Source organism: Falco rusticolus, chromosome Z (genome assembly GCF_015220075.1).
Source record: "Falco rusticolus isolate bFalRus1 chromosome Z, bFalRus1.pri, whole genome shotgun sequence".
Lineage (NCBI taxonomy): Eukaryota > Metazoa > Chordata > Aves > Falconiformes > Falconidae > Falco > Falco rusticolus.
This window is the reverse complement of record NC_051210.1, coordinates 31,201,455-31,313,445: the sequence shown is the minus strand read 5'-3', so window position 1 is coordinate 31,313,445 and position 111,991 is coordinate 31,201,455. Positions and strand designations below refer to the sequence as shown.

The following is a 111,991-nucleotide window of genomic DNA, read 5'->3' as shown; positions in this document are numbered from 1 at the left end:
CTTTACTGCTAGCTGTTCCTCTCTTACATTGTCGAAGTCGGTTTGTTTCTCTGGCCAGTACTGTGAAATATCCATAGGAAAACAGCCAGGAAGCTCTTCTTTCCAGCATTTACAGACTCTTGAAATGAATAAGAGAGAGGTTTTCCCTCGGAGCACCACTGCCAGAGGGCTGCCTGTTAGCCATGACAGATGATGGATGACAAAATCCTCTCCTGGGCAAGTGCTTCAGCTGTTCAGCTGGCAGATGGTTCTGTCCTCACCTTGTGACATTTTTGGTTGCCCACAGCAGTCAATGCATGGCTGTGTCTCATGTGGCTGTGTCTGGTATCAAGCTGCTTTTTCTGGCTTGTTCTGGTTCCTGGCTTATCCTTTGGAGTGGGAGATGTATGACCACTGCACAGGTATGGCTTTTGGCCTCTGCTTTTCTGAGCATTTCATCTGGGACTGCTACATCTGTAGTCTCACTATTCATCCTTTCCTTGTATAACTGTTTTTTGAGCTTCCCTGAATCTTTTTCCCACTGGCCCACAAATGCATTCAGCATGTCCCATGGCCTGGCCTGTCACTATAAAACACAACTAGGGAGGACATTTGGGCAGACAGTCCTCTGATGGGCTCCTTCCCTCTGCTCCACGTGCTCTGCCCATGGATGAGATCACTGCAAACTGCAAATCTCAAAAAAATCCCAGCAACCCTCTGCCTTAGTACTGCTGCAACATGTGCTACCTTGATTTCTGGGCACGGGTTTGCAAGGGCCTTGGCACTGCTTGGCAGGACCATATGCATCATCCATTCACCAAAAGACAAATATGACATAATGCTCTGGATCTTTTAGGGGGGGTAAAGTGGAAAGATGGTCTCCCTTGGGAATAGAATGTAATGAGCTGGTTGAGCTTTCAAATTGCTTCTGTGCTTTTAAAAGTAATTCATAGATGCCATCACTCTCAAGGAAAAGAGTTTTCTTGCTGCCAGTGCTCCACTTACCACCGGGACATATAATAAGGGGTATTGCTGATGTAGCTTTGGAGCTGATGGGGCAAATATAGACAGACCACTCCATGTGCCCTGCAATGAACATGGGTACTTTTCCTGTGGCTGTTGTGTGGTGTGCCACCCAACTCAGCCAACCCAGTGCCTTGAAATGCCAGATTTTCTTGCTATTTCAGTTAGAACATTTGCCAACAAGAGCTGGGGCAAGAGAAAATGTCACCGTGGTTTAAATTCTTTCTGCAGCTTTCTCTAAGGTGAGATGCTTATCGTGTCCTGTCCCCCTACACCCTATCTAATCAGCCGACTACTTTCATAATGCTGACAGGAGTATGCCAGGATCCCAGTCTTGAATGTGCTAAACACAGCTGAAAATGGCAAAACAAGGATCCAGAAGTTATTGGGTGGGAGAAAGGAAGGGGAAATACTACACTTGGAAAGAGACAGAACATGACTTTGTAAATCTTACTTTCTTAGGATACCAGGCTGATGAGCTAAACTGTCCAGACCCTATTTTTGAGGTCCAGAGGCAAGACAGAGAGATGTGTGTTACTGTAAATGACAGCTGTACAATTGTGAATGTTTTGACAAAAAGTCAGGGATTTTGCCAAAGTCAGCTTACTGGCTGTGGGGTAGTAGCTGTCATGCCTAAACCACCAATGCAGTACATCTTCAGCTGCACTATTTTCATTGTGTGGTCACGAACTGAAAACAGCAAATGCTGGCAATCAGATGTCTTTCCTGTAGAAATGAAACTTTTGAGTTCAGAATGCAGCTCTCCTCTTCAAATTCCCCTTCTTTCCCTGCCCCTCCTTCCTGATTAAAGAGCCAGCATAGCAAATGTCATTCCGTAGCACCTCTGAACACATTTGTACAGCAGGGAGTTTTTAACAAAATACAAATCCTTTGAGGAGGTATATCCCAGAAGTGATATTTAATTGACAGGCTGACAAAACAAACCATGCTTGTTCATACATCTGTCTGTCAGTTGCTGCATAATTATGCAACATTCATGCGGACTACAGAAAATACAGTTTTTTTCTAGAAAATCATGACTTTACATATTTCAGCTACTGGATTAAGACAGTTATATTCTTGTCATTCCATCTTTATCTCTGACATACACATTTATTCAGTTCTATTTTCTTTATTATGGAGCATCAAAAAAGAGCAAAAGGCCAGTCAGGGACTTCAGAAACAGGGACTCATATTTTCCAGGGATTGGTGATGTTCAAAGCAGACACTGAAAACACTGCACTGACACTGTACAGTTAAATTTAGAGCCTCCGGTGAGAGAAAAGAAGTTTTTACTCTTGAAACCATTGGCTTTAATTGAAATGGTGCCTTTTAGGGAAGAATCCTTCACCACAAAACCAGCAGGAATCTAAACAGACAAGGGACCATAGGGTAAACTGTCCACGTCGTATAGAAACCACATCAGGTACACATCTACAGAGTGTTTCAGGACTAAGTGCACTAGGACTGGGCACTGATTATATAGCAGCAGCCTCAGCCCTGAAGGAAGTGTCCCTACAGGTACAGGTCTGCACACACAGCCCTGATCTATGAGGAGCCAGCAAACAGAAACCACTGCAGAGCTGTTCAGACCAAGGTGCCCAGCTTTGCATGGGATTCATGATAGCCAGCCTTCTTCTGCTGCTCTTGGGTTTTAAAAACATGGGAAAACTCAGATCAATCAAATGTTGTCAAGCCAATTCTGTCTGTGATGAGTACCTACTCAGGGACAAAACCTTCCCCGCTGGGCTTATGTCTCAGCCCGAGAAAGCAAGAGTTTTAACAGGGACCGCTGTTAACCTGACAAAAGACACGCAACTTGGAAATTCTACTGGAGCTCACCAAACTCTTCATACTCAGTATCAGGAAGTAAAGAGGACTTTAGTCACATGCAAAGTTAAATGGCAGATGAACTAGTTTTTAAAGGTCTTAGAAGCATGGTAGGTTTCAAATGTGGATGCCTTGCATGGTAACCAAAAATACTTCAGGTCTTTTTCATAGTGCATCCAGGTTATTCCTCTCTGGTGACTCTAGGATGCTTCAAATACTGTCAGCAAGGCTACATGCAGTGCAAAATATTGCCAGTTTGTCTTCAGCTATGATTAAGTGCTTAAGACCTGTCTGACTTCAAACATAAATGTAAATGCTTTGTTGATCTGGGACCCTCATTTGTGTACATATATTGCAGAAGATGGGGACCCCTTATTTTAGATTGTATTGAAAATGTCACAGGTCAAGGGATTGGTTTAATTGTACTTTTATTTTGATTATTGGCTGTCCTGATACAAAAACACAATGAAGAGCGTTGATTCAGTCAGTAGGACTGTGGTATCTCATCTAAGCACCATACCAAACGCTAACTGTTGTACAAGGAGAGAAATAGAGGAAATGTAAATTAATTCAAAGCTGAGGAAAAGTTATGATCAGGAAAGAAAGATGAAGCCAGGTAGAGTCCTCTTTGGGCAATGCACTCAAAAGTGCCTGAACTGTCCTAGTATCTCCCTGTACTGAAACCAAGGGAAAAGCTCAATAACTTCAATCTGCTCCTATGATCCTCAGTGTGATTGTTATTGCAGATCTCACTGAGTAAAGACAGACAGGCACTCTAAAAATCCCAGGCATTCTGCTGTAGAAAGACCACACACTCATTTCCCATTTTCAGTCCTCTTCTCATTCTGTTTTGGGTCGTTTGCTTTCCCAGAGGACCTTTCCCTCTCTTTTCCCTTTCCTCTGTGGTTGGGTGCTGAGGAGGTGATGAGCAGAGAGGTTATGCAAGCAGAGGGAAACATAGGGGACAGCTCCGAACCAAAACCGAAACAACAGAAGTGGATAAAAAGCCGTGGATCAAGTTATGTATCTGCTATTAGCGGCTGGATAAAGAGCCCTGCAGTCCCAAATGCACAAAGAATTATAAATACCCATAGAAATACTCTGTCTATTACCATAGCTACGTATTTCCAATCATCTTCCACCTGCAAGAGAAAAAAAAAAGGAAAAGGATAAACTATATGTGATGTAACATGAAATTGCAAGTTGACATTATGCAGCAGAAATGTCCCTTATGCTTTTGAGTGTGAGGAGAAACATACAGTCAGGAATGCTGCTTGTCATGCTTATACCGGTTGCAGTTTTCAAGCGTTTTTAAAGGGGCCTGATTTTCTACCACTTTTGGCTGAGAACATTTAACACTGTCTTAGTCTGCTGAATTTTTCTAAATATTCAAGTCTGTTGGCAAGCTATGGCTGTGATGCTGACATTAACAAATAGGACCTGATTACGACGTGGGTGCAGAGTGGGGTGGTTTAACAGGAGGTAGAATTGCCATAGCTGCACATCCCTAGACGTTGTCTAAGGATTTGGCCTGACAGCCCACACAAGAGGCAGTTTTCTGTTCTGGCCTGGCTTGTCACACTGTCACTCCAGTCAAGCCCCACTTATTCAGCAAACTGGAGAGCTGGACACATGGACTATAGCAAAGCGAGGGTCCTGACTGAGCAAACCACAGCGCTATGTGCTAAGCAGGCCAGAACGGATTTTGTACGTCTGAGAGATATACCTTAGAATCACATGCAGTGAAGTTGCTGTCCTTTAAACTGTACCTACATACAGGGACCACCGCATCAGAAGAACATTCACTCATATAAAACTAGTGACTGGTTAAGAGCTCTCTATTGTGGGATCTTCTACTTGTTTTCACAGTTTATTGATGTTTCCCTGCAAGAGGCTGCTGTTGCGCTTCTTGTGGAACAAAACACAGCAAGAACTCCAGCTGTTGTAAATGTAGCCACAGTTTTTAAGGGACTTTTATTTATACAGAACTAGTACATGATATCACCCATATAGTTTTTCAAGTCTGGCTGAAGCAGAAGCAGCCTGCAGAATCAGTTTCTCAGTGCTTGCCTGAGAACAACTCCCTTTTTTTCCCCAAAGAGAGGGTTTTTCTCAAATGAAAAATCCTGCTTCCTAGTATGTTTTGAAAGGTAAGGTACAGAGCTGCTGATGCACTCACCAGACTAAGAATACAATTTCATGCGGCAGGAGAGATTTGAAAAATGCAAATCAGCAAAACTGGCAATGGAAGACTTATCATGAGCTGTATAATCAAAGTGGCATGTTATTCAGATTGCTTCACACAAAGCCTCTTCCTTTTTGGAGTACATCAGAGAAATCAGCTAATACAGTACATGGATATGTTTTATGCACCTGGTGTGGCACTAAGAGCAGGGCTAAGATGTTGGGGTCAACCAAAACATTAAAGCTATAGGTACTAAGCAAGGCTTAACTCAATTGCCATCCTACTCTCTGCTGATAGACTTCTGTCCTTTGCTTTGGGCTGGCATGTATTACCCACACAGCCTATAAATTCAATCACCAGGCCTTAACTGTAGCCTTTTATTCAGAACATTATGGACTTTGTTTTCAGACGAAATTTCTTCTGCGGGACATAAAAAAGGGGCAAAAAAGTAATTTTGGGGTTGCACAGAAGATGCATGAATTTGTGCTGATTTCAACAAAATATTCTGATATAAAGAATACCTCTCAACATTTCCCTCACAAGATACTGTGTTTTTCAATATAAACACAGCAGCAGTATTTAATTTTGAAATGGATTTTGCCATCATAAAGCATCTAAAAAACTTCAAAACCAAAAGCCAACATTTCAAAACAGATCAAAAATAAATGTTTCATTAGGTTCTAAACACTTTTTAAAAACATCTCGAGATGTCAGAGAATTCCTATTCCTTGTGAGTCCTGGGTGTGTGGGATGTCAGATAATCTTTCTTGGAGCTGCTTTTAGTTGCTTGTGTTTACATCTGAGAAAGTGGTCCCAGAACTCTCTAAATTCCAACATGCATTATTTTCTATGACAGTAATCCCAGCTAGGATGAAAGATTCATAACCTCACACAAGAAAATCCATTAATTCAAATGCCAAGTCTCATTTTTAAACCTCTCTCTTGCCTTTTTTAAAAGTCTTTATTAATATCTGTTGTCTATTTTTATTCAGCTGTCTTCCCCAAAACAACTTTTATTTCCACTTATGTTTTTTTTTATGGCTGAAAATACTGTATTGCTAAAGTCACAGTTAGTCAAATCACTGTAAAAATATCAAAAAGCCAGACTGAAACTAAGTACAGACAACAGCATTCTGAAAGGAGTATCTTTACCAGATTTATCACTGGCTGAGAATAGCTCTTTTCCAGATCAAGTAGTGTGCTGCTAGACAAGCCCTGCTCTTTAAAAAGCAGTTCCCAGATTGGCTTGTTCCATTACTAACCCAGAAAAGCACCCTGCCTGGCAAACAGCATGCTCAGTATTGAGATGTCACGGCTTACCAGGGCGGAGAATTTGGTGAGCAGTGGAAGAGGGTTCCTTCTGAGGATCTACAGAATTTGGGTTGGAAGAGACCTTGAAAGGTCCCATCTACTCTATTCCCTGCCCTATGGCAGGATCAGCTCTGCCTGATCAAAGTTCACTCCTCATGGCTGCAACAGGCTGATACTTTTCCTTTGAAGGGTGAGCCTCATGTCTAATCCAGAACTCTCTTGCTGCTTAAATCATCCAGTGGGGATAGAGGAAGAACAGGTGAGATCACTTTTCCTGTTCCATCCCCAATGGATGATTTACCTCCTCCCTTTCTGTAGGAAACCTGGATGTATTCATAGGTCTCAAAATTCTCTTCTCTAGACCCAACAACTCGGCTTCCTCTGGGCTGCCCTCCCAGATCATGTTTTCTCTTGCTGGAAGTGTGACCCCATGCCCAGCTGGGTAGTTACCTCTCTTACCTCTTTGGTTTCGTTTTGAGACCTCATGTTTTCTGCGATGAACTGAACGCTGCTAATCACGTCCTTCACTTCTGGGGAGTACTCCATGTGCTCTGCCACCCATTTCAGTGACTGATGGCTCAGTCGTTTTCTTTTGGCAGTAGTGAGTTCAGTTGCCTTGTCACAGTGACTGCATTGCTGCTCCTTGTGTATTTTGGCATCTTTGTGTTTGCTCTGCTTTGACTTGCCTGATGTATTAGCTGATCCTTTCTTGTTTTTCCTGGAGATGTTTTTTTTCTGCTGTTCTAGTGGTCTCTGCATCAACAGGACTTTAGGAAGTAGGCTAAGAAAGATGGTTTTAACCCATTTGGGCATTGTGTGTGTGGTTGGAGTCCTGTAATGTATATTCAGGACAAACACCGTGATGACAATTGACAGAGTCACGAATATCATAGTGAAAAGTAAATATTCACCTACAAGAGGAATTACTAAGGAGGTGGATGGGATTGTTTCTGTGATCACCAGTAAAAATACAGTCAAAGAAAGGAGCACAGAGATGCAAAGGGTCACTTTCTCACCACAGTCAGATGGCAGGTAAAAAACTAACACGGTCAGGAATGAGATGAAGAGACAAGGAATGATCAGGTTTATGGTGTAAAACATGGGCAGCCTTCGAATATAAAAGGAATATGTTATGTCAGTGTAAATCTCTTCACAGCAGTTATATTTGATGTCATGTTTGTAGCCAGAAGCATCAACTATTTCCCATTCACTGTTTTCCCAAAAGTCATTCATATCTACTTTGGATCCAATGATCAGAAGGTCAATTTTGGCTTTGTCATAGGTCCATGAGCCAAATTTCAGTGAACAGTTCTGATGATCAAATGGAAAAAAGGTAATATCCATAGGACAGGAGCTTTTAAAAATAGCTGGTGGTGTCCAGGTAATCATTCCATCATAGCGAAGGTGGGCTTTGGTCTTGCCTTCAACTTGAAAATCTCCCACAGCACTAGAAAGACAAATGAGGCAAAGAAAAGAAAATTACCATGAAAGTAAAATGTCTTTCATGGACACTGCAAGAGGATGCTTTTGAGAGAAGGGGTAAAATGGAAAAGTGTTCATCATACTTATTATACAAGACAATATCTGGTTTCCAAATTTTGTCTGCTGGTACCCGAACAAATTCAATGCCATCGTATTCTCTGGGATCCCATTGCAATTTGTAGTCATTCCAGATCTGAAAGAAGAATGGACAAGGATTTTAAAACCTTGTATTATCAGCAAATACCTGCTTTTCTGATCTTCCTAGGAGTAAAATGACAGGCTATGATAAAGGCTGAAAGTTTAGCACATGCAGAAGGGTACAACGGTGCAAAAGACAACAAGGCCATGTCCTGGAGAAACACTGGACTATATGAATGTTGCTCACGTTGATTTGCTACTCCCTCCTCTGTGAGAGGATTGGATGCCAATTGTTATCCACTGCTGACATGCTGAGATGTCTCCTCTGTCTTGCTACATCAGTATAGAGCCTTACTTGTGCCAGCTTACCTCCCCACTGCAGAGAGGACATACAGGCCTTGCTGCTGCTGTCATGTGCATCCTGCAGGTTAAAGAAGGCCAGCACCACAGCAGACCAGCACCGTAATGAGAGAGCACACTAACAAGCAGTTGCTGCCAGGGGACATTATTGGTTCCACAGGGACAGCAAATTTCCAAGTCAGGGGCAGTGAGGGATGCCGAGCAGCTCTCTTGTGTTGCTGTCCAGTGTCCTATCGTGGGACCATGCTCCATGCCCTCACAGCCTACCCCAAAGCTCCTGGTCATACGTACAGTGTCTTTTACAGAAAACTTTGTGGGATGGCAATCAATGCCTGAACAAAACTGGTTTTGGTGGAAACTGGCGTGTTTTCTCATCAGCTTAGGTTCTCTAAGGATCTTTGCCTATGTATAAATGCTAAAACCTTAAGGAAAAATGGAAGCATGTTCCTTTTGCTAATAAATGTTGGCATCTTCAATATGGAGATGACCTAGGACTGCATATTTTGTCACACTTAATGGGTACATCCAGCTAGGTTTACCAGATAAACAAATGATCATGAAATTGAGGGAGAATATACCAAACAGGAAAGATGGGAGATGTAACCTCATGGAGATCAGAATAAAGAAATTACTTTTTCAAATGGGGCTTTGGTTAATGGAGCTTCTCCTTTTTCACACCTTTAAAATCCTTGTTACAAAACAAGCCTTATTATATAGATGTAGTTTACAAGGTAAGACACATTTCATCTTATCAACGAGAAATGCATGGGAAATGCACTGCAGTCACTTACGTGTCTTAGCCACAAATTTGTTTCCATAATCTGATTGACTTCATCCTAGAAAGAAACACAGGCATGCACATCTTCACTCCATACATCAGTTACAGCATCCTAAGATGGCCACAAGCTTACTTGATAAAACTGGAAACTAGAATTCCACATTAACTGATACCAGATTTTTCCTGGCTATTTTCAGAGGGCTTACGTATTGTGCAGTGTCACATGCAGCTCGACTGAAACATTTTTAAAGCTCTACTGAAAAATTATGCCCCACAAATACCAGACATACAAAGAGCTGCACTGTTTTGCTGGGGGCCTGCCTGCGGACCTGGAGAGCACAAAACTTATAATTGCTCTGACAAGTACCAGAGGGATAAGGTTCTGCTGGTTGTTCTGTGTTTTGTTGGGTTCAGTGTTTAAAAAACTCTGTTTACACAGTACTGCAGTGGTTAAGATTCAAGGAAAAAGGCATCTGTACCACAGTGCTCCTGCATCTCTATGCAAACCTTTAGAGCAGATGCACTCAACCAGCACCAGATTAGCTCAGTGTTGTCCTTCTTTCTAGAGTCAAATTATTGCTATTGCAACTCAGCGATGAATCAGGAAGGTGCTGCAAGAGACACAAAAATAAAATATTGAATCTTGTTCTAATGAGCCTTCAGCCTAAAAGTATTCAGAATGACTCATATTACATGTATTTATGAATGCAGGCTGGCATTCACAATGAAAACATCTGCAAGATTATTGCTTTGGGTAGTTCTTAGTTTTTAAGCATGTGGACTCAAAAAATCTAAGATATTTACAAGCCAAAGGTAGAAAATGCTGATGGATCTTCAACATTGCATACTGAAGATTAAGCACAAAGATAATTTTAAAAGCCTGCAGGGTTCCTGTCTCTGGGGTAAACTAAGTTCTTGTAAAAATCATGACTATTTTATAAGAAAATCCAACTGATTTACTTACAACGTTCCCTTTTTCCTCCAGAGACAGCACTAGGAGCCAGGGGCTACAATGTGAGACAGAACTGCTGAAACCTGCCAAGCTATGTGCAACATGGAAAGAAAATATTTTGACAAAGGAACTCTTCTAACGGGTGACATCTACCTTCACCAGGAGGAAAGAAAACACTTTGTCAAAGGAAACTCAGCAGGTGACACCTGCCTTCACCTTGAGGACTTCCAATGCCTTCACTTATACTCTCAGGTAACTCAGTTCCCTGGTTGCTGTTGAATGTCGCTCTTCACTGTCTGCCGTATCTCAGAATCAAAACTCTGTCTCTGGTCTGTGGATGATTTGCTTCACAGAGCAGACTTCAGCAAGGATTAAGGTCAGGTTTTACTTCTTCCACAGTCCCTCTCCCCTGCCCTGCCTGTCTACCAGTTCAGACACGCTCACCCTTGTATACAGCGCATCCCAGAACACACAACATCCATCCCCAGCTCCATGCTTTAAAACATCACATTTTATTTTGAAACAGACTGAAAAACCATGCATCTCTCAGGACCACTGGGAAATGACACTGGCCCCACAAAAGAACTAGGCCATGTGCCACACGATGTGGGCACAGCCAGGTGTCTCTGGAATGGGCTAGCCCTATGGAGAGTGGACATTTGGTACTGCTGCTCTGGGTGCCAGAGGCTGCTGCCTGGAGCAAAGGTGTTTGGCACTGCAGAGTAAGCAAATGAATCTGTGTAGCTCGAACCACTCATTTGAGTACTTGGAGCAACTCGGCTGACAGAATGAACAGCAAAGGTATCGGCACGTACACGTATGCACACATGACAATGTCAGCGATGAGGTTTGCAGGTGCAACCATCACAATTACATCTGCTGCATTAGCAATTTGCATGTGTTTGTAGCCATCCCCAAATCTCAGCAGTATTCTGTAACGAGTCTTACCACATTTGTAAGCTGAGTAATGGCCACTTCAAAATACACTGTGACAGGATCAGACACATTTTCCACTGGCCTGATGAACTGGTTGTACTGGGAGAAGAGTTTGTGAAATAACCGTTCCTCTGATTCGCAAGCTGTGGTACCTGTGTTGGTAAAGACAAAGAACTGCTATGTCAGAGGTAAGGAAAAGGGAAAAAGGGTGCTGGATAACATACTAGTCCATGCTGTATTTCTGGATCCTGTTCTTGTGACCATGTATCAAGACACAGGAGCACAGGGAGAAGAGGGCTACCAGTAGGCTGTCTGTTGAAGGCATTTTCCTTCAACATGAACAATTCCTTCAAATGAAGGACATTGCCCACTGCTCCCTGTATCCTCAAAGTGTAAGGTGAATGGCCTGAATGGAAACGTGTCCTAGGCTGGATCCAGCCTATGGGCCTCCATTTGGCCCACCCTGATATCAGACCCAGGCAGAGTAGGTGGTGTGAAGCAGAAACCAAAGAAATGTGGTGGATTTAATCTTTGGGAGTTTTTATAGTAAAACTGAGAGCTCATGAAAAGCATAGCTACTTAGAAATTAAGAGCTTGAGGCTGCAACTACTGGATCAAAATCTGTCAGGGACTCTGATTAGGTGATTATAATGACTCCTCCTAGCCTTAAAAACTATGACTACATTTTATCCTCATGCTTTCTATTTCAGCTCTTTAGATGGCACAATTTTTGTTCTAAAGGAAGTTCATTTATTAAGTTCTATGAGAAAAAAAATGTGAAAATACTAAAATAGCTTATAAAATAGCATGCATCTTCGTAATACAGAGCCGCTCTTTGGGAAAAAGGAGATCATAGCTGTAATCCCCAGTCAGTGCAGGACAGAGTGTATGGCTTAGTGAGAATAAGGTATACAACAGGCACTGAGCTGCCTCACTGCAAAGTCAAGAAGAATGCTTTTAATCTTTTACATACAGACAAAATTTGAAATAGTTATTTTCACTGTGCTAAGGGCTACAGCCTTAGATTTCAAAACAAAAGATTAAATTGTGTAGACTGACAACATCAGCTCAGAAAAACAATTTTCTTTAATAACTTTGCTATTTCAATGCACTACTATAATTCAGCACTTAAATTTAAAATACTTCATATAGCAGAGATTTAGAATATGCTCCTTGTATTGAGCACAGCTGCATTATCAAAGCTACATGATGACACCAAAGATATTACTGATACAAATGAGGAAAAATAGTTTTTCAGATACATGATCAGAAGTCCCAGACTGTGCTAGAACACGTCAGGAAAGCAATCATAGGAAGCATTTATGACTGCAAATGTTAAACGTAGAAGGGGTTTGTGTCAGGCAGGGTGGTCTATGGCACAGCACAGGATATAAATTTGCAATTTACAATTCCTTCAGTGAAAACAAGGGTCTGTGGTTGCACAGATGTCCTACAGGGAGATGCTTAGTCTCAGCATACTGCACTGTTTTCATGCTTACGTTTTCGTTCCCCTGCATTTGAAAAAAAATGACACCTCTGTCTCTAAGATGATACAAAGCATGCTCATATTCAGAGGATTATCACAATTAAAAACTGAAATGGTTGCTGGTGACTTACATGTATGGAAAGAAAATTCCAGTAAAACTTCCATGACCTGGTGTTTTGTTTCATCCTTTTAGCACCATCCAGAGAAGACACATGAATGTCTGTAAAGTTTGGATGTTTCCATATCATGTATTTTGCCATTAAAAAAGGAAATTGTAATTTCATTTTTGGATTTTCCTCATCATTATCCATCACACTGTGACTAGAAGTACCCTACTATGGGAACATGAGTTTCTTACCAAAGTCTCATGACTGAAGCTGGTGAGTCTAAAATCATGTTTAATTTGAAAATTTCCTACTGGCTTCTTAAGAGATATATGCTTTAAAATAAAGTAACAGAAACAGACAAGTATTTAGGCCTTTCATTTTTATATCTCGGTTACAGATACTCAGCCCATTGGTGCTGATTTCAGACAATGCCTTATGCCTTACTAACACAAGCAGTATGTGTCATAAATGTCTTGGTCCTCAGCAGAAGTGAGACTAAAAAAAGATGTAGTGTCTTAAAAGCAAAAATTCTGCTGAACCTCAGTGAGACTTGTGGATGGAAATCACTTCAGCATATTTAACCATAGATCACAAACAACAGTGAACAAATATCAAGTTCTCACTTTTGAAGGTGTGAGTACGGAACATGCATATCTTCAGCCTGCATTATTTAAGCTATTGCAAAATTCAAGCACAAATGAAATTACTAGAACTCCTATGTAATTTTCATTCTTTGCTAGAAACAGTTTCTGTTATCAAACAAAAATGAAGAGTTTTATGTGTGCAAACTAGTATTGCTTTAGCTCTCTTAAAATACTGTTCAAATGTTACAGATTTCAGGTTAGAAATAGCTGGTAGAAGCTTTACATTGAATTCACTCCAGGAAAACAGAAGCAGAAACAATGACTAGAGAATATTTTAGAGACTAGTATCAAAGAAAGCCTACCTTTAATCAAGGATGTGAACACGAATACCCATACACAGAAAGCAGGGTAACACCAACATTGCCACCCCTCAGGATGCATTGCTAGCAGCAGAATAGAGCTTCCTTTTGACAAGAGAGGTTTGGGGAAAGAAACAGAAGGCAAGAAGACATACAAGCCTCCTGGATGGTAAGTAGGCGGTACAAAGGTGGATTTCAGTTTTGCATTTGCAGCAAACTCTGGAGTCTGCTGAGCAGAGCACAGCCTTGCAGATTTGATTCCACTATCACCAGGCGAGGATTGCTCATGCTGTGCGGAGAGAAGGGAGTTGGGCAGCATCCTAGTTGGGCAGCATCTTGCCTCTGGGGGAATGTATGAGTGCAGGAGAGAGAAGGGAGGCAAGACACACAGGGTGGCCAGCATGGCGTAGAGCTGGGGGAGGAATTCCCTCCGCCCTCCACCCACTGATTAAATAACACACATACAAAAGCAGCTGCATTAGCTATTGCCTGATGCTCACCTGAGTGAGTCTGTCAGAATGTGCAGAGATGAAACAACTTCAGTTTCTAGGCTAAAGACTAATTCTGCAGCAGGAGAAATGGATGCTGTATAGTTTTAACACTTCTACCAGAAACCATCCAGACCCTGAAATAAGCGCAGCATCATGTGATAGACATGCTTGACAGTATTCTGAGTGAATAAAACTAAGGCAAGTATATTTATTATTGCCATCTGACAGGAACAGCTAAGCATGCTAAGTTCTTCCCTGACAGGCAAGTCAGCCCACAACATCAATTTTTCTATCTTTTTTTTTTTTTTTTTTTTTTTTGGGGTGTGTGTGTGCAGTGATTCCTGTGTCAGTATCCTGCTAGGGTGGAAATGGAGCAGTTGAATAAGGGAAAAACATCAGGTGCTGTTACAGAAGTACCTAATAGGCTGAGTTCACTGGGACAGAATGTTACTCTTAATCACAGAAGTTAAAAAAACAGAGATCATGATCCTGTAGAGACTAATATGTGTTCACTACTCAAGCATTCAGTAAGCATGTCCTTGCAATAGGAATGCCTGAAAAGAATCTGTAGGCAAAGGGTCTGAAAAACTCAGGACTTTGTTTAACTGCAGAAGGGAGGAAGGCACCACAGGTTACGTGGTGCAGTCCAGTCTCATGGAAAGCAGCTTGGACAGGGCATCTCCTTTATGTGTGCTTAATCCAGCATGAACCAGTCTGAGTGACTGGATGAATGACTTGACCAAAACGGAAATGCTGCTGATTTCCAGGCAGTTTCATTGTTGTGTGAGTGTGGAGAAAAAAGAAAAGCCATAAACAGGAAAAGGATGCCCTTAATACTGCAGAGCACAGAGGCAATGCTGCAGCTCAGCATAAGAAAATGATTTTTTTTCTACAGAAGTTGTTAAAATACGGATAGAAGGAAAGAGGTCTGCCTGGAAGAAAGAGACTTAGGAATGGTTTGCCTGCATAGAGAAGATACCCGAAGTGGACAAAGTTGCCCATAGCAAATTTTGGTGGGTGAAAAGGCAGTCTTGGAGGATTACTAACAGCAACCCTACTCCAGAGCTCCCTGGTTTCAGGGAGCCTTGAGCAAAGAGATGAGAAACAAAAAAAATCAAACCACAAGGGTGTCTGGGGGGCTGGGAGTAATCTTGTACTTTCGAAAGCAACAGCAAACTAAACATGGTTGTAAGTAGAGACCACAAGGCATGGCTATGAGACTATGAGGCATAACTATGAGCTGAAGTTATAAATTCTCCTTTCAAATTATTTGAAGATGAAAATGTGGGTTTCAGCATAATGATTTTTCTTGTAAATTTCCATTTTCCCAACATTTTTCAAGGAAAAAAAGTAAAAACCAAAAAACATTTTGCCTTGTGTCTGGTTTTCGCAAGTCGCAATGTTTATTAGAATGATGTTAACAGTTCAGGTCCATAACCTTCCAGTTCCCTCACTTTATCCAATGAAGCTCATACTTCCTTCTTGGATTTATGCTGCTCATGGTGCACTGTGGCTAATAGAATTATGCAGCTGTGCAGTATCACAGGATGCCTGTGGCTGGCTGTAGTCATGGCATATGCACTCTTGTTAAAGTCCAGTGCTTGTAGAAAGATGACATATGGTAACATAGTCAGATGCAATTTGAAAACAAACTGACCCTAAATTAAAATGTTTTGACATTTCCAAACTCTTTGTCCTTCCAAAAGACTGACAGGCCAGGGAACTGGGTGTGAGAAGTTAACATACCTGCGAATGCATACCTGGGTTAAACTGAAGGGTCTTCAGAGGTGAGGGTAATGAGTGTATTTTCCCTCTGGAGAGAAAGATCAATGGCAGGCCAGCTGGCAAGGTGATCCCTACTGCTACACGAGGTAAAGAGCTGCTCTTTTATGGGGAGGAAGAGACTGGGGAAGCAGGCCGAGTTAGGAGGCAATACCAATCACTCAGTGAGCAGATGGCAGGAGGGATTGTGCCACACTTGCCCTGCTGTTAGGACCCTGCTGGAGTGGGTGCTGCCTTTGGGAAAGGTTGAAGAAGAAGGCAGAGTTCAAACTGGGCTATGACAAGCAGCTACTGAGGCATCCAGATGGAGAGTCCAGAGAGAAAAGCTGAGGTACTGCCTCAGCGACAAGGAAGCCAGCTGGAAGTGGAGCAAAAAGTTTGTGCATCATTGCCTAATTGAATCTAACATGAACTGGCCAAGGGAGGTGTCAACATGCCAGGCTCAAACAGCAAGCACATACTGACAGGCTTTCACTCTTACTTTGCCCTCCATGTGTAAAAGAGGCTGATTTAGTCTCTTCACATGTGCTTTTACTCTCTAAGAACATACTGACTCAGAGAAAAATCTCTGGCCTCCTTTCTTCAGGTGGGGTGCCTCAGGCACAAGAGGGAAAGCAGCTTGCAGGGATGCACAAAATCTGCCCAGTATAAAGGTTTCCAGCACATGGATGCACTTCACCACTGGAGCTTGACTTTGTAAAAGTTGCATGTTGCTAACTGTGAAAAAACATCAGGCCCTATTTGGAAGGTTGTCTGTGTGCCCTGCAGCTCTGGCTGAAGGCACACACCTCAGTGCTATTGGCAAGCCTAATAACAGATTCTGATTTTTGGAGTTAGGTCCAGGTTTGAATGGCTGATTTTTCCCTCTAGACCAAGTAGTTCACTGCTGGACAGCAATATCTGAATTGTTTGTAGGCTTTGACAATGCAATGGATTCATCTGCAGTGGGGCTGTGACACCTTTTCCATGGTGACTCACTCATGCCCTGCCCACCCGCTGACAAGTCACCGAACCCAGTGTAGAAGTTCACTTCCCAGCTCTTCCAGCTGCTAACTACCACTAGGCAAGTGAGTTTGCACCTAGGGCCACCTGTTCCCCTTTCCATTGCTGGTCTAAAAGCACTGTGGGGGGATGAGCTGCTTCTCATTGTTTTCTTGCTTAGGGCTACCTGTACATTTGCTTGTTGTGGCTGTGCTGAAATAGCTGTGAAGATGCCTGGGATCTCAGCAGCACTGCATTGTTATGTCTACTTTCCCACTTACTGCTTTTGCAAACAGACAGCTGTTCAGGAAGCAACCAACTCGGCCACAGCTCACTCCTACCTGAGTATTCACACACATCAATTCTCTGTGCACGGGACACCTGCTGCTAATAAAAATGATGCTAAAGGAAGGAAACTGTAATGGGATAGTGAAAGTATCAGACAAATCCAATCATCTTACTGGCAATTCTTTAGTCAGCCTTGGATAGCTTGTGCATTAGCTAAGTTAAGGTAAAGAGGGGACCTTGGTAAAGCTCACAGACAGAGGGGAAATTTCTGAGAGTGAGAGACACTTCAATCAAGCAGGCAAATGGAGGACAAGCTCGCAGGCTGGGATCTGAAGCTGCAGCGCAGGCTATGAGTGATAAAAGAATAGTTTAGCTTGCAGAGGTTGTTGGCACCAGAGCTTTTTCTGTGCCTATGGACATGGAAAATATCCTGCATGGACAGCTCAGCTGCTTGTGAACAGTAATATTTCACCTTAAAATGCTCTGCTCTGATCCATGGCAGTTGGAGACCAACACCTTCCAGGTCTTTCAAGCTAAGCTGCCATCCCTTGTCAGTCATAACTCCAGTTCACAGCAGAAATAAAGCAGGCTTTTTGACCATTGTTGTGGCTTAACCCTAGCTGGCAATCAAGCCCCACACAGCCGCTTGCTCACTCCCCCTCACCGAGAGGGGTGGGGAGGAGAATTGGAAAGAAATGTAAAACTCGAGGTCTGAGATAACAACAATTTAATAGGTAAAACAAAAGCTGCACATGCAAGCAAAGCGAAATAGGGCATTCATTCACTACTTCCCATGGGCAGGCAGGTCCTCAGCCATCCCCAGGAAAGCAGGGCTCCAGCACACGTAACTGTTACTCGGGAAGACAAATGCCATAATGCCAGATGTCTCCCCCTTCCTTCCTCTTCCCCCAGTTTATATACTCAGCATGACATTCTATGGTATGGAATATCCCTTTGGCTAGTTCAGGTCACCTGTCCTGGCTGTGTCCCCTCCCAGTCTCTTGTGCCCTCCAGCCCTCTCGCTGGCATGGCCCAAGAACCCGAGAAGTCCTTGTCTTAGTATAAACATCACCTAGCAACAACTAAAAATGTCAGTGTGCTGCCAGTGTTGTTCTCACAGCAAATCCAAAACCCAACACTGCACCAGCTACTAGAAGAAAAAACCAACTGTATCCCAGCTGAAACCAGGGCAATCAATTGAGACACGGCAGATGTTAGGCAGGGAGACAGAGGCCAGCTCTGGGACAGCCCTCTGAGAGAAGTGATCTGATCCAGTGAGCACTGGGCTGAAAGTGGAAATCACCAAGAGGCATTTTTTGCCCAAGTAGTTGGGCGAAATGGTCACAAAGATTTACACTTTCTGGAAGCAAAACTTCAGAATCTACTAATTGTGTTGTCAGAGTTACCCTTTGCTGACAGGTGATCATCTGTTACTATGGCAGAGCAAATCATTGCTCCCTACATTCTCCTTTCCGACATTATCCAGGAGGTGTTTTGTCTCAGCTGTTTTTCTTGGTTACTCCTGCTCTTTGTTTCTGACCTGCGTTCCTCCATCTGCCCATGTTGAAAACACTCCAATTACCACAAATCCTTCCACTCCCAACCTACTACTCTCCTCCAGACATGTTTCCTTACATCTTTTTTCTCTGCGCTCTACCCTCCCTGCTGCACCCCACCCCCCACCCCCCACCCCCCCTATTCTTCTCTATCTGCCCATCTTCCTGCCTTTTTTCCTCTTGTGGACAAAGCACCAGAGGATCAAGAGGGGATGAGAAAGACAGGGGACAGAGAGAAAAGTGGTAAATTTTCTCTTGCTTCTTCTACTCCTTTTTGTTTCTGTTACTTATTCTTTTTCCTCTCTTTATGCCTGCTACAACCTCCATCTTTCTAGTCCTTTTTTCTTTTCCTCTTTACCCCAGTATCTGAGATCACTTTGTCTCTTCTTCTCTCTGTGCTCCTATAGTGGGTTTGCATGGCAAGGTTTTGGTATCGGGGTGCTACAGGAACGGCTTCTGTGAGAAGATGCCAGAAGCTTCCCTCATGTCCAGTGGAGCCAATGCCAGCTGGCCCCAAGATGAACCCACCGCTGGCCAAGGCTGAGCCCATCAGCGGTGGAAGTAGCACCTCTGTGATAGTAATATTAAGAAGGAAAAAAGAAAAAAAACCCACGGAGCCAGCAAGAGAAAGGAGTGAGACAATGTGAGACTCTGCAGACACCCAGGTCAGTGCAGAAGGAGAGGCAGGAGGTGCTCCAGGCATCAGGGCAGAGATTCCCCTGCAGCCTGTGGTGAAGCCCACGGTGAGGCAGGCTGTGCCCCTGCAGCCCATGGAGGTCCACAGTGGAGCAGATATCAATATGCAGCCCATGGAGGAACCCACACTGTACCAGGTGGGTGCCTGAAGGAGGCTGTGACCCATGGGAAGCCTCTGCTGAAGCAGGTTTGCTGGCAGGACCTGTGGACCCATGGAGAGAGAAGCCCACGCTGACACAGGTTTGCTGGCAGGACTTGTGACCCTGTGGGAGACCCACACTGGAGCAGTCTGCTCGTGAAGGGCTGCACCCCGTGGGAGGGACCCACAATGGAGCAGTATGTGAAGAACTGGAGCCCCGGGGAAGGACTCATGTTGGAGAAGTTCATGGAGAACTGTCTTCTGTGGGAGGGACCCCGTGCTGCAGCAGGGGAAGAGTGTGAGGAGAAAGAAGTGTTAGAAACAACCTGTGATGAACTGACTGTAACCGCCACTCCCTGTTCCCCTGTGCTGCTCATGGGGAGGAAGTGGAGAAATCAGAATTATATTAAGCCCAGGAAGAAGGAGGCGGGGGGGGGGGGGGGGGGGGGAAGGTGTTTTTCTGATTTGAATGGTAATAAACTAATTTTCCACAAGTAGAATCTGTTTTGCCTGGACAGTAATTTCTGAGTGATCTCCCTGCCCTTATCTCAACCCATGAGCCTTTTGTTACATTTTGTCTCCTGTGTCCAGTTGGGTGGGGGAGTGATAGAGCACTTTTAGTGGGCACCTGGCATCCAGCACAACAGCACAACTCCCCTTTCTCTTCCTTCTCTGCCTGCCACAGCTTAGTGTTCCGACAACAAAATGCACAGCACAAAGCACAAACGTGTATCCGCCTCCACAGGTGCTGAAGCAGCACCTCTCACACTGAATCTTGTGCACAAACACCCTCACTCTCAGACAGCTCTGAAGATATTATGTTGTCCTCTCTCCTGTATGAACATACACCTGCAGAACCTGTGTGAAATGTGGCATATCTTCTCCAGAGACACTCAACATGGAAATCCATCTGGTCGACACCAGCCTGCCAAACCCTAAATTCTTTAGAGCCCCAGTATCATTTCCTACAGCTCCACAGAAGCAATATCAACAGTGGCATGTCTGCATTTCTTTTTTTATTCTTCTTCTGTGGAGTGAGGGCCATAGGGAAGCAGAGGAACACAGTTCTTCCAAGGGCACTGAAGAACAGAGGATTGCGTTGCTGTTTGCTCTGACTTTTCACACACTGTACCTGCCTTGTCTGTGCTGATTACAGTCTCACCAGGGCAGAAGGTTTCTATTCACTTGTGTTTGTGCTGATTGCGTTGGGATCCCTTGTTTTGTTTGACTCCTGGATATCACTACAACAAACCATGCTAATAAAGCATTTACCAGACGAATACTAGGAATCTGGTTTTCACTGCCTCATTGGCAGACATTCAACTATCACAGAAGCACTTCTAGGTCATTACCCTTTGCTTAAGTGTTAGTACAGTCCAGCTTCTCAAGTCTCACACCCTGAGCAGTGCACTTACACAGCTGGTTCAAGTCCTGCACCCCCTGCAGCAAGGCCTGGATCTCACCCACGGTAAGCCCTGGGCTTTGGACTCTCTCCTGCTCTGGGAACCTTATGTGCCAACAGCATTTGCTCTTTGATCAGTGCACTGATCAGTGGCTGCTGGTGTGCAGGAGGTAAAAACGTATGAGTGAGCATGGAACTTCAACAGCTACTGCGTGCAAATGTGCATAGTAATGTGCTCATGCTTCAGGATTATTTATATTAAAGCATTTTTTTGTTAGTCAGATTTTAAATGATGAGTGGGAAGAGGCCTTGTACCTTGCATTGATTAGGGCATTTCCATATATTGAGGACAGAATTTCTTCAGCTCAGTAGCTTCCTCTGTGATACAGTCCTTTCTTCCTTTTTCTTTTGTTTTAAAGAGATTGAACCATAATACCTCTGTCAGACTCCCCTGCTGCCCCACCTATAAAGTCTGGTAAGTCAGGCAATCATTACCCATTGAGTAGCCAAGTAAATTAATGGGGATGCCTATTTCTGTGATGCTGTGTGCTAAGCAGCTGGAGTACCCGGAGTACAATACAAAGATCCATCTTTTATAAGCTAAAGCATTACCGATGGCAACACCCTCAAAGCACCTTCCATTGTACATATACGGTCAAATAGCATTGCTTTTGTTAGTTACAATGACCTCCAGCTTGCACCAACATGATGGAGACTTGTATAGGTTGATAAAACCTGGTTTGTTTCAAGGAACTAAACCCCAACTCAGTCATCTGTTTGGCTTTCTAACTAAAGGAAGAAGTCTTGGGAGTATGTTTTCAACACTACTTACATGTTTACACACTTCACTAATGTGAAGTGCACTTTCCTTTGGTGCATGCATATTTTTACACTGTAAGGAGGGGTCGATTGGATATTTCTGTAACTTTTTTTGACCTCTTTGCCATAGATATTGTTTGTCCTTGATCCTAAAATGAAAATCAAGACATATTTTGAAGCAACTATAAAGGGATATGACGGAGACAGACCAGCAGACAACATCTTAGTCTATGCACATAGTTGTGATAACATAAATAATTAAAGACCACGCAAGCTTGAGCAGGATCTCTTGGAAGCCACCTAATTCTACACTGACATCTGCAGTGCCTCAAGGGATACTAGTACAGCCAACATTTTACTTCTAAGAAATTTAGAACCTCGTAAGTATGGAAAAAAACAAATCAAGCAGAAGTGTAAATGGAAATGTTAAAAGGGATGCTATAACATAATATCCTGAAATGGTAGATTGTTGGATTAAGTGAGTGCAGGGGACTCTCCTAATGTCCTCTTCCTGTATTGAGGATAATGGGTGTAGTAGCAATATAGTTAAGGAAAATAAGACAGCAATGACTATGATGACTGGAAAGGGTGGCCGTCTGGGAATGAAGGGTACAGGGTCAGATTGAGCAAGAGGGTGATAGGAATGTGACTGCAGTAAGGAGTCCCAGGCTGAAGGTCTGAAATTTCCTAGCCTAAAAGGGATGTAGGAAAAAAAGAATATTAGAGGGTTTAGCACAACAGGGAATGTTGCTTGGAAATGAGGAGGAGTATGATGGCCTTTGAAAAGAATTATTAAGGGATAATTTGGCTTTATCATGTGCATAGGCATCAAGCCAGATTTCCTCTTCATCCACATTTCTTTCTTGGAAGAATGAACTGAAGTTTAGTCTGCTCAAAATGACAATGCAAATGCCCAGTTTTAGCCCTTAGGAGTCCATTAAATACTAGATCATTGCAAAGAGCAATGGTAACTCAAGCATGATGTGAACACAGCCATGCAGGTGAAGCACACCAAGCAGTGCTCTTGCTGATCTGACAATCCATGAATACACTCATATGCTGGCTGAATAACTTCTCTGAGGACATAGTCTAGTGGACTGAGATTTCAAACTTAAGTTTTTTGGCAAATTCATGGGTGTGTTCCAAAGAAACAATAAAATCCATGGGAAGCTTTGTGGCTGGGAACTGAAAAATAAATTAAAAATAAAAAAAAAGTCTAAACCATTCAGTGTGGAAAAAATACTAAAAATTGAAACCAGTAATCATAGTTATTATAAGGGAAATGGGCTCGTCAGTGAGCTGGAAGACTAATGAAACCTTTTCTTGTGCATGCATCTTTTGTCTCTAAATTTCCCCATACCTCAACAGCTTTAACCATTCCTCCTGCTCTGTTTTAGATCCCTAATGGGTACAAAGCAGCAGTGTAGAAGCTAGGCAGGAGCTATGTGTACGTTGATTAGCAGATTAATGTATATGTGCTGACTATCCATGTGTCTGCTTCCGTATGGGATATATAATCTGTCTGTTCCTCCTTCAGATAGGACAAGGTGGAAATCTCATTTGGATTCTTCCCTTTGTGCAGTTTTTGATTCACATGAAATTTACAGAAATTTAATTATCTTTAAAATTCATTATAAATTGGCCTTTGGAGGGATCAGTGAGTAGACAGAGAGAAATATGTGGCGATATAAATATTGTTCCAACAGGATGCTGGGCTGACAGTTTTTCTATTCTTGCTTTAACCATTAGCAACATACATAGGAAATAAACCCCTCAGACAGGAAATAAGTAAAATACAGTAGCTCTCACAGTTTTTATCCCAAAATTTGGAGCAGGAAGAACACTTGGACAAGCAGAAGAGAGAGATGTAGGATAAATCTTCTCAGAACAGGTGTACCTCCTGGAAGCTTCCTGCACAAGTGCAGCAGAGGTAACAAATGCTTGACTATATGGCAATAAACACTGTACCCATTCATGCCTTATCAAATGTCACATGATTCCACCTGGGATAGAAACCTCAGAAATGCATCATATCTAGACCAGGCTGCTTGACATTCCTCTGTCACTAATTTTCTGTCAGAGGACAGAAAGTGAGGATAAGCTAAGTGAGGAAAAAGTTTTCATCAGGTTAGACACCTGAGTAAACCCTTGTACCTAGCTGATGTTGGAGGAAAGCCTTAACAATGTACTGGGTACTCTGAAAGTCTAGCTGCTAGCTGGCACCCCAGCTGGTATCAAAAATAGTGCTACTTGAGAGAACATGTAAACACGTGCGGTAAAAAATCTGTGTCAGCAGGAATTCTGACATTCAGCTCTCAGATTTTTTGTGTAATAAACCTAAACTAATGCTCTTTAAAAATACCTATGGTACCTGTGCCTGAAATTTGAAACACTTTCCCAGGTGATGAAAATGTTGAAGGACACAGCTTCTCCAGGGATCATAAAGAGGACATAAACTCTATTTGAAAGTTGTTTAGACTTCAGTTGTTATTCCTTATTCTGGAATGCTGGAATGATTTACAAGTATTTATCTTAAAAAAATCTTCATTTCTAGCCCCCCAACATCTCTGAGGGCATTACAACATTTTTATGGACACTGCAAGGGTGTTTGCACCTGGCAAAGGGGAGTCTTGAAGACAGAGAGGGATAGCATTCTGGAAGCACGGTAGGTGCTGCACTGTTTTCTAAGGGCTCATTTAAGACATACCTCTAAAACTTTGTGTGGGAATTTGCCATACTCAGTGTAAATGAATGGAAAACAGCTGAGCAAAAATACAAAAAAATTATGAACTCCACTCTCCCATCTTTGTTAAAACAAGCCAGGGAACTGTGAAGGTTAAGTAATCCTGTTAATTTCAGAGTCTGTGAGATGCTCTCACCCTCAGTGTCCTGTGGCTTTTGAAGAAACTATCTTGCTTGGCATTATCTGTGCTCAGTTTTGTAAGTAGTTTTGATCCCTTCTGATTAGTGAGAATTAATGTTATTTTTTTAACCTGGCTTATTCCCTTTCTGCTCCTAAAGACCATATCCTCACTCTGGAATAACAAAACAAACAATAGAAACGTTTCGATCTGAAAGAACCCAATATTTCTCTCTCCAGCTATTTTCCCAACCCACCACTAAAGATTTCTGGAGTTTCTCAAAGCCAGTGGGCAGTGAAAGTGTGGTTCTGTAATGTGGGGGCAGCCAAATATTCCAGTGTCAAAAAGATCAACTTTGCGTGAGCTCTGCACTAACACAGAGAGACACTCATCTTCAAAGGAGTCAATATCTAAACTGGGATAGGGAACAAGTCATGGAGGAAAAAAACCTCAGTGGTCACATGAACACTGGAACAGCCAAAGCACTGAGCAATCATGGGAGTCAACAAAAATTGGCCAGGAAAATGTGGGCTTCAGGGCACTAGCCACAAGGGGACACTTCCTGGACAATCAGGCATACTCACAATCATAATTTCACCTGAACCTAAGCCCCTATTTTGGTTTTTCATCAGATTTCACTGGAAATTGGTCAGCAGGAGCCCTTCTGGCAAAAAACGACACAAAATCTTGAGACATTTTGGAGCAAAATGAATAATGGAAACAGGCAAGAATTTAGTCAGTCGGACCTCAGGAGTCCTGTTAAAATTCTACGTGGAACTAAGAAATTGTGTACATGTTTTTCTTTTGACTCCATGAAAACCTATCAAACTATACAGGTTTAGAGCAGCACTGATGTCATACGCTGCTCTGTAGAGTATGTTTTATATATATATATATATATATATATATATGCATATATATGCTCTGTAGAGTATGTAGTTAGACATACACTAAAGCACAATAAGTGTGCTTGGATTTCCCATCACCCAAGAACTTTTGTCAGAATTCTTCTCAGGGCACCGGTTTCTTCTCCAGAAGGAACCGGTGCAAGTCTCTGTTTTGTCCTCTTTGAAAGACAAAATTGTTATCTCAGTGCTAAAACTGAGTCTGCACTGTGCCACAGAACATGTATTCACATCATGCCAACATGTCTTAGCATTGCTGTTTTAAATAGCCTGGAGCGATTTTTTTGAGCCATTTCTACAATTGGTCAGAAAATCATACACATTTTCACAGGACATTTTAATTTCCTTTTAGGTAAAAAATGAAAAATGAGGAAAAGAAGTACTTGACCAAACCTCAACTCCCTGACAGAGCTCCTGGCAAGAAGAGGCACATGCTCTGACTGTAGTGACATGAGCGGCCTCAGAAGAGCAAGCAGCCAAGTGACATCTCCCATGAAATCTCTCCATGACACACCTCCTATGTGAAATATTTCAATTTTCAGTTGATTTATATGAAGGACAGGGAAAGGACTGTTTTACCCTTAAAAAATGGTGCTATCCTCCTGCAAAAAATTAGCCAAAAATTGATGTTTCAGCTGAAAATATTTTTAATCCACTTTATTTATTACTTAATTGCTGGCCCTCAAACAAAGTGTACTGAGAATGACAGCTGTGGGACTGACAGAATTTTAATCAATCACCATCTGCAAAGGCACAAAGGACAAAGACTACTGTATAAGTGACCAAAGCTCCAGTGGTCCTGAAACATGCTACTTTGGGATCTCTGAGTTTTGATTTTTTAACATTTTGGGGCTGACCTAAGTTTGCATCTGGAAGAGGAGCACTTCAAGGCTGCCAAAGGAGACTAGCTGCCCATTCCCATTTAAATGGATGGCAAATTAAGACTCAAATCTTCTGGTAATTCAGAAAGAAAGAAAGAAAGAAAGAAAAAATCTATCCTTTGCTATGTGAGGAGCAATCCTCCTAAGAAAACAGTAACTCTGTAACTGAAAGCACAAATGGGTGCATTCAGGTTAACAAGAGCCAAGTGGCAGGATCTTGCTTTTGGTAGGTTGGTGGACTTGTCCATCTCTCCTATGGACATCTTCATATTGGTGAGGGAGGCATGGAGGCCATCAGCAAAGTTGAATGACTTTCTTCTTTATGTAGCAATGCTTTATTTTTGTTAAATGACTGACAGTTACAGAGATCTGTACACTTCATTTAATGCATGGTTTTGTGAACCTTATGAGTTCAGACATTTCTAGGACAGGCTGAGCCATCAATACCTCTTGTGCCTCTGGCCAAAAAGTGTAAGGAGAAAGCCTGATGTCATTATGGTCAGAAACCATCTTTTTGCATTTGGAAGGAAGAAAGGAGAATAACAGCAACCTCACAATGAGCATTGTGACTGAGAGAGGGAGGAAGTGGAAAAGTTAAAAACATCATTTGCTTTACCTACATAAGTGTTGCCACTGACTTAACTATGGGCAAGGCAATGTCTGAAGGGGACTGGCTCCAGGTTTTGTGCATAGGCTTGGGGTTAGGCAGAAGTGTTTGGTGATCAGTTGACATGCCACAGTCTTTGTGATGAGGTTTTAGGTTTAGGAAGAGCTGAGATATTCCTACCTTTGCTTAAGGCAAGAATAGATAATCTGCTTAATGAGGAATTAATTCCATCAAAGTCTAGCTGTCCAGAAATGAGGTGTCCATTTCAACACTTCTTCTGCTATCAGTGGAAGATTTGCTGCTGCAGAGCTTGACTTAAAACAGGGACATCTCTGAGCCTGTTCTGCAGTGATTAGCTAATCCTGCTTCCTGGGTAGCTTAGGTTAGGTCAGACAGATCCCATCCTTTTTCCTCCTCTTGTTCCATCTGGCTGTTGTGGTTTAACACCAACTGCCAACTAAGTACCACAGAGCCGTTCACTCATCCCCTGCCTCTGCTCCCAGCAGAATGGGGAGGAGAATCAGGAAAAAGGTAAAACTCATGGGCTGAGATAAGAACAGTTTAATAATTGAAATTAATAATAACAACAGTTGTAACGAAGAGGTGAGACAAGGAGAGAGGAATAATAACCAAAAGGAAAAAAACAAGTGACCACAACACATCTGCTCACCCACCACCTGCTGACTGATGCCCAGCCAGTCCCTGAGCAGTGACTGGCAGGCCCCAGCCCGCTCCTCCCAGACTATATACTCAGCATGACATTCTGTGGTATGGAATATCCCTTTGCCTAGTTTGGGTCAGCTGTCCTGGCTGTGCTCCCTCCTGTCTTCTTGTGTCTGGCTTCTTGTGCACCTCCTCATTGGCAGAACATGGGAAACTTGAAAAGTCCTCAATTTACAGTAAGCACTACTGAGCAACAATTAAACATCAGTGTATTAACAACATTATTCTCATGCTAACTCCAAATCGCAGCACTGTACCAGCTACTAAGAGTCACAGAATCATACAATCATACAATGGTTTGGGTTGGAAGGGACCTTAAAGATCATCTAGTTCCACCCCCTTGTAATGGGCAGGGACACCTTCCACTGGACCAGGTTGCTCAAAGCTCCATCCAGCCTGGCCTCAAACACTTCCAGGGATGGGGCATCCGTAACTTCTTTGGGCAACTTTGCCCAGTGTCTCACCACCCTCACAGTAAAGAATTTATTCCTAATATCTAATCTAAATTTACCTCTTTTAGTTTAAAACCATTACCCCTTGTCCTATTGCTACAGGCCCTACTAAAAAGTCTGTCCCCATCTTTCTTATAAGCCCCCTTTAAGTATTGAAAGGCCACGCTAAGGTCTCCCCAGAGCCTTTCCTTCTTCAGGTTGACCAACCCCAACTTTCTCAGGGTGTCTTAATATAAGAGGTGTTCCAGCCCTCTGATCATCTTTGTGGTCCTTCTCTGGACTCATTCCAACATTTCCAGGTCCTTGTTAAGTTGGGGGCTTCAGAGCTGAATGCAGTGCTCCAGGTGGGGTCTATGCATGCATACTTTTCAGAACTTGTTTCTCTCATTCTGTATCAGGCTAAACATGAACAAAAGTCTGAGGTGCAAATCCCAAGCTTTTCACATGAGCGTACTCTGTGTTTTAGCAGGCTCCTCCTGCCATTACTAAAAGCCTCTACAGACCACTGCATAAAATGTTGGAACAGCTAGCAAGAGGCTGTTGCCCTGGGACTGGTCATTGCTCTTTCAGAAGAAGGATGGGCTTCAGGATGGGCTTCCCAGGGAAGCTGTATGAAATGCTGGCATGTATAACCCACACTATCATTTGGAATGGCAATGAAATGGGAATTTTACCACAAACTGTTACCATTTATTTATGGCTTGTGTACAAACCACTGTGACCACAGGTAAATCTGTCAAGAAGCAAGTTCTGTTATGAGTCTAAGCCAGATAGTGCAGGGGAGGGGATATGCCTAAGAATTGTATGTAAGTACCTGAAGAGACCTTTGGGCAGCATAGAGGAGAGGCACAGCCATTTCACAGACAACTAGAGACTGTCCAGCCCTGGAGGGGTAAGGGCACAGACCTGCCCTTCTTTAGCAAGGCAATGTACCTGCAGAGCTGCCCAACAGCTGAAGCTGTTGACACATCTTCCCTTCTCACCTGCTGTTGCCCTACCAGATGATGCCCTAACACCTGAAGAATGCAAAAAGGCTTTTACCAGCCTTCCACAGTTCACTGTCAAGTCAACACTAAGACAGCACAGGTGTGTGTCATCCCCTACCTAGTTTCAGAGAAGTGGCAGTTAGTGCTGCTACTTGATGGAAAGAACTGTGTAAACCCATAACGCAAAAATATTGCCAACCCTGCACTGCTGAGGAGGTATCTCCAAAGCACAGTTCCTCTTCTAATGCACTAGCATTAGCCTTTGCAAAACAAAGTAAAACAAATTAATAAATCATTAGGCAAAGTATTTCCAGTGGCTTTTCTGAACTTTATTCCTTCAGTTTCTAAGCATTACTCAGTGGGCTGTTCCTCTGCTCTGTTCTGCAGTTCATAACTAAAATAGAAAGGCTGTAAAGCTACGGGGAAGATACTGATGGACAGCTCTGCAGATTGTTCCAACTGAACCATAAAACTGTCAAACAAATGATACATGTTAGTTGTGATGGCCCTATGCCTCCCAGAAATAAAGTGAATCCCTAATGGAAGACTTTGGTAAGGAATTAAACATTAATAAGGGCTTATACAAGATAGATATAAAAGGGGTTAGAGACAAACCATATGTTTGCTGTAGCAATGGTGGAATGAAAGCCAGAGTATTTATTTCTGAACTTCAGTTTCTTGACTGATTATGAGAAACACAGACCTACAGCTGAGAAGATCATGTTACAGAGGAAAACATCTTTCTTCCTTGTTTTGAATGGGGTAGTGGCCCAATGCTTCATGAGCACAGTGCTGGGAGAGTACTTATGTTCTCAATTATTGTCATAGTTCCTAACTGGAAGAGTTTCTATGTATTGCCTCGTGAGCTCATGTGATGGCCACAGGTCTAATATGGAAATTAAGGCTATACTCAGTGCCAAAATGGCAACTAGATTTATCATGGAGATACATTTTTAATCCAGTGCAGTTGGGTTGGCTTGTTTAGACAAAATGAGCCACCAAAAGTTTTTGAAAGATTCAGAGCAGCCATTCTGATTTTTCTACAGGACTTTGTGATTTGTTATTATTTTTGCCTCCACCTTTCCACAGCCCACACAAAATGTCAGCTACAATCCATGTCCTGTGGAACAAATTAGTGGCAATGTGTAAACCCTGTGCCTTTCCATTTTTGGGGCAGGCTTCCAAAGCCTTATCAATTAACATGTTGACTGGCATCTAACCTGAACTTAGAGTTCAAACCACGAACCATCACTGATAATAACGCAACCGGCATCACAGATTTCCAAAACTTGCTGTCAGACTGAATACAGGCAATTTTAATTCTAATTCACAAAAAGAATGTGTCTGTTGGATTCTGGTTACCAAGTATTATTACAAATTACAAGTTAAATGATCCATTAAGAACAGATACATAAATAATAAATATTCCTTCCTGGATTATCAGCAAAACAGAAGCTGACACAAATCCTGTAGGAACCAGGAGCATCTGGAAACTAACCATAGCTGAAGAATTTGCTCTTGCCCAGCAAGAAGTGATTGGACTCAACCTCCACTTGTTTAGTACCATGAAGTGCAGTTCAGTGCTCTGAAAGGTCCACTGGTTAATGTTCTTTGAATGGTAGCACACAGTACTCCCACTGTTGAACTGTAGAATTTGAAAGTTTCCCTCCTGGTCTTTAGTTATTCCCACTCATGCAGAAGAAAGGTGCTGACAGAGGATAAAACAGATTCACTACCCTTTCCTGTTCAGATCCAATGCACATAAGGAATCAGAGAGTTGCAGACAGTGTAGTTTCCTCCTACAACTAGACTTAAAACTTCTGATGGGCACTTCTGCACGGCACATCTGAGGGCATGCAGCTTCTGCTGCACTGCTACCAAAATTATCCTGTTCCCTAGCATGAGGTTTCCAGTGAAAGCTAAATCAACAGGGTTCTGCCTGCTCGTTACACAGGTATGAATCCTTTCTCTTTCATCCTGGTAGGCACATTTTCCTCCCCATATTCAGAACCAAGCTCCTGACAGTTGTGGTTTTCTGAAGCCACATGGTCCTCTATCTGCCTTTGGACATTGACACTTTTGCCTATCCAAAAGTATAGGTGATGGTTAGAGAGAGTAGTGTTTTTCCCCTGCTAACTTCAAGGTTACTCTGCATGAACATTTGTGCAAAAGTACAGAGCAAGCTTTGTTGAGCAGAGCAGAAAAGTGAAGTAAAAAGAATAAGTCAGAGCCCTGCTTTCAGCTGCATCCTTGTGGCACCCAGAAGAGACAGTTTCAAAAAAGACCACGTTGCCCAGAAAGCCTCCCAGGAAATTGTCATGTCTGACACAGGAGGAAACCATCTATACATGTTCACAAGCTGCCTGAGATGTACTAGACCATCACAAATTCCAGCATAAGCCTTATAGCTGTTCCCAGTCAAGGAGAACATGAGTAAGGAACAGGAGCTGACATTGAATGCGCTCTTCTAAGGAAGCCCTGTAAATAGTTTGCAACAAAAGATAAATCTTCTACCTCTGCTTGAGGCTTGGCGAAGTTCACTGAACACTTCACCAATGTTTCAGCTCTTTTTGTACTCTCCTGGCAGAGCAAGCTGTGGAAATCAGCTCCCCACCCCCTGTCCACTCTGTGTGCTGATGCCAGTTCTAGGAGCAATGATAATACCAAAACCTGTCAGAGGTTTGAGGGATAACTGTTCTTTCCTCCACACTCAGCCTTCCTCCTTCAAATCAAGAGGTGGAACATACTCTGACTGTAGGTAAGTACACACAAACCCTCATTCCCCCAGAGGACCTAAAGGAGTTGAAAGATAACTATGTGGGGTGCCACACAAATAAATGGTAATTTTTGCCCTGAGGAGCTGATGAAGCCAAAGAGGAAACTGAGGAGATAAGGTGGCTTTCGAGGAGGATGCAGGGCCCAGTATCACCCTCAGATAGCCAACAGAGTGCTATCTCTCCTACACATGACCACAGTCGTAATGTATGTATACAAGGTGACTGCTATGTAACATCAAAGCCATTCTTTCTGGTACTTGTGCAACATTCTCCCTACATTATAAACCAAATTTTGCTACGGGCAAAAGGGAACACAGGTTATATGCAGAACTCAGAATTTATTAATCTAGTTAAGGTCTTCACAATCTAACTAAAATACAGGATATCACTATCGTTAGTTCAGTTTCAGTAATATAAATACACTGAAAATAAGATTAAGACTGATATATATGAAATTCCTACTATCTATACTTTTCTCTGCCCTTATGTTTAGCCCATCATTGTCCTTCTCAGTCCTAAGACTCAGGGATGGCATAAGCACTCCCTAAGCAGAAAGTGGATATCACACTGAGTCCTTGGCATGCCAATTTCTTCCCCAAGTGTAGGCTAGTGGTGGTTGTAGGGTGATTGCCTGAGCCCTGCTTGGGGCTATTTTTGTATATTTTCTTAATGAAGTCTGCTTTGATTTTATTAGTTCCCAGCTAAACTTCGACACCTGGACACAGGATAGCTCTTTGCTCAGGGACAGTGGAGTAAACCCAGAACTTTACCACCAGCAGCAGAAAAATGTTGTAAAAAACCCCTTGCTAATCCCAATGTGGTGACCATGCAACTCCAGGATGATATGCCCCAGGTACCTTCAAGCTTTTAAGTGCCTCTCAGGAGAGCACCAGCATACCTGCACCACATCCCACTTCTACCTGGGTACTGCTGCTTTGGCGAAAAGCAAGCACCAGCAAAGGGCGTCACCACCAGGGAGCAGATATTATGTCTGCCTGTGATCTGCACAGCCTGTTGGCAGAAACGTAGTGCTAGAGGTACTGCAGATCTTGAAGCAGTGTAAGACTGTCCCATTGTGGGAAAGGCCACAGACAGCTGGAGGCCACATTCAGTTCAAGTACTCATCCCAAGGGCGGGGGATGAATCAATGAAGAGGAGGAAGAAAACCCCAGGACTCACAAAGCCCAGCAGGTCCTGGGGGAAACCTGCAATATTGTCATAAACTAAGGTTTATAAACAAGCCCTGCATAAAAAAAGCAGCACTAAGATCTATGCTGCATTGCTGGTAAGACTCCTGATGTGAAATATATATGTCTGATCAACAGATACCTTTAGCATGTTGCAGGCAATTACGAGCCGAGGACCAAGTAGGTGGTGGAGATGGGTGCATACAGCTTGCTGGACTCCTGCAAACAACAGGATCACTTCAGAGGTAACTTTTTACAAAGGCTGCCCCATGATATGGAAGCCATAGAGATGCACGAGCTGGAGTGCAGTTTCATACTGTGCCTTCTCCAGCCTAACTGCATGCAGCTGAGTCAAGGCTGGTCTCATTCTCTCACACCCCGGTCCCTGTGCTTCCTCTGTTGTGAACTATGAGGCACCAGAGCCACACTACGCCATGTCTCTGCAGTTTGGCAGTCCACAAGAAAACAAACTGATGCAAAAACGGTTGCTTCCCACCCAGTCAGTTAATTGAATTATCCTCCCTTCAGCTGCCTAGCTGTCAGACCTGACACACAGGAAACAGCAGGAGCAGGCAAGCAGTGGCAGGGAAGAAAAGCAGGACCAGCCCTTTTGGCTGGAGCCCTGTTTAGGCTGGATTAGATGTGACATGAAACTGGAGACCACTCAGCTGAGTCCATCCTTTCAAAGTCCAGCTACTACCATGTAGGAATGTGAAGTTATCCAAGAAGCAAAGACTGTCTTAAGCCCTGGAATGCCTCACCATTATTAGCGCTTAGTTATTACAAAAAGTATCCAGATATCTGTCCATCATTTCCTTCCAGGACCAAGAGCTGAACTCATGCTCTGGATGATTTTCTAAGCTTTAGGTTCCATGTGTTATAGCAAAATTCTTGTTCCTGCCATGTGGCAGGATTAGATGGCTATGTGACAACATGATCCTGGTATTTCCAGGGATGCTTTTTGAAGCCAAGTTTATAAACAAATTAAGTGCTGAAGGAGCTGGAGGCATCTGAATAGAACACACACACACACCCCTGCCCCCCTACAAAATTTGCTGTGCACTGGTTTCCTCTGTATTGTGCAGGTACCTCCTGACAGAGAAAGCAAACAGAGGAGGAAGAGCTAACTGCTCCCTGCTATGCCTGAAGGAGCCTGGTACGTGTCTGTTCCCAAAATATCTGCAGGGACGCTTCAGGGAAAGCAGCTGGGGCCAAATGCTTCGCACAGCTTTTCTGCTGTGAGGAGTGACTCAGCTCAGGAGTAACAGGTTTTACATCTCTCATCTGCCCAGCTTGAGACACTGGAGGATTTTACACCGGCCAGATAGCTTGGAAGGATCAGCTTCAGCTTACTGGAAAGGACCAGTGTACAGTGCTGCTTTCCTACTACTTCCCTTCCATTCTCCCACTTTCCTGTGCCTGTGTGCCTCCTCATGAATGCCTCAGGACAGGAGGTGCTCCCAGTCTGTGCAGGCACACAGGAGGAGGCTGCTATCCAATGTCCTTTGCTGGGGAGTGTCAGCTATAGGAAGCCTCCCTGGGAAATTGCTCCACATAAAACCTCCTGCTGGGCACTTCCCAGCCCCTGGGTGAGCAGAAAGTCAAAGGCAACAGGGGAGCTTCCCTTTGGCTAGCGTCCTCATCAGGGCTCTGCCCAACAGTCTCTACTGCTATAAGACTATGCTTATAGCAAGTTGGACATAGGTGTTCAGCTCTGAATTAAACATTTGCACCTGGGAAACTGCTTGCTGGAGGTCATCTGTGGTAAACCTGGCATCTTCCCTACCCCTGGGAAAGTTGCAGATCAGGCTGGGTTTTACCAGTTTGGCCTGCAAATGCTTCCAGCAACACATTGGTCCACTTGGCTACCTTGGTTGGGAAAAAGCCCCAACCTCCATGCAGCATCCCTGCAGATGTTTTGGGAACAGAGACATTATCAGCCCCCTTCACAGGGAGCAGGTAACTCCTGCTGAATTTTCTTTCTCTGGCAGAAGGCACCAGGGCAGCAGTGGTGAGCAGGAAAGATTTTGTGCTGGGAACTGCAGTTCTTCAGAAGTATGTTGACAAATCTTGTTAGCCGCTTTCTCAGACATGGGAAGAGAAACCTCAGAGTGATGCACAGATGCCTCCAGTTCTCCATCTCTCCTCTGGCAGGGGTTTTGTCTTATCGTCTGCCTTCCAGCTCCTGGTTGGATGTGGTTGATGTGCTAGATGTAGCACTTCCCCATGCCTTGGGGGAAGTTGTAGAAAACAAGGGATCATCTCTTAACCACCACCTCAGTCTCTGAGAAGGACTGTGGTGGTTTGACCATGGCTGAATGCCAGGTGCCCACTAAACTGTTCTATCACTCCCCTCAACTGGACAGGGGAGACAAAATATAATGAAAGGCACATGGGCCAAGATAAGGACAGGAGGATCACTCAGCAATTACTGTCCAGGCAAAACAGATTTGACCTGGGGAAAATTAGTTTAATTTATTACCATTCAAATCAGAAAATACTTTCTCCTCACCCCTCCCTTCTTCCCAGGCTTAACATAATTCTGATTTCTTCACCTCCTCCCCATGACAGCACAGGAGAACAGGGAATGCGGGTTACAGTCAGTTCATCACAGGTTGTTTCTAACACTTCTTTTCCCTCACACTCTTCCCCTGCTCCAGCATGAGGTCCCTCCCACAGGAGACAGTTCTCCATGAACTTCTCCAACATAAGTCCATCCCTCTGGCTGCAGTTCTTCACACACTGCTCCATCATGGGTCCCTCCCACAGGTCCACAGCAAACGGTGCCAGCAAACAGTGCCAGCAAACCTGCTTCAGCAGAGGCTTCCCATGGGTCACAGCCTCCTTCAGGCATCCACCTGCTCTGGAATGGGGTCTTCCATGGGCTGCAGGTGGACACCTGTTCCACTGTGGAACTCCAAGGGCTGCAGGGGCACAGCTTGCCTCACCATGGTCTTCACCATGGACTGCAAGGGGAATCTCTGCCCTGATGCCTGGAGCACCTCCTGCCTCTCCTTCTGCACTGACCTGGGTGTCTGCAGAGTCTCACATTGTCTCACTCCTTTCTCTTGCTGGCTCCGTGGGTTTTTTTCCTTTTTTCCTTCTTAATATTACTATCACAGAGGTGCTACTTCCACCGCTGATGGGCTCAGCCTTGGCCAGCGGTGGGTTCATCTTGGGGCCAGCTGGCATTGGCTCCACTGGACATGAGGGAAGCTTCTGGCATCTTCTCACAGAAGCCATTCCTGTAGCACCCCTGATACCAAAACCTTGCCACACAAACCCGCTCGCTACAAGGACCTTCTTGGAAATGCTCTGAACATCATGGTCCTGTCAGGCTCTTGGGGAAGAATCTTCCCTTGAGCTCCGGCAGACACTTTAAAATGCCAAAACAGTGTCCTCTGTATCCATGGCTCTTATGTTTCAGGACTTTCTACAAACACACCTGATACCATGTCTAAGAAGGGCCAAGGTTTCCTGGCCAAATGAACATCATTTTGCTTTGACACCTTGTCTTCCAGATTGTCTTTGAAATCAGCCAAGCTGAAACACAACAACTTTGTTTTGCCTGTCTCTGGGGGAAAGTCAGGGTTGTTTCCAGGGCTCAAGCATTCCTGATGCCAACAGGGATAGCCTGTGGTAGGAAACCATGGGCTTCATGAAATTTCTTCCTTGTATATACCTTTTTGCTCGAATTTGCTGGTAGGTCTTTGGCTGGGGGCTGCGCTTTTGGCTCCTCTGCAAGGGATAGCTTCCAGGTCCATTGCAGCTAGGTGCTGCAAGGGCTGCTATCAGTGCCTTCCCTGCAATGAACCCTCCACACTTAAGACAGCAAGGTGCAGTGTCACTGTTAATAAGCAACAAACCACAGTATGTCAAAAAGGTGTTCATCTCCTCCAGCCTATCCCTCTGGAGGGGAAGCCAACAAAAGAGGCAATGTCAGTGATATCCTTCCCCCCATGCACCATCCTTTCCAGCTGGCAAAATGCCTGTAGCCCTCAATGAAGCCCAGGCAGCAGTACTCACCCCAGCAGCAGTTGTTGCTCCAGCTCAGGGTGCAGCTAGCAGGATAGGGCTGATTTGCCAGCCTATTCACCCCCAGGCTGTCAGATCCCACCTGAGTTTGCACTTCCACTGCCTGTTTAACACCTTCCTCAGGACTCTTCAGAAAACAACAGAGTTCGGAGGAAACAGGTTATCCCCCTGCAGAAGCCTGGCTGCCAAACTGGCATTTCCTATAAAAATAAAGGCAATCTCTTAAACATCCTGCATGGCAACCTCACTGGAGTCTGACTGGGCCTTGCTGCTCTTCAAAGACATTGGAGTACTAGATCTGAGCCACAACATGAGCAGCCCTGGGGAATTCAGGGAATTCCCCCTCACTAGTCAAGTCACAATGCCATATCACCATTCCTACCTGAGCCTCTGGGCTGTAATACTGTTTGCCTGAATTCTGGCTGTGAGCCTTGTAAGCTCACACGTCCCACAGGGACTGAAGGCCTGGAAAGGCAGATGAAGCTGCAAACAGAGGATTAACAGCAACCAGAACCAAGACGCTTTGCAATTTGTTAGAGATGGGTCTCAAGTTTGCCACTCCTTTGAGACAGGCAACGTCCTGGCTCAAGCAGGATTACACATGGCATAAACTTTCTCATGCTGAGTCTTTTCCTAGTGACGTGCGGAATTAAACTCTATAACGCAGGAGAAGTTACAAAGCAGGTATGTTTATTGCGGTGCTGGGTGCAAGGGGGATCGCTCCTCCTAACTTGAACACCTAGTTAATTTTAAATTTACTGGGCATGCTTCTCGAGCGGGGGATTCACTCTCTTCAGGGGGTCATTTGAGTAGGTGGTAGTGATGTCCCACTACCACAGTTATTTTGTCCTAGTGTCTTGAGTCTTACCACTTCAGTAGGTTTTTTTTTTTAGCAATTAGCACATCCTTGTCAGAAGGCTACTGATTTACGCTCTTGTGGAGCTCATCTACATCTGTACTTACTGTCCTTTCTGAAGTGCTGAGTGGGCTGAGCTCCAGACCTTCTCTCCAGACAGTGAGGCTCCTGCCTGCCTGTTGATGGTTCCTGTTACCTATGCAACTCCTGCCTGCAGAGTTTTAGGTTTTTCACTATATTTTCTCGCATCACCCACCTCCTCTGCCCCCTCTGGGTGATGCCGGGGACGGGGGCTCTGCTCAGCTCATGGCAGCTCCTCTCTCCGCGCCTTCCTGCTCATGCTTCTCCCCTGCCTGCGGTCCCTCATGGTGAACAGGCCTCCCCTCTGGGGGCTGCAGGGCAATCCCACGCCTGCAGCTGCCTCCTTCCCTGCCCTCCGTGCTCCCAGGGCCCTTCCTCACATTCTTTCCCTCACACCTCATTGTCTCCGTGGTGTTTCACCCTTCCTTAAGCAGGTTTTCCTCAGGGTGCTGCAGCCGAGGGGCTGGGGCGGGCCCTGCGGCTGCGAGTGGCTGCTGGGCAGGCCTGGCCTCACAGGATCCCCTCACAGGGACCTCTCGCAGGATCCCCTCACAGGATCCCCTCACAGGGGCCCCTCGCAGGATCCCCTCACAGGGGCCGCTCGCAGGATCCCCTCACAGGGGCCCCTCGCAGGATCCCCTCAGAGGGGCCCCTCGCAGGATCCCCTCACAGGGGCCCCTCGCAGGATCCCCTCAAAGGGACCCCTTGCTAAGACCTGCATCACTAGCTACAATATTCTTGAGCTGAGGAATAAACATCTCTTTGACTTCCCCCTGCTGGCTCTTGCACAACTGCTTCAGGGAGAGCTTTGGTGAAAGGGGCTGAAATACTAAAGCTTTTGAAGTAGTGAGTGTTGGTTGCTCCACCAGGACTGATAGCCTTGATTTCCATGAACACAGCTCTCACTTCACTCTCTTGTTGGAGATCACCTGCACCCCAGCCGTCTGCCTGGCAGCTCTGCAGTTTCCCTGGCGTGTGCACTGTTACAGGGGCCTGTGGTTACCCCTGCTAAATCCAAAGCCTGTATTGCAAACTAGACAGCAGTACCCTGCCTACCCAATTGATCAGAACTAATGAACACAGAATGAGATGCTACCACAGTACTGGGGGATGTGGAAGGGAGGCCCGACTCCACATTTTTCTACTAGTCGGCAGGGCTTGATGAGATTCCTGAGGGCAGTACTGTTACCGAAATCTTGGAATGAAAAACTTACCAACACCAATGTGATGTAGATAAGCAGACCCTTCTTTATTGATGGTGCGTGAGTCCTCTCACGATCAACGATCAATGCACACCATGGTTCAAAATCATACACCTTATATAGAACTTATTCATACATATTCATTAAGTATTCATGCATAAACATAGTATTTCCCCAAAATCATTAACATACTCTCGCTTCATATGTTAATTAGCTTATCAGTCCTTCACACTTGCGCGCTTGCGCAAATTCTTCCAAGAATTGTGGGCAGGGGTCTCCGGGATGTGGGCAGTGGTCTTTGGGAGGAAGGCTGTAGGTCTTCCTCAGAGTGTACTTTTCACCTTTTGCCTGGAATGTGATGGTCTTGCAAGTCTGCAGTGTCCTTATCGGTCTGAGCTATTTTATGTCCTTGTCGACCATCTGTTTCTTCTCCTTGTTTCTTGTAGTTGCTCCCTCTATATAACTTATAAACAGGCCCCTTGTTAGAGAAAGTTAAAGAAAGAGAAACAGACTCCTCCTTTCATCAGTTATTTCATTAATTATTTATATAAACTTATATACAACTTATATAAACTTACATAAAACCAAACTATGGTTACATGACCTCATTACTATACCTACATTCTTTGTGTAAATATAAGTTCTTAGCCTTGGTACAGGGCTGTACAGAGGATTTCATAGCAGCTTTTCTTGTGCAACTACTAGTTTCATTAGAATATATTTCTTATTCCTCTATATTTCTATTAAAATGATTTTAGCAAATCTGTAACAGTACTATGGTTTCAGGACACGGATCCTACGAAAGAGTCCCGATGGAAACCCCAGTCTTCTGATACACGTTGTAGGAAAGCAACATTTAGAAAGTCCATCGGTAGCCTTGCTATTACACAGCGCACTCAAACCTACGTGCCATACAGCGGCCAGGAAACACGTTCAGACGGAAGGACCGGCACAGCTCCAGCCCCACTGACAGGCCCTGCGGGGAACGGCCGCTCCGTCCGCCCGCGCAGCCGCTGCCGCAGAGCCATAGCACAGGCGCGTAGGCCCCTCGTGCGGCCCGCAGGAGAAACGCACCGGTGCCGCACTTCCCCGGCCTGGCGCAGACGAGAACGGCGGCGGCCGCGGCGGCTCCTTCCGGCCGCGCGGGCGGCGGGCGGCGACGTCACCGGCCTGGCGCCGCGCCAGCGGTACGTCAGCGGAGGGCGGCGGTGCTCCATGGCCGCGCTGCCGTGGCTGGCCGTGCAGCTGGGCGCGGGCCGCGCCGCCATGGCCGCGCTGCCGTGGCTGGCCGTGCAGCTGGGCGCGGGCTGCGCCGCCATGGCCGCGCTGCCGTGGCTGGCCGTGCAGCTGGGCGCGGGCTGCGCCGCCTGCGTGGTGCGCGTGGACGTGGGGCGCGCGGCGCGGCCCCTGCCGCACTTCTGGAGGAGCACGGGCTTCTGGTAAGCGCGCGGGGCTGGCGGGACGCGGCCGCTGCCCCCGCCGGCTGCCCCCGGCCCGTGGCCGCGGCCCTTCTGGAGCGGCCTGGGCGCTGCCAGCCCGCTGCGGAGGCGTCGGAGGGCCCAGCCCCTTGCTGCTGGTCATGGGACGTGGCCAGCGAATGTAAACAAAGCGGATCAGGAGATGAGGCCATAGACGCCCCGGCTGTGACACGCTCCCTTGCCACCAGGGCCCTCGGACACCTTCCCCTTCCCCAGCACTGCACATGTGTTGACGCTCGGAGCTCATTCACTCTCCTTTTCCGAGTTCCTTTGGTCACGGTCCTGAAAGAGGCCCGGGCGCAGCTTCCCAGCCTGTTAGCTCTAGGGAGTTTATTCTTGCAAGGCGCTTTCAACATATGCCATCTTCCTGATGTGGCCAGTGAGGCCGGTTGATCCGAGTCAGTGGGATGTGTGGGAGCACGTGTAAATCCCAGCCCCACCACTTCACATCTTGGTAGTGCTTTGCTTCTCAGAGAAAGCCCAGTCTTGCTGAGCTAACGGGGGTCAAACAGTCTTCAACTTTTGTGAGATACATGAAGGCTTCTAGCAGGCTTAAAAGCGAGAGACAGTACCTCCCTCAGCCATGTTTGTATCTTACTCTAAACCGCTTATGGCCTCCTTCATTTAGACATACAGTGGATTAAGTAGCAGTTGTAGGAAAAAAGAGTTGCAACAGGGATGGAATCAGCAGTGTGTACTTTGGACAAAAAGGAATTTGTGCACTTTTTTTGTGTAATGCATAAAGGTAGTCTAAGACAAAACTTGAAAAAATTCCCATTAGTTTTCCATCTTGGGGGGGGGGGGGGGGAACAAAACAGGGCATCAAACACATTCTGGTGAAGAGAAGTGTTTGGGCTTTTTGGATTATTTTTCTTTTGCTGTTTCATGTCTTGTTTTAATTTTTGCTTGCAATGTTAGGAAATATTAATGAAAAGCTGCCTTAAAAATATATCTTTTGCCCATTTAAACTTTAGCCCAAGAAACAACCGTTATTTTAATTGTGTAAAAGTAACTTTGGAAAGCTGCAAACATGAAAAGCGTGTGAGGGAAGAGCAGAGGAGCCGCAGCAGAGGCAGAGGCTCTCCAAGGGTCAGCATCTATTCAGTTATAACGCTTGGCCAACACTGGTATTTCTTATGATGTGGGATCCCAGCTCCCTTGAAAGCTCACGCTAAGACAGAACTGGGTTCCAGTTGTTAAAGCTTCTTTTCTGCACCACAGTTTCAGACAGCTGGGCAAATGCACAGCTGTGGATCAGCAGTTGACAAAGCCTGGGAGCAAGGCTTGATTTTTTCTTGGATGGGTGGTTTTCGCTCTGAACAGGAAAGGACAGATACTGATACTACCAATAACAAAACCTACTGCCAGCTTTCTTTAGTATCTTGTCATGGTTTTTGCTAGAATTCTCTCTAGCAGAGTGTGAATTTCAGAGTATTTATTCAGTGTGGATAGAGCAAAAAATGTGTCAGTGCTTCACGCCTTGATTCCCAGCTTTGCCACTGCTTGAACTGAAGCAGGTTTGAATCATGAAGTAGTAGAGCACTCCTTCAGAAACTGACAGTTAACATTGTCCTTATCCACTGGGGCAAGAAAAAAGACCCAGATGGCTGGTAAGAATGGAATTGGTGACTTCAGTCTCACTTGTGTGACTTGAAGCATCTCAGGGAGATGATTTTTAAGTGCCTTGTATGCTGGTGAAGTTGCAAAGAGGAGCTCATTTGTGCTGGCTGATATGTATGGATCACTACAAGGATGTAATCTGTGTAAAGACTTGCACTTTCAGATGAGGATGCAGGACATGGGGTAATAGATAGGCACTGTCTTAGCTAGGACAAAAGCTGTTGTCCAGGTGGGGTCAGGTTTTTCCCCCCTTTGCGTACAGATAGTTATATGGTAGCAGGTGCATTTGGGGGGCCTTTGGAGATGGGATAAATATGTGCAGGGGGACAGAGGAGCAGAGGATGACAGTGTGACTCTTCCCAGCATAGTTATAGCCACCACAGAGCCAATCCACCCATCAGAGGAGACATATCACAGTAGTCAAAGCATAAACTGTATTAGTTTTTTACTTGTACAGTTAATATAAAAGTCTGTAGTTAGAGCACAAGTCATCTCTCTTTGCAATGTGAAGACACGTGGAAGTATTTTACTGAACCTTGGGGAACAGTGTTGGTTTATCTTTCTTGTAATACAAATACTTTAATGCTCAGAATTTGCACGTTAACAGGAAGCTTAATGAGAGTCTCTAAGGATGCCCAAATCCAGTGAACTGGGCAGCATTCTAAGTTTCTGACTTGTGGAGGGTGGTGTGAAATCTTTCTCCATCTTGCAGCTATTTATCTGCAGAGATAGAGGCAGCAGAAATTTGCCCCAGTGTTATGTTAATTTCAGTGGAATAAGTAGACACCAAAGTCATAGTGAGATGATCATTGCTGTATAGCTGTGAGCAGGTAAAACTGCTTGCAGCATCAAGCATAGAAACCTCATACTCCTGTGCTTCCTTGTGCTTAGAGGTGAGTTGAATATAGCCAAAGAACGTGGAGGCTCTGAGTGTCTAATTCTGCTTGTAACAAGTGCAGCTTCCACAGCAGAGCAAGAATTGGTATCATTGCATGGACTGCAGCAGGAAGATCAAACCTGCATTTGTTTACTACAGACCTCAGCAAGTCTGACTTCCACTCCAAAGCCTAAAAGACACTGAGCTGCCTGAGACAAGGTGCCTACCATTGTATGGCCTCTGCTTTCTTTTGTAATGCTTTCTTTTGAGCATGGCAATGAAATGCACCCAAGTTTTGCCAAACTGCGTGTGTAGCCAGTTAGCCCCAAATAACCTGCAACTCCATTTTGCTTTCATTTCATCTTAGATAGTAGTCCTCATGCCGGGGAGGATCTTGTAGGTGTTATAGGGACTTAGCACAAGGATCTTTGGATACCCAGTGGAGCAGCCAGTTAATGTTGCAATGTGGTTTTTCTTTTCTGTCCCTCCTTTTCTGAAGCCCTCCTTTACCTCACAGCCGTGCTGACCTATTTGACCTGAGCAAAGACCAAGAGATGAACCTTGCCTATATTTCTTCTGTTCCGCATGGTGGCATTGAACAAGTTCGAATTCACTGGTTATTGGAATTAGTTGCTCTCAGGTAAGCAAACTCCTCGAGCCAAAATACAAAAAAATTTGGCACATTAAAATATCCAACAGGTGCTCGCTTTGATACTTATTGTAGTATGATTGCAAGCTGGGCATGTCTTTGCTTCCTTGGAAGTCAGGTAAGTGCCAGTGGTGGAGAGTCAATTTAAGAGTGCATGAGATTAAGAAAGAGAGCTTGTATTGAGAAAGATGGGGCTAACCTGCATGCATTACATCCTGACAACAGGTTAAGGAGCCCTTTAAGGTTCCTTTCATCTGAAGAGTCTTGTGGGTGTGCAAGTCAAGTTTTACCAAGAGTGTCTCAGGTCATATGCTACAGTCATTCCATGTCTTCCCTGCTGCCATGCCTGGCCACAGCATCTTGATTCCCAGTTTTACCATGACTCCCAGACAGGCCTCAAGCTAGCAGAAATGGATTTCATGGATCCTTAGCATGTACAAAGTTCTAGTGCAGCTTTTTGTGACTGGCTGCATTCTTTCTAAAGTACTGCTTGGCACAACTTTCAAGAGAGCTCTAGAGGAGTCTCCAGTTGTTCCTTGAAGAAGGAACAGTTCTGCTGTGCAGTCAAGGCATCTGTGCCCAACGTTACAGAGAGAGCTGTCGGCAGGGTTCCAGACAGTGTTCATTCCAGCTGTTTTCAAGACTCATACTGGGTGATATCACTGCCAGGATTTCGGTCTTAGTGCAGGAACACCAGCATCTACTCACTACTGAGAAGAACTGCTGGGAGAAGCGAGACTGAGAGTTCAGGTCCCGTGCACTTCCCGGCTGTCCACACGTGTACATAGAGCTCCCCCTAGCCGTAGTTCTGCTTTTAATATTCAGATCACAGTGTTAACGCTCCCTTTACAGGTTAGATGAGTCTTTGGCAAAAGCTAGGAATAGGATAGAATAGAGTGATAGGCATAAATTCAGTCCATTCCTTACCAAAGCATTTCAGGTGGCAATACTGTCTGAAACAAGACTTCTCACCCATCCTGTTCTGGGCTTTGCTAACCATTAGCCATTCTAAGAACAGTGCTGAGGGACTAGAAAGATGGCTTGCTTTTCTGTCCTTTAATTTAGGAGACATGATACAGCAAAAAAAGTCCCACAAAGATTAAAACAAGCTTGATTTACTGACATGTCTAAATGAAAGCTGCCATTATTTTGTTACTATTTCTGTCTTCCTTCCACTTAACTTGGGAGTTTCATTTTGCATCCTAAACCTACTTGTGCACTGCAACAAGTGATAGATAGTGACAACTGAAACAGGGCAACTTTAGTTAATACTGTCTTTCAAAAGGATTCAAATGCATAATAGCATTTATAGCTCTAGGGAAGTACCTGTCAGACTTTATGAGGACAACACTGGAATTCTTTGCCTTTTGGGTCCCATTTAACTCAGCTTAAAACATCTTCATACCAATATGTCCAGTGGAAAGAACCAAATATAGATGCCTAGAGCAAGAATGATTGGTCTGTCAGGAAGGACAAACCATAAAACCCCATCAAAAGTTGTAATAGCTCTTAAAGTTCTGCCTGGCTCAGCGTGTTGCTGGGCAAAGCATGTTTACAATCCACTCCATTACTCTGTCTGCTGTCCAAGACATGAGGATGGGAACTTACCAGCTGTAAGTTGTGGAAACAACAAGGAGAAGGAGAGCTCAGATTCTGGAAATGGAATATGAGCAGAGAAGTAGTGGGTTTCAGAGTGTCCATTAGGAGCACCTTCCCCTTCTCAGTTTTAAAGTGTTTTTTCTCATTATGTCTTCTAATCCCACAATGCCAAGTGCATCCCTGTATTTTAACCCTTTTCTAGGACAGCAAACCCACCTCTTACCTTTTTCTTTATTCCAAGTTATCCTATTATTTCACCACCCATGAAAGGATATCACAAGGAAAACTTTTCAAATATCTATTCATTTTATTTTCCAACCAAAAGTATGCGTTTGTCTCTAGGTCATGTGACACAGGAATACTTATAGTTGCAGGGAAACCCAAGGTGTCTTTCATGGACTGGACAGATCCCTGGTTGATAGTTACCAGTGCCAATAAATGCAGCCATTTTGACAGCTAGACTGCACATTCTGGCCTGTTGCACTAGTCAACAGGGAAGTTTGAGGTTCGCAGCTCTTTTCCAGCTCCATGGGACCCACACAGTCTGCAAGTTAAGAATCCTTTCCTATTCTTGTGTAGCAGTACTAAAGGTTGTTGGATACATGATTTATACAAGGTGCCACAGCAAAAAAAAAAAAATACAGTCTAGATACATGATGGATATAACATTTCCTAAAAGGCATATAATGATTTTATTTCAGCATTAGTATTAACTTAGTTGGAATTACAAGCCAGTCCCCAGCTCCTCTCCAAGTCATTCCTGATAGAATAGGAAAGAAGAAGATCATCAGGTTTTAACATTTTCAATCGTGATACCCTTAATCTTGGTATAACGTGGTATAGCAAACATAAATGTGCCAGGGAAAGGCTTGCTTTTTCAGTTACTTTTTATATACTACTTAGAAATAATTTACAGTCTTCCAGCATCCTTACATCATAGCACTGAAAGTTTCCCGGCTGCATTTGACACTGTCCAACACAATTGTGAGCCAGCTGTGCGAATGAAACTGAAACAAATTGTTCTTGTGTTTTTTTCTGGTCAATAGTTTCTTCCTAGTAAAAGTCTTAAAGCCTACCCACCCTCTTATGCATAGCCAAGTTTCTTTGCTGAGGTATCTTTTGGTGCCATTCTTGCAACAAATATGAAAAAGAGACTTCTGACTCTTAATTTCTTAGCCTGCTGGATAAGAGAAGGACAGCCTTTCTTCATTTTTCTCCAGAGACTGTTGCAAGGATACACCTTCCATTGGAATCTCTCTTGCTTTTTGTTCTCTTTTAAAATGAGATTCATCTAGAGTTAAGGGTATTTTTGCTTTTTTTGCCTTATGTTCTAGGTTGGTAGTTTGACCCATACAGACAGATGAAGTCTAAATTGCTAGAGTGTGTGTTCTTTTGCACTGAAACAATTACATTTTCTTCCAATGAGAGCTTGCTTTGGCACAACAGCCTTAGAGTGTCTGTATTTATATTGTCTGGCAGTGACTTCTGTAAATTCACTTCTTTGTGCTAGGCCCTGGTAGGTCCTTAAAAGAGATATTCCCTGGTCAAAGAATGGTTACAAACAGAAGCAGACACAAAGCAATACTTTGTCCTTGGGCTGTGCCCATTTGCTTTTATGACAGAAGCTAGTCATACCAAGTCAGCAGTTTGAAAGATAATGTAATTAAATTGTTTTATGGCAGGAAAATGCTGCCAATGGTCAATCCTTTAATCTCTTGACAGACATTTCTGTCAGGTTTTACTGCTTTGGCAGTACTAACAGTGTGCAGCTGATAACACTTTTATAATGAGTGCAGGAAAATATCTGCATTGAATCACTTAGCTAATACTGTGTTACTCTCAACCTCTGTGAAGACATTTTTTATTTTATCTTTTGGGAATGCACTGCTTTTCCTTTAATAAAATATTTGTTCTTGAGAGCCTGACAGGCTCTGGGGCACCTGAAGAACCTCAGTTTGGGTGTTCTTTCATTTAAGACCTGAAAAGCGTAAATAAACAAGTCACCTGTTGTGTTGACCTCACTTTTCTGGTTTTTGAATGGCACAGCAGAGAAATGGCTTCTGCATACATGGAACCTTTTTCTACAGTCTGCTAATTGTAAGAGGCACAGCTGTGAGAGAATTTCCTTCCATGCTTGGTGCTGTCTGTGAGCCAGCCATGAATAAGGAGAGAAAGATGGAGCAGCTCTCCTATCTTTCATGCAGGTAATGATAAACTTGAGTATGAGAGAGGATATTCTGCCCGTAGGCCAGAGTACTAACTCTGTTACAATGAAAATCTAAATCTATACATATTTGTAAAGAGAGAACATGTATATAATAACACAACTGACTCTGGGGGTATCATTTGACACAAAGCAGAATGAACAGCAGTTAATGCAAATTATTATAGAAAGCAACCCAGCCTTGGAAAACATGGTTTAGTAGACCTCAAATCAAAGAATAACATGACAGGAAAAAAATAACAAACAACAAACCAACACCAAACATCTGTAGTATGTACAAACAGTGGTGGAGTTTTTCCAGCATATGGGGATGCACAACTTAAAAAGCATTGCTCCCTTTACTTGGCCCAGGTGTGCTACTGTAAAGCTTCATTAGTGTTGCATCAGAGACCAGCCAGCCAGTTCAGACTGACTGATCACTCCCCTTCTAGGCAGATCACAGATTTACCTTCCCACCCTACCCTCTTTTCTCCTGTTTCTCTTTGCACCCAGGCAGGCAGTTGTTGGAACAACATGTTGTGCTGCATCACAGTTATGAGGTTTCATGATTGATCATCCCTATGTATCCCTGAATTTGAATTGCATCTGCGCACCAGAAGCAACTTTTATTTTTACAGGATGGTACAACTACTTGGGTAACTGTGTGACTGCCTGTTAAAGCCATTCATTTTTCTTAATTCTGTTTATCCTCTTACTAGTTACAAAATTGCGTGTCAGAGTCATATTTCTTGCAGCATCATTAAGGGTATCACAGCCTTCAGTAACTAATTACCACAGATTGAAGCCAATAACACAGGTGCCTCCAGCAGTAATTTTTGGAAGTGATAGTTTTGAGAGGAACCTGTGATGGATCATGGGCAGTTCGTGTTATTAAGGCTGTGTAATTGAGGTGGAGAGACATACTAAATTGTACAATATTTTATACAATTATTTGTATACAAATAGTGGGAGTTGTTTAGGAGCAACTAGAATGATGGAAGGGGCAGGAAACTGCAAGCCAGAATTTAAACCAATGTGTCCCCAAGATGCTAGATTGATTGCATTTTCATGGCTTAGCCCTCTTAACGGAAACCAGCCATTAAACCACTGGGAGAGTCAGCTGACACTGGGCAGACCTTCTAGTGCAGCAGTCTTATGATGTATACGTGGTCACACATGATCATGACACAAGAGAGAAGTCAATCACAATCTGCCCTATTGCACATCACCTGGATTTTAAAGTGAAGGTGCAGGTAATAATCCAACCTGTTCCATCCTGGTCCTGAAGTGTATCCCCAGTGGCTGTTATATGTGGCATCTCACAAACAGCCAAGCTCTTCAGGGGAGGATGGCTTGTAGGCCCATTGCTGTACACAGTCAACAGTGTGTCTGATAATGTAATTATTGCAAACTGCCCCTTCCGTCTGTCACTTTTGTAGTGAATCATCAAGGAAGGAACAGGATTAAACTGAGCAATCTGCTGGAAGCTTTTGGTCTTTTGCAAATTGCACAGCATTATGTATACTGTAAAACAGCATTTCCTGCGTACTTCCAAAATCTTTCCCAAAGTAACCTCCTCTTTTCAGAGAGTCTATCACTGAGGGATTGCAGCAAGCCAGGAGAACAGAAACATTTAAGTTCTTGTAGTCTTTCAGGATTTCCTTTAGAGTATTAACTCCAGTGGTGTCCAAAAATGAGATGGAAGAGCAATCTAAAACTAAGGCTTGGAAATCAATTTGCTTAGGAACTAGTTGCAGAGTGGTTTCTCTGGTGCCCAATCCATTAGCAGTTGTGTGATCTCCCTTTTTCAGATGCTGCTTTTCCTTTTTCTCATATTTCTTCCTTCTAGCAGCTTCTAGGTTAGGATCAAAGTTAGTCAGTCTGTACAGAGACTTCAGGAAGTAGTTTCTATTTGCATAGTAAAGTGGGGCCTCAAAACGGAATATTTTGACCTTTGGAACAGAAGAGAGATTTTCATATTCTAAGTCATCCTCGTAAAAGTCGGTGTCTTGGATCTGACCAAGCAGGGTTGTCCGTGGCCGCTGTGTCCGAACAATGATGCATAGCATGGAGAAAACAATGCCAACCAACAGCCCTATTTCTGTGCTGATCAAGGCAGAGGCAGACATGGTAACAACCCAAACAAGCGTGTCCACCTTATTCACATGATACCGTGCTGGCACATCTCGGAACTTCCTCAGGGCTCCTCGGAGGCTGACAATGATGATACAAGCCAAAACACACTTCTGCAGGGAGTAGAAAAGAGGTGCCAAGAAAAGCAGCACCAGTAAAACCACCATTGCACTAATTACTCCAGAGACCTGAGTCTGGCAGCCTGTAGATGTTTTGACGAGTGTTTTTGCCAGAGCTGCACTGGTTGCAAAACAGTGAAAGAAAGAAGGAATGATGTTGCAGAAGCCCACAGCAAACATTTCCTGATTGGCTCGGATGGTGTAAGCGTATTTCTTTGCACACATTTCAGAAAGGGATACAGTGAAGACAAAGCTGACTATGGCGAGAGGCAAAGCATCTATAGCAACTCGGAGCATTAAGCTGAAATGTGGTACCTTGGGGGGAATAAATCCTGTTGGAATAGCCCCAGAAACACTGGATGCATATACTTCATTTAACTTTGCATAGTGTGACACTAGTGTTGCCACAACGATAACTACCAGCTCTGTGGGCAGAGGAAATTTCAGCTTATGCTTATACCGATCTCCCAGTTCCTTAGCAGTGACCAGCACCACAATACAAATGGCACTTGTGATGACATCACAAAGATTAGCCTGAGAAATGTTCCGGAAAATGTTAATCCAGGTAATAACAAGCATCCCATGCCCTTGGCTACGTGGGATTTTTATTCCAATCAGATACTTCACTTGAGCTGTTAAAATGGTTAAGGAAGCACCAGTTGCAAAGCCATCTAGTACAGACTCAGATAGGTACATAGATATGAAACCCAGACGAAAGATTCCCATTAGAACCTGAGGAGACAGAAAAAAAAAAGTTTAAAAAAACAGTTGAGCCTTGAATGGTGCTGCAAATAAAGTACAGATGGGAGAGGACTAGCTGGAGGCAGATAGCGTTTGGCTATTTGAATCTTAGAGCAGGAATTACCCTTTCATGTTTCCAGTCTGCTTTTAAAACATAGGATTCCTTTTACTGTTGTGGGATGCTACAAAACCAGGAGGTGAATGAGGAGTTTGAGACAGGGTCAATCAAACCTTCATCTGAAGTGATTCCACTGAAGTGGCTTGTCTGCCTTTTATTTCCAATGCAAAAGAGCAATGGATCCAAAAAAGGCATCTGTTATACTAAAGCAAATTTTCTATTTTTCATGTCTTAAAGTGAATAAAGTTAAAACTTATGACCATTGCTTTGTAAACAGAATTTGAATGATAACAGCTAAGATCCCTGCTTTAGTGGCACTGTTACATTAAGCAGCTTTTGAGCCCTGTGAACAGAAGGAAGAATGGAGCACAGGCAGCCTTTGTGGCATGCCTAAGGTCAGAAATGCCAGAAGTGCTCACAAACTTTCCCAAATCCCAGGATACTGTCCTTAACTAGTTGCTTTTCCTTCCTTCCATGACTTTGGGAAGAATAGCTTCACAAGGACATTTTGTTGTTCATAAATGTGATCTGAAATTTCATAGTAAACTGGAAGATAGCTAGCTCTGTCATAATTCATAAATATGTATATATATACACACACACACAATTAATAGGTCAGTATGTTCATCTTGCTTCCTTTTGCATTCTCTTGGTATCCTTGTAACAAGCAGCACATTTGTAAGTCTCAAAGAGTCAGCACAGCTGTGGTCTGAGACATAGGTTAGTCAATCTATTTCCCCTCTTGTCCTTTCTGCTTCTGAAATATCTTTGGGCAGCCGTTTGGTAGAGCATAGTACGCACTAGCAAAACACGGAGCTGCACATTCTGAACCTGTGCAGAAGTAGATGAGTGGGTCTGCACCTTCTTAAAGTATCGAGGGGATGAGAACTCTTTTTTTCGCTGTTAAGCTACCTGAGAATTTCCCTCATGGTAAGATCTGTATTGGATTCATGGTCCCATGAAAACAACAAGGCTCAGAGACAGTAGAGTGTCAAAACAATGTTAATGGTCTCACAGAAGACTCTTGTTTTACCTGTGCTTACTAGTAGCTAAGAAAACTGCCTACCTCTTGCTTTCTCTGTGTTGTCTGCAGTTAGGCTTCCTGGAGAAAACAGTCCAAGGTCATTCAAGTGAACTGATGCTCTATCTCTTATTGAAATGAGAGTCAAATGAAAGCTTAGGTCGTGCAAAGAAGATTTAGGAACTTCATACCTTGCCTCTGGATGTCAGCAACCACTTACCTGATACACTCCAGCCACAAATGTCAAAGCTGTAGCAATGCCAATAGCATAGCATTCTTTCCCACACTCAGCATTCATCCCTGCAATTGTAAGGTTGAAGGCAGTTGTGCTGGACTGAGTGTCATTCTGCTCAGAGCCACCACTCGGGGCTGGTGGGACATCATCATTTAAGTCAAACCCAGCCAAGAGAAGTTCTCGATCCACAACTTGTCCTACCATTAAGCTTATCAAGCTGAAAATGCCAACTGAGACGTGACGGGATGTGCCCATTAAGAAATAGATGATGTTGGCAAAGAATGATGTGTAAAGACTATAAATGGGCTTCAGACCTGCCAGCAGTGAGTATGCAATTGCTTGGGGCACCAAAATGATCCCAATCACTAACCCGGACATAACATCCCCCCAGATATAGTCTTTGCACTGGTACTTGGGAAGCCATCGTAAAACAGGAAGGAAGTTCATGACAAAGTTCTTCATCTTCTTTGGGGTGCAGGAGCAGCTCTTCCTCAGCTTAGCTAGCATGACTTCTTTCCTGTTAATCTTGGCATGAGTCTTTCTTTCCATGAGAAAGCAGGGAGAGGCATGCTTTTCTATCCTGGTAGCCTCAAGTCCTGTTTCCATTATCTCGGTGTTTACTTCATGTATGTGTTCCTGCAGTGTGAAGAAAACTGCTATTAGGTTGCCATTCGTGAAGGTTTCTTTTTAGCATAGATGCTTAATTCTAAAAGTTTGTCACGGTTGTGCTTTTAAGGAAGCATTATCCCAGCAAGAACACCACCACAAGGCTTCAGTGACACAAATTTCAGTGACACTAAAAAATAAGTCTGCAGATTGAGCCCATTCTTGCAGACATTTAAGAGTATATTTGATTAAATCTGGTTTGTTTTACTAAGGAAAAATGGAGTTAAATTAGTAAATTCTTTGTACAGGTATTTTCATCAGCTCTTCCGATGCTCCATCATAGAGGTGTCTTTGATCAGGGGCAGCACTTGGTAGTGTGAAATAAACATATATTAACGAGGTAGGCTGTGGTATTTCTAATAGCACATCTTGTAGTCATTGATGTGGAAGTCACATGTGGTGTAGTGACCTGTCACTGCAGCTCTCCTCAATGCACAGGAGAAAAATTTTGCTAGTAGAACCTGTAAAGCAGTTTTCTGGAGAGCAACAGTTTAGTCTTATGCAAAACTTTGTACACAAACCATTGGTGGACTCTTAGAGGCTGCTACATAACATGGACCTGTTGAACTGTAGATTATTTTGATATGCAGCTTCCATTAATTAATAAGCATCTCCTCACAGATACCACTTAGGCATCATATGGACCATACGTCATGATGGAATCTATTACCATCTCAGAAGAGTGCTACTTGTTAGTATTTTCAAGTTTAAACCCATAGTTACTCTAACTTTGTTCTCCGGGGAATAAGATACAATAAATAATTATGTGGGCAGCAGAACAAACATGTAGTTCTCCTGCATGTCAGTTTTCTCATTCATAAAGACTGGGAAAAATTGTATTCTCCAGATGGAAGTGCTTTTGGTGTCTCTTGCCTCTATGAGCACAACTGTTTTCACCAAACTCAATTTCTGCATTTTTACTCAATTGTCAAGTTGAAATTAACTTAGTGCCTTCATAAATCATTTCAGGGTAGGTAGGGACATGACTGAGAGGCAAAACAGTGTAACATGCAAGAGCCCTACCTGAAACAATTTAAAAATAAAAATAAGAGCAGGAAGGTGGACAATGTGAAATAGATTATGCCAGGTGGCAAATCCTGGCTTCTGGTTTGCCATGGAAATAAGTGACTTCCAAGAGTGGATGCCTATATGTAAGTACTGGGAGATAAGGAATGACTTGTATTGACTTAGAAGGAGAGTATATGTACTAGTACAACAGTATGCAGAATCTTGATGAAAGAAGAATTTCTTAAGCCTAGCCTCTCACACTGTCATAAACAGCCAGGATCTCTGCAACAAAGCTTTTTGGTGCCAGATGTGACACGCAGTATAATTTCAAAGCTTGTCTTCACTTACAAGTTAAAGCTGTTTCTTTCCTCTTTTAGCATCTAGAGGCAGAAGCCATCAATTTCCTAAAACTTGGAAGTACGCTCACTGGCACAGTATTCTGTTGGTATATTTTGATGCTTTTATCAGTTGATAGTAAGCTTAGACTCTAGTGACAGAAGTAATCACTCTCTGTGTAAATATCATATGTAATTTTTTTTTGTTAGTAAGAGTACTTTGATTTGTTAATGTTTGGTAACACCCAGTAAAGTGTAGAATTCCAAGCTGAAAAAACCCAAAAGGATTATGAGACCAACTGGAAGCATAATGAATAAGCAAAAGAATAGATTACCAACAGCTTTTAATCTGTAGCACTCCAAATAGAGAGTGGTTTATTACAAAGTGTTCTATCATGCTTAGTGATTTTGTCAAGATTTTAACAAATACCTTTTGCCAGCAAATTGAAAACACTAAGATACGTGTTTGTAACTAGAGCAGAAGTCTTGAACAAGTTCCTAGGTATTATTTTAAATGACACAGTGTGATTTCTAAGGCCATGCAAAATTTAACCACAACTTGAAACAGGATGTTTTAAGTGTTGCAGATAGGTAATTCATAATTTGGTAGAAGGCAGAAAAGAGATTCTTATTAGATGTATGTGGACTCATTGCCCAACTTGAAAATGACTTGCATAGTAGACTAAATATGTTTTTAAAAATCAGTAAATGTCTATGCATCTCGATTACATTAAACAGTTTTTAGCTCCCACTGTATAATTTTCTTTATGTTTGTAAGAAAGGTTTATTTCCATCATAAGGGAAAGCTAATTACAATTTAATGTAATTATTTGGAAAGATTGATGGGTATTTTTATCAGTAATGCCAAATTTACTTTAGACTTTAATGTACTGTGTGGTTATGCTAGGCAAGATCTACTTGGACAAGGCAAGAAATAGGTTGGATCTGGTGTTTGTTAGAATGCAAAGGTGAGAGAAAAGATAAAAGTTACACCACCACGAGAAATATGTAAGAGCATACACTTAAAGCTTACGAAGTACACAATGCTATCAATGGTAATGAAGACTCATTTTTCCGATACAAAACCCCAAAATGTCCTGTCTTACCTAAATTAGTTTGGAGAATGAGAGGCTTGTGTGTGAGGACAGCAAGTCGTATTCAAAAGCCACCTGCTTCTTACAGCCAAGTGAATTCAGACAGCCAGGAAATAAATACGGTGCCCTTATTCTACATACTTAAAAGCTAGTGGGCAGTTCAATATCCAATGAGTGTTTTTGGTAGGCTACATAAAAAAGATTGCATCAGCTTCTGTACACTAGGCTCATATATTTTAATTGTACAGTTGCTGTCTGTCTCTCTTTAAACTCACACAATTCACTTGCAAGTAAATTTGTATTTTCAAAATCCCCCATTAAAAGTCACACATATGCAGTTTGTGCAGCTTCCTGAGGGATGATAATATTTTTTAATATATCAGATTATTGGAATATAATTACTCTGGAAATCTATTAAGACATCTTGTGTATGAATGATAATTTAGTAATGCATCTCAGCTGTACTACTTTAATGGATAATCAAAATAATCGCTTTTTGAAAAAAAACCAAAAAAGCTAGTATGATGAAGCGTATATCTTTTCAGCAGTTTTGATGCATTTTAGACAAAGATCAAATAACTCTTCATGGTGGAATAAATGCATTTGAGCTAAAAGACAGCCAAATACTGACAGAAAGTAATTTTCTTCAGTTTTTTTTCTTCTGAAAATAAAAGTTTCCTTCCTGTAAATAGCCATTTATTCTGCTAGATGCATTTTCAGAAGCCAAGTCAAATGAACGTGCTAGCTGTGAAACAGCTCTACAATGAGATGGTTTCGGTTTCCAGAAACTGTTAGTATTTATAGTTAAATGTTGCTTTTAGAACATAGTAAAGCTGCAGTGATGTTGTTACCAGTGAAACATTTTTCAGCTGTGTAACCCAAGAATTCTCAGGCTCTGATGCCTGTAGCTCAGTAATAACTCAGTTGCTTCACCTGAAGAAAACAGGATTCCACCATGGCTGCATACTATCCCCTGCACATTTGTGCAGCCCAGCAGAGAGCTGGGAGCTTCCAGTGCTCTTGCCATCTCCAAAGACAGGAGGGTGAAGAGCAGATCTGTCTATGCCTGTGCACATGAGTATACTCCAGCCTTCTGATTCTGGCACTGAGATACAACACTGTTATTCCAAAGTAGTAATACTTGAGAACATTCAGGACCCTTAGGGGTGCCAGTAAATAGATTCCTCTACTGGTTCACCAAACTGACCTATTTTCAGTTTAGTCCGTACTAACTGGTTTATAAGAAAAGGGACAACCCCTACTTCAGGCTCCCCCTTGCCCCCCCGAGCTTCACAGAACATAATGCTTGTATTTTATTCAAGGGGAGGCTTCCCATCACTTGCTGTTCTTAGCTGTGTTGTGCAGATGAAGCAGCATGTAACACAGAACATGCCTGTCCATTGACTTTGGTATCAGAACATTCTCAGCTGTTTAATACAAATGAAAGTTACTCGCATACACATTCATATACATATGTATCATCCATATCGTTACAATGAAAAGTAGCCTTGGTTATTTTTAATTGTATTTTGATGTTTGGAATCTTCACAGTTAAGTTTTTTCAAGTTGTCCTTGACCATATAAGCAAAACCAAAAAGCTTTTAATTTTTTTTCCCCTGCTTGAGCAGAACCAGTGCCTGAACCACCCATTCTTTCACATTAAATGCAGTGACTTTCTCTTGTGAAAAGGAGAAACAGAGCAAAGAACCATTCAAGTCAAACAAACTGCTAACTTTCCAGCTGGCCCTAGTCCCACCTTTCTGTCTTTTCACCATGCCACTGACCTGACGGGATCTCTCTGAAGGGGAGGAAACATCCATCACAACATGGTGAGTGGGATTTCTCTTTGCAGATTCCTTGGCAAGGAGTTTCTGCTGGTACACATATAACCATTCTGGCTAGTTGAGTTGTTCTTGTTGTGAAACGGCACAGCCCCAAAAAACTTTATTCTGATGCATCCTTTTGTCTTCCCATTATGATTGTCCACCAGAAAATCTGAAGCTGTATCTCTAGGAAGTCCAAGAGCGAGTAGGCAGGGTGAGCCTGCTTCTTTATGCTAAGGTCTCTTAAATGCTGTATTCAGGACAGAAGTCTGACTATATCACAACTGTATGCTAGAATCACTCACTCTTGCAGAAATAGTGATTGCGAGTGTTAATTTAGGATAGAGCCCTTTAGTTTGAGCCAGGTGATGCAATTTTCTTTATGTTCGAACTATGGAAAATCAGCTAAAAATCTAATGTGGTAGAGCAGGTTTTGTATTTATCACCTGAAGTTCCACTGTATTTTTGTTGCATAAATACAGAAAAAACATGAGAGACAGTTTGGCTAAGCATTTGATTTAAAACACATATAGATGTTGATTAAACTGTTCATGTTACTCATCTTTCATACTAGCAACATTTTCTGCCTATAAGAAACCTCTCTTGGTCTCTCATGGCTATGACTACATTACTATTCTGGTTTTGAGCATAACACAGTTTTGAAAAAAATCCCTGGTTAGCCTCGTTTACAGTGCATAGATTCAATGTACAGAGACATGTTAGGCTTGCAAACCAGACACTTTTTCAGTGGAAAGTAACCCAGAAGCTCTGCCCCAGTGCACTCGACCCTTTATGGTAGCATAAAGTCCTGAGCCAGCAATTGGTTCTTTGGGTAAATTTGAACAGATGTGGTGAGGACATTTAGTCTGTGCAACCTGACTGGTCTGAAATAAAATCCCCTGAAATGCATACCATACGGTACAATGCTGCTTTAGCACCTACTACTTTGATTTATTAATCTGTTTTGTTGTGCAGAATTACTTAGAAATGTCAACATAACCTATGATTTTTAGAAGGATCAAGTGACAGAACAAGTGAAATGGTATTTCTCTTTGTCTTGCATAAGCTATTGTATTTTCAGCTTTAGAGCATCAAGACCTAGATGTACTTGGAAGCAGGCTTCAGCAACGTGCCAGCAACCAAAACCCTTTATTTAACTGACTGACCTGAGCACTGACCTCGCAAGCTTTCAGGCTATAGGCAAAGAATGTTGCAGTGCTTTTTAGAAATATCATGTGAAACTTCATGAGCTTAGTTTTTTACTAAATTTGGGAAAAGGACTGTGGCTTCAAAGCATTTTCCCATTAAGTTTCAATGTTGTGCTAATGCAAAATTGAAAGAGGAAAAAATATTACAGTTTATTGGTCTCTGTGAGTCAGAAAAGGCAGAACATTAGTCTTAAATCCTCTACAAATTAACACTGCTATACTAAGAAGTTACTCTAAGAGTCAAGCAGTCTTTTAGATTTGTGTGTTTCTAATTAAAATCTCCAATTCACAACTTCTACGTACAGCTATAGATTGATCTAGGATTTCCAAGCCAAGTTAGGCTCCTTTTCAAATGCCTGCATTTGCCAGCAGCTGTGGTTCAATTCATATTTTCCCAAGGACTCTCAGTGCAGTGTCCCACTGGGTAAGATGACAACCATGACATGTAACAGTCCCAGAGGTGACGAGCAGGCTACAGCAGAACTCACACAGCCAGCCAGCAGCTGTTGTTAAAGGCTGGCCCATCAGATCATTGTTGGGAATGATCAGACCTTGGAAATAAATGATCAAGCAGTTTCACTGTTCCTCCAGGGGCTGGTTTTTTTCAGGGGTTCCAGAACGTGCTCGTCAAAATATTGGCGTGCACTTGAAGGCAAGGCAGCGTTACTCTTCTGGAGAGTCCTAGGGCATGACCACTAAAAAGATATTTTCTGTGGGGTCAAAGAATATTCCTAAATATCAGACTTCTTGCTTTGGGAAAGGTAGCTGGTCCAAAGTGAAGGTCTGATTTTTAAAAAAATCTTCCAAGACAGCTTTCCAAGACCTTAGTCACCAGCCACAGAGCTAAACACTATGCTGTTTTCTGCCCTGTGGTTTTGCTGGAGTTTGTTGAGTCACATTCTCATGTTTTTTCCTGTTGCCTTCTGTGATATCTTGGGTTTACAACAGGCAATGAGGACAATACTTTGGAAACATTCTTTCATATTTAATTACTAAGAACATGCTCAGTTTTAATAATAATTTATACTTTGAGAACCAGACAAGCATCATATAGGCCACTTTTCTTAACTACAAATAAAAACTAACCAAATGGCTGGTCTTGAACTCCCAAATCAGGGTTTGCAGGAAAGATTATTTTCATACCAATTGCAGCTGGCTATGTGTTTTACAAACCTTTGCCCAGTATCTACCTTATAATTAATATTTATGAGAAACAGAATAATGACAGAATTTAAAAAGCATCACCAGTTTGCAAACTGACTGAAAAGAGACAGTTTTGCACCTTTGCAAACAGGCAAAGAATGAATAAAACCTGAGCTCAGAGGTGTGGGAGGGCAGGCAAATCTCTTACCTGGATAGCTTTTTGACAGGAACGTTCGGCTCTGTTTTTGCACGTTGGAATGAATGAACGTCTTCAGTCAGGCTTTGCTCTATTTGCATAAAGGATAATTATTAGCTAAGTATTCCTCAAGGGAAGAATGGGTAATTATGGAATCTTGAGCTTGCTGCTTGGTAGTGTGTTGCCACTTGTACCGCTCTGAAAACTTGATATATGTGCAGCACTCACTGAGGATTTGAGTTTAAATAATGTGTAAGATTATTAATTAACTAACGCTGATCCAAAAATTATGCTGAGTTCAGGCTAGTACATCTCTGACCTTTGAAGCTGCTTCTCATCTGAGATTTGACCTGGTTTATGCATCCTCATATAGCACTAGCTTTTGATTTTGCGTTTTCAAGGTATAAGAATGGAACTGCAATGTTGCCTGAGATTTGAGCATTTTGTGGGCTGGAATAAGTACTGTGCTGCTCAGCACATAGGATGGGACTGTTGGAGGTCAGAGTTCCATTTCTACACGTCAGCACGTTCAGATCACAAGATCTGTTGTTGCTTCTGTAAACAGAAGACTGTAAAATGTAGGCAGATCAGCAGAACAAAGACTGACTGTCTGTTCATTCTTGTGAGGTATGTAAGTGACTGAGTCCCGTCTCAGCTCTTTGGATAGGTGCAGACCTGTCCAAATGATAAATAATCATCCATTTCTTCTTCTTGACAAAGGTGATAGTTTATGTTTAATGGTTACTAAGCGGTGTAGATTAACAGTTGGAGCAGAAGGCCAGGTCTCCCAGGAACTGTGTTCAGTTGGCCTAGAAGTTAAGGGATGAGGAAGTATGTTTCTCAGCCAAGGAAGAACATGAACATGCATGCAATAAGAATCTGAGGTGGGAAGTGCAAGGTCTGAAAAAGACTGTGTTGCTGGATAGACAAACATGGTGCCTCCTTTCCTGCCAGCAGGAGTGCTTGCAGGGGGGTGCTGTGCACAAGCATGTCTACAGAGGGCCAGGTTACAACATTGTCTTTTATCCCAGCACAAAAAGTTGTTTGCTGCTTTTTAAAAATAAAAAGAAAAGTTGACAATTACGGAAGTGAAAAGTCAAAACACCAACACGAAGGTGGAACAGAAGAGGAAGCACATATCACCTCTGTGCTCAACTAGTCATAGATTCGTAAAACTACTGGCTGTTATCAAGAACTCAAACTTGGTGACAGTAGTTGTGACATTCTAATCCCAAAAGTTAAAGGTGGTCATTTAATTCTTAGTAACATCCTCTTTCTTGCCCCTTCCCTGTAGAAAGTCTTGTCAAGCATTCCTGTTCTTTTGCCATTCCCAAGGTAGCTCTAAGAATAAAAGGGAAGCAGTTGCACTTAATTTGCATAATGAATTTTGTACACTGGTGGCAGTAAAATAGTGTGTCTGTTTAGTCTTGTGCACCACAGAATAGAAAATGGCTTTATTGCTTCTGTTGATTTCTTTTCAGGCCTGTAAGATAAAGTGACTTGAACTCAGTCTCTCAAATTTGTTCTTTCATCCATTTTACTACATAATTCTTAGAACCAAGAGTCATCTTCTCTAATGACCTCTTAAAATGTTCAAGCCATCTGCTTCAAGACCAAAGTAAGGTTGGCTACTCTGTCCTCCTTTAGAGCATGTTTCCAGTATTTGCAAACTGTGCAACTTCTGTCTAGTATTTGCAGTCCTGGAATTTGCAAAATAATTGGGTTTTGCCCCACTTACCTTGTTGGGGTTTTTGTTTTTTTTTTTCCCCCCAAAGAAACCTCTGCATTTCTCTCCACAGCATTTTTCCTAATATCAGGCTCGTAAAGGTACCACAGGATGTTTGCATTATAACTTGACCCCTACCATATAGAGTCGGTTTTAACTTTGTTGTGGCTCAGGCTAGCCTAAAAATAGTGCTTTCTGAAATCTAAAAAAAAAATTCAAATCATAATTTTGAGATACATGAACACTGTTTAGGCACAGCACCATTCAAGTGGGGCTGAATATGTCTGGACAGGACAATTCCACATGGGAAAAAAACCTGACAAAATGAAGCAGTCTCTTATTCTGTCTCTAGGAGTTGTGAAAATAATCTAATTTTGGAGAAACTACATTTTATGATGAATAAGCTTTACTTAACATACAAAAGTATTGATAGCAGAAGGTTCATCACTGCTTTAATTATAGGGATCCTAATCCACACTACATAGCATGAAGCAATTCATCAAGGCTTCAGGCCAGCAATAATTCTGAGTGTGCAGCCCCTGGCATCCTGGTTGAGTTCCACTGACACTAACAAGGCAGGACTCAGTTTTAGAAGAACTGTGTTTCCATGTCACATGCTCAGTTGTGTATTTAACAAACAATGGTAATTGGCCAAAATAACCAAAAGACATGCTACAATGAAACATCTATCATCAACAATAGAAACTACATTAAAAAAGAAAAGACCGTTGACCAATAATTGAGAGTTTACAGATGATTTTCCTTTGTGTGACTTACTATTTATCCTTATAAACAGATGCCTAGTATTAACTGGAGTAAGAACTGCAAAAGGTTAAAAGCAAAATCTACCTGGTGGTATTTGTGAAATAAATGCTGTAAACATATGAAACATATTTGGCTTTGTTGACACACTTACTTGAGAATTTCAAAGATCTCAGAATAATTCACAACATTACTACATACAATTCATATCCAGTAACCTAATTATATGCTTAAAGAAATAACACTGAATTAATATTACAGGGAATATTAATCATACAGGGAAAATTAATCATAGAATCACAGAACCATAGTTAAAAGTGTTTGTTTACAGGGCTACTATCAATAACATCAAATATTCAAAAGTACATACGACAAATAGCCTTGTTCTTCCTTCTGTGCAAGTGTTTGAAGTTCATAAATTCAGCGAATCATAAAAAACACTTAAGACTGATGTCTGAATTATTTGAAATGCCCTCAAGCCTCAATTAGTCTACAGTTTGTCTTTATACCATAGTGACCAGGTGATGTGCTTAAAAGGCATACATTTTATTGCTATTTAATAGGAAAGATGAGAGAACTAAAAATAAGCACCTACTCTTTAAAAACCTCTATGTGCTATCCCTGACAGTCCTTCTCTAGCTGTTGCAAGTGTCCAGCACAGCTGAAAATTATGTGTATGTGGGAGGGAAGCGACATGTTATTGATTAGCTTTTTTTTTAAAAAAAAAATCTTCTGTAGTCCCTGCTGCAGGAGAAACCTTTGAAATCTGCAGGTTCAGTGCAAATGCATCTATTCAAAACAGAGTAAGACCATCCTTTACTATGCATCCCTCGTTCTGTTTCCCATTACAAACAGAAACAATTGATCAGCACTTACCAGAGGCACAAAGTAGCTGCAGTAGCTCCACAACTGATTTCTTATCAGCACACAGTAGCACAGTTCCCCAGGAGCACAGCTTTCTACAAGAGTAGATTAGAAATTCTGTATTTATGGTTTGTGTCTGTCCAATGCTATTACTCCAATGGTGTTTACAGTGAGATAACATATATAAACAGTAGCTCTGGAAAAAAATCTTTGTCCTGTAGAGTGTAATCACAGGTGGAAGATAAGCTTAAAATCATTATATTGCAGGGGCTGGTGGTAATCTCTGCCTTCTTACTCATCCCTGCTATTTTATTTAATAGAGCAGTTGCAGTGCATGGGGATCAACTAGAAGTGCAGTTCTGACTTAGCTTTATCAGTTTCACTTTTTTTGTGAAGGGTTTTGTATACTTAACTTGAATTAAACAAAAAAATAATGTATTAAATGGGATTTAATGTGTGGAACTGTCCTTACACACAGTGTTGAGCTGTCTATGGTTATTAATGGAGTTGTGTCCTCTGAAAAAAGTATTTTTATTAAAATACATCATGGAGGGAATCTTAATGTCTAGGAAGACTTTACGTACCTGCCACTGCCATTGAGTGTGAAATGCATGAGCTTGTTTGCCTGGTAAACAAAACTGCCTGTTGTTTCATCCCTGAACAGCCAGAACTGTGGTACCAAAGCCTGCTTATTGATTGGTTTAGGATGAACATTACCACTGATATTTGTAAATCTTAAGTGGTGAATTTACTGTAGCAAGGATTGTCTCTCAGGAATACTGAAGCTTCTTTGCCCATTCCTTGCATTCATGCGTAATCCTAACTGGATATTCAAAACCCATTTCTGTGTACAAATAAAATAGAGTTTCTTACTGCATTGTGAGGTAAATTTTCCTGTTTCATAAGAACAGAATGTAATGCACTTTTATGCTGAAAAGGGAGGTATTTTTCATATTAGTGGAAACTGTTTGGGATGGGGGAAGAAAGAAGAAAAAAGGATTATAGATGACATGAAGACTCATGGAGTGGAAGAGCTGTCACTGCTGTATTTAATAATACATCACTAGCCTGAATTGTAATGCCAAAACCAGGTTTGGAATAGATCAGCTTTCAGTTTATAGACATGCAGGTTTGCATCTCATTGAAAACTCCCTATAGATGCTATTAATTGGTTTTACCTCCTTAATTGTAAGAGGTTTTGCTATGTTTTACATTCAAGAGCAAAAAACAGACACTGGGATGCCATTTGAAGTGCTGCTCTTTCCAGTATTGGGTTATAGCGCTCTTTTGTTAGTTCTGAAGTATTCAGAAACCACTCATCCCAAAAATTCTGCAAGATAGGAGCAAGACAGTGGATGACACATTCATTGTGCTTTTTCACCATCAATTAAACATCAGTAAAATATTAGGAAATTAACGTGGTATCATTTAGTGAAGCTCTTCTAATTTTTGTTTTGCAAATAAGTGATATATTCAAGTTAGACATACAGTTGCCTGTGGGCAGGCAATGATTAATATAGAAAGACACACCTGAAAGTACATCTGCCATGCAAATATATCCAGGAGCAGCTGGACTTCGTCAGACACCATGTGCTATCTGTACTTTTTAGAGAAGTACATCAGCTGAGAAGTCTGGCTGCAAATCACTACACCTGCAGTGCTTGGCTCCATGTCTTTCTCTTCTTAGACCATTCGTTAGTTGTCCTGTTAGATGCCTCTCAATACAGATCTCACCAAGTGGAAACAAGTTTTGAGAATGTAAGATGGAAAAAGTTAGACACCTCATGAAAGTAACACAGCGTGCATTAATGCAACATTTCAGGTCCAGTTGCAGTATGTTTGTGGAATCTATGATGATCCTGGGTGCTTGCAAGATGTACAGAGCAGACTAAGTAGAGCATTGTTGAATTTGGTTCTTCTTGCATATTTGGCAGCAGGAAGGGCAACCATTCCAACTCCTTGTTGTTATAATACAACAGTAAATAAGCCATGTCCTGTGCTATAATTGGATTCACTTACTTTTGGACTATATTTCCACATAGGACTAACAGGCAAAAGAATAGAATGAGCATAAACAGAAAATAAAGATGTGAAAATGAAGGAGTGACAGTAACAGTACTGTGAAATGAAGCCACGTACCATGGAGACTTGTTACTGAAGGTGCGGTATTAGGCTGGGTGCTTGAATTAGAATGCTGGATGCATACAGAGAACAGTTCTGTTGCTGCTTGGAAAGAAAAGTTCAGTGACAGCTCTCCCAGGCAGTGCCGAAAAGAGTTATGTGCTTGAAGCAAGTAAGTTTTAGCACTTGGTTATCATTCCTTTTCCTTGTGCATCTCAAAAGTCACCCTTTAATCTTCATTTTGGATTTAGTCTCCCTATCCCCTCTTTCTAAAACTTTTCCTTATAGATGACATTATTTGGAGTTGCATCATCAAGAACAGTATAAAACTACAATGAATATTATACATAGAGCCATGTGTTATGCAGGAGGAAATCACTTCCATACATCAAACTCAATCAGAAAGAAAGGTGTCCTGTAGCAGCCCAGCTCACATACAGTGAGCCTACTCACTATATAGACTGAGCCTGCTTTTCAGGCACTGACTGAGCCTTTGAATTTGTAGTGAACAATTAGTGAAAAAGCATTTTCTACTACTGGATTTGCCTTATTGTTATTTCATTACTTCTCTTTGTGAATGAGTGTAGATACAACGGATCTCAACAAGCGATCACAACAAGATCTCACAACAGTCAAAATTATCCATGCCTAGATGATCTGATTGGATGTGTTTGCGTGTTCGGAGAGGCAAGACACTGAAATACCTTATAGCTTTTGCCTAGATTGCTACGCTTTTGTAGCCTGTTTCCCCTTTTACATCTTGAATTTGTTTTAAAAGGGAGGGAGTGAGGGGAGGGGGGAGACAAGACACAACAGTCTAACGATATTCCTAGCAAGCTAACTCACCTTGGCACAGGAAGCTGTTGATGCTTTGTCTGCCTCTCGTCCCCCCACACACAGCACGCTCATTGCTGAAAGGACTGAGGCTGTGCTCACAAAAGCAGGCTGAGTAAGAAATGGAAAATCATAGGCCGTGATTAGCATCAGCTTGAAAGCATTCATTGTTTGCTTACACTTCTATGCATGTGAGTTTTAGCCAGATCACAACAAAGATTTTGTGAGTTGCTTTGCAAGGTGAAGCTCAAATAACGCTGATTTCAAAAAGGAAAGAAGGTAATTAAGATGCTGTATAAATCAAAGTCAATTCTATTTTTATGTATTTAAAAAAAGAAAAAGATTCAGCTGAATGCACAGCCTCCTCGCCAGCTTGTGGAAGAGGCAGTGATTTCCAATAAATAACAGAGGATGCATTTTGCATTTTTGAAGCCAGTTTATTCCTAAACCACAAAGATTCATACCCGTCCTTCTTTTTGCGCATGTGTCATGCTGGCTGGTTGTATGGATGGATTAACTGTGACAAGCTGTGACATCAGCAAGGGCTGGATGCTGCCTGGCTATGTGGATTTGTAATGCATCCTCCCATTATTGCTGGGCTGACTCATGCACACTTTAGGGTGAGTGAATTATGCATGTTATGGGCCCGGGCAGCACGGACTGAATGAAGTCTTCAGTATTGTGCTCCTGTGCAGAAGGTGTGCCATAATTGTAAAGCAAGCAGATTTTCAGTCCCTGCTTATACAAACAATATAGCTGAGAAGCAAATGCAGGCAAGTATTAATGCTAACAAATAAATGAAGAAGTAATAAAGTATGCCAGTTCTTTAGCATGGATGCAGTAGTCTTTGGCCTTGTAACTTTGAAAAAGCCTCTGAATGAAGTTTTAGATCTGCAAAGCACATGTGAAAAGCACAGGTTGTGTTTTGCCTGAGGACTGCCAAGGAGGAAGAATCGGTGTTCATGAACCTGAAAAGGTCAAGTGATCATGGTTATTTTGGGATATGGGGATTTCATGGAAGGCAGCCAATTTACCATATCATAATGATCACAGGAAGCCAGAGCACATGGAGCAAGAACATGGTAGAAGCAGCTCTGCTGTAAATGAGTGCTGTATTGTCAACTTCCACTGCATTCAGAAGAGGGAAGTGTTTATTAATAACCCAGGAGCCTGCTGATTTAATAGTTACTTATTAATGATCTTGTGATCAAACCTGAAGTACCAGTCTAGTAGGGATTTTTTGGTTGACATTGAGGAAATGTGGAGCAGTAAGTGCTGAGAAGGCAGCCTCTGGAAAGGTGAATGCTAATGATGGCTATCCTACCCTTCATATACTCTGAAGTATCATTTCTGTAGTGCTCATTCTCCCTTAGTATCTGCTTTTACAGTCCAGAGGTTTTCAGAACAAGAAACTTATGTAGAGTTGGTGGTTTTGGAGCAAACAAGGTCTTAGTTACAACCTGAACTTTAAACAGGCTTCATTTAATTCCTCAGAGCTGGAAAAGTAAGTAAAGAACAAGGAGGCAGGATCCTTTTGTGTCGTAACAGGGATGTGGAGGGCAACAAGTTGCCTTCTTGGAAAAGGAAAACTTGCTGACATTTCCTATCTGGAGCTTTTGACCTTCATCTTGAAGATGCTGTGCTCACAGCTTGCATGCTTCACTGTCACTTCAACAGTCTGCTTCTCTGGCTAAAGCAGTAAGTTACTTCTGGAGAACCTGGTAGCAGCAAGAGTTTGAACTGGCATAGTTTATCACTGTTTGTTCCTACTTCTTTCCAGTGAACATTTTGGCTGCGGACACTGAGCTTCTCTCCAGGTTAGACAGGCTTGTATGTCTGTATGGTCCCTAAAATGGTGTCATGGACTCTAGAAAATCAATTTTTTGGGACACTGTATCTAAGGATGCTCCTGATAGTAGTCACCTGCTGCAACTGTTGACCCTTAGTTGACTCATGAGAGGGGGAATTTAATTATCATGAATATTTACACTTATCAGAACAATGATGACTGTGCTACCATTGGTCCACATCTGGGCACCATGGCCAAGGGAGTGTATGCTTGCAGGAAACAGCTTACAAGGCCAAAGATGGTCTGGCACACAGCTAAGCATCTCTATCAAATGAATAATGGTGTGTAATATGTTCATTCTCTGAACAGACACCATAGCAGGGTAGTGGCTTAGACTGCTCTTTCACTTCTTTCTAAGACTGTAACACAGAAAACCTATGGAACAGTGTCTTTTTCTAGGTGGCTCCCTCATGGAGTGCACCTTTCAAATCTGAGGTCAGCCAATACCCTGCTGAATAATCTTGTTTACTGTTAAGATGTCATTTGCACCTCTCCTTTGCCAAAAGCTTGTGCCAGTGTTCTGTGTGCTAGTTCTTGGCAGCATTTGCCACTAGGCAAGCAGTCTTTTCCAGCAGAAGCTCCCAGTGAGGCTGTAAGCAGACTCCGCTGCCTTGGGAGTGGTGCTAGCCAGCCACTGTGGCCAGTCTACCAGAAGAGAGGCTGTTCTCAGACATTGGTGAAAGCAAGCCAGATTATGGTAGCTTCTGATGTGCATGGTAACTGTCCACCAGAAATGTAGAGGGAGGCCACATCAGCTGAGTGAGAATGTCAGGATGAGAAAGTGTATAGATATTTCCCAATCGTATCAATCCTAGGTCAGACAAAGCTCTCTTCAAAGCTCTGTTGATGGTTACCTTACTTGTTACCTTAGGGTTCCTAAACAGGCTGTGAGCTACTGACAGAGGTCAGCCACAAGGCTTCCTATCCCAGGAAATTTGTTCAGTACATTACAGTAAAGTTTGATAAAGTTAGCTTGACGTGTAATCAGAGATTCAGTACTTGACTGAAGATTACCTGGAATGGAAACACTCCCTGCCTGTGTTTTTCTTGCTCTCTTCTCTGTAGATAAGATACTTGGTCCAATGTCTGCGTGTGCACTTGCTTCCGAGGGCATGCAACGATGTTCCTGAGCAGGATCAACCCAGGGCAGAACAGAAGCAGCAGATTACTGGACACAAGAGGGAAGCTGTAGCTGTAGGCTAAGGAGCAGTATCCACAGCTGTACTAACCAGGGCAGACCTGGCTGTGATGCAGGGTGTTCACAGCCAAAGCTAGCTTACCCCTGCCCTCCCGAGAGATTAAGTTTGTTGATGGGAGTAGGCTGAAAGTGGTGTGAATAAGAAGCACAATATGATTATCTTACAACACTTCGGCAGCCTATCCAGCCTGTGCACCTGAAAAGGATTTCCTTCCATACTGGAAAAACCTTACTCCAGTAAAGGGAGGCAAGCGGACAGATGTTAACCTGGGCCTGTAACCTTTGACTCAGCAAAGGATGTCCCACAAAGCAAGCCTCTCCAAGGATGTGAGCACCAAGATTTTATGACAGCCAGCAGACTCTGCTCCATACTTATCATTACTCTTCATGTTCACAACACCATTGTTGCTCTTAGGAGCAAGCATGTACAAATGGGTCTTGAACTGACACCATGACAAAGACTGGAAAGACATCTCACCAGTGGGCAGGAGTGTCTGCAGTATAGCAGTCTGAGGCCTGGGTCTTATATTGGTGCCAGGAAGCCAGTAAGCATGTTTTAGGGTCATTGCTTGTTATGACTGAAGATGATGAAGGCCTTATCTGGCAGGTCTCCCAGAAAAAGCCTAGTTGAGGAACATTTGAAAGGCAGACATAGACAAGACAGTGATCGCTGTTCCACATCGAAATGCCCAACGGCAAACCATGAACAATCCCAGTCTGGCAAGCACTCACATGACATGACAAGGACATAACCTTCTGCATGTTCGTAAGTGAAGATAGTGGTGTCTAGAAACCATAACTTAAGGGTAGAGAGATCAGAAGATGAGCAGGCCAAAAAAAAAGAAGACTGTAAAAGTCTGTGAGCCTGCTACCAAGGACCCAGTCATAGGTCTGCGGTGCTGCACCAGCAGGTCCTAGGTCAGATATACCAAGCTGTTTTGAACAACTTTGACAATGTTAAGTGAATTTATCCTGGGTCTGGGACTTACCTTGTCACATGCCTGTGACAGTTTTGATATGGTCTTCAGTGTCCTAAAATTATATTTATAGGACTCCTGGTAACAGCCTGATAGTTGAGCCAATCTTCCCCCTGCAGAATGTTTGTAAATAATACCAGCTTGTGAGATTCCTGCTGTGCCCCATGCATGGCAGTCAGCACAGCTTCCAGACACCTCATGGCATGCAACCATGCAACCCAAATTCTAGTGGTACTGTATAGGTTATGTAAAAAAAAAAAAAAAAAAAAAAATCAACCATCAACTGCACATCAGAAAAGTAGTATGGGTGCGGATAAGATCAAGATCTGAGAAAGCTGCAATCCTAGCAGTTAAGTAATAGTTTCACTAATAGGAGCATACTGCCTTAATCCAATTGCAAGCAAGAAAAGATTCCCATGAAGTGACAGATCAGCCCAAGGATATAAGAAGTACCTCTACATCTACACATATAACACAGGATCTCATGTACTGTCACTTCAGTCATGGCTAGCAATGGCATTCTGTTTTACATGTTTTACTTAATTGATACAGGAGGAGAAATGTGCTGGGTCCTTAAGTGTACATGCATCACATCGAAGGCCTTATTTTCCTGTATGTTTTCACATAGTACTGTGTAGACCTTAGACTGGAGTCAGGAAGACAATAGCTCTTTTGCTATTATCTAAATGGTGTTATTAAGTTTTTACAAGACAGTACAGTTAATCATTCTTATGCTCACTGACTGTAAGTGTGCATGTAAGCAAATATTTCAATAGAACACAGGGTACAACTGGAAATAGTTAATGGATCTGAGGGAGTAGAGCTACCTTTTGCAACAGAATATTTGTCTTTGAACTTTGGAATAGGACTGTCAGACTTTTTTTTTTTAACCTCTGTCTAAGCAAAAAAAAAACCCCAAGTTCCAAATGGCTGTTCTTTCATTCAGCAGTAATTTCTAAAATGCTCTTATGGCTACTAAAGTAAATAAATATCTTTCTGCTCCATTTGACTCTGGCAGGAGCTGCAAGCCCATCAATGGCTGCAGACATGACAATTTCTGTCCTGGTGGTAGGGCATACTTTAAAAGAGAAAAGCCAGCTGCAGGTCTTTGGTAGAGGAGTGTGACCATGCATGGGCTGAGATTGTGTGCTTGGTTACATCACAGATGGAGCTGGTACAGTGGATATAGCTTATGTTACATCTGTTTTGCCTGTCCTATTTTCATCTTCCATATCATAGTCGGAGATGCTGATGGCACTTTGTCCTCTTCAGGTTGTACACTTCCCTTCTTTATTCCCTAGGCAATTTTGTCTGCCTTTCTTAATTCTCTGGGAACTTTGGGATTGCTAATACAGGTTCTTCACTGAAACCTTCCCTTGGCAAGAAAGCACAGAGGAAAAGCCCAGTCTAAGAGGCTCACAAATGCATGGGAAGGCACAGAAGGAAGTTGTGAATCTCAGCACAGAGCCTATCATTGATTTAAGAGATCTGCCAACTGCCCCATTCACACTTTTTATCCTTTGTGTCCAGCTGGCACTGATCTGTTATAGAAACTGTGTGTGATTGTGTCTCCCCCTTCCATCACATCTAGAACATTGCATCAGCAGTTCACTTGTACAGATTTCCACCCAAGCAGAAGCAGTGTGCCTGGGAAAGAGTAGGCAAGGCAGCAGAGGCAGGGCTCAGGCTGCACTGTACCAGAGAAATTAGGTGTAGTGCTCTGGCAAGGATGGAGAAATCAGCTTTGAGAGCTGCTGGCAAGACCCTGATCATCCCTCTTATATGACCAGGGCTGGACCTACCTCAGGGGTGCTTACAAAGCCTTTTGCTTAGGGCATACTGAAGTCAGAATTTGGCTTGGGCCAAATGGCTGCAAGTCACACTACCGGAATGTTGTCAACAGAACTTCATTTTTAATTCCTATTTGACACTTCATACTGGCAAAACTTCTGTCTTGTCAGATTTCAGTTAAATCAGGCCACAGATTCAGAAGTTACAGGAAATCATACATTGACCCACATACTACATTATTTTTGTTTTCACTGGATACCAGGCAAGAAAAGCCTTTCAGGAGTTTAAAGGGTATCTTCAAATGTGTCATAGATAAATTTCAAATGCCAGTTTTCATCCCCTGGGTAAAAGAACTCCAGTGTTCCTATACAGGTGCATGCCCAAATTTTACTACCTGTGCTCCTGCAAGATTCATTGGCACAAAGGGGTGCATCATGGGGCTACTCCTAAGTATTTGAACACAGATATTCAAGGCTGGATAAAAGGGTTGCAGCCTGAGGTCCTGGGAATACAGGAGAAGTAGTAAGCAAATGCTAACAATGAAGTAAAAATCACATCGTGTGCATAAATGCAGCATTCTTCGAAAGATACAAAGTTGTTTCTCAGCTGGACCTAAGCCCCTAAGAAGCACTACTAAGAAAGCTGTATTATATATTGCAAATTAAGAGAACATTAAGAGAGACTGCATATGAGACAAGGTGGAAACCAGCTGGCCTAGCAGTAGGTAATCAAATGGAAACGGAAAAAACAGCTTAGCTGAAAGAAGTCTAGGTAAATTTCAGTTCAGCAAAGATGCAGAAATCTTAATATCCTGTTAAAAACTCAAAATCCAGCAAGCAAGTTCATTATATTGCTTCTATTGCTGCTGCTGGAATAGGAAGGGGCATGGGTTGGACAAGAAGCATGACTTGCTTATGGTGAGCACCCATTACTTTAGAGGAGGAAAGTTTGTGTATAATTCTGAGAACATTAGTTACATGTAAATTTAGAGAGCCAGAAGAAGGCAGCCATCTGACCCATTATCTGCAACTAAGTGCCACCTTTGCTATAATATTTATGTTTTTCCTTTTTATTACCTGTATTCTTCAGAGTGATGAATGGGAAACTTCACTACAATTTTACTGCCTTGGATAACCTTATGGATCGCCTGTGGGAAAATAAGCTAATTCCAGGTGAGGGCAGCTCCCTACCTCCACAACGTGCTACATCTGTTTGCCTATGTTGTGCAATCATCAGAGAATTCTTAGCTTTGCCAAAGCTGATTTTGATAAAAATCCATTCTTCTCCTTTTTGCCTTTACCTTATATCCATATAAACACAAAGTGTGAGCAAAACACATTTACAACAATTAAGACAACATGAATAGTTTCACATTGCTTTCAACAACAGTTAGAGATGTATAAATTCGGAAATTACATTAACATGTACCTAAAAGGGCCAGTGAAGCATCTACTCAAAGGTATAGTTTCCACTGAATTTTGGCAAATATCCAGGTTCCCTCTGAGACCTGAATTTATGATGGTAAGTATTAGTATTGATTACTGTAGTCATTGACAAGTAACAAGTTTGAGCAACCTCAAATCTGAAATATTCCCGGTGGGAACATGTTAAAACAGGAAAGCCCATTTAATGATGCTTCTTCATTAACAAGTTTGTTACAGATAATGCAATAATCCCTTTGTTAATCAAAAGTCAATACCATTCACAAAAAAAGAAAACCAATCTTTGATGCCTTTTTTAGGATTTGAATTGATGGGGAATCCATCAGGATATTTTTTTGATTTTGAAGATAAAGAACAGGTAGTAAGGTGGAGAAACTTAATTACACTTCTGGCCAACAGATACATAGGTAAGTTTTGAAAAAAGCCCTTTTATTTGTTCTGTTGTAATCCCTTCTAACTACCTCAAAAAGTTCTGTGTATTGTGATCAATTTCAAGACCCTAGATGTCAGCACAGAACTGGAAAAACGGCATGCCGGAGCAGACAGTGGGATAATAGCTAGTTTTTTTGCTGATCTGTGACTAACATCCTGAATGAGTAGTGTGTTCTGGGTAGCACATTTGGCCTGCCTCTGAGGACTGACTTTTTAACTTTGTTATGTTGTTGTGGTTGTAAACCACCAGCTTGCACTAGGACATGGTAATCTGAATACTTCCCACATGCCAGCTTCAAATATCTCTAATGAGACAGAAGCTGCAACCTGCATTAAGGCGAGGTGAGTTCCCTAACCACAAGGCTGTAATGCACATCACCTCCCTCTCATCTTTCATCTTTTTCAAATATTGCTGTGCTTCATCAAAAATGAGAGATCATTTTGAAACTACCAACACCACATTTCCCTCATTATTAAAAAAGGTAATATATATACCCTGTTATAGCTCTGGGTGCTATTGGATTGTCTGGATCAGTGAGTTAGTAACTGATAGGATTGTCTGAATATGTAGCTCACTAGTAAATGAGGCCTTCTGCAGATAGGTATGGATTGGAACATGTTGCTAAATGGAATTTTGAAACATGGAATGAACCAGACCACCATGACTTCGACAATGTCTCTATGACAGTGAAAGGTAAGCATGTTTTGGAGCACTTACTAGTGTAGTAAAGCGAGACAGGTATGTTGGGTGGGTGGAGGGTTGACAGTGGGAAAGGAGAGATGCTGGCAAAGAAATACGGTAGATAAGAAAGATAAGGAATGTGAAAGTTATATCTAGTCTGTTTTGCTAAGGTCATGTTGCTGATTGATAACACTTTGTTCCCTGCTTGGACATCAGTATAAATACAGGGATAGCAGAACAGGGAAAACAGAAGAGAAGTTACACGAAGAAGATGCAGTTCATTATTTCAATATAAAGTAAGGTTACTGGGGTTAAGTGGGTAAAGGGTGCAAAACTGTTCGTTGATAGATGCATGCTTCGGGAACTTGTCCTCACAAGACCTTTGGAAGAACCTTGTGAATGCAGCTGAGGTTGGATGTCTTCTCATGCTGTCAGTGTATAGGGAAGGGTAGCCTCAGTTTGTGAGGTTCTGCCAATAAATGCAATAATAGAGTTATGACATCTCCCAGTAGTTTTAGATCAAAACTCTGTTTTGAGTTATCGTCTTTGATACATGCATCTGCTCGGACTTCAGGGTTTCTCAACTATTATGATGCCTGCTCAGAAGGATTAAGAGCAGCCAGTCCTCTACTAAAATTTGGAGGGCCTGGGGATTCCTTCCACCCCTTACCAAAGTCACCCATATGCTGGAGTCTTCTGGGTCATTGCTACAATGGAACCAACTTCTTCACAGGGGAAACTGGTGTAAGGCTGGACTACATCTCTCTCCATAAGAAGGTCAGCCCAAGATTTGAATTTAAGGCTATTTTGTTAATCAGCTCAATCCAAGTTACATTTTATTCTGATTTATGAAGTTGATTTCCAGATGAGTGTCCAGCCTGTAGCAGGAAGCATGGCTACCTATTCTAATGAAACTTTGAAGATGTTCAGTTGCAAGACTTGAACTCAAAGGAAATTTGCCTTTGCCTAATTCCCAGGGGGAAACAACTCCTCTACCTCTTTTCCATTTTATATTCTAGGAGGAACAGCACATGCTGTAGTGGATTAAGTAAAAATACTAATACTGTCTGACCCATGGCTCTTTAGGGACCCCATAAACAAGATTTTAGAATATGTTGATGTTTATGTGTTTACTACTGTTTTCTCACTTCCACTAAGGAGGTATGAAATATTGTTGCAGGGAGGTGGGAGTTCTCTCTACATCTTGCAACAAGAAATAGAAGCAGTTGAACAAATTCAGAAGCTGTTCCCAAATTTTGCTTCTATTGCCATATACAATGATGAAGCAGATCCAATGGTTGGATGGTCCATTCCACAGCTGTGGCGAGCTGATGTGACCTATGCAGCTATGGTTGTAAAGGTAAGTGTTTATTGACAGTCTTGTCACAGTAGGGTCTCCTGATGGGTTAATGCATTTACAAAAGTAGACTGACAGTCAATTTTTAAGCAGCTACTCAGAATAATAGATCCAACAAAAGGACAGCTCACTATTGATACAGCTGGGGTTTCCCTTAGTAGTCTGGTTTCAGTAGCTTTATTTAGTTTGTATTCGTTTTCTTTATCTTCCCTTTCAAAAAAAACCAAACAACTGAGGGCTAGCATTCCATGTGCTGGATAATGTGTCATATATTGTATACAGCCCCCCAATTAGATCCACCTGCTAAGACTATACCCACACATCTTCTCTCCATGTAATACTACTGCTATCATCTCACTACTGCTAGCTGTCACCTGACTTATGTGAGACATTATTTCCCAGCTCCTTCATAAGTTTATCTCATCAAGAGACAGCAGGTACAATTAATAAGTCCATTGAGCTCTCTGCATAAGCCCATTCTTTGGTTTTGGATAATGACTGTACATGTGGTGTTATTGATTACTGTTAGTAATGATGACTGTTGCATCAGAAAAGCAGAAGAAGAGAATGGTCAGCATTCCTGCCCCTGCAAAAATTGTAGCCTGGCACCAGAGCAAGCACAACTGTTTCCCCTGCATAGCAATAGTTCCCACTGCAGGCCTGTTGCTTTGTGAGCCACTACCTTACACAGCATCCAAAGTCCAAGTACTCCTGTGCAAAGTAGTAATTCCCAAACCTGGGAGCATGTATGTCACCCAGAAACAAGATACGTCTTATCAGCTGCTCCTGTGGAGACAGAGGCTCCCAGTTTGTTTAGGCTGCGTACAAGAGCAGTCTTCTTCAAAGCAACAAGTTACTGACTGTATTGCAGTGAGTTTGTGAGAGCAAACAACAGTGTTTATAATGACTTGACAATATGAAGGGATTAAAAAACCCACATCCAATGGAAAATTAGCACCTGGGTGGATGGGATCTGGAGCCCTGTGTTCCTTCAGGGGTACAATTATGAGACCTTTTCAGTTGTCAGCCTTCTGAAGTTCTATTTGATTCTGATACTTTGGCACAGTCTGGTAAACAGAGAGCTTGGGACTGCTGACATTTTGCAGGGAAGCAGCATAGCAACCAGTGAAATGTCAGAACTAATTCTGTGTTAGCACCAAGCGGGTAAAGTGACTCATTGAGTTACAAGAATCCAGGACCAGCTCCCAGACATACGTATAATGGTTGCAAAGTAACTCCAGAATTGAATAAGCGTTTAGACTTAATTCAGATGGTAAATCTGGATTACTAATTTAATATTCAAGACAGAGGAACATGGTTTGTAGTGCAGTAGCCAAGGAAATGTATTCATAATTTATGCAGAGTACTAGTGGATACTTCAGATTTTCCAGTGATTAATGTATCACCTAATGAGTATTTTCTCCAAGAGTTGTGAGGAACAGTTTAGTTCTTCAAACTTTTCTAAATGGTAGAGTGGCAGCTCTTTTCAATATGCTGAAAAAAATTAAAAGAAACAACAACATTGTGTGTTTGTTAGATTTTCTCCACGGTGAAGTTCTCTATGACTTCGCAGGTAATCATCCAGCATCAAAATCTGCTCATTTCCAAAGCCAACAACAGCATCAACTACACACTGCTGAGTAATGACAATGCCTTCTTGAGCTACTACCCCCATCACTTCACACAGCGGACTCTGACAGCCCGTTTTCAGATGAACAATACAAAGCCACCTCATGTCCAGATGGTGCGGAAACCAGTGCTGACTGTCATGGGGTTGCTGGCCCTGCTAGGTATAGTAACCACTGATTAAAGAGCATATCAATAACCTTTTCTGCCTAGAAGCTTCCTGCCTAAGAGAGATTATTCCAGCCATTTCACTACTGACAAAAGCAGGATTTCTCCTACCCTTTGTTTACCAGCTGTGTTAAGAAAATGAAAATTCATTTCCTCTGAGAGATTCATAGCTCAGGAGATGTTCCTGACAGTCTGTTATCCGTTTGATTTATTTTACTGCTTTGTTTAGACCCTGTGCATGCCAACCACTCCTTTTTTGTTCACTGGTACTTCCCTCTTGTGGCATCTCATCAGGCTGCAAATGTCTTTAAAAATTCCTACAGCTGGAAGACCCATAGAGCATGCTAAAGGAAGATCCTAATCACTGTTACATGCTTATTGTCGCTAGCTGAACTGCTAAGCATAAGAACTGCTGTAGTATGTGCATGCTCTGCTGTTGTAAAAGAAGCCTGACTGAATGCTATACATGGTAAAATAAGCTAGAAGATAACTCAACTTATAGATCCCCATGTTTTGACCATTCCTCTATCAGAAGATGATATAGGACTGACTAGCAGTGATGCTTACAGTGTTGTCACATTTTTTAAAGGAGAGAAACAGATTTTTGCAGAAGTGAACAACAGTGAAGGCGAAAACACTGAAAATGGTACAATTGGTGTCTTGGCATCTGTACACACCCCAATTGAGATGCAGCCCTCAGACAGTTGGCAAGCTGCTCTGCTGATGTATTCAAGTGAAGATAACAGAACTTCATCCAACATCAGCACCATCACGGTGAATGCCACCCACTTCCCCAAACTTAAAGGTAGCCAAACATTAAGTAGTCACCTCACATAATTTATCTTTAGGATAGAACATCTGTTGAAACATTTCTGCGGAGTTGCTTTCATTGCATGAGTGAGTTTCATTTGCTGTCTTTCTTCTGGACACTCCCAGATTTTCTGTGATACGATGCTGCTTTTCTAGGAAATGTTTTTTCTGAATGCCTGCACTTTCACCCTGTCTTTAATGGCAGCTCTAAGTGCTACCTTTTTGGGAAGTTACTAACCTCAGTGTCCTTGGCTGTATATTGCCAAGCAACAATTTTCTTACTGGGATGACTCCGAGACAGCCAACATGACCTCATGATTACATAGCTGATGCAGTTGTCAAACAAATGTGTGCAGCATCTGTGCGAAAAATAAGAGGGTTTCAGTTCTGGTTATGAAAGTAAGAGTTTGAAATTTAAACTTGGCAAACATGAATTGTAGAGCCTTGTAAGAGTGCTAGCCTCATGGCTTTCCTGTGGAAGTCAGGCTCTGAAGTGCTGATATCACTTTTGAGCAAGTAGACGTAAACAACTTCTGCTGAATTTATTCTTGTTAATCTTTAAATCCAAGTAGAGTTTACTTACTTTCATTTGTGTTTCTAAAGAGCTGGTGTATGTAACATATTACCTGGATAACAACCAAACCAATCCCTACCTGAAGTGGAAAAACCTGGGAAGCCCTGACTTTCCTTTTCCAGAACAGTTCCAGCAAATAAGGGATGCTGAGGTATGACCATGTGTTTGCCTGAAGTGTGGCATGGCTAAAGTGCTTGTGAATTGGTTAACTACAGCTAGAGAGACAAGAAATAAGCTCAAGTAGTCAAAATTTTCTTATCTCACTGTCATCTTACATACATATAAAAATGCACTTGCAGGCATGCAGAGAAATGTAGCTGATACACAACTGATACCTTTGCATTTATGTTATACAAGAGTCTAAATGTAGATCACCAGCTTCTTTGCTACTGGCCTACCCTTAACTAAGGAGATGGAGTTGCTCCAGAGCAAGTTCCACCTTCTCTCTGAAACTTCAATAAGCTTTGAGACCCTTTCTGTTCTGTCTCACCAAATAAGTCACATGGCCCGGTGTATATTAAAGAAGGGCCATATTGCTGCATTAGAGAGTTGAAATGAACCCCATTCAATAACAGAAAACAAAATACCAAACAGCTCTCTGAGGTGGAAACTACCCAGTGCAAGTTCAGAAGACACATCTCCCAGGGGCTCACAGGTAGGCCTGCAGTTTACCTTCGTCCTTACCAGTTCTGAATGCACCCCAGAGGAGACTGAGGAATAAGTCCTTTGTGAGGACTTCTCTCCTCTCTAATGAGAAAAGCCATGGCCAGATTACTTACTGTATCTGAGAATATGTGAGCACTCTGTCACTTCAGCTCCCTCTCCTGTAGTCTCCTTATGCATTCAGATCCACAGGTTAAAATAAAGGAGACCACCTCTATCACCTTAGGGGCTTACAGACAGTAACTGCCTTCTGAATTTAGTGTGCAGTACTGTGTCTTCTCTTCCCAGTCACCATAACCCACTATTGCTAAGGCCTGTGAGATACTACAGGAGCCATCAGCTCTTCCTTCAACAGGGCAGCAGCAAGGTTTTAGATACTCTTGGCCATCTGGTGAAATCTCATCCTCAGAGACCAGCTGAGGGGGCTGTTGTAGCTAGCAATAGCTTTCACTGCACACTGGGAGTCCACAGCTAAGAGACAAGGGTGTGGTTTGTAAAGATCGCTAGCCTGAAAGAAACCATCCATGGGAAGTTATTAAAAATGACAGGTTGCACCTAAAGGGCATTTGTGATCAGCCCAGTCTGAGAGATGGACAAACCCTCTTGCTTCCTGAAGACCTGGAAAACAGGCAAGACAGAAAAGCCTCTCAGCTTGAAGAACTTTGATGGCTGTAAGCCATTTACCAGCACCAACACTACTGGAAATTTACAGTCCCAAAGTAAACACACAGTCACTTCACAGTGATGTAACAGTTGGTCTTCAGGTGCTGTACTGAAAGACTGTTCATAACGCTTCTCTTTGGCTCAACAGGACCCGGTGGCAACAGGCCCATTCCCATTTCCTGAAGATGGCATCCTGACACTGAAGCAAGACCTTCCCATTCCCTCAGTCTTTCTGATCCACATCTGTGCAAGACCCAGATCTTTTCCTGGTCAAGTATGTGTTGTATTCTACTGTCAGACTCACCAAATTAGTAACTGTGTCCTGCTTTAAGTCTCACTGTGAAGAGCTAGACTAGTATTTGGACCTATTACATGATAAAGGTACCATCTAAGACTTAGTAAATAAACAATTCTTCTCTCCTTTGATGAGAAGGCTCTCCAAGCGTAATTCAAGATAAAGCATTCCACAGCAAGTAATAGGAGCCATTGCTGAGATGAATACAAGTTTATCCTCGATGGGGAAATAACAATGCAGTACTGGAAAGGGCAGTATCTTTTTTAAAATCACACGTACTACCAGGCTTGACAGTAGCCCTCCAGTTAGTAACTGATAGCTGAAAATAAAATGGAATCGTGGCTGCCATAGATTAGACATCCGTATCTGCTCATTTAGTCCTGCCCATGTTCATAGTGGTACCCAGAGCCTCTGAAGGTCCTCTGCAAGGTTGACAGGTTGGAGACATAGGCTACAAAGCTATGGAGCCAGAAATTCTGTTTTTTCCCTTAGTTTCTATGGAAAGAATCAAGGCAAGTAATTAATAAGGAAGGATGCACACAGAAGTCTGTCCTGGCTGCTTCGTTTGTAAAGTTTTCTTACATGGACCTGTGTCTTTGGACAGGTGACCGGTGTTCGTTTGATCCCTCTCACAAAAGGGCAGGTCATTGTGTTGTGGGACGATGGTTGTGTAAATTCAAAGTAAGTAGCATTCAAAATAAAATTGATATAACTGAGTTACCAGCACATTTCTCCCTAAGTTGCCACCAGTCCTACAAAGTGAAACGAGTGCACAAATTAATGACTGCTTGCTCTTTGAGAGATGCTATGGTGCATTTGTCTGACAAAATGAACCGTAGAACCTACATGGAGTAACTTGACAGCAACCCTGACTAATTTGCAGTCCGAGCAAGGGAATCTGCCTGTTGCTCACCAGCATCCAATGGCATTTTTCACAGAATCACAGGGTTGAAAGGGACCTCTGGAGATCTTCTAGTCTAACCCACTGCTAAAGCAGGTTCACTTAGAGCGTGTTGCACAGAGTCATATCCAGGCAGATTTTGAATATCCTCAGAAAAGAAGACTCCACAGCCTGTCTAGGCAGCCTGTTCCAGTGCTCTGTCACCCTCAAGTGAAGAAGTTCTTCCTCATATTCAGATGGAACTTCCTGTGTTGCAGTTTTTGCCCATTGTCCCTTGTCTGATCACTTGGCATCACTGAAAAGAGCCTGGCCCCATCTTCCTGACACTCAGCCTTCAGATATTTGTAGACATTGATAAGATCCCCTCGCAGTTTTCTCTTCTCCAGGCTAAACAGGCCCAGCTGTCTCAGCCTTTCCTCGTAAAGGAGATGCTCCAGTCCCCACTGCAGCCCTCTGGTGGACCCTCTCCAGCAGTTCCCTGTCTCTCTCGAACTGGGGAGCCCAGCACTGGACACAGCACTCCCGATGTGGCCTCACCAGGGCAGAGCAAGGGGGAGGATCACCTCCCTCTGCCTGCTGGCCGCGGTCCTCCTAATGCCCCCCAGGATTCCGCTGGCCTTCTTGGCCACCAGGGCACAGCGCTGGCTCATTGGCAACTTGCTGTCCACCAGCACTCCCAGGTCCTTCCCCGCAGAGCTGCCTTCCAGCAGGTCACCCCCAGCCTGTACTGGTGCGTGGGGTTGTCCCTCCTCAGGTGCAGGACCTTAACCTGCCTTTGTTGAGCTTTATTAGGTTCCTCTCTGCCCAACTCTCTGGCCTGTCCATGTCATCCTGAATGGCATTGCAGCCTTCTGGTGTATTTTTGAGGGACTTGCCTTAAGCACAGCAGACAGGAGCATCTATGTTAAAAGTTACATTAGCAGCAGGTGCCTAGGAGGAATGTTGTACATCCCTATAAGGGATGTGAACTCAAAGAGAAAACCTCCAGTTCCTTGCTCCAGCAAGCTGTACTAGACTGGAAGCCCTCTGTAGGTGAACTGTCAGAGGCATTCCAGTGTATGTCCAGTTTCCTGCAGGAAGCACAGAATTAGTTCCTTTTCAAACCAGTCTCCCTAGACTCTTCAACCTTGATAACCCTGTTTTGAGAGTAAAAGATGCATAACGTTTTGTGATGTTGCAAGTACCTAGCTATAGCAAGTCAGTCTGGGTGTTGTTCTGTGGGCTGTTGGAGCTGTGGTTCTTCGTGGTAATGACAATTCATGCCAGTCCCGCATTTGGTAGGAATGAGTCAACTGAGTATTTCCTGGTTTTGGCCTTCTTTGTTGAAATGGCCCTGACATTAAGATTTGATTGCTTGATGCATTATCGGTTGTATTTAATGAGCTGTCTTTTTTTTTTTTTTTTCTAGATGTATAAAGACATTTGAAGTGGAGTTCTCACCAGATGGAAAAGCGTACCAGCGGATTAATGCCAAAGACACAATATTCACTCTCTGGGTCTACAGTCCAGGTACATGTATTATGTAATCCGTCATGTTAATAGTGCCACTCATGAATGTGTGAAATATCATTTAGTAACTACTGAAGGCACATAGCTTGCTAGTGACATACACTCCATCACAAATAAGAGCACGTCCTTTTAGGACCATGTTCTTGGTGAAAGCCTTATTCTCAAGGACAAACACTAATTGACAAGTAGTCATGGGGACATTGTTAGTTGTATTGTCGTGAGTAAATTCCCTGTCACAGAAACCAAGGTCACCCAGCTGCAGGCCTGGCAAGCTGCCTGAGAGGCCACACAGCACTTTGTCTCTATTCGTAGCTGGTATAGAAGCATGCAAAAATAAGAACAAAAAAAAAATTGCTCCATGTGACCAGACCTTGGTGTTGTGCTCTTGGTGGTAGACTCACAGCAAGGCAAGTCTGAGGTTTGGGCTCAGTCCCACATGTATTGGCCATGCCTTTGCCTAAATTTGTGCAGTGTTTTTGGGGTGGGGCAGTAGGAGCAAACTGCCTTAGTAACACTTGTTCTGTACTGCTGAGCCTTGAGGTATTAGACTGCCTAAGGATACGGCATCAACACAGAAATAAGTGGGAGGTCATGTCCACCTTTCATGGAGTGGTTGGTTGCCTGGCATTTATTATGTTCTGAGCTGCTCCAAGGGAAGGCTGCAATTTTGTTTTCGTCATGGCTACCTGTCCCTGTTTCCGTATGTTTTTTATGGCTTGGCAATCTTAAACTAGTGAGAAGCTCCCTTACAAGAGCAGAAGAGGTGCTCCTGTAGGACAGTTAGTCCTGGCTGTCTGAACACCTAGCCGAGAAACCACTCCTCTCTGCTGTTTCTTAGAGCTTTCTTTTTAGCCCTGATTAGCTGCCTAAGTTTTAGATGTTTCACATTAGAGGGTAGTGAATTTCATCTTTGACAACGGGCAAAGCTTCTCCCAGAGCCTGTGGTCATTTCTCCTCAAGTACAGCCTAGTTGCAACAGAAACATAGCCAGATGAAAAATACTGAAAGAAGGTAGTGATGTTTTCTTTGGGTATTTTTTTGTTGGTCTGGGGGCTTTGTTAACAAAGTGTGGTTTAATCCACAATGTGACTGTCCAGCAAGTGTTACTAATAAGCACTGATCAGAGCTGTGTGAAACACAGACAGACCTTGCCTCAAAGTTACTCTAATAAGAGCAATTCAGAGAGGTTTTTGCCAAGAAAAAATGAGCCCATCTTAGCCTGAGAAAGGCTAAGCATCAGCAGTGGGTGCATGATAATATTCAGAGCTCCTATTGCAATGTAAAGGCTACACAGGTAAGCAAAGACTGTAAATCATGGCTAGGGCAAATCGCTGAAATTAGGATTCATTATCATCTCGTGCTGTACATCTGAAGAACCTACCAGATTTAACTGTTTGTTTCTAAAACAAAAAAAAGACTGCTTGAAAAAATCTCACATCTCAGCAGCCTTTGTTGCTAGGTACTTCCTTTTCATTCACTATTGCTATCATTCTTTAAAAAAATAAAATTAATAGATTACAAAAAAACATTTATATTGCTTGTGAGGTTAAAGACTGCTAATGAAGGCTGTGTCCTTTGAACTGGATCAAGGATGAAAACCAGCAGAGCCACAGAACATTAGTTCACATACCTTTGGAGCAACTGGTGTTGCTTCCTGAGATGAGCAGAGGGCTTTCAGTCAGCCTTTATGCTTCTTGTTCTGCTTCTTTGTTGATTCTGTCCCCACATAACCTGTTCCAAAGGCACAATTCAGGCAGAAAAGTAAGTCAGAAAAAAGGAAATTACTAGTTGTGGGTTGCAGAAGATGTCATATCCTTCTTCCAAAGGGACGGCTGGGACAGCAGTCCTCTAGCTGTACTTGCAGATCCTAATGAGGAGAGGAAAGGTCCTTGGTGCAACAAAGAAAAAAAGCCAGTACTTGGCCCTGAGTAATTTATAATCAGTTTTAGTTAGACAGGCACAGGTACACTTACACAGGGTGCAGAATTGATTTCACCACTTCTCCAGCCCATTCCACAAACCTACATTTTATAGGAGTAGTGCCTGCTCCACATACTGCAAGCACCACAGGCGTCAGCCTTTCACAGTGACCATTTCTAACCTTTTCATTTGCAGGAAGGTCAGTCTCCGGCTTTTACAGAGTGCGTGCCATTGACTACTGGGGGAAGGCAGGCCCGTCTTCCCTTCCTGTGGAGTATGTTGAAGCTTTCAAGTGACCCTGAAGAGTGGTGCCTGGCTTGGTGACTGAGTGGTGTATGCTTCCAGCAAATGATAACTCCCCAGAAAAATAAACTCCTCCCAGGCTGAGGAGGGAGTATGGAAAGGACCTGATGAAGCAGGTTAGGAATGCAAGTTAGAGGCAACTGCCCCTGTTAACTCTTCAGAGCTCAAAAAACAAACAGCCACCACTGGCAACCCAACTGGTACAATTGTAAGAGGCTGCCGTAGGACTGGGATTCAGCTTCATAACTACGAATTGTGGGAATATTATTCCCTATATACACTGAGGTAATGGCCAGGAAACCAAAGATTTATGGAGGTCACAAACTGCAGCAGGAACGGGACCATCAGTTCACGGTACAGGTGAGGATGGCAGTGAAGCACAAGGAGGACCTGTCTGAGAGTGAACTGCCTGCCTCAGGCGCCAGGCTGTCTTGATGTAATAGTTTGATGGAGAAGTGCACAGCAACCAGATGCATCCAGAGCATGAAGTGAAGGATCCCTGCTTCCCTGCTGGTTAGTTACACATGCTCCAGTGGCTTATTTCAGAGCACTTGTCATGTCTTCAGATGTATGAGGTTCTTTACCCTCTCACAGAGGGTTTTGCACCCAGCTCTCTGCATTTGTGGCTGTTGGATGCCAGAGCTATTCTCTTCATGCAGGCAGAGGAAGGGGTAGCAGCTCATCTTCAGAGGGGAAGAAGACACAGGAGGCTCTAGCCTCCAGACTTCCCTGCCTTTTCTGCTTTCTGCTTTTGCCCAAGTCACCTCTTTGCACTGTGGCCGTCAGCTGCTGGTTCTTTGTGGTGGCAGCTCTGACCCTGAAAACCCCTTTCTCTCCATTGCGGTCACCTAGCCTGGCCTTCTACTGCACTTGCAGCTAATGTCTCTCTCAGCACACCTACCCTCTCAGACTGTCAGTGAGCTGAGGCTTGGCTTTAGGTGGCCAGGAGAAAGCTGAAATGCTTGTTAGAGCCTTTTGTGTTTTTCATATTATGAGACCATATTCTTGAATATAACAGGGCTGCTATTGACAGCCAGTTAGGAAGTCAGTGAAGAACAATTTGAGCTTCTGTGCTTTGCAGAGCGTATCACAAGTGTGTGATAGCCCCAGATCATGCTACAGGGCACCTCTGGCAGTCCTTGGAGCTGCCAGAAACTTTTATGTAACAGCAAAGTTCCCTGACATTGCAGGGGTGTTTTTTAATTCTCCTCTTTTCACAACTGACACAGTTTGAACTGTGCCTTTAAAATGCTTGTAGAGGGAGGCATAATGCCAGTGAAAACAACTGGTGTGTTTTCCGTAAGAGAAGCAACTTTGTCGCACAAACAAATCCCCTACTGCTTTCTTTGCTGACATCAGCTATCTCACCAACGTAACAACAAAGACTGCATATTTGATGAAACATTCAGGCCTCAGACAAAAAAACCCAAGCTTGGGCAGTAGGAGAGAGCTGAACTACCTCAGATGGCCTCACTTTTACAGCACAGAAAGAAACATATATGCAAAGTCAGTACATGTGAGACAAGACCTCATATCTCCTTACCTTGTGCTTCCTTATTCATGTGCTTGTGCTGGAAGTTAGCCTTAAAAGATTCATTTTATTGCAGAATTCAGACAAAATAGCTCTTGCGTCACTGAAGTTTGAATAAGGAGCACTTTGTTACCTCCTAATCTGCCAATTCCTTGCCCATAAAGGCTTGTGCAGAACAGAAAATGGCTATTGGAACCTACTTAATAACTTTCTCAGTTTCAGAAAAGTTAGTGAGAAGTTCTACTTGGATGGAGATAGAAAAAATACATTTCAAGTATGTTATAACTGTCCCTAAGTGAAGAACCAGAAACGCAGTTAAATAAAATAGCAGTTAAGACATATTGTTTTGCCAGTATGAAGTGGAACCACATAAAAAATGACTTTTAGAAATGTTCAAATGTAGGTCCTTAAGAGATTTTAGTACATCTGAAGCAAGGGAAGATACAGCACCTAGAGTGGACAGTTTACCCTGTTAGGCTGTCCTATTAGAGTAGCCAAATTTTCCCACACTGGCAATTGAATATAGCAGTCTTTATCAAACCAAGGACCATGCAGTAGTTACAGGTCTGTGAAAAAGACTGAAGCATAGCTGTTATGAAGAGTTTTGATTTTGCCATGCAGTGATGTAACAGAAAATGTATAGGTGTGCAAATCATGAAAAATGGAAGACCAAAAATCACTGCTCCGCTTTATTTAGCCGACAAACTCAAATTATACCTCACATAGTGAGGTCAGTAATGGCATATATGAGGCAAATCTTGCAAAGCTGATGACTCCTTGTGGAGTGTTTGGCTTTTGCAAAGAAGCAGAACAGAGAATGGCAGTTCTCTTACTCATTCACTGTATTGAAGTCTGGCCCTATGGCAAGTGATTTCCTTTAGGGCAAGTTACCACCTTTTAGAAGATTTTAGGGGGAGAGTTCTGATGGCCCAGGGTTTCTGCTTCTCAGCGGTGACAGACATGAGACTTGCAGCTGCCTCTTCAGAGTGGTTTGTAATTCTCATGCTTACTTCTTTTGCCTTATTAAAAAGCAGGGAAGAGCGCTGTGTTCTTTAAAGTTTTAAGGTAAAATTTCATACATTACTATCTTGCTTATTGAAGCAACAAAAAAAGGAGAAATTTTACATGCAAGGGCAGAGCTTAACATGTTGTAGATGCAAGTAAAATTGAGTTTCTTAGGGGCAAGTCCAGCCACTTTGAAAATCTGTCACTAGGTCCCTGTTCTAGGGCTTTTAGATTAAACATCATTCCATATGTGGAAGGCACGGTAATTTTTCAGGTATTTTCCTGGCAGTGGCAAATACTCATGGAAAGCAGAGCTGACCAAAAATGATGCACTGTCTGTTCAGAAACAAGTTTTGAATATTCAGTAAGATATTTTTTTTCTTCTTCTTTACTGCTTTGGTATAAACTTATGCCTTTAAGCAATAAGCAAGTCTCAACAATTGTAGCAGAGATGAATTCGGTATTTCCAGGTTTGAATTTATTTCTAACAAAGTTTAGAAGTTTCGGGCTGCCCTTGTCTTTATTGTAATTTCATGTCTACAGAAAAACGCTATTTAATACTCGAAACTTGAGTTTTATTTAGCCATCTGTCACTGACTCTGTCTAATAGGGCTTCCAAAATTGCATGGTTAACTCTGCCGTCTTCTCCATTACTGGGTAGTCATCAGCTCCCCCTCACAGTCTCATTTTTCAGAAGTACCAGAGGTGCATAGCACTGAGTGGGAGTAGCAGCTGCTTAGTAGTTCTGTACCATCAGAACCAAAGTAAGACTGCAGAGCACTTGGGTATGTCTCTTGCTGGCCATAAATCCAAATAGGAAAATTTAACTGCAACTGCACAATGAGATTTTTTGCCTGGTCTTTAAGCAAAAGCATCTGAGGCTGTGTAACAGTTTTGCAATTGTTTGTTAAAATGAATGCTAGGGAAGAACCTTTCAAAGGATAGCTTTATATTGTCTAATTGTGTATATACTATATTAATTACTATCTTTTGTGCTACCCAATAAAACCAGGTTTTAATCTTTCACGTGAACCCTCTAAAACCAGGATGTGATCACTGTGTTCTGAAAAATTCTCAAAACTCTCGTGTCAACAACTTAATCTTGGGAAGTAAAGCCTGTTCTCAAGGTATAAAAGATAACTTGATTGGTACAAGTTCCAGTATTACACAAAAGTGAAGCATGAAGGGAGTGTGACCGTAAGCAATTTCAAGGCTGAAGTAGGAGCTTGAGTTGCTGCAGTTACCACAGCCCAGGGAAAAGTGGTCTAACACAACATGGTATTGGACTGAACATGGACAATGTGGACTGGACATATCTCAGGACTTGCAGTGTCCTTGCTGGGAGGAGGTTCACTGGTGTGTGAAGGACAATATCTTTGCAGGGTTCCTCCTGCTGTTGCACAGTTGTAGCCTTTCTGCCAGCACTAAAGGACCTTCTGAGGATAAAACAACAGTCCTTTTCATTTGTAAACAGCTTTTTCTTTTTTCTTGTTAGTGGAAAGTTTGTGCAGGACAGAGATTATGACTTGTGACCTATACACACAGTTAAACCCAGGAATAATAGACTGGTTCTCATCAGCCAGTTCAACTGCAGACCGAAGTGTGTCTGCCTCTAGACATACCCCAGATATTTTATGTTTAACTCAATGGAATAACAGGAGAAGTGTAAATCGGACAGCTGCCTGCCCTACCCTACCTCATCTTTAGCATTTTCTGCAGTCAGTGGAGAGGAGTGGATATCAGCTAACTCCCATCTGTTTATTAATTCACGAGATTTGTATGATGAGGGTCTGCATGTGGTCCTGATGGGACCATGTTCCCACAATTCCTGCAAGTACAAAGCAGATGCCAAGGGCATGTGTAAATCCATGGTATATTCTCCCAGAATCACCGCTATCCTACAAACCTAAAGGCACAACCTTGTGTGGCAGAGGAGGGAATTCACTGCCTAGCTCATCTGGACAGACTATATCAAGCACAATAAGGATGCACTTGGTCCTGCATGTAGATCTTTCTCCCGTCTGCTCTGGTCATACAGTTATTATAATGATAGACATGAAAAATTCCACTTCTCTAGGACGGGTAATACTGGTCTGAATGTCCTGGCCAAAGGCCAGGCTCCTTCAGTTAAGGTCTGGCGTTGTCTGATCACCTGCGATGCAAGTCCCAAGTTCACCAATCTCCACCCCAATACTTCCTTATGGGAGAGGCGGGCAAGTGGTGAACACTCAGTCAATGCACTGACCTTGCACTTAGTCCAGCACAAAAGGCTGATATTTTTTCAGCACTCAGTAGTCTGTATCTGTGTGATTTTTTGTTTGTACTGCCTGCTGCTGCTCTTCAGTTTCTGTCCTTAGCTTTAGATGGTAGTTCACCATCTTGTTCCCCATCAGGGTAACTTTCCCTAGACCACAAGAGCAAGGAACACTTTTTTTTTTTATGCTGGCTGAGATTCTTAGGAGTCCTGCCTGGAAATCCTGGGAAACGCAAGCTTGAGAGACTTCTCTGCATATCTGGGGTAAGGCCTCCGGCCTTGGAGAAGAGTCTTCAGTCACTGATTTTTATGTGCCTTCCAAGAGAGGCAGTAGATAATCGTTGGATGCTGTTGATTGTGTATGCATCTTGCAGAAGCTGTTTTGTAGTGCAGTGCTCTGAAGGTCTTCACTCGATGTCAGCCTTGTGCCACATACCTTTTGAAAGCCTCAGGAGTGGGGGCTGTTCAGCTTGGTCTTCCCTCTGTGCTTGGTAATCATGACTTGTAAAAATGAGTGTTGCTGACAAATTGCAGGGTTCAGCAGGTTGCTGGGGGTGTTCTGGACTGGTAGTTTTGTTCATAGGAAACATTCGAAGTGAACGTGCTTTTACTAAGGGCAGTGGGAGATACATATAAACAATGCTGACTTGGGTACTTTTTCTACATGGAATTATCTAGATACTATTCTTTTGGTTCCCTCTATGTGTGAAATTCTTGGCCATAAAACCTATCAGTTCTGTATTTTTCAGTTCTGTACCTCAGATACTGGAGGCTGGATTACAAAGGCAGTGGGGAGTAGATTACTGCTTATGCCGTTAGAAATGGAAGTAACTGCTCATTTAAAGCAATGTCCTGGTGTTACTGACAGGAACATCTGCTTTATTGCATTTGTGATTCAGGTGCTAGTTAGAAATACTCTGTGCAGACTTTGGAGTATTCCCGTGTACCAGAAATAACCATATTACCAGGCAGCAAGGATCACACTATCAGCCTCATCTCAGGTTGTTGTTCAAAAGGATTTCGTAGCTTCAGAATTTAAATAGAAATGTTCGTGGGAGAGCTACATTGTGTATGCCAGGGCCCTGCAGGCACCCACAGCCCTTCGTTGCTTTGTGCAGCCTCACCTGGGACCGCCACCCCCATACTGCTTGTATGCAGACCCCTTGGGACCCCTCTGTGGTCCACAAACCCTTTTCAGCTCAGCCTGGGCCTCTGCCCCCTGGGAGCCTTGCCGGAGGTAGCTCTGCCTCTGACCCACTCTCCAGTCCTGTCTCTGGCCGAAGACACCACGCAGGCACGCCTGTGCCCTGTCCTGTGCCTTGCTGCCCTCGCTCTCTGGTTGGACTTCCCAGGCAAACCCCAGGCCTGTCCTGTCCCTGTGCACTTGTCTGACAATCAGCACTGTCAAGGGGCCTGTCCCTGTCACCACTGCTGCCCTGCTTCCCCTGCTTGGTGCTGGGGAGGGACAGAGCCCTCCCTGCCTGTGCTGGGGCCACCCCCAGCTGCTGCCTCACCTCCCCTCGGCAAGCAGCCCCACTCTTCCTGCTCCTCAAGAGCACAGCGGGTAACAAAAAACAGTTCCAGAGGTGTGTTTTTAAAAAACATTTATTGACAAATGCCACATTAGGTATCCCCTTGAAAATCCAAATATCAGTACTGTATTGCACACAGTTTACAAAAACACTAACATTTTCATGTGTTTTTCAGGAAAAACACACTAGTCCATACTATGATTTTATTTTTTTTATTAGCTGAGTGGCAACTTCTAGGAGGTCTGGTTTCTGTGCTTAAGGATAGGATCAGAAGTGTACTTTTAGCAGGCCCCTGGAAAGAAAGAAAAGCAAACTTTAGTCCCAGTAAGTAATTTGCAAAGAGCTCTAACAATCTTTCAGTCTTCAGTGAAGCTGTAGCTACAGCCTTCCTAGGGTACTTCTGAATCACAGTACAAGATTAGAGTGGGGGTTGCAAAAGCTGCTGTTTGCATTGCTCTGTGTCTGTTGGCATGGCATTTGCGCAGCCTTTGGTAATCCCAGCTAGCCATCAGTTTGCAGCTAGGTCAGCACCTAGACATGAGCTCACAAACCAGCTGCCCTCCCTCTGATACAGTAAGCAATGTGGAAGGCATGGGGCAGGGGTGCCCATACCAGGCCCATAAACTCGGATGATGCCAGCACCTGGCACCTGCTCTGTAGTGGACTCGTTCACACAATGGTGTGCTGTTCAGAAGGTTTTAGCTGCTAATTCTTGTCCAGAAGTGCAGCAACACGTGTGTTACTGTGGCAATCCCCCAGTCCAGGTCCCCATGCCTGGGCTGGGAAGGGGCCAGTGTCCAGGCAAGGCAGTGGGTAGGTGAAGGGTGTTGGCACTCAGCTGCCAAGAAAGAGGAGTTTCTGCCTCCAGCATATCCCTCAAAAATTATCTGCCTATCTTGTGGACTAGCACAGGAGCTATAGATCATCTGCCATGCCTCCCCAAAAAAAGTTATCTCAAAATAGGCTTTGGACATGTTCTGTCTGCATCTATGTGGCACAACTGCTGACTCCCACTGCCAGCAGACACAGTCAGAACCACTGCTCAGAGCCCCTCGTCTCTGCTACTCAGGCCACCCAGGACACAAATCACGGTGGAGCTAAGAGCGAGGGTGCTTCTTCTTGGAGGCAGCTTATCCTCCCTTCCTGAAGGACAGTACACAGACATAAGGTAAGATGCTGTTACCCAGATGGCCAAGACAAGCATTTCTAAGTGCAGAAACACCAGGTTGTTACACCCGTCCATACCCTATCTATTACAGTAACAGAGCTGATCTTCCTTTCGTAGTGTGCCAGTTTCAGCACAGAGGATTCCTATAAGGGCAAACTTAAGGTCTCCCTTGTATGGGTTTCCCTTTGCAACTATTTTCCTATTAGATAGAATTTTTTTTTAAAGTTGCTAAAAGACTACAACTTAGTTCGCTGTGGTTCTTGTTGTATTTACAGCAAATGTTATCACCTACCCTACAAGCTGCTAGCGCAGCCATATCAGTGAGTTTGCTAATTAGCCCGAAGTACCTGACTGAAGCACTGGCTGGAACTGGCCAGACATGCATATTTCTTCCTGCTTCTGACGGACAATGCGCTGGATGGCTGGGGGGAGGCCACGGGGGTTGCGTGAAAAGATCAGGGAGTAGCCATCGTCACAGGAGCCATCCTCCTTTAGACTGCGGCAGGCATAGGTAATGGCATAGTTATCGTAGTCAGTATCAATCACCCAGTAGTTGTCCCCTGAAACATCAGAACACAATTGTTTGTCACAGCAGGCAAAACAAAGCAGAGGTGGACATAGTCATCCCACAGGTAGACACTTCACTTCAGCACATGGCAGAGATAGCATCCCAAAGTATGTGAAGTCATCTCCCACATCCATCTTATGCCCACACCATGAAGTGAAGAACTGGGACAAGCATGGGGCATCCTGAGGCTGTGTTACTCCCCACGATGCTCAGTACATTTTCACCTTTGGTTTCTTAGGCAAGAAGTATTAGGAGGACTAGGACTTTCCAGGTTTTCAATGACAAAAAATGGCTTGATTTTTCTCGCTCAAGCATGGTGGGTGGAGCATACAGATTAAATTTTGGCTGTACAGATTACATTTCCTATAGAAGAAGCTTCAGTTAAAAAAAAAACATTCCTCCTGTTTTCCAGGCTCACTCAACTAAGTGCATTTTGGTGTGGCTTATCTGCCTGTACTAAATGAATGTACTTCTTTCTTATGCATTAGCAGGCCAAGCACAGCCCGACTCCACAGCTGGAGTCCCACAGCTGTGGGAGACTGGCACGAAGTATGGGATGTGAAGGCTGCGTAAGTGAGGTTCAGCATGAGCAGTTTCTACAAGGGGGACTTCAGTTAAGAGCTCCATTTTGTTGAGTCCAGCTATGTCTGTCTGAGGAGAACTGCGTCTTGCTGCTGGAATGCAGATGTGGGTCTGGGTCCACATGTCACCTCCCATTAGTTATGAGGAGTACAAGGATGACTGGCCCTCAGCACCTCTGTAATGCCCACTGCAGGGCCCAGGAAATACTGCCTCCCTAGGTGCAGCGCCCCACTTGGCTGTATAAAATCTGTGTAGCCCATTGTCTCTAAGCTGCATATGCCCTGTTAACATATATGGTGTGTAGGTGGGGTGTCTAGGGAGTCTCTGTACCCTGCCCCTTCTGTGGAGATAAAAAGCATTTCTTGGTTAAAGCGTCCTCTCAAAAAAGGATGCTTTGTCTCCACTTGAAGCAATCTAAACTCAACTGTTTTTCCTGCTCGTACACTGAAACACACAAATCTGGGCAGCTCTGAGCTATTGACCAGCACTGGGGGGCTGGAGCAGTTCACTTACCACCGCTGGAGAGGTAGCTGGCCAGGCCCTGGTAGGTCATGTACATTTTTGCTGGAGTGGTTGGGTCAGGTACTGTATACTGAGCAGCCATGTCAGCACAGATCACCCAGAACCTGCAATGAGATCCATGAGACTGAAGGTAAAACCTTGTGCCCTCTGAGCTTTGAATGGGTGTCCCTCACTCAGGGCTCAGGCAAGAACCAGGCTACAGTTCAGCTGAGCATTGGGTATGGCCTTTCTTAATGCAAAGTCGCTGTTTGTTGTTAAGTAAGCAAATCTGTGACACCCTCCCCACCACTGGCAGTGCACTGCTGGTGTCTGGTCCGTCTGGTCTCTGCCCTGCTGTACAACTACGCCGCTGCAGCTGGGGCAGTGCCCTGACCCTCCTTCAGCTCAGCAGGCTTTTTACCACCCATTTCTGTACAAGCAGATAGCTACCAAGCAAAATGATGGACATTGTTTCTTGGCTCCCTGCTAGCAGTTTGCAGAGTGAGCTGACCTGCATTTGGGCTCTTTTGCTGTGTCCCCAGGCAGAGGCAGGGACTTGGCTCTCCTCTCTCTAACCCTTCCTAGCTCTGTTGCCACAGGGATGTCTGTTACAAGCACAAAAATAATTACAGACACTTTGCTGTCCAAGCTAGTTAAAGGACTTTATACAGGCTGTGGGAACCCAGTAGGTGCCCAGACAGCCTGTCTTCATTGTCCATTTCTTCTAATGTCCTTCTCTGGTTGGCATCTGTTTGCTTTGAATACCACCTGCGTCTTAGCACACTTTGTCAAGCATTACTTGGATTTGTGAAACAATGGAAGGTCCTTCACTCCCTTCATTGCACAGGCTGCACTTCCCCTTTACTCTGCTGTTGTAGAAATAAATTCCCAGCAGCCTTGAGACCCCAGTTGGTTTCCGGAGGGTCTTTTCAGGAATCTTCCCACCCACATTGCATAGTGTGCCTGCAAAGCTTCATTTGCCCCATTCCAAAATATCCTGGAGTGCTCTGCTCTAAGACTTACAAGGTTCATAGTCACCTGCTCTACTCTACTGTTCATGCAGTTAGACAGTTTTTGGTAGTTAATGCACAGCAGGACTAGGGCTGGTCTGTGGAAGCCCCAGGTTTTCTTTTCTACACGCAGAAAGCTGTTTGGTCCCCTTAAGTGCTGTAATTCCTTATAGTAACCGTGACCAACTGGCAAAACTCTTAAGCATCCTTCCATCTGTCTGTTCAGGCATTGCAATGGCATCGAAGAGTTAACTACGTTTTCCTCAGAAGTCTGTCCAACAATGTGTGGAAAGATCTGTGAAAGTAATGCTCACTTACACTCCTTCCCCTGAACCACTCAGTGAAATAAGATTGCTCCTGCCCTCACAGCCCCACAGACTTTGCTAGCTCCTCTCACCTGGTTGCAGTTCATTTACCTGATCACTCCATAATTCAAGATTTGACTTTATAATTTACTTTATGCAGTAGTTTTGTGATGGACCCATACCAGAGACAGGCTGAGAAGTAATCCAGGACTCAGAAGTGTCTAACCTCTGGCTTTGAATGTGTTACCTTGATTGAGCTTCCCTTTCTGGTGGAGACAACAGGTTGTGTTGTGTGCTCAGGATAGATCACCTATTGTAGTACCTCATGGCAGCAGCTAGAGCTTAAAGTCAGGAGAGCTCACCCAAAAAGCTTCACTCGGCCTTTGGAAGATGCTGTCATTGTGCCATCTTCCTCCACAGTGTATTCAGCAGAGATGTTGTCCTGAAGGAAAAGGCCTTCTGGATCCTTCTTGGCCAGGGCATACCATTTCCCTGCATACTGACATGAAATACTGTTAGTATCTGGATTAATCACCATGGCAAGATTAGCACAAAAGCATTTCTGTAAACATGATGCCCTTCTGGCTACCCATTTCCTGGCCTATGGAGACAGTCTTCGTTCAGGTGGGTGTGTAGCACACACCTCTGCACTGCTGAGTGCTTGTACTCATTGTCATGTGGAATGTTCCTGTCACAGTGACCCCACACCAGAAGCTTCTCCCATCCTGAGATGCCTGCTGGGAGTCAGATAGTTCTTCCCTGTTTCAGTCCTCTGCTTTTCTGTGGAAGCTGCCGTCAGTGATACTGAACTGCAGCCACAAAGACCTTAGCAAGCTGCTGGAGACATTTTGTGGCTGCCGGGGGCCACAATCTCCAATGGTGACAAGGGTCTACCCAGGGAAACAGAAGGCGATGGCTCTGTGAACTACGAAGAGGAAAGAGCGTGCTGGGGAAGCTAGCAGCAGGAGGAGGTGAAATGAGGTTAGGGGAAGGAAAATGTCTAGGAAAAAATGAGTCCCTGAAAATGTACAAGCAGTATCTAGTAAAATGAAAACAAGACCTAAACAGGTGACTGACAGACAGGAAGGCCCTCAAAAAATAATATTAGTAGTAGAAGTATTGAGGAAAGCAGAACCTAGCTGTGTTAAATTTGATTCTTCATTGAAGCTAATGAGATCTGTTTGGCAAGCTATACGGTGAAGTCTAAAACAGAGTCCATAATTCTCAAATACAGGAGCCTGAGAAAATCTTTGCCTTTATAAAACTGGGATATTCCCAAAGATCTCTCCAGACATGGGTTTGTTTCCAGCAAAGCCAATTTTGTATAGAGGAAGTGCTGGTGCCAGCCCAGCTGCAGCTGGAGGGGATGTTTGCTGAGGGATGGTGGCAATCTGGCACACCTGTCTGGACCTTTTCATCACCGAGATAGCCCTGATTTCCTTCTCAGAGGCAGGCAGATTAAATGCTGTGTCTAAGCAAGAGTGAGTCTGTGTTCAGGATACCCAGCTAGGTGAATTTTCACTTGGCTATGACTCCCAAGAATGGCTGGTGGTGGATGCAAGTCCCCTAGGGCATGTGTTTGGGCTTTCTGATGGGGATCTAAATTGTTTCATTCTTGGGACCACTCAAAGCTGAAGTCTGTACTGAGCTTTGAGCTAGCAGAAGGTGACATCCTACAGAATCACATCCATGACTTTCAAGGCCTGTTTTACCATAATGCTCAGAAGGTTAATCACTAGTGAGAAAAGCAAACTCCAGGAACAGTGTCTGAGAGACAGAATACAAAAGGACTTAACCTCTTACTGACGAACCTCTTTAGTTAACACAACCCATAACCTGGAAAGACAGTTTATATGTGAAGCTTCTTCACATATACTGCTGAAGTAGCCATAATTACCCTTTTTGGATCAAAATTGTCTTTCACAGAGAAAGACTCCACTGCACAGGTCTGAGCTAGGCTGTATTCAACAGTGGAGAAGATCGAGGCCAGGAAAACATAGTGTGTGTATTTCATTCTGCAAGAAAAAAGCAAACATGGAGTTTTATTTAATGCAGTAGACATGGGTAGCCTGCATTGCGTGCCTACAGATACATTCCCCTCATTTTAAGACTAGTTTCATGCTGAGTAGATTATAAATCCTCCACTGAAAAACCACTGGGTCATTGTGGTTCCCAAACCCAGCCAAAACTGAGCACTGATGGGCATTACTTTGCAATAGTATTTTGCTTGCCAGTAGGAGTATTTTGGCTCATTATATTTTTACATTATAAATCAAGCCTGACTGTATAAGGTTCGTAAGAACTGATAAAATTTTGATTTTTTTTTAAATTTTTGTTTTCACAAGAAGAATAATATTCTGATGAACTCTGGTAAAGCACTGTAGGTTGTAAGGATATTGTTCCCAATTATTTCATGGTGAGTGTCCACTTTGCTTTCAAGCCAGCAAAACTGTGTTCTTTAAGACCAGTTCTCATGACCAAAACAGGCTCTTCCTAGCTGCCTACTTTAATAGGAAAGTATGTCTTGATATTGTCTGCCCTCAGACCATTCTCTCGACAAACACGATAAATAATATTCAGTTCCTAGAGGCTTGATCTGCCATGGCAGCACAGCCACCAGATGGCCATGGCTTTATTTGTCCCCTTGGGTATCCCAGCATATTTGTTTCTCCCACTTCAGGAAGAAAGCACCTGCATTGACCATTCTTGCAGAGCATTTGACTCTGAATACCTGTTCTGATGCCAAGAAAAAACACAGTTACCTGAAATTTGCCTACAGCATCCAAGCTGAACTACTAACCCAGAAGTTCTAAACACCCAAGTAGCTATTCTATTCCTAGCTGCTGCAGTGCAAGCTGCACTTCCCTGCTGTAAGAGATGCTAATCTGGTCTGCCTCTGCTGAAGAGAGACCTACCTGTTGGGTTAGAGATGCTGGAGATTCCTGAGACTTCTTTGCTTCAGTCTTCGGGCTGCAGTCAGCAGAAGAGTCTTGTGTCAGTTGCCCTCCAGCTGCCTTTAAATAATGGATCTGCAAAGTCACTAATTGGTTATTTTTGCTCGTGTGCCTGAATAAAACACTTAATCTTGGATAATCCATTATGTAAAAACCAACTGTAATCCTCACACTGGTGGGTCTAACTGCTATACTAATACAAACACAGCTTTTACATCATGGAAAAAGCTGCCCAGAAAGCTAATAAGTCTACTGATGTGATTGTATCACACCTTTGTCTCACTGAAGTCTTTCTGCTTCTAACACGTGTTAGGAGAATAAGCACAGAGCATTAACCAGAGAAACGCATGGACTATACATACCTCTCTGCATAGGCACGTGTTCATATTTGATAATGTGCATGGGTTGGATATATAATAAGTTCTTCCAATATCTGCATCATCAAAATAAGGTGATTCTTGCAAGAGCAGGAAACATTGCCTTCAAGTTCACATTAAAGTCTCAGAGTCCCTACTTCTCCTGTGCACTGAAAGATCTTTATACACATTATTCCCAGTTCATCTTATCAACATTTCCAGTTACATGAATGCTATAGCTCTGTCCTTTCCAAGATGTTCTTCCTAGAAGACCTCCATGGGAATGCAATAAAGCACAAAAAGATGAAAAGGCAGAAATGGCTAGAAAAACATTTTTGGTAGCAAACCATGCCTGCTGTTTTTACAGTTTCCCCAAGTGCCCAAAGAATTCCCACAACTACAAAGGCTGCCCATGTATTCTTTCTAGCCACTTTCACCTGGGAGATTTAAGACTTCACACATTCATCTAGGAGTTACCAGCACTAGCAGTTACTTCTCCCATTGGGCTTCCGGGTGCTGAAGAGCCTTGGACATACCTATTAGAGACAACTGTGTAGTTCCTACAGAGTAAGCCCAGGGAGTCCTGAACCTCCTGGTACTCATCCAACAACCTGGACATTTCAGAGTAATGCTAGAACCTTCTGGATGTGTTGGTCTTGCTGCAGTGACTTGCAGTCACTTGCCCAGGAATTCCTCAACAGAAGCACACAACCTTGCCCTGTAGCTGGTGTGAACTGTGTTGCTTTCCAAGCAGCTTGTTTAGGGTTGCCATTATCTGGGAAAGACAGTCCTTGCTTCCTGCCAGAGGAAACTTTGATATGGCCTCTGTGCAACTTCCACTTACACTTTAGAGGGAGGCAATCATACTTTACATGTGCATGTCTGGCGGAGGGGCTGAGCGTACCCTCTTCTTGCCACCTGCATGGCTTCAAAGGCAACCTGGGTAATCACTGTTAGCTGTTAGCTGGGACAGGAAGGTGAGACCGCCCATCCCAGGCCAGGGGCGATCAGGAGCAAGCACCACATGGTGGGGCCATGCCATCACACCCTATGCTCTTGGCTCTTCATAAGTGGCTTTCTTTGGGGCAGGTAGAGAACTCTGGGGCTGGCCAGTTATGCACAATGGCTCCTTCTTCTCCCTGGGCATTCTGGCTGGGTTCATTCAGGGACGCCAAAATCTAGAGGTGTGGGGAGATAGCACATATACAGCTGCTGCGACAAGGTACTGGCCAGTTTGGTCCTGGGCAATGTGGGTCTACCTCCTCCTGCCTGGATTCATTGGCCTGATTTTCTACAAAGACGCCAAACAGCCGTTTGCTGAACTAATCCTTTAGCTACAGCTGTCTGCTCACCATATGTACCATGCTCCAGGGTTGAGCAGAGTCCCTGAAAGGATTGTACAGGGCTGGCAGCCTCCAGCACTGAGTGTGACGATAACCAGCTTTGTTAATTCAGGCACAGCTCGTTACCTATGGTCTTGCAAACACACCGTGCTCCTGAGATCACACTCACCTCCCCTGGCACATGCTCCTTGTACTTGTCTCTTCTTCAGCGGCAGCATTTACTTCATTTAGAAAGGCCCAGAAAGCCCAAGTAATGCTTGGCCACTTAAAGAATGACATAAAAAGTAACTTCTTAAACTCCTTTTTGCCGACTGGAGGGCGGATGCCCACTAGATGCCAACTAGATTTTCAAAGGACTTTCCCCTGACACTGAATCTGAGTGCAGAAGTATGCTTTTCCACCCTGACACAGAAATTTGAACGGCAGTGTTTTCTGTAAATTAGAAGGGCTTTGAAACATTTATCACTTCATCTGTTTCCAATAAAACAGATTAGTTTATGTCCATGTGAGACATGGGTGACACTCGAAGCCATGCTTAGGTGACCACTTAATCCAACGGGGATTAGAGACATGCTAATAATAGCTAATCACAGCATAAGATTTTGGTTAGTGACTGTAACATCTGCCACTGCATTATTTGCTGTTTAGAGCACTAGGAAAACAAAATCAAACTAATCTTCATTTTCACAGTATTATGGAGGTTTGTGCTGGGCATAGAAAGAAAAGGGAGGCTTCAAAACCCTGAGGCATATTCCAGGGATGGTTAAATTTTATGTAATATGGAATAGATTTTATAAAAACAAAGTTGCACTGCAGGGTTTGGTTGTCAAAGAAGACATCCAAGGGCCTGTTCCAGACCTGATTATCAAAACTAGGTTGTATTTAATAGAGAAGATGGCCTGAACAAATAAAACATATACTCAGTGTACTAGACTCAGCACAAGAGTAACTGGTAGTTTTAATGGCCTGCAGTAAAACAGGTATGCAGACAAGATGATTAGTTTTATCTCCTGCCCTATCCTATGAAGCACAGCAGCAGCAGTTTTGGATTTCCTACCCGTAGCAGCCCCCCTCCTTCTGCCTTATTATTGGAATAAGCATTGGGTAAACTGCTCTGGGAATTACTGCAATTGCACTGCCGACTCAGATTTACAAACATGTGCTAGCTCAGCAGCCAATGGTACAGTGTGAGATCTCTAAATAGCCTCCTACATCAGGCATTAAGTTCCCTTAAGGTGTGGGCTTGTTTACCAGGGTGGTGGAGAACTACATGTAGGTGCATTTTGAGTCACCCCTTACAGCTATCGTTATGGTTATTGCACTGTAAGTTGCCAGGATTTCCTGCTCTAGCTTTAGATCTAGTTTATGCTGCTGAGGATGGAGGGCTTCCTTCTGGGGTGTCACACACATGTGCTTGCATTGCTGGAGGACCTGCGTCCCAAGCCCAGGTCTTCCAAGGACACAGAGAACAGTGATAGTCTGCTCTACTCCCTCACTGGGGTGGGAGGCAGGAGAAATATGGCCTTCCCATAGTGGCACATCACATGAAGGCTGTTGCCTGAGGTTCTCAGTTTCTGTGACTTCTGCTCAGAAATGCTGATCTTTCCCAATACAGAGAGTGATGCAATACAGATGAAGAGGAAATAATCTGAAGTTTGTTCCTCTGTGGTTCAGGGTAAGGTTCCTGGGTGTGTCACATCATTAGATAAAAAAGCATCATAAATCACTGCTTTATGACTTTCAAGGTGCCATTCAAATATCTGATGGCTTTAAATGACATGAACTGAAAGGCACCTTTCCCTTCTGAAGTAAGATAGTGTCATTCTTGCTGAACATATTGACTGACAATTGGTAGAGCAGGGGCTCCCATGCTGCCATGCATACAACACGTCTCAGACACAGACACACAGGTCTCACCAGTTTGCAAGTGAAAACAGGAGACTGCTCAAAGCACAAGAAGCGTCAAGGAGCCTCAGCACCTCTGCTGTCATGGGTAGCCAGCCCCAGAGGGAATGGCTTTATCAGGGCCATTTTCAAGGACTTGCCAGCAAAACTAAGTTACAGCGTGTATTCCAAACCCTTCAGTATCTTGCTGCTTTGGCAGCACAGGGTTGAATGCAGAGCTGCCTAAAATCTCTCCTGAAGTGCGATTTTGACATACAGGGATCTGCTGGCCAAAGAGACATCAGGCTTTGTGCCATCTCCTGGTTTCTGCACAACTGTATGGATGATGGTTGCAGCTTGGTCAGTGAGCTGCTGGATTTCACTCTCCAAGCCGTGACAGTTTCCCTAATGACCTGTTGCTACTCTGTACCAAAAGACCACCCAGGCCTGAGGCAACCTGATGAAAAAGACCATTTTTGACCATCAAATAAAGAGGTGGATGTTTTGGTGGTTGTTTTCTAGTAATTACCACTGGGCATACTGTTGCCATATTCATATACATACCTAGTATTTGCAACTGAACCGGTCCATTTGCAGACCAGTTTTGTTCGTTTCAGTTGCAACATTTCTTTAAAGATGCAATATTTGTCTTTTCATAATAGAATCATAGAATCATTTAGGTTGGAAAAGACCTTTAAGATCATCAAGTCCAACCATTAACCCAGGACTGCAAAGTCCACCACTTAACCATGCCCCTAAGTACCACATCTATGGAAAAAGAACTGTGAGTTTTTTTCTAAGCTGTGAAAGATGATCAATTTTTTTTTTTCATGGAGGATTTTGTTTGTTTTATGCTTTCAACAGCTGATTTTCTTTGAAAGTGCAAGACCTGAGAGGTTAAATATTCCATGGATAGGAAACTTCACCGTTTTCATCATGACATGCTTCTCATCAGCTGAGGGCACTTACGTAGCAAAGCAATTTATTTTACAGAAGGACCCAGAGGTTCCAGTCAATTCAAAGGTTCCAACGTGTTACCACTGCTGTAAGCTTTCAACTGGAATACACTTCACCCAAAGGCTAAGCTTACATCCACTTCAGCCTGAGCAACAAGCTGGAAACACTGAAAATTGCAGTGTTGCCTCAAAGAGATAGTTACTAATGCCCACTAGAAATAACATCACTACAGCAACTTCTGCTGCAGGAAATGGACCTTAAGTGTCCCTCTGCCCAGAAGGAGTGAAGGAGGAGGAGACACGCTGCAGTCTGCTCAGATACCATCAAAACCTCTTCAGGACCCGCTGCTCCCCACCACAGGGAGCTACAGCCACTCCTGCTATGACCAGTGAAACACCTGTATGGCCAGCCCTGTTGCTGGTCTCTGGACTATCAGTACTTGCTGCTTCTTTGCGGCAGCCTTACACCTGCCAGTGTTGTGTTCCTCTTTGCGCTGTTCTGCTGTGTGCACTGAGACTACACAGTCTTTCCCAGCTTCTCGTGATTTCTTGGCTTGACCTCCTACCCGTGGTGGCCATGCTGTGTCCCACATTTTCTGGTTCCCTGATTGTTCATAGTCCTTTGAGTTAAAGCCACTTCCTGTGATTGCATCCCTGTGCACACCACTGTCACCCCATCCTGGCAAGGCCTGTCCCTGAGCCATCTCCACCTTCATTATCTCAGTGTGCCACCAGCCTCTTTCTAAACTCACCTGAATGTGTATCTCTCTGAACACCTTCCCAGCCTGGTTTAGTTGTCCTGCAGCAGGTGTGTGGAGAATCACTCAGCTTCACGTGATCTGAATATCCAAAAGCAAACTTTGAAATACTCCCTGTGGGACCCTTTCAGCCTTGATTTCCTCCTACCCAACAGCCCCCCTGGCTTGCAGAAATGCTTCTGTACCCTGGATCTTCCCTGATAAGGGGCCCAAGGTTATTCCACAATAACCAATTCCAGATGTATGGATGGGCATTTTCTGTTGGCTTTTGCCGTGTGGCCCTCCTGGCTCATCACCACTCTCTAATCACCATACTCTCCATGTATCACCGTACTCCTTCCCAGATTTCAGTCCGTGGCTGTTTCCACAGCTTCATATGGACCCTAGCCCTTTTCTTCTTCTTCATTACTTCATCATCTCTTGTGCTCTTTCTTTACTCGTGAAATTAGAGTCAGTTTCTTTGCTCCACTTATTTCCTGCTAAACAATCCTATTCTCTGTCTTCCCCCCACCCCCTCCTTGTGTCCATGTTTCCTACAAATCAATTCAGTCATCTGGGATGCTGCCCTCTTGTTCTGCAGACATCTGTAAACCTTTTCTTAGAGCCTCTTCTCTCTTCTTTATCATTTCCCCCTGACATTGCACAAGCAAACCTACTTCTGGGTAGATCTGAGCACCTATAGAATGTTATTAATGTTCCTTATTAAAGTTTCATGTGACCTACCATTGTGTTTTCCTTAATTCCATGCCTAGAGTATTTGGGGAAGATGGTTGCAGAAGGAGTGCAAATGATAAGAGTTTGGAAGAGTTTAATGAGCTTTTTTGTTCCTCCGTTTCACAGGACATTTGATCAACTAAGTAATCTTCTTATTCAAGGTTCAGTGATTTGCTCTAAGAGCTTTGAATACAATCTGTCAATTGAAAGATAAACTCATGTAGTCTTATTGCAGAAATTGCCATTGCTACTGTACTGTGATAATTTTTTTAACTGATCCATCTCTCCATAAAAATTAAGAGAATCTGTGTATGTTTACAAGGTATACAAGGAGGACATACAAGGCACATCACCATGCTAGGTCTGGTGGACTTACTCAAGGCTCAGGTGCATTTCCAGTCTTCTGGCATGGCAAAGATACTTTTTGTCATAGATGTCTTTGAAAAAACAACAGCCAGACTTGCCACATTCCAAACTGACATGGACAAGAGTGCAAGGGAAGGGCTGCCACTTTCAGAAACCCAGGACATCCTAGAGCACTGGACAGTGTAAAGTTCAGCCTCTTACACACCACCATTCCCTTGAGTGAGGTAAGTCCAGTATAGCAGGTGTTCTTATACCTCCTCTAAACACTAGGCTATTTAATAATAATAATAATAATTATAATAATAATAATAATAATAATAATAAGAAGAAGAAGAAGAAGAAGAAGAAGAAGAAGAATGAGAATAATAAGAATAATAATAATGAAAATAATAATAATAACATTTATTTTAAGAGTCTGCAAGATTTTGCATTTAAGGAGAGGTTTGGTGGGTTTTTTTCAGAAATAAAATGAAACAATTAACTGAGAACTAGCCTCACATTAACCTGAAGATGTACTTTCTGTGTCTTATCCTTTTATGGGGGTTGAAAGCATTTTGGCAAGCTAATCAAGCATGCCTACTGATTGTTGTGTACTCAGAACACACTATCTAAAGTAAAACTTTGTATTTATGTGCATGTCCATAGCATCACCTCCTTTCTGTGAGAACCATTCAGATTCAAATATCTATTTCCTGCAATCCACCAGTACAATACTTAAATTAGTGTGCTAATTATAAAGTAATTCTCCAATTATATAAGAATAAGGGGAAGGCTCATGTTTCCTGGCTCTACCCCCGACAAGATAGAGCCAACATTCTGGCCAAAATGCAAGCAAAAAATTTCTGAAGGGTGTCCAGGTCCTAACTTTGACACTAGAACACATTACTCACCCTTTGCAATTGAGCAGCAGGCAACACACTTTTCACAGTATGCATGAGATTTATACTTCATTATAAACATTTAATGATCCTGACAATTCAGGTATCACCTATCCAGCCAGCAAGAAAACAGAGCTCTAGCATAACCAGCTACTGCTCAAGGTGCGTGTTCTACAGACCTAGGATCATCACTAATCAGTGTTCCTGTGCTCCATTGCTGTATTTCTGTGTAACAGCCAACTACATTAAAACAAGCGTGCAGCTCAGGCTGTGCTCATGCACACCTCACAGCTGACACACGTCCCCGTTGCCACCATCCTGCACCTCTGCTGGGTTTCTGCCAGCCAGGGGCAGGACCCTGCTCCTGGTACCCATGTCTCCAGCCCCTGAGGTCCCTCTGCAGGGCAGCCCTGCCCTCTGCTCCCCCATTTCGATACTGTCCCAAGACTTGTCTGACTGTTGTCCGCCCCTCTTCCAGCTCCCACCGCCTCGCCCACGGGGCCGCAGGGAGGCTGCGCAGTGGCTGTGCCAGCTGGGGCTGGAGGCAGGAATGGGGCCCAGCAGTGCCTGGCACAGGGTGGGGGCAAGAGCCCAGGTGGCATGGTTATGTTGTGATGCCATCTAAAGGTCCCTGGCCATGCAGAGGAGAAGGGAAGGCCAGGGGATGATGCTGAGCAGGAGTCCTGAGGTTTTTCCTGCTAGGTCTCCATGCAGCAAAAGACAATCCGTGTGCGGCTGCAGGAGTGGGCCAGACTTCAGCAACAGAAGACCATGGCCCAGGAGGGGTGAGGGACACAACTCTGATCCTCACTGGGCTCCTGTGGCTCCAGGCAGGAAAGCTTATTCTTGGATACAAGCAGGTGGCCTGAGAATATTACTTGGTAAATCAGATAAGCTGCAATCTTGTTATGCCAACGGATGAGTGAGCCAGAAAGGTTTGAATGTAGCTGTCAATACAGCGTCCTGTAAAGATAATGCCTAAGCAAATTAGTCACTTGCGGCTCCCCTCCCCACAGCCTCTTGGTTAGGATGAAAACATTGTTCCCATGAAGAAGGGGCAAAAGCATCTTCAGACCTAATATCCCCAACACTTGCCATCACCCTTTCTGCTTTTCAGGTAGTATCTGCCCTGTCTGCTTTGGACACAATCCGATAAATGGCTCTAACAATACTGCTTCTCTTGGGCAGCACATTTTGCACCACATCACCTGGATGATTTTATTTTGCAGTTGGAGTTTTTAGTAGTGTCCATCTTAGAACTGGGGAGAGACTGTTGATATGAGTTGTTGGGAGGGAAGGAATTTTATCCCCAGAGACTCTAGCTCATTTTCCCAGCCACCAGCCAAGCCTTCAGGGCAGCCTAAGCATTTGAGGTTTCCATTTGAAACACTGCGTAAAGCACATCCACCAACACCCAACAAGGCAGAAGTGTTATGCCAACTCTGCAATTCAGTTTTAAAACTATTAAAAACAAATGTGTGCAGCCACACGTGCTCAGATATTATTATGCTGTGTGACAGTCTAGTGCAAGTTTCCTAAAATAGCAGCTTCATCCTCCTCCAAAATCCTCCATTGTCTACCTAAGTCCAATCAAACAGCATTATCCTGCTGCAAGCTTAGACTGTATCCACCTCAGTTACCACTGGTGTGCCAGCAATGGCTTTCATGGTGCCACCTAAGTTTCCCTGAAGGCCTCAGGAACACCCGCAGCCTTTGAACCACACTTTAAATTCTGGGTACATCTGGCCACCAGCCTTCTCCAGTGGGTTCGCTCTGGCACTGCTGGCTCCCTCTGCAGGGGCGATTTAGTGCTCCACCCACCGTTCCTACATGGTTTCAATTGCACTGCAGTTATACAGCCCTGGCTTGGCTGAACTGATACTGCCTCAGCTTCTCTGCCTCTTCAGCTATAAACTTCAATACTTTAGGACCTTTATTCTTTCCCCTTGCTATCGGGAAATCTTGTTGAGTTTCAAATCGTGCATGCAGAGGAAGGAACTGGGCTTGGATCATTTATATTTTGAGCCTGGAGCGTCACTGTTGGACAGTGCTTGTTTTTCTTACAAGTGTTTCAAAACAAAAACATTTATCTTGAACTGAACATTTCATACTAAACGCAGTCCAAGTATCTGGGAGGTTTGGATCCCAAAGAGAGCCAGCTTTGATTTAATATTAATAGTTCACCCATTTGCAATTTTTCAGCTCCCAAATCACAACCCAAAAGCACATACAATGATTTGCATACACCTTAATACAGCCACCAAACCTGTTTATGTCAACTTGTACATAAAGGTTGAAGCCGTACAGCCTGCAAAACACTATGTTACCAAGCCCAAAGGACCTCATGTTTAGACATAGGGCATCCTGAGTGTGTCCTCTGACTGCATAGCTCTGCACTGTGATACTCATTTCATACACAGACTGATTCTTGGATATTGAAATAATTTAGGGATGTGGCTATGAGGTCCCAGAAGACCTTCCCTCCTTCCACAAATCTGAGCTGGTACAAAGCAATTCCACTAGATCAGAAAAATTGCTAGACTGTAAAAGGAGCTACAACTTCACTTCAGACCTTCTTCAAAGTCCAGGTGATAGGAAAATTCATTTCTTTGATTTCTGGTTTTGGCTGGAATAGAGTTAATTTTCGTCTTAGTAGCTGGTACAGTGCTGTGTTTTGCATTTAGTGTGGGAATAATGTTGATTACACACTGACGGGTTTAGTTGTTGCCAAGTAGTGTTTATATTAAGTTAGTAAGTTTATACTTTCAAGTCTCTCAGGCCCTGCCAGTGAGAGGGCTGAGTGGCACAAGAAATCGGGAGGGGGCACAGCCAGGCAGCTGACCCACACTAATCAAAGGGGTATTCCATACCATGGGACATCGTTCTCAGTATATAAATTGAAGAGAGTTGGCTGGGGCTGGCCAGTCACTGCTTGGGGACTGGCTGGGCATCGGTCAGTGGGTGGTAAGCAATTGTGTTGTGCATCACTTCATTTTTTTCCCTTTTGGATTTTATTTCTCTCTCCCTCTCTCTCCTTCTCATTACAATTGCTGTTGTTGTTATTATTCTGTTTTATTTTAATTATTAAATTGTTCTTATCTCAACCCATGAGTTTTACCTTTTTCCTGCATCTCCTCCCCATGCCTCTGAGTGGTGGGAGTGAGTGAGCGGTTCTGTGGTACTTAGTTGCTGGCTGGGGCTTAACCATGACACTTTGGGATACCAGAATCCAAAGTTCATTAGTGCCCCTGCAAGTTGTTTAATTGGTTTTACTTTACCCAGTCCTTTTCCTCGCCATCACTGTGGGATGAAACAAGGCTTATACTTTACAGCATACTGGAAGTGCCCAGGTTGATCTGGTCTGGAGGCCCTGGAAGGCAGAAGGATGCCTCTGGCTTTCATCATGCGTTGATCATCATTAAAATTACTCCCATCTGGCAGGTTTACACTTATGCAAATGAAGTTTTTCCTGGTGTGCAAGCACTGGTTTCCTCACATATAACTGGCCTGAGAGGCCATGGAGTGTGGAGGACTGGACCCACAGAAAAATGTGTTCCCCTCCAGCTATAAGAAGTTTGTCCATACCACTCCCAGCAGGGTGGTGCCATTATGTGCGCATCGCTTCTGACAAGGGGCGTTCACTGGGAAAAAGAATGGCATCTTTGTTTCTAGGGGTACCTGAAATAAGGTGAGAGCCATCTCTTCGCACTGTTGTGGAAGCCCTTCCAGTGCAGATCTGAAATCTCCTGTCCTACATGACTATGGAGAATAGACTGTTCGCTTTTTCTTAGCAGTAGCCCTCTATACAATTGAGGACAGTTCTGTTTAGAAAAAAGATGACTCAGAAGAGACAAAAAATCTCAGTTCCTCATGTCACATTTTCCCATTGTCTTCCAGGTGACACATCTGTTTAGTACAACTTGGCATAGCCTGTTATAGAATAGAACGATCATCCTGATGGATGTAGACCTCCTACTTGGTAGTGTTGACACATGTTCAGCCTGTGATAAGCTCGGATAGTGACTCATCCCCATGAATTCACCAGGTGACTGTTCTCCACATAATCAGGGCTTTCTGTGCACCCTCGGTGAGTTCTAGTCCTCCTGCACATAGGTGTCCGCAACGTAGTTTTAAGATGGTGCTCAAACACATTTACAGACATGTGACTGCAGCTCATACGCTGGCTTAATATGCATTTTCCCATTCATCAGTGGAAATACTGAGATGCTCTACACCTAAGACAGCCTCTGTGGGGAATCCTACTCAAGAAGTTCTTACATTTCATAGTGAGCTGCTAACAATGTTTCTTCCTCTTCCAAACAGATATGCTACCACTTTTTAACTGTTTCATCTAAGCCCTCACCTTAAGAGATAGAGTACTTTTGTGTCATTTCCTCATGACTTAAGATCTGTGACAGTTATTACTTTCCTTCTGTCCACAGACTTCTTACTCTGGCATAGAGGAAATTATGCAGGCATGACACAGTTTACTCTTAACAAAATCACACTGGCTGTTATGTATGTCCTCTAGTTACTTACAGAACACGTTTGTTCTTGTATTTTCTTAGAAGCTAGATTTAAAGCAGTCTGTTGTGGAATTATCCAGTTCTTCCTTTTCCCTGTTTTGCTGAAAGAATCATTGCATCTCCCTTTTCCCAGCACTTCAGAACTTCAGAAGATCCTCCATTAATTGCCAGAAAAAGCCATTAAGAGCTTAGACATTACTTCATATAACACTCTAAGCACTCCTGTCCTTCACTACTTTCCTTGATATTCCTACTCTTCCCATTCTATCCGATGTTCATTGCCCTTCATATTCCTAATTTAATCTCACTTTGGATCCTGACCTTTCTGACTTCCCATTTTTCTTTTTTCATGGTATTTTTGTACTAATCATCAATAATTTTGACATGCTTGCTCACTTTCTGTCTGTTTTTCTCTTGCTTAAGATAAGAACACACAATTTACAAAATAGCCTATTTTTTCCAGTTTCAAACTCTTATTTCATGGTCTAACTCACCTAAACTGTCTCCCCACCTTCAAGTTCTCAGCTAGTTATTTCCCTTGCCTCCAGTCAAAACCAAAGAAAATTTCTTTTTGCTCTTTCTGCCACCCTTTTTACCCAGAAAACAGCTGCAACATGCAAGACCTTGCTAAACAGCCTGTAACCTGGAGCGCTGCCATCCATACAGATATCAGGCAATTAAAATTCCCCACTGACCAAGTTCTGTGCTTGGGACAGTCCTGCTTGTTACTCACAAGAAGGCCTCATGTACCCCCATTCTGGATATCTGGTGCAGACCTCCACCATGATAGTGCTGAACAGGTCCTTGTCCCTCCATTAGAACATGTGTATGCACCCCTGGCACACATCAGCTTCTCCAAGTCTTCTTAAGCAATAAGTCTATTTTAATATCCTGACCAGAGCAAGTCTCTGCCATGTTCACAATAAGACATAAGACATTCAACCAGTTGACCCAACAACTGCATCCTACTGCATCTCCTGTGATCCAGGGAGCTGAAAGAGGGAAAGGAGAAAATGGAACTATAAATAGTAGATTTCTAGAACTTTGTCTCAGTTTCCACTGGTTTACCTGCAATCTTCTGAAATGAATTCTCTCTCAACTCCCTTCCACTATACTCCCATGCCTTTGTGAGATGGTGCTCATCTCCTGTTTGAGGAGTGCACATGGATGCTCAGAAGCTGTCTCTTCTGTCTTCCCTCCTGAGCTCCAGACCCACCTGTATAAGCATTTCTAACCCTGCCACCGCAGCTTCTTCTCTTGTCACTGTCCTCCCAGGCACCCACATTTTCATTTGGTCTGGTTTGCACCGCTGCTGGCAGTAGTGCCAGTGCTCAAAGGGATGGGCAGCCTGGACCTTTACTCCTTGAGCAGATGAGCCTTGGCTATCTCCCATCAGTGTGGAGGATGGGACTTAGCCTTGTCCCCCCCCCGATGAAAACACTTGTATATTGTTTAATTTCCCTGAAAAGTAGTAGCCTCCATCGCATTTTGCCTCTCTGTGTGATGCTGACCCTCACCTGCTGTTTGCACAGCACAGTGGCCTCACTGATGTGAAACAACTTCTGTCCCTCACAGTCATAATTTCCACCCTTTCTCCACTAACAGCAATGAGGGATTTTTTTCTGCCTTCCTGGGTGGTGGGGTTTTGGTGTTTGGTTTGTTTTTTTTTCTTTTTCTGCAGGTGTTCCTATGATTCCTCAGAGTGTTTCAACCCAGCTGCCCCACCTGAAGCTCTCCAGATTTCTTCCTAAAGGGATGCAACTAAGAGGCATGTTTTCCTCTCCTGGTTCTTGCTAGCAAGAAGAAAATGCCACAGACCTTGCAAATTTGGTTCAAATCCTGGATTAAAG

General features: G+C 43.2%; 4 protein-coding genes across 10 annotated transcripts; 1 reads left to right on the top strand and 3 right to left on the bottom strand.

Moving 5' to 3' along the window:
• Positions 1–1,910: 1,910 nt before the first annotated feature.
• CHRNA6 (cholinergic receptor nicotinic alpha 6 subunit) lies at positions 1,911–13,875 on the bottom strand. Its single transcript, XM_037374280.1, has 6 exons — positions 13,514–13,875; positions 10,987–11,126; positions 9,100–9,144; positions 7,894–8,003; positions 6,788–7,775; positions 1,911–3,974 (listed from the first exon to the last, which is right to left on the bottom strand). The coding sequence occupies exons 1-6, from the start codon at positions 13,827–13,829 to the stop codon at positions 3,852–3,854; spliced, it is 1,722 nt and encodes a 573-aa protein (XP_037230177.1). The 5' UTR covers positions 13,830–13,875; the 3' UTR covers positions 1,911–3,851.
• Positions 13,876–40,419: 26,544 nt separating this feature from the next.
• Positions 40,420–88,531, top strand: IDUA (alpha-L-iduronidase). Of its 5 annotated transcripts, none has more exons than XM_037372811.1 (14): positions 40,422–40,656; positions 43,710–43,832; positions 72,695–72,777; positions 73,347–73,454; positions 74,078–74,173; positions 74,736–74,938; positions 75,342–75,521; positions 77,092–77,308; positions 77,902–78,117; positions 78,726–78,847; positions 80,171–80,296; positions 80,922–80,998; positions 82,627–82,727; positions 84,843–88,531. In XM_037372811.1, the coding sequence occupies exons 1-14, from the start codon at positions 40,433–40,435 to the stop codon at positions 84,941–84,943; spliced, it is 1,977 nt and encodes a 658-aa protein (XP_037228708.1). In that variant the 5' UTR covers positions 40,422–40,432; the 3' UTR covers positions 84,944–88,531. The 5 variants fall into 5 exon arrangements, 4 of the variants coding, with proteins under 4 accessions (XP_037228710.1, XP_037228708.1, XP_037228707.1 ...); XM_037372810.1 differs by having other exon boundaries at positions 43,692–43,832; XM_037372813.1 differs by lacking the exon at positions 77,902–78,117 and having other exon boundaries at positions 40,420–40,656; positions 43,692–43,832.
• SLC26A1 (solute carrier family 26 member 1) lies at positions 46,109–65,822 on the bottom strand. 3 transcript variants are annotated; one of them, XM_037372808.1, is made up of 4 exons: positions 65,803–65,822; positions 62,848–62,930; positions 51,996–52,646; positions 46,109–50,627 (listed from the first exon to the last, which is right to left on the bottom strand). In XM_037372808.1, the coding sequence occupies exons 3-4, from the start codon at positions 52,614–52,616 to the stop codon at positions 49,107–49,109; spliced, it is 2,142 nt and encodes a 713-aa protein (XP_037228705.1). In that variant the 5' UTR covers positions 52,617–52,646; positions 62,848–62,930; positions 65,803–65,822; the 3' UTR covers positions 46,109–49,106. The 3 variants fall into 3 exon arrangements, with proteins under 3 accessions (XP_037228705.1, XP_037228704.1, XP_037228706.1); XM_037372807.1 differs by lacking the exon at positions 65,803–65,822 and adding an exon at positions 59,496–59,574 and having other exon boundaries at positions 62,848–62,927; XM_037372809.1 differs by lacking the exons at positions 62,848–62,930; positions 65,803–65,822 and adding exons at positions 57,859–57,862; positions 59,519–59,684 and having other exon boundaries at positions 51,996–52,666.
• Positions 88,532–91,336: 2,805 nt separating the features above from the next.
• LOC119141070 (purpurin) lies at positions 91,337–98,453 on the bottom strand. The gene is made up of 6 exons (XM_037372815.1): positions 98,322–98,453; positions 97,304–97,421; positions 95,769–95,905; positions 94,104–94,216; positions 92,788–93,000; positions 91,337–91,564 (listed from the first exon to the last, which is right to left on the bottom strand). The coding sequence occupies exons 2-6, from the start codon at positions 97,418–97,420 to the stop codon at positions 91,554–91,556; spliced, it is 591 nt and encodes a 196-aa protein (XP_037228712.1). The 5' UTR covers position 97,421; positions 98,322–98,453; the 3' UTR covers positions 91,337–91,553.
• Positions 98,454–111,991: the final 13,538 nt, after the last annotated feature.

Excerpts from the sequence above, each read along its gene's own strand:
- SLC26A1 (XM_037372809.1), bottom strand. The coding sequence starts at position 59,584 with ATGCAAATAGAGCAAAGCCTGACTGAAGACGTTCATTCATTCCAACGT. Across the intron at positions 50,628-51,995 it reads TTGTGGCTGGAGTGTATCAG|GTTCTAATGGGAATCTTTCG; the intron begins GTAAGTGGTTGC and ends CTGTCTCCTCAG.
- LOC119141070 (XM_037372815.1), bottom strand. The coding sequence starts at position 97,420 with ATGAAATACACACACTATGTTTTCCTGGCCTCGATCTTCTCCACTGTT. Across the intron at positions 95,906-97,303 it reads ACAATTTTGATCCAAAAAGG|TATGCAGGGAAATGGTATGC; the intron begins GTAATTATGGCT and ends ATTTCATGTCAG. Across the intron at positions 93,001-94,103 it reads CAGCTACCTCTCCAGCGGTG|GGGACAACTACTGGGTGATT; the intron begins GTAAGTGAACTG and ends CTGATGTTTCAG.
- CHRNA6 (XM_037374280.1), bottom strand. The coding sequence starts at position 13,829 with ATGCTGCCCAACTCCCTTCTCTCCGCACAGCATGAGCAATCCTCGCCT. Across the intron at positions 7,776-7,893 it reads GATATTGTCTTGTATAATAA|TGCTGTGGGAGATTTTCAAG; the intron begins GTATGATGAACA and ends TTGTCTTTCTAG. Across the intron at positions 3,975-6,787 it reads CTCAAAACGAAACCAAAGAG|GTGGAAGATGATTGGAAATA; the intron begins GTAAGAGAGGTA and ends TTTCTCTTGCAG.
- IDUA (XM_037372810.1), top strand. The coding sequence starts at position 40,433 with ATGGCCGCGCTGCCGTGGCTGGCCGTGCAGCTGGGCGCGGGCCGCGCC. Across the intron at positions 43,833-72,694 it reads TTGGAATTAGTTGCTCTCAG|AGTGATGAATGGGAAACTTC; the intron begins GTAAGCAAACTC and ends TGTATTCTTCAG. Across the intron at positions 74,939-75,341 it reads ACATCTCTCTCCATAAGAAG|GGAGGTGGGAGTTCTCTCTA; the intron begins GTCAGCCCAAGA and ends ATATTGTTGCAG.